The sequence below is a fragment of the Cnephaeus nilssonii genome, assembly GCF_951640355.1.
Source record: "Cnephaeus nilssonii genome assembly, chromosome: 6".
NCBI lineage: Eukaryota > Metazoa > Chordata > Mammalia > Chiroptera > Vespertilionidae > Cnephaeus > Cnephaeus nilssonii.
Window position 1 is genome coordinate 12,558,752 of NC_137077.1, and position 124,915 is coordinate 12,683,666.

The 124,915-nt window shown below is 44.4% G+C and overlaps 2 protein-coding genes across 4 annotated transcripts; both read right to left on the reverse strand.

The window, feature by feature from the left end:
- Positions 1-62,436: 62,436 nt before the first annotated feature.
- On the reverse strand, positions 62,437-116,611 carry TXNRD1 (thioredoxin reductase 1). Of its 3 annotated transcripts, XM_079774283.1 has the most exons (15): positions 116,453-116,611; positions 114,952-115,061; positions 96,984-97,106; positions 95,258-95,330; positions 93,495-93,614; positions 89,360-89,502; positions 88,822-88,937; positions 87,195-87,420; positions 84,739-84,831; positions 84,014-84,090; positions 82,547-82,703; positions 78,933-79,040; positions 75,496-75,591; positions 72,402-72,536; positions 62,437-65,143 (listed from the first exon to the last, which is right to left on the reverse strand). In XM_079774283.1, exons 3-15 carry the CDS (start codon positions 97,068-97,070, stop codon positions 65,081-65,083), a joined length of 1,494 nt encoding a protein of 497 aa, XP_079630409.1. In that variant the 5' UTR covers positions 97,071-97,106; positions 114,952-115,061; positions 116,453-116,611; the 3' UTR covers positions 62,437-65,080. The 3 variants fall into 3 exon arrangements, with proteins under 3 accessions (XP_079630409.1, XP_079630410.1, XP_079630411.1); XM_079774284.1 differs by lacking the exon at positions 114,952-115,061 and having other exon boundaries at positions 116,453-116,601; XM_079774285.1 differs by lacking the exon at positions 116,453-116,611 and having other exon boundaries at positions 114,952-115,164.
- On the reverse strand, positions 99,138-105,397 carry EID3 (EP300 interacting inhibitor of differentiation 3). Its single transcript, XM_079774286.1, has one exon. The coding sequence runs from the start codon at positions 105,341-105,343 to the stop codon at positions 104,204-104,206; it is 1,140 nt and encodes a 379-aa protein (XP_079630412.1). The 5' UTR covers positions 105,344-105,397; the 3' UTR covers positions 99,138-104,203.
- Positions 116,612-124,915: the final 8,304 nt, after the last annotated feature.

Below are 124,915 nucleotides of genomic sequence, written 5' to 3' on the forward strand. Positions count from 1 at the left end.
GGGGGAGGAGGAAAGATGTGCCCACGGTTGCTGGTTCACTACCAGATGCTCTGTGGCACCTGGACCCTGTGCCATGCCCGCTCCACCTGCCCCCAGGTGGCCTCCATCACCCTCCCGGTCCCCTCCGAGCTGCTCATCCTTCTCAAGTATTTCTGGAGAGGCGGCCCCTGGTCAACCCCCAAACTCCCATCCCGATGACACAGAAGCTCTCCAGCTGCAACCAAAAGACTTCTCCCCCTTGCTCACCCTGCCCCCCCCCCCCCGCCCACCCGGGCACCCCCACTGAGACAGGGAGAGCCTCCCTCCCCACAGCTCTCTCGGGGCCAGGTCCTGCTCCATACGCATTTCCCCTGACCCAAGCCCTCCAGATGGGCCAGTGTTACTCTCTCACAGAGGAGGAAACGGGGGCAGAAAGGTGACCTAACACACCCAGGGCCCACAGTGGAGTTGGCTGACCCAAGGTCGCAGAGCCAGAAGCCAGGCAGCCAGTGGCAGTGGCCCGGGGTCCCTCCTCTCCTCTCCGGACTGTTAGTCGGGCTGAGCGCTCACACAGACCAGGTGGGCCTGTGTGATCCGGAGCAGGTCACTTCACCTCTCTGAGCCCTCCTTTCTCCACCTGTAAAATGAAGGGGGCTGCAGCTGCCTCCTTGGCCAGATGCCAGAGAGGGTGACAGGGCACTCCGTGACCTCAGCGATGCTTTGGGCTCCTGCCGGCCCCTCCAAGAGCCCCTGTGACCCGTTTTCCGGGCCCCCTGCCTCCCGCTGCTCCTCAGTTAGGACATTGGCATTACTTGGGCACACGCTGACATTCCCTGAGCAGTGCTTAATGAAATATCTGTGTTTATTCCCTGTGTTTTTTACTTCTCCACTCCCCCTCCATTTCACATAAGCTTTGTGCTACCTTGCCTGAGGAAGTTGATAAAGAATTTTTTTTTGGGGGGGGGGGGGGAATTAAACTATGAAAGAGATGCCCTGGCCAGGTAGCCTCGTTGGTTAGAGCGTCATCCTGATATGCCAACGTTATAGTCCGAGCTCCGGTCAGGACACATGCAAGAATCAACCAGTGAATGTACAAATAAGTGGAATGACAAATTAATGTTTCTTCCCCCCCCCCCCTTTTTTTTTTCTCTCATCAAAAGAAAAAATAAAATAACTATGGAAGAAATAATGCCAGGGAGAGAAGGGGAGCTTTGGGGGACATTTCTGAAGGGAGGAGAGAGAGCCCTCCCGCTCTGTGCCCGGGAGACAGAGGGTCTCTGCAGTGAAAAGGAGAGGCTGGACCCTGGCACAGTGGCCCCAGAGCCAGGATCCCAGTGCCCCCAGCAGGGCCTAAAGGTCACAGGCCTGCTGGTCTGAGGGAGCTTGGAAGACAAGGCCAGCAGATGCCTGGGCGGTGCCCAGTGTGACCCAGACCTGATCCAGGCCTGTGTAACTCAAACTAGAAATCACACTAAAGCAGGAATACATATGAAGAAAGTGCGAATTTGTTTCTGATTTTTTTTCTCCTGTTTTTTGTTTGTTTGTTTGTTTTAGTATAATAGACATAAATAAACCCCCCTCATCCTAAGTATCATTTGCTGGGTTTTAGCAAATTTATACAGGTGTATAACCTCCATCACCACAATGGAGAAGAATCTGTTTCTTAAATTGTCACAACGCAATTCGAGCCCCTACTCCCTCCAGGAAGCTGTCCCTACGTCTTCCCGCAGCAGCAGCACCTTCCAGCTTGTGCGGGTGACGCCCTTCCCCGTACTCCGCCGTCCACGCCATCCTGTACAGTTACAGGGTCACTTGGTGAGCTGTGCCCTATCGCCTCGGCCTCCCCGAGTTGAAGCTCATGAAGGTTGACTGTTGGGACCGTTGCCACAGACCTGATGCCAAAGCACGAAGCAGACGACCCACAGCCCCTGCCCGTTCATTTCCTGATACGTTAGAACGGGCTCCCTCCTGCGTGCCGGGCTCTGCTGAGCACTTACAGGCCCCACCACCAATCCTCAGCAATCACACAAGGAGAGCACGCAGGCTCCCCTTACACAGGAGACAACACGGAGCCTTCGAAAGATGAAGGGACCTGCTCCCATTTGCACAGCTGTTAAGCGCTGCTGGGCGGTGGGCTATGAATCAAGGTTATGTGGCACCAAGACCCATGCTTTAGAGCACGGACCATGTCAATGTCTTCTACAGACAACTAGCAGCCTCTCTCCTAGACTTCTCAGCGAGATCAAGCCTTCTCAAGGTCCAGCTGGAAGGAGCTTGGGGGCAGAGGTCACCTAAGCACAGGGGAGATGGGAGGTGTGCCATACGGGGCTATCGGAGAGCTTTCCACCCCTCATCGGGGTTCCTGCCTTGGCACTCACAGGCATGCTCCCTCTCAGAGCCCTTCCTACAGCTCAAGTCCTGGTGACCTTTAGACCAGGGCCTTAGCATTCTCTGGTCCTCCTCTCCTCTCTCCCCGCAAATAATTGTTTACCTGGGAGGGAGGTTAAGATGAGTCTGTGTAAATTATTGGCACAATGTTCCCTTGTCGTTTTTTTGCCCTGTGGTGTAGTGAAGAACCGTGCCTCTCAGAGTTGTTTATGGCCCTCCCTCTCCAGATGAAAGGGCTCACGGAAGACCTATTGACCCAAAAGTATTATGCTCTAGCAAGGCGTGAAAAGGGGACATTATCTGAGTATCCAGTGCTAGAGATGTTTTGCCCTGTGTTATGTGGGCAGCCTGAGAAATAGTTGCGAAATGTTTGTTCCTGAGATGTGAAACTCCTTTGTGTCAAAGGAAAATGAACACAGTTAAACAGCAAATGAAAATGTGATGAAAATATTCATTGGGGGGAAAAAAACAAAGAAAAAACAAAGATGAAGCGTTAAGTTTCTTTGCTATAGAAAGCACTCAGAGGAACAACTAAGATGGTGCCTCTGAGACCCCAATAGACACACGGACAAAAAGCGTGGACGGGCTTTCTCCCATGCAAAAAGGAATCACAGCTTGATAACAGAATGCGGGGAAAGGTTCAGCCTCATCGTTAAAGAGAAGAAAACCAGAACAAGAAGACACCATTTGAGTCTCTCAAATCAGCAAAGGTGTGTGCGAAGTGATACGTGTCCCTTGATGCTGGGAAGGGTGGAGTGAGAAGGGGACAGACAGCCTTACCTCGTGGGTAGAAGCCACCCGAACAGCCCTGAGTCCTATTCCGATCTCTGGGGCTGAGGCACCACATGTGGTTCCCGGGAGAATGGGCTGTGAGTCAGGCAGACCTAACTGCCTTGGGCGAGTCATGTAATGTCTTTAAGCCTCAGTTTCCTTGTCCGTAAAGTGGGAATGATAATGCATACTTTTGGAATTGTTATGAGCCTACACACATCTAAGTCTGACCAGTCAGAGGCACCCACTGCATATGCTGAATCAGGAGCTGCTGATGCAAAGAAGCAGAGACAGCAGAGGATCGAATTGGTGGCAGCTGCGGAATCCAGGGTCCACAGCAGTGGTGGCCACTCTGGATGGCCTCTGTGCTGTGATAATGACTACACAGCCGTCTCCCTAATGTTTTAGCTATTTATCAGCCCTTGTAGCTTTTCTCTGAGTTATCCGTTATCCTCTTAATAAACTCCTTTTCTGTATAAATCATAGTCGGTTTCTGTTGCTTGCCACTAAGGACTCAGAATATACAGATTACAACGTATAGGTGGAAATGCAGAACCTACAGTCAAGCCACTATATATCTGAGAGAATTCGGCCAGTTTCCTCCCCTTCTGAGCTCCATTTCCTCCCCTTCTCTGTCCTGTTCCTGCCAGGCAATAAGCTAACACGAACCTCTGTTTTTTACCTTGTGACCCAGCATGTCCAAGTTTAGTGGGAGTTGAGCTAGAAGGTGGTTTGGGAGCCAGGGTGCCTGCCCCTCAAATCTCAACACATCTCAAGTTAACTGTGTGACTGTTATGAGCTAAATTGTGTTCCCCCAAAATTCATGTTGAAGCCCAACCCCCAATGTAACTACATTTTGGAGATAGAATCCTAAGGAGGTAATTAAGGTTGAATGAGGTCATAAGGGTCAGGCCCTAATCCAGTAGGACTAGTGTCCTTACAAGAAGAGGAACAGCAATTCACCATAGCTAAGATTTGGAAACAGCCTAGGTGCCCGTCGGCAGATGACTGGATCAGAAAACTGTGGTACATCTACACAATGGAATACTATGCTGCCATAAAAAAGAAGGAATTCTCATCATTTGCAGCAACCTGGATGGAATTGGAGAACATTATGTTAAGTGAAATAAGTCAGTCAATGAAAGAAAAATACCACATGATCTCACTCATTTATGGATAATAAAGAACATTATAAACTTGAACAAAAAGATAGATACAGAGACAGTAAAGCATCAAACAGACTGTCAAATTACAGGGGGAAGGTTAGGGAGAGGTGGGGGAGATAAGAGATCAATCAAAGGACTTGTATGCATGCATATAAGCATAACCAATGGATGCAAAACTCTGGGGGGTGAGGGCATATAAGGGAGTGGGGTGGGGGGGGGGCAATGGTAAGATATGTACACGTATAATACCTTAATAAAAAAATTGAAAAAAAAAGAAATTTGAAAAACACAACTTAATTTATGCACGTGTTAAACCTGAATAAAATTCACTCAGTGAAAAAAAAAAAAAAAAAAGAAGAGGAACAGGCACCAGAGCTCTCTCTGCCAGCACATAGAAGAAAGGCCACGTGAAGACCTGGCGAGAAGGAAGACGTCTATAAGCCGAGGAGAGAAACTTCCCAGAAACCAGCCTTGCCAGCACCTCAATCTTGGACTTCCAGTCTCCAGAACTATGAAAAAATAAATGTCTATTGTGTAAGCGTCTCAGTCTGTGGTATTTGTAATAGTAGCCTGAGCACACTAATAATATACTGACTTTGGGTAAATCACCTTTTTAGAGGATGCTGGTCATGTTTAGAGCTACCCAGCGTCTTTGAGCATTCCTTATTACAAGTCCCTCCCACTAAAGGTAGAAGCCAGATCCCGGAAGTACTCTGCCAGGATCCCTTGCAGCTAGAGTGCAGCCTATGACCTAGACTCTGCCAATCAGACATGTGTGCTGTGTGGCCGGGGTGGTGGCAGAGGGGTCTGGCTCTTTGGAACAGCTGCCAGGAGTTTACAGGATGCAATCTCAGGTTCACCCATGCACCCAGTGGCAGTATATTCATTTCCCGTGACTGCCCTGACAAATGACCACCAACTTGATGGCTGAAAACAACAGAAATGTATTCCCTCACAGTTCTGCAGACCAGTAGTCCAAAATCAAGACGCCGGCAGGGCGGCACTCCTTCTGAACACTCTACAGGAGGATCTTTTCCTCTTCCGTCTTCTGTTGGCTCCAGGTGTTCCTTGGCTTGTGGCTGCATCGCTCTAATGTCTGCCTCCATCTTCACTTGGCCTTCTCTGAGTCTGTGTTTTCTCCTTTCTGCCTCTTATAAAAACGCTTGTTTTTGGTTTTGTTTTAATTTGAGGCCCACCAAGAGAATCCATATTGATCTCATCTCGAGGTCCTAACCTAATCACATCTGCAAAGACCCTATTTGCAAATAAGGTCACATTCTCGGTGTCTCTGGATTAGGGTGTGGGTATATCTTTTTGGTGGCCACCGGTCAACCTATTCTGATGGTAACAGTGATGTCTTTACTGGAGCAGCCCCATAAGAGTCTTGTTTCTTGTTGAGGAGGCACGTACCTGCTCCTCTGACCCTCCTGGAATTTCTGTGAGCTACCTAACATTCTTTAAAATAGCAATGTTCTTCATAAATGAGCAGAATAGTAATAGCCTTTAACCAAGAACGCTGATATTCCAAATCTCACTTTTCCAACTGGAAAATGCAATGGTTGATGCATATTTCTAAGTGAAAGAAGCCAATCTGAAAAGACTACACACTGTATGATTCCAACTATGTGACATTCTGGAAAAGGCAAAACTATGGCAACAGTAAAAAGATCAGTAGTTGCCAGGGGTTGAGGGAGGGGGGAAAGGGATGAATAGGTAGAACACAGAGGATTTTTAGGGCAGTGAAAATACTCTGTATGACACCATAATGATGGGTACATGTCATTATACATTTGTTCAAACCCATAGAATGTACAAGACCAATAGTGAACTCTTAAATGCAAACCATGGACTTTGAGTGATGATGAGGTATCAAAGTAGTTTCATCAACTGTAACAAATATACCACTCTGGTGGGGCGTGTTGATAATGGGGAGGCACATATGTGGGGGAGAGGGGACATAGGGAAATCTCTGTATCCCCCCCTCAATTTTGCTATGAACCTTAAATTGCTCTGTAAAAAAAATAAAGTCTCGCCCTGGCTGATATGGCTTGGTTGATTGAGCATCGTCCAATGCACGGAAAGGTCTCCAGTTCGATTCCTGATCAGGGCACATACCCAGGTTGCACGTTGGATCCTTGGTTGGGTGCGAACAAGAGGCAACTGATCGATGTTTCTCTCTCACATTGATTTTCCTATCTCTTTTCCTCTCCCTTCCTCTCTCTTTCCAAAATCAATAAGAAATATATTTTTAAATAATAAAGTCTTAATTTTAAAAGGACATCTTTAAATTATATTTAACAAGTATAATGAAAAAAAGCAAAGATCAGACTAGGTAACGTCTAAGAACCCTTCCTGTTCTGACACTGGGGTGAATCTAGAATTGTCTGCTGAGCTTGGTCCATGTAGCTGTGTCAGATCAATGCTGTCAATATCAGGCACTCAAGTGGAGATGCTTTCAAATATAGGATATGGCAGGGGGTATCTTGCCCCTCAAAGTGATGTAAAAAAAAAAAAAAAGCAGGTTGAATGATGGGTATTGGTAAACAACAATAACCTTGGAACACAAACCTTATTCTGTAGAGTCATATTTTTAATATTCAAGATGTTAGTAATCTCATTATGATAATGACCAACCTAGGGCTCTGGAAATGAAATTAAGAATGCTGATCAACAAGGGAGAGCAGCAAAGACTAATTGCACACTGCAGGGTGTGAGTTTCCGGAGCCACGGAGGGGGAGGGATAAGGCTCACTCCAGAGCTCCAGGCAGCACGCTTGAGAGAGCTCGGTGCTGGGAGTCAGAGGCAGGGGTTCTGATCCCTGCTCAGCCACCAGCTGACCATGTGGCTTAAAACAAGTCATTCCCCTCTCCTGGGTCTCCATGGCCGCATGAGGTAAAGCCTGGTGAAAGCAATGTACCGATATACAAGTGTTAGGATCTCTTATGCACTAGGACTCCCGTAGTAACTCTCAGCTGTAACATTCAATGGGGGGGGGGGGGGGGGGGGTGGTGTCCTATTTTCTCCCGGCTTTAATTGTATGGTCAATGCCATTGGGATAAGAACATGGCATATATATATGATTTTAGAGAGGAAGGGAGAGGGAGAGAGAGAGATAGAAACATCAATGATGAGAGAGAATCATTGATCTGCTGCCTCCTGACGCCCAAACTGGGAATCAAGCCTGCAACCCAGGCATGTGCCCTGACTGGGAATCAAACCGTGACCTCCTGGTTCATAGGTTGACGCTCAACCACTGAGCCATGCCTGCTGGGCTGGCTCCTCTTGAGTAGTACTAGATTCTGCTCAGTAGCGTTGAACTTCAACAAAATCAATCATCAGATAATACTTTTTAGTCGACTCCTTACCAAGCAACTATATTAAGTCAAGAACATTTGAATTTAGAAATCTAACTCCAGCTCACATGAACAAAATGGGATTTTTATCGGCTCCTCTAATTGGGATCTTCAAGGGGCAACGCTGGCTTTAGGCATGACTGGGTTCAAGGTATTGAGCTGTGTCTTAAGGGACATGTCTCCTCCCAGCCCTCTGCTCCGACGTCCTTTGTGTTGTCTTTGTTCTCAGGTGGCCGCCACCTGCTACAGGTTCTTCAGTGCCTCCAGCTGTGGAAAGTGCAGGCCTCCTCCCTGGCTCCAGCAGGCATCCAGGGCCTCGTTCTGAGGAACCCAACTGTGGCCACCTGCCCATACCCCGCCAGTCATTGAGACAGAGAATGCAGTATTCTCATTGGCCAGACCTGGTAACGCGTTGTACTCTGGACCCAGAAACGGGCTCAGCCCCACCCCCATCACAAGGACCAAGAGTAGGAGCAGGGGGTTCCCCAAAAGGCAGGCGAGCACCCCTCGAGGCTAAGTTGGGATTCTGGTACAAGAAGGGATGCTGGATGTATTGTGTCATCTCACTTCTGTTACTAATTCCTACAAACTTAGTGGCTTCAAACAACCCAAGTTGATCATCTTACAGTTCTGGAGGTCAGAAGTCCAAAATCATCTCAGGGAGCTAAAAGCCAGGTGGCAGCAGGGCTGTGTCACTTCTGGAGGCTCTAGGAAGTGTCTGTTTCTTTGCCTTTCCCAGCCTCTGGAGGCCGCCTGCATCCCTTGCCTGTGGTCCTGCCCTCCATCTTCAAAGCATCTCTCTCTCTCTCTCTCTCTCTCTCTCTCTCTCTCTCTCTCTCTCTGACTCTGACCCTCCTGCCTCCATCTTATAAGGACTCTTGTGATTATATCAGGTCCACCCAGGTAATCAGAATAATCTCCCATCTCAAAATCAGTAACTTAGTCACATCCGTAAAGCTCCCTTTGCCGTGTAAGGTAACACATTTACAGGTTCCACAGATTAGGATGTAGACATCTTTGGGGGCCAGTGTTCAGCTCACCATGCTGGGTGGGAACAGATGAACGGATGATTTCGACCACATCTGCACCCGTCCATAGAGTACAAAAGTCAGTAGAGATCTATTGCCAGTGATGAATGTCACGTAGCCCTCAAGTCTGAAGACATAAGTTCACGTCTAAACTCTGCCATTAACTAGCCCTCTTCTAGTCTGTTTCTTTATCCATACAATGGGTACGCTTATTTCAGTCACTGAGCTGTTGCGGCATAATTTGGGGCGGGGGGGCAAAAGTAGGTTTACAGTTGTGAGTATACAAAACACCGAGTTTATTCTTGTATTGTTATTTATTAATTAGTGTATTATTTTCCATACGAATAACCCTAAACCTACGTTTGCCCCACCCTGTACCCATAAAAGCACATTTACATTGCAAAGCATCATACAAGTGAACATAACCACTTTGGGAATGAAATGTGAGCAATTAAAGTCCATCCACTATTGCAGCCATCGCTGCCAGGCAGGGGCCACGAGACTCTCCCCATGAAAGGGACAGTCCCGGCTCGAGCAGAAAGGTCATTTGTCAGCTTTGAATCCTGAGTAGCATTGGAAGCCAGGATTTGCCAGAAGGAAAAAGAACTTTCTATATTTCTTTCACTCCCATGAGTACATTGACAGCAGTCAGACCTGGCTGCCCAGACGCCAGTTTACTCTGACTGCGATGCTGTGGCTTTGAAGGCGTGGGATGCCGCCTGTTCCCACCTCAGTGGACTGTGGGAAGAAGCGATAACAAGGCAGAGGGAGCAGTTCAAACGCCTGGGTCTTGTACCCCCTTCCCACGTCCCTGGAAAGAAGTCCCCCTGTGGCCACGTCCAGCACAGGGTGGCAGCACTGCTGGAAGGATGTGTCTGGCTGGCTGGGGGCCTGCACACCACCCCTCGCTTCCGGTGGCTTGGGACATGCATGGCTTCAGAAAGCTGATGGCCTCCAGCAGAACCTAGAACCTGTTGTAATTCAGTGGCCAAGGACCCAGGGAGGGAGAAGACACCTGTGGACCTGAAGCTCCGTGCAGAAAAGAGTCGACACAGCCAACTTGAGACTATTCGCGAGGTTGGTCCTTGGCTGGCTTCTGGGATCTTGGCTTGGAGGAGGAGTCTCCGCATTCCCAGAGCTGACAAGAGTGGCTCACGGTGCCCAAACTCTTTGCACAAACCATATGGTTTGCACCGAACACCTGCCTCCCTTCTGGAGGCCTGGAGTTTTGGTACATGCTAGGCAAAGGGGGCCTACAGGACTGACCCCCAATAAAATCCCTGGACAACAGGGCTCAGTGGAGCTTCCCTGACAGAAACGATTTCACGCATGTTGTCACAACTCGTTACTAAATGAATTAAGCACATCCTATGAGACTCCGTCGGGAGAAACTTGCACCTGGTTTCATCTGGTCTTTGCCCCCGAGGTGCCTTTACCCTTTGCTGACTGTGCTTTATACCCACTCATTGTAATAAATCACCGCCAGGAGTATAATCATATGCTGAGTCCCGTGAATCCTTCTAGCCTTGTGTATATATAAAACATGTTTTCTTAACATCTATAATAATAAAAGTGTAATATGCAAATCGACTGAACGGCCGAACAGCAGAACGACCGCCTGGATGACCTTCCAGACAACCTTCCGGACGAAGCTGGGGCTGCGAGGGCCAAGGCAGCCGGGGCTGGGAAGGCCTACTCATGCACAAATTTCATGCATATGGCCTCTAGTATGTATAAATCTGGTGGCCTCAATCTCCTTATCTGTCAAATAAGAGCTAGAATGATAACATCTCAATTGTTATCACATGATCTCACTCATTTATGGAAAATAAAGAACATTATAATCTGATGAACAAAAAGATAGATACAGAGGCAGTAAAGCATAGAACAGACTGTCAAATTACAGCAGGAAGGCTGGGGAGTGTTGGGGAGGGGGAGGGAAGAGATCAACTGAAGGACTTGTGTGCATGCATATAAGCACACCAATGGACACAAGACACTGGGGGGGGGGTGGAATGAGGGCATGAGACAGGGGGTACAGGAGGCTGGGGAAAGGTCAATGGGGGGGCGGGAAGGAGATATATGAACTACTATTTGTAATACTTTAAACAATAAAATAAAGAAAAATAAATAGATAAATATTTTTTTAAGTATTTTCTTGATTTTTTACAGAGAGGAAGGGAGAGGGATAGAGAGTTAGAAACATTGATGAGAGAAAAACATCAATGAGCTGCCTCCTGCAAACCCCTTACTGGGGATGTGCCCACAACCAAGGTACATGCCATTGACCGGAATCGAACCTGGGACCCTTCAGTCCACAGGCCGACGCATGCGAGGCCACTTCCTGGCTGTAGACAGTCGCCTTCTCACGGTATACTCACAGGACAGAGAGCGGAGCGAGGAGGAAGCAAGCTCTCTCCTGTTTCTTCTTATGAGGGTACCAATCTCTTCATGGGGACTCCCCCCTCGTGACCTAATCACCTCCCAAAGGCCCCACCTTCAAATACCATCACATTGGGAATTAGGGTTTCAACATATGAATTTTCAGAGGGGCACCATCATTCAGTCCATCACACATACACTACATTTCTCAGTAGGTTTAGAAATATTTAAATTAAGCTTGCCTTTATCCTTCATTATCCTTCATAAAACCCCACAATTCTCTTAAAGAAATTATTTTTATATACAGATTCATTAAAAATTCAGTGTTGTCTTGACCATGGAGAATAAAGTTTGTATTTGTCCATTCATATCTAGGTGACTTAAAAGCAAATACCTTCAGCATTGGAAGTTCTGTAAGGCCCTGGCCAGAGACTCAGTTGGTTGGAGCATCATCCTGTACACCAAAAGGTTGCAAGTTCAGTCCCTGGTTGGAGTGCATATAAGAGACAGCCGATCTCTCTCTCTCTCTCTCTCTCTCTCTCTCTCTCTCTCTCTCTCTCTCTCTCTTCTCTCTCTCTCATTCTCATCCTCTCTCACCCTTCCTCTCTCTTCCTCTTTCTCTCTAAAATCAATAAAAGCATACCCTCAGGTGAGGATTTTAAAAAGTGAAGTTTTGTAAGTAGGAAAAAATTCCCCGAAATCCAGGCCGTTCCATAAATTGGTGCCTGGGAAACATTAGCCTTGTAGACCTCAGAAGTCCCTGCCAGCTCTCATGTGCTGTGATCTTTCCTATTAAATTCACAAAGGCAGGTGTCTGGATTAGCAAGTTCCTTTGCGATGCTATAATTTCATGTTTCTTAGATTTATGAATCCCTCTTGAACACCCTCATTTTTATTTTATTTTTTAAAGGTTTTTAATTCTCATTTTATATTTTAAGGAAGGAAATGCTTGAAAAACACCCAACAAAATTGGAACAAATTAAACAGGTAAAAAGAATAAAATGTGACGGAAAGAAACTTGGCCTTCCTGAAATAATTCACCAAAGGATTTTTTTTTTTAAGTAGCACATTTGTCCAGCACATATATAATGGAATTTGACTGACCAAAATTCGATTGTTTTGTCCAAGAATTTATGGTATAAAGTGAGGCTTACCTATAACAGCAACGGCAAGCCCACTACCCCCTCGGAAGACTGAGTGATGCTGGGGACTCTCCATGTGGCTCTGGAGAAGTCACAACCCCCCCTCGCCCCCACCATGATAGCTTCCAAATTTATCAGCTCTGCGCCCACCCAGCCCCTGAGCTCCCAACTCAAATATCCAGCCACCTGCTTGTCCATAGCACCCCGTGGATGTATAATGGGCATCTCAGTTGGGATATAATTAAAAGAGAATTCTTGATTTGCACCCAATTTTTTCCCCCTAGTCTTCACCATCCCTTTAAATGGCAACATCTATCCAATTGCTCAAGTTAAAAAGTTAGGAGTATCCACAATCTTTATTATGGAAATCAGTAGCAAAGGCAGCTTTTGTTCAGTTGAGGGGTAACAAGGACCCCAAATAACTGTGACTTAAACAAAACAAAAAATGCATGTTGTTTATTTCTTCCTCCTGGAGAGAAGAGAGGTAGGCAGTCAAAGACTGGCCAACATGACTCGACTCACGAAGTCCTCAGGGATGCAGGTACCTTCCACATCACTGTGCCACCATCCCCAGGTGTAATCTACCTCTTCGTGATACAACATGGCAGCTGAGTCCCAGCCATTGCATCAGAGGTCCAAGCAGCAGGATGCAAGGTGATATGGAAAAAACGAGGCAAAGAGCACTTTTGAAGAAGATTATTTTGCTAACACCTTATTGGTAGAACTTAGTCACATGACTCCTTAACTGAAAGAACGGCTGGAAGATGTAGTCTTTAAGGCAACTATGTGCCCAGTTAGAAGTGGGGTTTCATTACCGTGGAAGAAGGCCAGACCAGGTGTTGGGGGGGAGGGCTGGCCAGCACTTCCTGTCTTACATGGCTTGTAAAGCCCTATGTGATTGGGCCCCTCCCTGCTATTTGACCGCATCTCTTTGACCGTGCTTAGCACAATCCCACCACACTGGCCTTTTCTGATGCCCTTTGAACTTGCTATGCTTGTTCCTGCCTTAGAGACGGGCTGCTCCCTCCCCTGGGATGCTGGCCCCAGATATGCTCATGGCCAGCCTCTCACTGGTCCAGCCTCAGCTCCAATGTCAGTTCCTCACCGGGGCCTTCCCTGGCTACCCTTTCTAAAGTCGTGTCTCCCCACCAGCCAGCCTCAATCAGGAACACCCTTTCATTTCTTCAAAGCACTTGTCACCCTCTGAAAATACCTTTCACTTGTTGTTTTGTGCCTCCCAACTCAAGAACACAAGGTCCTTCAGGGCAAGGGCGTCCACCCGTCATGTTTAGAGTTAGTGCTCCACATCAGCACAGAGCAGCTGCCGGTAGATATGTGTGAAACAAATGAGTGCCTTTATTAATTCATTTCATCATCGATACATTTGAAATTGGATGTATCAGTTCAATACTCCCCGAGCTTCCCCCACAGACAAGCTGCTACTATCTTCGGGCAAGAATTCATTTTCCCCGGGGCCCCCTGGGGAGAGACAGAAAACAGAGTCTGGACTTCAAAGGAAGCTGTGTTTGGCTCTCACTTCACTGCCCGAAGCCAGGAATTGGCCCTAAGTGAAAGGTGAAGGGAAAGATCAGCCAGATGCTTGGAACTTGTGCTAACCTGCTCTGTGGAAGTTTCTGAACCGAATCTCCAAGGTGGCTGCCACAGCTCCTGGGCAGTGTGACCTGCAGTGGCCAAGGTCACAGTGGTGGTCAAGGTCACAGTGTACTTCCCAGTTCGGCTGCTTACGGCTGTGTCAGTGTAGACTTAGGCAAATTCCCCAACACCCTTGCCTTGGTTTCCTCATCTGTAAATTGACAATAATGATGCCACCCCCCTCAAGGGTACTGAGATGATTGAGTTAGAATATGTGAAGCACTTTTTATGCTGATATATAGTAAACATTCAATCAATGTAGCTATTATTAGGAGGTGCCTGGCACTTTGCGTATATTTTTTTAATATGTTTTATTGATTTTTTACAGAGAGGAAGGGAGAGGGATAGAGAGTTAGAAACATCGATGAGAGAGAAGCATCGATCAGCTGCCTCCTGCACACCCCCTACTGGGGATGTGCCTGCAACCAAGGTACATGCCCTTGACTGGAATCGAACCTGGGACCCTTCAGTCCCCAGGCCGACATCCAGTGAGCCAAACCAGCTAGGGCGTGTATATTTTCTTTAAGCCTCCCCAGTAAACTTGTAAAGGCAGCTGTCGGTATTCTCATTTAACAGATGAGAAAACAGAGGCTTGGAGGAGGCAAGTTCTTGACCAGATAACTCCACTGCTCTTTCATCTCACCACCCCCATAATGGGGCTGAACCCCTTGCAAACTACCTGGAATAAGTTCTGGTTTCTGAAGGCAGGACTGACATCCTTGGAGTGCTGATGACTCAGCAGATATGCATTAAGTGGCCATCGCAGTGGCTTACGTGGCCACCTGTACTATGTATTCAATGTGAACAGATAATATTTCCTTAAGCCGAACAATAAAAAGTAGAGCTACCTAAGCGTTACTTGTAATAGCTCAAACTAAAAATAAAAAAAAAAAATCTACCCACAGCAGAATGAACAAATAAGTTGTGGTGCCATCACACAATGCAAGACTCCACATCTACAGCAAAGGAAATGAGGAAAAACTGCCACATGCCACATCATGGGTAAACTTCATGGACACATGTCAAGGGACAGAAGCTAGACACGCACACAAAACTACCTACTGTGTGGTTCAATTCACACAAAGTTTACAAATAGGCAAAGTTAACCCCTGGGTTAAAGGGCAGGATGACAATTCCTGTAGGAGGCAGGGGACTGTGGTTGGGCAGGCCCACAGGGGACTCCTGGGGCTGTGACACAGGTGTGCTCACCTGTGCTCTCATTGCGGTGCACGCTCACGGTTTGTGCATTTCCCATATGTTCTGTTTTATTTAAAACTGTTCTCTTGCCCAGCTGTCATGGCTCAGTGGTTGAGCATTGACCTACAAACTAGGAGGTCATGGTTTGATTTCAGTCAGGGCACATGCCCAGGGTACGGGCTCGATCCCCAGTGGGGGGCGTGCAGGAGGCAGCCCACAAATGATTCTCATCATTGATGTTTCTATCTCTCTCTCTCCCTCTTCCTTCCTCTCTGAAATCAATAAAAAAATATTTTTAATTATAATTTTAAAAGACTTTTCTCTTAAGCAGGGATATCTATACTTCGTTTTACATGTTCATTTCAGGGTCAGGGTTCCAGAAGATGTCTGCAATCCTCCAAGTTGAAGTTAAGTGAGCTAACGCCCCAAGAGGACTTAGCGCCGTGTCTGGACCCGAGAACTATGCTCAGCAAATGCTAGCAAGTGTTATTATTATGACTATTGTGGCTTTGACTTGCCAAACGGCAGTGGAGAACTGAAAACCACACCACGGCTAGTTCCCCGCGCCGGTGCCAGGAGTTCCCTTGAAGGGGGCAGGGGCAGTACTGAGCGAGGTGAGATCCCCCACCCACTGCCAAGCTCCAGCGCAGCCCAGATCCCTTCCCGGGGCCCATCCGGGTTCCTTTGCCCTTTTCCCATTACCTGCCCAGGACACCTGTTTATAACGTGTGGCTTCTGGACTCCGCCAGAGCACAGGCGCATGTGTTTGTACGAAAAGCAACTCAGCTGCTGGGTGCTGCCGGTCACCAGTGCCAGCAGCCACTGCCATCAAGTTCATGTGGCCCACACCAAAGCCCTTCCCTTCCTCCCAGGGCACTGACACCCCTTCCACGGCTGGCACCTTCCTCCCACTGCCACCCAACCCCATGTCCTCATATATGTTCACACTCATATATGTTCACACACATGTTCACACTTACACTCACAGTCATATGTTCACACTTATGTTCCCACTCGCTCACTCATGTATGCTCATGTGCTGACAGTCATACCCTCATCCCCCGCTCACACACTCACGCTCATCACATGCCCACACACACACATGCTCACACACATATTCTCACGCACACTCACACTCCTACTCATCAGGAACCACTCAGGACGCAGAAATGGCCCTTGTCCACCAGGAGAGTGGACAAGGAGTGTCTCAAACCATGGCCCCATGATGTCCTATGTCACCCCACCTGCTGTGTGACAAAGTCTCTCCTCCTAAGTCAAACCCAGATCTACCGAAGCAAGGTCTGCATGATCATGGCCCCGGATTCTGCATTTTCATAAGTCACAATCGCAACAAACCTGAGGGTCAGGGATTTTTCTAGAGAAAAGGCAGAGAGGGGCAATGAGGTACAAGTACAAATGGTTCCCAGGCAGGAGTGAGGGGGAAATGGGAGTCCACATCTCTGCCCACAGACCCCTGCCCTGGGCACAGCGGAGGGGCATCTGGCTGAACGTGGCGGAGTGGTGATGGGCTGCCAGGCAGAGAGGCGCAGAGGTTGAGTTTCTCCTCTTCTCCAATAGTGAGAGCAGCAAGAACAAGGCCATGAGAGAGCAGGTGTCACCGCACACTCTTCGGTGCCCTGGAAGCTTCTGAGGGAACTTCTATTCTCGAGTGCTCATCTATCCACCGCTGGGTAATAAACCGTCCCAGAACTTAATGGCTAAAACAACAACCATTTCATAAGCTCTGACAATTCCGTAGATGGATCAGCTGGATCGTCACCACTGGTCTCATCTGAGGTCTCTCAGTGTGATGGTGGTGGGCACTGGAGCATCCAAACTGTCTTCACTCATGTGTCCAGCACCAGAGCAGCAGGATGGGAAGGCTGGCCTCCCTCTCCCCACGTAGCCTCTCCACGTGGCCTCTCCATGTGGCTGCTTGGGCTTCTTGACAAGAATCAGTGTTCCAAGAAAGAAGAAGTCTTTCTCCCTCACCCCAGGTTTTCACACAATTCAAACATTCTTGAATGAACATTATTTAACAAAGTTAACTATTTTTGTAGCATCAACTAGCATTTCTTCAGTCCATCACCAAGAGTCTTTGACACCATCAGATCACAAGGAGAAGAGCAGTATGTGGTGACAACACCCAGATTTTCCGTTTTATGAGAGAGGCTGAACTTTTCCTGGGGTCAACCATGGAAAGGGCCCCATCCACACAAATGCCAAATAGCCCCTCTAAGAGGGCCATTTGTATTTTGAAAATAAAACACTAATTATTTTAAATTTCTAGACAAAAATAGTAGAAAACATGTCAGTGACCTCGGGTCTAACAAAGATTTCTCAAGTAGGACACAAAAAATGTGAACCGTAAAAGAAGAAAATCAACAAGTTTGACTTCATCAAAATTTAAAACTTTTGCTCTTCAAAAGACAGCTATGAAAATCAAAAGGCAAGCCCAGCTGGACAGAAAATATTTGCAAAAATATAGCTGACAAAGGGCTTGTATCTACAATATAAAGAGTGCTTGCAACCCAATAAGAAGATGACCTAATAAAAAAATGAACAAAATACTTGAACCAATACTTTGCCAAAGGATTGATACAAATGGCAAATAGGCACATGAAAAGATGCTAGACCTCAGTGGTCATTAAGGAAACACAAATTAAAACCACAATGAAATGCCACTAGGATGGTTAAAATTAAAAAGACTGATCATCTCAAGTCCTGGCGAAGATGCAAAATAACTGGAACTCTCAGAGTCTATAGGTGGTACATATAATAAAGCGCAACCATGTTGTAAAAGTGGTTTCTTACAAAATTAAACATACACCTATAATATGGCCAAGCCATTTCAGTTCTGAGCATTTACCCCAAACAAATGAAAGCATATGTCCACACAAATACTTGCACGTGAATGTTCAGCCAAGAACTAGAAACAAATCAAATGTCTATCAACAGGTGAATGGATAAACTGTGGTAGATCCATATCATGGAATGAGCACAACCCAGCAATAAAACAAAAACATATAGGTACACACAGCAGGATGATTCTGTTGTAGCTCAAAATAATTATGCCGAGTGAAAGAACCAGACACAAAAGAATAGATATTGTTTAACTGCATTATATTAAATTCTGGAAAATGCAAACTAATCTATGGTAACAGGAAGATCAATGTTCTCACCTGGGCCTGGGACTGGGGAGCAGAGAGAAATGGATCACACAGCACATGAGGAAGATTTGGGGGTGATGGGTGCATTCATTAGCTTGACGGTAGTGATGGTTCCACAGGTATACAAATATATCAAAACTCATCACATTATGCCATTGACTGTATGTCAATTATCTTACCTAATAATAGACAAACATGTAAATTGACTGTGCCTCTGCTACACCACCAGCCAATCAGGAGTGATATGCAAATTAACCTAACAAAGATGGCTGTTAATTTGCATACACAGGCGCCAAGTGACTAGGGCGGGCCGGCCACTTGCGTCATCGCCATGGCGACAACGCAGGCATTCTGCCCCACCCCCAGTCTCTCAGGGCCTCTGAGCACCGTGGGAAGGCGGGGCTGGAGCGGAAAGAGTCAGCTCCAGGGCCTGAGCGGAAAGGGGCTGGGCCGGAGTGGAAAGACGATGCCAGCAGCCAGGGAAAGGAAAGCCCATTCTAGCATGAATCTTCGTGCATCAGGCTTCTAGTATCTCAATAAAGCTGTAATGAAAACTAAAGTAAATAATGAAAAAAAATAACATATTGGCCTTTACTTGTTTGGGGGCAACTCTGCAACAGAGAAAGATTCTTGAATTTCACCATTTACAAATCCTACAAATGCTATACCATGACATGTATTGGTAAAATCTGTTGACATCTCAACCTGTGTAGAGAAGCTATTGTTTTTCAATTTACAAGTTAGATCTCTTAAGCATCATGTGACATGTCATCAATACCATGACTTGTATTGATTCTTTGAGAGTGGAACCTCTCTGGTTTCGCACATTGCATCTTGTCCTGGCATGTTACTCACTGAACCTTTCCTGGTGTGATCAGGTTTTCACCCACCGTGTGACCTTTCTTTTTCGGGGCAATAAGCTCTCTTGCTGGATAATTTGCTACCTGTGACTGATGTGACTTTTTCTCCAAAGCTTTACGCTGTTCAAGACCCCGATACCCATTTCAAAAGACCAGCTGTTTCCTTCCCGAATGGCCATGGCCTGTTGTTAAGTGTCCTCTCGGTGGGCTGGGCTATTGCTGTACTTTTGTTTGTCACACAGACACAGGGGTCCAGGACCTCATGACTCCCCAGCCTGTGAAAGCCCGTTGATGAGTGCCTCTCCCCGTAAAGAACAGCATCTCTGTGTCCCTTATCTGACTGGTGCAGGAAGGGTCTCATAAGACTAGCTTCTCCCTGACTTCTGGTTTCAGGTCTCACCTGTGATCCTCCACCCCTCACCTTACCAAGGCTGTCCATGGGCCTGGACCTAGAATCCTCTTTCACATCATACCTTACCTTTGAAATGCACCATCTTACTCTCAAAAGAATAAAACACAAATCTTAATCCACACTAATAAAAGAGTAAGATGCAAATTGAACATACCTTCATGACACCCACCAGCCAATCAGGAGTGATTATGCAAATTAACCCAACAAAGATGGTGGGTTAATTTGCATACACAGGTGCCGAGCGGCCGGGGGCAGGACATTCTGCACCGCCCCAGCCGCTCCGGGCCTCTGGGCAGCATGGGAAGGCAGAGAGGCAGCTCCAGGCCAGAGCGAAAAGGCAGCTCCGGCCGGAGCGAAGTCAGTGCCGGCAGCCAGGGGAAGGAAGGCCCATTCTTGCACAAATCTTCATGCATTGGTTCTCTAGTACAACATAAAGGCAAAGGGCATAACAAATGTACAAGAAGGTTGAACAAATGCAAAAAGTTCACAATGCAATTCTCTTCTAACCTACACAGGCTATTTTGCAGTATGGACCATGGCTGAGGCACAGTGGGTAAAAATTACTTTTTATTAGTCTTAAATTTTCTCCCTGATATTACACCTGTAGGGAGTGTTTCTCCCATAAGCAGTGAGTAAGGGAGGTTAGGGAGGTCACTGGGAGGGAGAAGCTGATGTCACCAGCCCTCTGTCCCCTTCCATGCGATCCAGAGCTCACCGGTGTTCAGCAGCGTTCCTGTCTCGAGTCAATGGGCTCAAGTGAGAATGATTCAGTGGATGAAGGCAACTCAACTGTACACTGCACAGGGGCTGTGATGGTAAGTTTCATGTCAACTTGGTTAGGCTGTAGAACCCAGTTATTCAACCAAACACGAATCTAGGTGTTGCTGTGAAGGTGTTCTGTAGGTGTGATTAGAGTCTATAAGTTTACTTTAAGGAGGGAAGATTTTCCTGGAACATCTGGATACCCTGGGTGAGCCTACTGCATCGGTAGAAAGGCTTTCAGGGCAGAGTTGAGGCTTTACCCAGGAAAAAAGAATTCACGGCCGGCCCCACAGATTTCAGACGTGCCTAGGCAGTCCCACAATTACGTAAGCGGATTTCTTGTAATAAATCTCTTGTCTCCACTCATTCTGTTCCTCTGGTGGAAACAGGGGGCTGAAGGACCTTTAACCAAATTGCTTCATCAGTCTCTTATTGCAAATGCTAGCATAGTACAGACATAAAATTCTAAACATCACGTGTGTGTTGGTGGTGGGTGGTGTTTTTTTTTTAATCAATCACAAGTTCTCACAGAACAGCGTTCTCTAGGACTCTCGTGTAGAAATTCTGGTTCGGTCTTAGATCGGAAGCACTCACCTGGACCTCCTTTTCCACACAGACCCAAAACTCTCTCTGACATTGCACATCTTCTTGTTTTGGGTTCTTTATCTGAGCCATTGTCCAAGATTCCCAAAGCCATTTCAGGTGACCAGCTCTTTCCTTATCAAATGGCCCTGGCCTGTCATCCAGGGTCTTCTCGGTGTGCTGGGCCACTGCTGTACTTTCCAGTTGTTGATCAAGATTGTCTTGAATAAGCAACACCTCCTCCCCAGCTCTACTTGATTCAGGGGACCTTCTACCCCTTTGCCCAGCTGCCCCAACCCTTCTAGGAGAATTACCAGAAGCTGTCCATGGACCCAAGTAGAAAGTAATGATCTCCTTTCCCCATGTAGAAAATGAAGGGAATGATGCTTTTCTTTAAAAAAATATTTTTTTAATTGATTTCAGAGAGGAAAGGAGAGGGAGAGAGAGAAACATCAATAATGAGAGAGAATCATTGATCGGCTGCCTCCTGAATGCCCCCTACTGGGGATCGAGCCCGCAACCTGGGCATGTTCCTTGACCAGAAATCGAACTGTGACCTCCTGGTTCATAGGTTGACACTCAACCTCTATATTAGTTTCACGAAGGTTGGGCGGGAATGGTAATTTTTCTACCACCTCACAGGACTGTCACAAGAATCAAATGTGATAAAGGATTACTTTGAAAACTTATAGTCATAAAGATGAAAGGATGATGATCATCTTTGTAATTATCTTAATTATTATTCTCACTCCACTAAACCCACCAATTATTCTCTTCCTGCCCACATGCCTTTCTAAAAGAATTTGCCTTCATCCACAGACCAAGGTGGTGCTAAGCCACTCCATTTGTACCAGGTGGTGTGAAGACAGATGACTGAAAAATCTGGACTCCTTCAACAACTGGCTAGAGTTCTGCACTCTGTATCCTTGAAGAAACTACTTTATATCAGTCACGGTTCTTAGATTGTAAAACCCAAGCATACCGACTTAAGAAAAATAACATGTTGATCCATTAACTGAAAGTCCGCAATCGACTCTCACCACTAATGATTACATAGTACTACAAGTCACAGCCAGAGCTATAAAGAAAGAAGGGAACAGTGTAAACATTGGAAGGGGAGAGATAAAACGCTCATCATTTACCTAGAAAAACCAACAGGAGCAACAAACAAATTATTAGGACTTATAAGCAATGTTGCCAGATACAAGATTAGCCCATAAAAAATCAACAGCATTTCTCTACACCAGCAATAAATCAATAGAAAAAAATAACTTTCAGACACATTTTTTTTTCACATTTTAATGTCTGTCTCTGAAATTGGGATGTATCTTACATTATTGGCATCCTGGATTTGAGTAAATACAGCATCAAAAATAAGTCACCATTCTCAGTTCCACAGATATTTTAAAGTATCTTGTCAATAATAAATAGTACACAAAGACCTCTACGGAGAAAACTTTAAAAGCCTAATAAAAGGTACAGAAGATGATCTGAATAAGTGAAGTGGATTTCTATGCTCTTGATGAGATGATTTAATATTATAAAGTTGTCAGTTCTCCTCCAAATTAACCTATAAATTCAATGCAATTCCAGTAAAAATTGCATATAGATATTTTTAGAACTCAGTAAAATTCTACATATGTTAAAGACCTCAATATTAAAGATAAAACTGTAATTTAAAAAAAAAATAAAGAATATCATTATGACATGAGCTGGTGTTTCTCCACCTTTTGCTTCTATTATCACCTCTTAAAAAGTTTTCTTAGACATTTTTTTCCCTAATTATGACACACACACACACCCCCCCCCCCCCAATGCTCACAACAGGGAAATTTTAATACCACAGTTGTACTAATTTTCTGTTTAGATATTGTATATATATATATATATATGTACTTTAATTACAAAGAGTATTACTTTTTTCACTCCCCTGAAAAACTATGTTCACTCTTGAGGGCAATCACCTTCCACCTCCCGCCCTACCCATGAGAATGTTACATGCATAGAGGTGAGGAGGGACTTAAAAATTTTTCAGAAGCTCAAGCCCTCAGACAAAAGATCCATAGATTTGACGACTATATTGGTTTCCTATCACGGCCTTAACAAGTTACCACAAATTTATCGACTTCACCCGCCACTCATTTATTGTTACCTCCCAGCTCTGTGTCCCAAGTCCATTGAGCTCAGCTGGTATGTGGCCCAGGTTCCCACCAGGCTGGTCTGGACCCTCACCTGGAGGTCCTGGGGAAGAATCCACCTCCAGACTCACTCAGGTTATTGACAAAGTTCAGGGCCACGAAGTGGTGGGTGGGGCTGAGCTCCCATTTTCTTGCTGGCCAGCAGCCCAGGGGTCCTTCTCAGCGCCTGGAGGCCACACCCATTCCTTGAATCTGAGACTCCTTCCTCTGCCTTCCAAGCCAGCAACACACAGTCAAGTCCTTCTCAAGAAGCTAGTCCCTCTGACCTCCCATCGCCTTCATTTTTTCCTCCTGCATCTCTCCAATGTCAGCCAAAGAAATGCCTCTGCCCTTAGGGGCTCAAGTGACCAGACTGGGCCCAACCAGATGGCCCAGGACAATCCTGCTATGCTCTTAATGCTTGTGTCCTCCCAAAATTCATATGTTGAAAATCACACATCCCCACCCCAGGTGACGGTATTAGGAGGGGGGTCATTTGGAGATGACTAGATGATGAGAGCAGATCCTTCGTGAATGGGATTAGCTCCCTTACAAAGGGGCCCGATGGGTTCTGTTGTCCTTCTGTCTTGTGAGGTTACAGCTAGAAGGTGCCCTATAAATCAGAAAGTGGGTCTTACCAGACACCAACTCTGCCCCCACCTTGATCTTTGACTTCCGGGCCTCCAGCACTGTGAGTAATAAACTTGTTTTCTTTTAAACAGAAATTTATAAGCCACCTAGTCTCTGCTATTTTGTTATAGCAGCCAGAATAGACTAATGCTATCCTTAATGTTAATTAGATCCGCAGAGTCCCTTCACTACAATACCTCTCTATTAGTGTTTCATTAGATAATTAGGAGGCAGGAATTCTGGGGAGACACCTTTAGAGTTCTGCCTACCATGATTAGATTAAAATTAAGGATTCCTGATCCACAAAGGACACTGTGGACAAAGTTAATGGACAGATGAAAGGGGGAAATATTTTCAATTTCTGAAACCACCAAGGGGTTGATATTTATAATATATAAGGAACCCTTACAAATGAACAAATAGAAATAGGCAGTTTATAAAAGTGGTAACCCACATTACTGATAGGTATATAAAGAGATACTCAAAATTATTAGTAATCAGAGAAACGCCAATTCTAAAAGCGTGGGATGTTACCTTGTTTTTATTTGATTGGCGAAAATTAGGAAACTGGAAAATGCTAAGTGCTGTGAGTCGGGGGAGAAATAGAGATATGGGAACCCTCAGACACTGCTGCTGGGAGTGTAGACTGAGTCGCCCATTACAGAGAGAAACCAGGCATTACGTAGTCAAATTTAGTGCCCCCCTGGGACCCAGAAATCCCACTGCTTGTGTTAGGACCCAAGGAAATTCTTACATAGATCCACAGGGCACATACACAGCATGTTCATCGCAGTGTGTTTGTGGCAGGGGGACGGATATATAAACTATAGTAAATATATACCAGGGAGAAGCATGCAATAATGAGAATCAATTAATAAAATGGTACCCATAGCATCATGTGTGGACCTTAAAAACATGGCACCCAGTGAAAAAAGTACAAGAAAGAATGAGACACGACAAAATCATCTGTGTCGATTAAAACTACAACAAAGGATACGAACACAGTTACATGATAAACACACAAGGATGACTGCCTACAGGGAGAGAAGGGAGAAGGCCAGTAGTTATTGGAACTAAAGAAATAAGCTGGCTGTTTTACATAAAGTGCTATGATCTGAGGCTTATGATGGCCAATATTTTTAAAAGCTGGTCGGCAGGGACGGCTTCAGGCACAGCGTCATCCAGGCGTCAGGCAATGTCACCAGGATCCATTGCTCTGCTCCGCAGCACCGGAGTTTGGCTCCACCCTCAGACTGTCTTGGGCAGAAGGGAAATTTGATTAAGTACAGTTTTCGAGGCAAATATGTGCTCAGTTTGATGGAATGCCCTTCCGGTTGACAAGATAAATTTCTTAGTGGCCTTTCCTGCCTTCGTACTTTTAGCCCCATGAACCCATCTGAACGGGGTTCACTAACGTCTCTGACGTGTCATCTTGAGCAGCTGCGGTCACTCTTTCTCAAGACCCACAGCCCACATGCTAATCAGCAGATAAGAACATCTGTACGTGGTTATGGACACGGTTGCATGTCTGATTAAGTGCTTGAGATAAGCGTGCTTGCTTTCCTGACAAGTGGAGAGAGAGAGGAAAGAATAAAAGTTCATTACAGAAGGACTCCAGCTCGGCCAGAATGAAAGCTTTAATTAAGGCTTTGCTCCAACGGTGTGGTTTTTATTAGCGGTGCTGTCAGGGACCACACTTCGCAGCTCGCTGCAAGTCTCCATGTGAATGAGCTGGTTAGGGTCACACTCTGGGCTCCCCCTTGGACCCCCAAAGTGACTCATCATCCTGGCGAGCTGGGGCCGGACCCGGGCATCCCGGCTCTGCCCCTCCCTTGTCTTTCACTCTGTAGCCTGACATCACTGCCCTAGACAGTGGTATTAGTTTCCCCGGGGCAGCCGTCCCAAATGACCACCGACTCAGGGTTTAAAACAACAGAAATCCATCCTCTCAGAGTTCAGGAGGCCAGAAGACTGAAATCGGGGTGCTCGCTGGGTTGGTTCCTTCTGGAGATGAGGGAGAGTCTGTTGCCTGCCTGTTGCTTAGCTGCTTGGGGCTGCTGGAAACCCCGGCATTCCTTGGCTTGTAGCTGCATCGCTCAATGTCTGCCTCCGTCTTCAGAGCCTTCTTCTCTGTGTGTCTGCGTCCTCTTCTCTTCCTATCAGGACACTAGTCATTGCATTTGGGGCCACCCTCGTCCAGTAGGGCCTCCTCTTAACCAGTTACCTCTGCAAAAGACCCCTTTTCTAAGCCAGGTCACACTATTCAGCCCAATATGATGGTCCAGCCTGCATTCATTCTCCCGGTCCCAGGCAGGTGAATCGGCCTCGTGCAGAGTGGGAGAGGGCACGTATGGATTAGTAAGTCGTTTGGTCGGACCTGAGCCATGCATCCAATGTCACCTCATCAATAATGAAGGCCAGAAGGGAGTTATGACGAACCCTTGCCTTCTGCAGGCAATGAACACCTGGTGCTTCAGTGGGAAGACGTGGCCAAGAGCCGTGGTTTGCTCTGAGGCCTCTTTGAGACCCGGAGGGCCTCAGGGTTCCTCCCCAGCCACCCCTCCGAGAGCAAGCATCTTTCTCCAGCTTCCTTGGGTGGCTCTTTTCCGTTTAATTATGCAGCTACCAAGCCCGGCCTGTGAGCAGAATGCCTAAGCGAAACCCGCACCCTGCAATTGAGAGGCGTATCCAAGGAGACTGACAGGTAAAAGTGAACGTGATAAATCAAGATCTTGGTGTTGCATTCTTAATGCCTTTCTCCTCTGAAAGGGCCTCTGTGCTCTCCCTCGGCAGACTTGCTAGGGATGTAATCCAACCTTGGGCTGTCCCTGAATGAGAATGTCACTCTGTGTGATTCCAGAACTAGGTGGGACACGATCCTCCAATCCCCGGAAACCCAACTCCAGCTCCCACCCCCCTCAGGATCTGGCCTGGAAGTGGGGGTGGGGATGGATTAGGTGGCAGAGTGAGCTCCGGAATCTTCCTTTCCAAGTAGCTTCATCTCACAGGGGCTGGGTCAAGGCCTCTGGCCAGCTCAGCCAAGTGAAGTGGCCGTCCTTGAATTTTTCACATTTCCATTGGTTGCTACAAGGAGCAGGTGCAGGGGGGCATAGTCATCCTTCATGGCTGTGTGAAGAAGCTTCATAAGCATTTGTGGTAGCTTGTTACAGTGGCCGCAGGCAACTAATACACACAGGGCTGTTATCATCCCCATTTTACAGATGAGAAAGCCAGCAACTGCAGAGGTTGAATAGCTTACCCAGAGTGGTCAACCCAGAAATGGCAGAGTCAGGATTCCAGCATCCCTGCTTTTGGCTATTACGGTCCTTGCCACAGAAGCTTTGCAATCTGTATGTATATATATATATATATATATATATATATATATATATATATATGCCTAAGCGACCATTATGACCAAATGACCGAACGACAGGTCGACCAGTCGCTATGACACACACTGACCACCAGGGGGGCAGATGCTCAATGCAGGAGCTGCCCCCTGGTGGTCAGTCCACTCCCACAGCCAAACTCCCCCCCACCCCCAGACAGCTAACCTCCCATGGTCCCTCCACCCCCCCCCCCCCACCAGCCTGCTGGCCCTGATCACCCCAATAGGGACTGGGTGAGTCGGCCCTGATAGACCCCACCTGTGCATGAATTTGTGCACGGGGCCTCTAGTAAAAAATAAAGCAATGCAAGGCAGTAAGAGCCTGTCTGAGGTCAGTGCAGTCAAAAATAAAAGAGGAGTTGTCAGGAGGTCAGGAAAGTTTCACATAGAAGGTAACTTAGGGCTCTTTCTGTGACAACAGAAAATCCCCACACACTGGTAAAAGCAAAAGAAGAACTATAATGGCTCGTGTGTGTGAATGTGAGGAGACGAGTCGCAGTTGGAATCAGGCACTTAGACAATGTTGGCAGCAACCTGTCTTTCTTCGCTTCTTGGCCTGCTTTCCTCTCAGGCAAGCAACCCACCCCCCGAGAGGGCAACACCCACATCCTCCCAGCACCCCCTGAAGAAATCGACTCTTTTCCGACAGTTACCAAAAATCTCCTAGGATTGAGGCTCATCGAACCAGATTGAGTCCGGGGCCCAACCCTGAAATAATCGCTGTGAGCAGGAGGCGGAGGGGGCTGATCAATCAGCCAGGGTCACCAGAACGCTGGGTGTGTTCCCACTGCATGTGTCCAGGGGTCAGGGGGAGGCGCTTCTCCAAAGGAAAATGAAGGCTCGGCCAACAGAAGGAAGAGGAACGGACGGCAGGCAGGCAGCATCAGGTGTCTACTAGTCTACCTGACCCGCCTCAGAGAGTCAACTCGAACATGTGAGGGTCATACATGTGACATTTATTCATTACGTGTGACGGATTTTGCCCTACCCCTCCACACCCCCATTCCTTACTAAGAGAACCCTGAACTTGAGTTTTGCTCGGATATGAGGTGCAGAGCCCTTGAGTAAGGACTCCTCCCCAAGCTCCAGGGGATATATCACGAGTGGTTCTAAACCAACGTGGTGACCTACCGTGATTTTCCAGATCCTGCTGCTGGAGGCGGCCCTGAGCCCGCGCTCTGGCCAATGAGATACGAAAAGAGGTCTGTTCAGGGGCTTCCAGGAAATGTTTCGCTTCCTGATAAAAGTGGAAAGAGTTTCCTTCCACCATCCCTTCCCATCTCTTGTGTTGGACATGGTTGTATAGGGAGGAGATGCTTGGAGCTGCAGCAGCCATGTGGCAACCATGAGGCCACCAGCCGAAGACCAAAGGGAGCATGATGAGGATGACAGAGGGGAGGTGGCAAGTCAGCAGTGAGCCCCTGCACCAACCTGGAACTGCCTATGGCAGAAATCCGGCTGTGCGAGATAATTAAATGTCTTTATTGCCCCGGCCATTGTTCGGTATTCGCTACCATGCAGCCAGACACATCCTGACACTTTATTATAAAAATGAAAGATTATAGCACCTCCCCTCGACTTTTTAGAAGCGCTCGCCGAAACCATTAACTCAGATGCTGCCTCTGCCAGAATTTCAGGAACTGGCCATTAATATACCTTCCAAAGTCAGGTAGGGCATTCACAGGTAGTGTTGCCAATCGATAACGCTGTTTTGACAGCGAAGTGTGCTATGTTATTAGCTGCATTAAGCAGGCAAGTCCATTTCTGTTCCCTCTGAAGTACACAAAGGAGCAGGGTATAATTTAGTCCTTTCTGGGTATGAAAGTGAAAACCAGAAGGGACATTTTTCAAGCTTTCAAGAAGGTGTGTGCTTTTTTTGAATCATGAAAAGCAAAAAGATTTTTTTTTTTTTTTAGATGACAAAGCCCTGAAACTCCAACAATATACTAGCAGGACACTCTTGAAGCAATTGTAGAAATATCTTTTGCTAAATGAAAGTGACCCAGATCCTACTCAGGAAAGACTCGTGTGCAGCAAAATGACTTATACATGACCCGCCTACCTGGCAATCTGTGGAAATCCACAAACTTAACAGGAGATGGAGGGCAGTATTTTGTTTGTTTGTGGCTTAATTCATCAGACATAATCAGGTGTTTGTAACCTGTAACAATGATGGCAACCATTACTTACTGAGTGCCTACAATCACGCTGGCTAGCACGTTCACCGATCAGCTTGTTTAATAGTCAGACCCTCCCCAGGAAGTAGGCACTAATAATATCCACATTTTGCAGACAAGGAAGCAAGCCCAAGAATATTAAATAAATTGATAAAGGTCACACAGCTCCGATGGGGTGCTCTCGGTTAAGTATTTAGGACTTTTGCGAGACAGTTGTTAAACATCGGTAGCTTGACATTAGTATGGTGGGAATATTAACACCACAGAAACTGGCAAATGCTACAAGTCAGGGCTCCCCTCCCAATTAACCAGCACACCATTGAACAGCTAATAACTGTGTAATACAAATATTCACATTTGACCCAAACTAATGCAGGGGTTTATTGATGAGAAATGGTAGACCAGGTATGTTGTGGATGGATAGAAAAATGGGTGGGATTAGTGAATACTGCAGGAATAATCTAAGCCCCCAGAGAGATCCAGGCAATGCCAGTCTCCGTACGTAACAAGAGGATTTTAAGGATACGAGAATCATCTCTGTAAGTCTCAAAGTATAAATTCCTCAACGCTTAATCAGTGGCACACCCCCCAGCTCAGACATCTGAGTTATGTAAATATCACAGATTTGAGGGCTGGGTAGGGCAGAATACATTTGCAAGAATATAACTATTTTAAAGACATCTGCAGAAGCCTTCGCATGTGAGTCATTGAAAAGATTCCACCTGACTCAGAATAAGAATTGAATCCAGAGTCCACTTGCCAGCCCGCTGCCCTCCACTGCTGCACCACGTAAGCCCGCCCCTCTCCTGGGCCAGGAACTGATTGGCACCAGGCCCTACCAATACCCAGGGCTGACCCCAGAGCAAAAGGAGGAGGCGTCTGACTTTGCTCACTGCATCGTGGCTCCGAGCAAGGGGACCCTGGCTGCGGATGAGTCCACGGGGAGCATTGCCACACGGCTGCAGTCCATTGGCACTGAAAACCCCAAGGAGACCAGCGCTTCTGCCAGCTGCTGGTGACTGCCGATGACTGCAAGAACCCCTGCATTGGGGTGTCACCCTCTTCCATGAGATCCTCTATCAGAAGACAGATGATGGGCATCCCTTCCCCCAAGTTATCAGATCCAAGGGTGGTGATGTGGGCATCAAGGTGGACAAGGATATGGTACCCCCTGGCAGAGACTACTACCCAAAGGCTGGATGGGCTGTCTGAGCGCTGTGCCCAGCACCAGAAGGATGGACCTGACTTTGCCGAGTGGCGCTATGTACTGAAGATTGGTGAACACACCCCCTCAACCCTTGATGTCATGGAAAATACCGACGTTCTGGCCCGTTATGCCAGAATCTGCCAGCAGAATGGCATTGTGCCCACCATGGAGCCTGGGACCCTCCCCTCAACCTGCCTTCTGTGAAGTACTGGTGGTGGCATACATGATTATAGGCAACAGTGTAACTGTCCTGGTTGCAAACTGACCTAAGCCGATACGGTCAGGCACAACCTCTTGGGCTCTTTTTGATAGATGTAAGAATTTTCCAGAATGTCTGAGGTGGGCTACTTCTCTGCAACCTCACCACTGGTTATATTGAACGTGAGCCTCACACCAAACTCACCACATCTCACCTATTTGTATTGATTAACAAACATAATTATAAACTCAGTGACGTTCCAGCTTTCTGACTTTTTAGCTGATTTGCTCGCCTGTTGGTTGTTTCTTAAGGATGAGACAACCAAATTTCAGAGGCAGGAGTCTGTCATCCCTGTGTTTGCTGTTAGGCAATAGGCTGGCCTCCTGCCCAGGGCTGCACACAGGCACCTCCGTGAGCATACAGGACAAGCCTTGATGGGTGCCTACACTCCATCCCTGCGGCATGGGGAGGGTCACGGAGCACTTCAGCCAACCCGCTCATCTTGAACAGCACGAAGGAGAGCCCATTTCTACACAAATGTCACCGGTGAAAACGCACTTGTGCTATACACTGAGTGGCCAGGTTATTATGATCTCTGAACGCATAATAATCTGGCCACTCAGTGTGTGTGTGTGTGTGTGTGTGTGTGTGTGTGTGTGTGTGTGTGTGTGTATTAGAGGCCCGGTGCATGAATTCGTGCATGGGTGGGGTCCGGCCAGCCTGGCTGGGGGGAGGGAACATGGGCGGTTGGCCAGCCTGCCTGCTGGTCGAACTCCTGGTCGAGGGGACAATTTGCACATTAGCCTCTTATTATATAGGATATACACTGAGTGGCCAGATTATTATGCGTTCAGATTATAATAATCTAGCCACTCAATGTATTCTCTGTGCTAATCAGTAAGACACCTGGTGAGCAGAGAGGAACCCTTCTGATCTACTGTTACCTTATTGCCCTGGAGCGTGGCATCCAACTGGCTAAGAGGGCCACTAACACACATTTATATCAAACCATCTAGAACATCTTAAAGTATTAACAGATATTGTGACACTAATGTGTGTGTGTTTTTACAGATCCCCCCCTTCCCCGGCTCAGGGAATCCATGCATAGAATTCAGGGGTGCCATGATTTTCGTGGGGGGGAAATTACATCTTTTATTTTCACTGACCTCAGTATTTGTAAACCCTGCAACTTTGCCATCAACGAAGTCAGATAGTCTCCTGTCACATTCCGTCTGCCATATACATCTGGAAACGTCATTAATGCTCATTGCTTCTTCTGAATGATTAGCCCCGCCGGCCTCCCATTAACTGTAGTGCTGTATCCCAGTCATTTCTGTATCGCTGACGTGTGGAGGAGCCTTTTGACCCGGAGCCCGGGCCTTCAGAACATTATTTTCCTTCTCAGCTCTGTACTCGAGATTGGCGGTATCGTGTCTAAGATCCTGGCCAGAAAGCAACACCTGATATTCTGGTGCCTGAAAATGCTTCTGCCAAGATCTTACCATCTGTTGCAAGTTGGGTTCCCTGGGAAGCAGACTCGGAGATGGAGGCTGGCGTGCAGGGAGTTTAGTGGGGAGCGCACTCACTCAGGAGCAAACCCTGCCCTGCAGGGCCAGTGAAGGAAGCAGGACTGGCGAGGGGAGGGGAGCTTACAGGGGCAAGGGACAGTCACAAGTAAGTCTCCGCCCATCCCGTGGGGTGCTCTGCAGCGAGGCTGGGGCTGCAGACTTTGCGCCCACACACCTATCCAGTCACTGGATGTAGCTGATTCCAGGGAAGGAGGCACGTCCTTGGGCTCTGCAGGGCTCTGCAGGGACTCAGTGGTCAGCCGTCAGCTACCAACACACCCATCAACTGGGGGGATAAACAGGTCCATCCTGGAGCGGTTCCAGCGACACCCCCACTACACCCCATCCTGTGAGTCACTCGCCTACCTGTGCTACCTCGCAACCTCACGGCACTTCCAGGAATGCTCTGCACCCGTGCGGCAGGCCTGAGAGAGGTGATGCATCCCCTGCCCCTGTCCTCAGTATCACAGGCCGAGCCCTTCCTTAAGCCCTGGACTTCGGGTTCTGTAACTCCATCAGGTTCCCAAACTCAAATCAGGAACCAGTTCCTCTATCTGCACTCACCTTTCCCCCAGAGAACCTGGCCCTCCCTTTAACCCGTTCTGATCAGAGCACCACCCTGGTAGGGTCTGGGCCCCTGGGCCCTCACCCTCACTCCATCACCAATCAATCATATTTTTATTGATTTCAGAGAGGAAAGGAGCCAGGGTTGGGGAGCGGGGAGAGGGAGAGAGAGAGAGAGAACATCAATGATGAGAGAGAATCATTGATTGGTTGGCTGCCTCCTGCACACCCCACACTGGGGATTGAGCCCACAACTGGGGCATGTGCCCTTATCGGGAATCAAACCATGACCTCTTGGTTCATAGGCTGACGCTCAACCACTGAGCCACGCTGGCTGGGCTCAATCACCAGTCTTGTTTCTCACCAGCCTTCCACTCCTAGCCCTCCCCAGCTTCCAGCCTTCCTTGCTCCCCTGCCACCACCACACCCCCTGTCACACCAATTGACTCAAGAGCCTCTGGCAGCTCCTGGTCCCCATTCTCAACCACCTTCTCCCTCTCCCCCTCCCCACCAGCCAGATGGCTACTCCTCAAGCTGACCTGTGATCATATCTGAGCAATGCACCCTTCACCAGGAGGCCTCCACCGAACGCTCCCAACCTTCACCAACCACCTCCTCTACACACTCTACTCAGGCTCCAGCTAAGGTGGGTGACTCATTTTAATCCCCACTTTTGCTCACCACCCTCCCTTTGCCAGCACTGTTTGTCCTGCTTCCTGTCGCACTCTATCTCCCACCCACTCATTCATTCAATCCAAGGGGGGAACGTTTGCTAAGCACGTGCTTGACACCATTGAGGAGAGTGACGAGCCAGATGAACGGGTCTGCCTTCCAGGGCTTTCCCTTCTCCTGGGAAAGGCAGACAGTAAGCCAATCAATCAGCATGATAATTGCAGGTTCTGGCCAAACGGGTTGATGCAACACGGCTGAGCTTCCTGGCCACGTGCCCAGAACAGATTACAAATGTGCGAGATATGGAGCCCCTCGAGGTCTTGCTCATCCATTTAGTCCCGTATTGTCTTCTGCCTCCGCGACGATGTGGAGAAAGCTTGGAAGGGCCGTGTGAAACGGGCGGGCGGGGGTGCCAGTGGCCTGTCTGACGTGTGGTCTCTGAGCAGAGCCTGGAGAGGAGCCCTCCGCGTGGGAGGGCAGGAAGGAGCAATCCCTGCGGAGGGCCAGTGGGTTGCAGGCCTTGAGGCAGCCGGAGGGTGGGTCCAGAACACAAAGGGCAGAGGGTCAGGGGGAGGCCTGGTATGAGGCCAGGCTGAAGGGAGTGGTCCAGGTCCAGGCCCTCCCCACTCAAAGTTCCTGAACGTTCAGCCAGTGCCCAGCTCACCTGGGAACACATCAGACATGCAGACTCTTGGCCCCACCCCAGCTCTCCTGAATCATAAGTTGCATTTTAATAAGATCCCTAGGCGATTCATATGTACATTCTTTAACGCTGTGGTTCTGGACCAGATCACGAAGGTCCTCTTAGACCCTGGGAAGGGATTTGAAATCCCTTCCCCGGCCCCCTCCTTCCAGGTCAAGGGTAAGTGCTTCTCCTTCTGGGAAGCTTGTCCAGATCCCCATAAGCTGACAGGAATCCCCACAGGGAGTTACAATTCCCATCCTTATAGATGACTAAAGGGTGCGTGGCCCCAGTCACTGAGTCACGGGCTCCTTGAGGTCAGAGAACATGTCTTAGTTATCTTTGTCTTCTCCAGATCCTCTTGCAACATCTCGCCTGTGGTGGGTAAATGAGCAAAAAAAACTCAAACGAAACCCCCAAACGGTACAGTCATGTCAGGTGGAATGGCGCCGTATCAGCAAGGACTCTGAACTAACCCCTTTAGGGGAAAGTGACAACATCTAACCCTACTGGCTGAGGCAACAAATGATGCATTTATTATCTTCCACAGCTGGAAAGTATAGCAGAGAAGCTTCAGGCACGGCTGCATTCGGGTGTGCAAACAATGTAATCAGGAGTCTGTTTCTGTCCACTCCTCTACTTTGCTTTCCTTATACTGGCTTCATTTTTAGGATCAAGTCCAAATATTGACAAAAATGACCTCCAGCTGTCCTAGACCTAGAGCCTACCAGCCTAGCAACCTAGAGTAAAGAAAACCCTCGTTCTTGATATTTATAGCTTTGGCCCAGGCCCATCCTGAGCCAAACAGACTGGGGGAGGGGGAGGGGGAGGTCCCTAAAAGAAAGTCAAGGTGCTATTATGAGGAAAAAAAAAAAAAAAGGAGAAGGATGTTGAGCAGAAGGGGAAGCCATTCACTACAACCATCATGAGACAGGCCTGCCGTGCTATCATCACAAATCAGGATGTTCACGAATATTTATTAACCTAGGGAAAAATTCATGGAGTCTTGCAAAATGAAAAAAAAAAAAGTAGGCTGAAAACATTAATGTGAAATTATACCTTTCAGGGGTATGAATATACTGGTATGCTTTATAGAAAGATTCCACCTGCTTAGAAATAAAGTAGTAAGAAATATCCATCCCAATGGACCCCGGTAGAATTGAACGTTTTTTCTTTTTTATATTTTTGCAGTTTTCACAATGCTATACTGAATATGTACTACATTTGCTATGATTAAGAAACATATTTTTAAGTAAATATATGTGTGATGGTTAATTTAATGTGTCAACTTGGCTGGGCCACAGTGCCCAGATATGTGGTCAAACAGTATTCTGGATCTTTCTGGGAGGTGTTTGTTGGATGCAGTTAACATTTAAACCAGTGGACTCTGAGTAAAGCAGATTCCCTTCATACGAGGGTGGGCCTCATCCAACCAGTTAAAGGTCTTACTAGAATAAAGACTGATCTCCCCAAAGCAAGAGGGGCTTCTGCCAGCAGATAGCCTTTGCACTCAAACTGCAACTCTTCCCTGTGTCTCCAGCCTGCTGGTCTACCCTGTAGACATGAGCCAATTCCTTTGAATAAAATCTCTCTCTAGATACGTGTGTGTGTGTGTGTGTGTGTGTGTGTGTGTGTGTGTGTACACATCCTCTTGGTTCTGTTTCTCTGGAGAAACCTGACTTGTGCAGTACGGTTCCTGCCTTCTATTATTAACTCCCCATCAAAGAAACCAGCAGTCCTGGGTCAGAAAGCCTGGTTTTGAGTCCCAGGCTGCCTCTGACCAGCAGGCTGATCTCAGGTAAATCCATTCACCTCTCTGATCCTGCTGTCCTCATCTCTAACACAGAGGTGACCATTCCAGCCCCAATCTCAGAGCCAATGGTACGCCTGCCGTGACTGCCCTTTGTATCATTTTCTCAACACTGAGCCGCCAGGTCCCGATTTCTAAAGATTAAGTCCTTTCATAAATGTCTTCACCTTAAAAGTCGGTGTGAAAATAAAATACAACAACAAAGTCTCTCGAGTGGGGAGACTTGTCCAGTCACTAATGAACAGATAGAAAGAAGCATCTATGTTCACACTTAAACACCTGCAATGTCAATATGTTTTCCATTCTCATCGCTAGTTCAGAGAAGACTGATCTGTGTTTAAACCCAACAAGACTTTGCTCCCACAAGAAAGGAACCCTCACTCCGTGGCTGGACTTGGTACCTCTCTGTGCACTGAATATCAAGTATGGCATGAAGGGGGACACTTCCCTCAAACCCCCACTCTCCGATCGCTGACCGGGTTCTCAGAGCACTGGATACCAATGGCCCTCTCTCCGATTCCTGGTGCTCACTGGAGATGCCCAGAGAGAAGGCCCGCCTTTATCCCAGATGCGTGTCTCATTGAAGATACCAGCGGACTTTCCCAAAGTCCCCAGAGCTACCCTCAGCCTGCCCAAGTTCTTACAGCTTCAGAGACGCTCAGGATGACCCCCAGGGCCTGTTAGAATAGGAAAGTAACTGAGAATCATTCTGCCTAATGCATGATTTGAATGATTCCTTCCTTCATTGTGCTCCAATGAAATTCAGTGAAATTCATAGATCATTTTATTTCCCTACACACACAATGTTGAAAATATCAATAGAACATCCTACCCATAATATGAAGGAGGAATAAAAGAAAAGTAACCTAGAATAAAAATTAAAGTCATTTAGGTTAAAATCACAGCCATGCATTCAATCATTCAGTAAATGTTTGTGAGCGCCTCTTCCCAGGCAACTCTGTAGGTGCCGAGCGGTGGACAAAAGTGGCAGGAAGAGAGATAGGAAATGTGGAGGGTGTGGGTTAGGAGCTCAGGCAAGACCTCAGTGGAAGTCCTAATGACCTAATCAGACGCTTGCATCTTCCTGTGTTAATTAATTCAATATTTACTGAATGTTGACGATGGGGCAGGCACTGTTCTGGGAGACAGAGAATGAGCTGTGCACTAGCCTGCCCCGTGGAGTGCCATTCTAGGTACGGACATATGTTTGAAGGTAAGAGGAATAAGGATGTCAGGAGCCAAGCCGTATGAGGAACGTGAAGGAGCTGGAGGCATAGAAGCTATGAGAATAAAAGCAAGGCTCACACTTCCCACAGAAAGCCGTGGCGCTTGGAACTGGAGGCAGAGCCATGGGTCTCCCCAATCTCAGCCCTTACCTAAAGTTAGGGTGCAAATGCTTTTCTGGAGACAGCCAGACATATATCCATGTCTTACAGGGCATCCCCAGCTTACCAGATCTCTGCACCTTCAGAAACAGACTCAATTACTACCCCCAGGCATCCTCCCAACTCTCACCTCATCGACGTTGTGCTTGTTTTCCCTTCTCTCTAGAATGTTCTTTTCCCAGGCATCCTCATGGACTCACTCCTTCCCTTTATTAAAATGTGTGCTCATGACACCCCTCTGAAAGGCCGTCCTGTCCACTGTACCCCAAAGCGCTCCCCCTCACCTGTCACAACCCTTCCTCTTACTCTGCTTTTCATTCATCACTCCTTGATGTGATGTTACATATTTATTAGTTTGCTTGTTCGTTTATTGTCTGTTTCTCCTTCTCCATTAGGGCAGGGGTTTTGTCTATTGGTTCACTTCTGTGACTTCAGCAGCTAGGACAGTGCCTGGCACAGAGTAGGTCCTCAATCAATGTGTTTAATATATAATGTATAACCAGTGATGTGCTGAGCCAGCTCACACCAGCTTTGGAAGTTAATTGCCCACATCCCATCCCAACCGTGTGTTCCATGATATCATATTGCTATCTCTCATGATGACAGTATTTTCACCACAGCAATTGGCCAATGCTATATATCAAGACTTTTTCTCCCTGGAAAGCTGGTTGTTAAACATTAACGAGCACTTCACTAAACATAAATGGACATGTGCTACTGGATAGGTCTCCTTTGTTAAGAGAGGGGTTCCCATATACCTCCGAGGAAAACTAACTCATTTCATTTCAGGAATCCAGAAACAAACTGTTCCAACCCCAGGCTAATTTTCTATCACAGGCCCAACAGCTGGATGGTAAGCCCAAATACTCTCTATTTATTCCCTGCACGCTAACTTACTGATAAATGTGCAAATGCATTCTTAATGACATAGAGCCATCCCATCTTAGGGGTAACATTTTCTTTTGCCCTAGTAATTTAAAAATGGCAATTGCTAATCATCCAAACAGGAAAGTAGATAAATAGTTGTGATAATTACGCACATTCTTCTCTTCAGAGAAACAGCAATACTGGATGTACTCATTTTTGATAAATATAGAAAATAAGTAATTATTGCTAGAGTTCTTCCTTAGGAATCTCTATTCCCAATCTCACTTCTGTCAACACCATTCATTGTTTAAAATACTCCTTGTTGAAAGGGGAATCCAGACCCCTCCCTGCCGGCTGACGGGCACCCTTCGGATGGGTCAGCCCAATAGTTGGTTGGTTGTCTCAGTGCTGACTGTGAAAAACAAGTTTGAAAGATTATCTTTTCCAACATGGAAAAAGCCAGAAGGAGCAAGCAGCAGCCAGCGTGTCCCTGCGCCAGCGGGGGCGGCAGGGTCGGGGATCTAATTAAGAAGTGTGCAGCGGGTGAGTTCTGGGGGCTTGACGTGGGGCCACTGAGCCCACAAGCGCTTCTTTCATGTCTAACCTTGACTGAACCAGGCTTCTCAGAAAGCCCGGCCCCGATGGAAAATAAATTCCGCGAACTCGAATGGAGCCATTAACGTCTCCCTCCTCAGGCCCTGAAACATTTATTTGCTTTAAAATACACACTCTCGTCTGAGTTTTATTAGGAGGCAGAGCCAGCTTTTACCGCGGAGGGAGATTTATCTCTGCCACACTCTCCCCTCTGCTGCTCGCTGTCCTCCTCCCCCAGGCAGAGCTGAGCTGCTGGGAGAAGGGACAGGGGACAAGGGATGGGGAGTCCCATGGTCTCCACTCCTCATCAGCTTCTGGGAAAAACCTTGGCACCGCCTTGGGGTGCTAACTCGTGACCAACCCCAAATGTGGACCATGTGGGAGTCTATGAGAATGATTAAAATAGGTACATTCACAATAAATATTTCTTGAGCACCCACTATGTGCCAGGGACAGTGTTGGGTTCTGAGACCCAGCACTGAGTCAGACATAGGTCTTGTCTGCAAGGGGCTCATTGTCCAGTGGATTCAAATCTGTAACCCTAGAAAGGACGTCTCGCCGCCCAGGTCATCTACACCCAACCCCATCTACTGGTTTCCCATTAGGTGCCGGGCACCAAGCCCCACTGACAATGCCATGAGGAATAAGGCAGCTCCCCATCCTTGAGCTCAGAGTTAGCAGGGTGATAAGCATGTCAACGGTGAACCAGCCCTACGGCGCAGTGGGCTCAATCCTGTGATGCAGGTCTGCCCATCACAAGGTAAGAGCTACCATTTGTCACATTGACTCAGTGCCAGGCCTCAGAGAGGTCCTTCCCATCCATTATGTCATTTTACCCCACAACCACCTCATGACGTGAGCCGGCGTGTGTGTGTGTGCCACTGTTATCATTTCTGCCGTTCCCACCTAACACTTGCTCTGTGATTTACCTGATATTTTTCTTAAACCAACTCACATGATTAAACCAACCCTTATTTTAAGTAATAATACATCTAAAATCATAAGACTGATGAGCTAGTTTTATGTATATGTGTATTTTTTCTAATACCTATCAATCAAATGCATAACATCGAAATTTAAAATCATCTTGTGTATCAGCCGCTGGGATACACTGGGGTGTGAGTCTGGGTAAGGAGTGTTAGCTGCTATAGAAACAGCAGTCAGGGTTGGTTTTCTGCTCATGTCAGTTCGGTGTAGGTGGCTGGAGGGCCTGGGGTTCTTCACAGAGTCTCTCAGGAATCCAGCCTCCTTCCATCTCAAGGTTCCCTCATCCCCTGGGGTCTCAGGGACTCCCCTGGGTTTTCTGCACCCAGCTGACAGGTGAGGAAAGAGAGAGTATCACATCCCATTGGTCAGAACTCATCCATGGGACCCTTACCTAACAGCAGGGGATTCTGGGACATGTGGTTGGCCCATGGGCCCTACAGAAGTGGAAACCAGGTTTAAAGGAGATCTAACATCGCCTCTGCCACACTAAGGTAAGGATTCCTGCTTTGGAAATACTAATGCAAGCAATTCCATTTTACAAGTGAGGAAATGGAGTCTTAAAAATGTTAAGTGCCCTGCCCCAGGTCACACAGGTATTAGAAGATAAAGCTTGGGCTCAAACCCAAATCAAAGGCAACCACCACCTTTCGGTTGCACGAGGACTCCCACTCCTCACCTCCACTCAGCTTGCTCCTCACCTCCAGGTCTGACGGGAGACCTTCCACAGATGTCCTCATCCGGGTGTCCCACAGGCACCTCCAACTAAACATGCCTGAGCCCACGTCATCATTTCTCACACATCCCAGCCCAGTCACCTTCTCCTTCTGAATTCTCTGTTTTGGTAAATGAGTTCTCTGACTAAGCCAGAAAACCAGATCTTATCTAGAATTTTCCTGTCTCTGAATGCTTTTAGCTGCGAGGAACAGAAAACCCACCTCAAAATGGCTTAAACCAGTGGTCAGCAAACTCATTAGTCAACAGAGCCAAATATCAACAGTAAAATGATTGAAATTTCTTTTGAGAGCCAAATTTTTTACACTTAAACTTCTTCTAACGCCACTTCTTCAAAATAAACTCACCCAGGCCATGGTATTTTGTGGAAGAGCCACACTCAAGGGGCCAAAGAGCCGCATGTGGCTCGCGAGCCACAGTTTGCCGACCACGGGCTTACACCATCAGAAAATGTTCTAGCTCATAGAAAAACAGGTCCCCAGTGTGACCGTTCCAGGAGCGGTTCATGTGTCGGCTCAGGCTCAGCATCCAGGGACCAAGTTCCTCTGTCTTTCCACGTGGCCACCCTCAGCCTGTTGGCTAGATCACTTCACCTGGTTCCAAGCAACACAAGAAGACAGCAATGTCCAGGAGCAGGAAAGGAAGGTTTCCTCTCCACATTCTCCTTAAAGATCAAAGAGCCCTTCACAGAGGTGCCCCAGAGGAGAGCTCCCTCGCATCTCACTGACCTTGGCTGTGCCACGTGCCCATCCTACACCAGCGGGGCGAAGGAAGTGGAGCCATCAGAACGGCTCAGATGAACAACTCTTTGCCTTCTGGGGTCGTGTGAAGTCTGACCTCTCTTGTCACACTGGCCACCAGATACCAGCACCAAAATGGTACTCTTTCCCAAGAAGATGAGAAAGTAAATAAGCAACACGGAGTGTCAACCCACTCCCTCTTCCTTACTCCAACATCCAACCAGTCACTTCCTCCGTTTGCCTCCTTTGTTCTCTGGGCTCCATGCTTTGCTGTGGTCTCCACCTAGGCTATCATAATTCAGCGCCTCAGTAAACTGGGCAAACTTCTATTAACAGCCAGTGAAATTGTCAACATTAACTACATCCTCCTCAAATGCTAAAAATTAAACATTCTTTCCCTTCAATGGCCTGTACTGTCAATTTCCTCCAGGAAATCTCTTCCTTAGAGCCAACATAATGAATGTTATCCCAGTTTTGTGCAAACTGTAAAAGAATAAGTAAATTCTACAAGTGAGATGTCAGAATTAATGGGTTGGTATGTGTTTGAGATTCTCGGTTTCTAGAAATAACTGTGACTGAAATGATCATAGAATCTTATCTCTGAGCGTACACTCATTAACATTTCAAAAAAATGGTTCAGGGGAGGGCATTTAGATCATATTTATTGGTAGGTCATTACCATCTGAAAAATCCATGAGAAACATTATCACAGAAACAGAAATATGAATGTATCGTACATATGCAAAACCAAATTTGCTATTTTCTCATTAAAAAAAAAAACTTTAATTTACACTCATCTTATGATATGAGAAATGGACATTTTATTCTTCCGATTGCCCTGACCAAAAACCTTGTATATTCGTTATGTATGGCTGTATAACCAATTATCCCCAAACTTAGCTTAAAACACTCATGTTACTAGCTCCCAGTTTCTAAGGGTAAGGAAGCTGGACATGATTCGCTGGGCCTTCAGCTCTAAGGTCCCTGACAGGTGGCAATCACAGTGTCATCAGAGGCTGTGATCTCATCTCAGAGCTCAACTGGGGAAAGACCCCTCTGAGCTCATGTGGCTGTTGGCGGGATTCAGATCTTTGAGGGTTGTTGGACTGAGGGCTGCCCTCAGATCCCTGCCATTGGGAACCTCTCCAACACAGCAGCTTGCTCCAATGAAGTGTGCAAGCCAGCAGGGAAGCAGAGAGAACCCACTAACAAGAGGAAGCCACAATCTTCTGTAACCTAATCACGGAAATGACATCCCATCAACTTTGCCATCTTCTACTCATTAGAAACAAGTGACTGGGTCCAGCCCAGACTCAAGAGAAAGGGAATTACATAAAGACATGAGTACCAGGAGGTGGGGTCATCAGGAGCCACGTCATCAGCTGCCTGTCACCCCTTGGAGTCATCCCCAATTTCTCTCCTTTCACACCCTACACCCAATCCATCAGGCAACTCAACAGGCTGTACCCTCAAAACAACAGACCCAGCATCCCACTGTTGTTTGTTCAAATGTCATCTGTTCAGTGATATTTGGTCATCCTACTTAACATCATGACCAACCCATTAACCCACACACATATTCTCATCCCTCCTTCCTTATTTGTCTTTATAGATCACCATCAGATATTCTAGATATTTTTTTATCATTTTTTTAAATTATCTCTCTCCTTAGCAGGTAAACTCCATTAGGGCAGGGATTTTACTTGTTTTGTTGGCTGCTGCTGTGCTCTCCATGCCCAGAGCAGCTCAACAATACTGTTGAATGAATGGATATTAGAATACATGGAAATGTGTTCTCTTTTTAATACAATGGGAAAAACTTTATTCTAAAATGTGCAAACGTTCCAACCTCTATGTACACAGAGGTGTGGACTCTATTGGTTTTGCAAAGTGTTCTTGTCTCACTGGACTTCCAGACTGAGCCCCTCAGAGCTCCACCTCCCCAACACCAAACCAGAGGGGATCGAACAGAGGGAAAGACTATTTGAGACTCAAGACTCCAGGGTGGTCTCTAATTTTGCCTTGCAAACCACACTACCTGGGCCACCTGGGCTAAAACTACCGAGGACATTCTGCCAAGGGAGCCCTCAGCTGCGAAGACCCTGCCCGCCCATGGGCAGGCCATGGTCATGGGTGGACACCAATGGAAGGCAGCCCAGGACAGAAGGAACCGGGAGTGTTTTCCTACTCCATGACCAATGGCCATGAGGCTCAAGGGACTCTTTGTAAAGCGGAGCTTCTCAAACTTTTCCACATCAGTGTCCCTTGGGACAGACAAAAATATACCCAGGGCGCTTGGGGGTCTAGGTCAGCTTCGTTTTCCTAAACGTCCTGTTGCTGAGAGAGCAAGAAGCTTGGGGCAGACAGCGGCTTTAAGGGTCTCTGATACCAGTCTTCTCTTTTGTTGTTGTCTTTGCCTTAGGAAACAGTTTTCAAAGGAAATGTTCCATGAACAAAGATGACGGATTCTTTGGTTCCTGTTTTATCACCAAAGCTGTACGTTTTGTCATCTGCCGATGAACTGAGCCCCCAAAGATTGTCTCCATGATCAACTCCAGTCACTCATATCCCAAATGTCACTGTTACCGTATCAATCTCATCGTGTGCAATAAAAGCAATAAAATCCGTGCTAATTCAGACTTTTTAAAAGCTGCTAAATGAAGTAAACTTGGAGGATAGGCTTTACCATTAGGTTGAACACTGAATCCACATTTGTAGCCTTGGCCCTAGTGCCTACGTAATCCTTTGCAAAGACTATAAATTCAGTCCCTGAAAGCTGGGACTGCCTCTTCCCCTGACAAAGGCAGCAAAACTCTGCAGCTCAGTCATCACGGAAGTCACTCCCTATTTCAAGTTTTGTGTCTGCTCTTTTGAAGTCTCCATCCAATGCAATGAGAAACCACAAGAAACTTTCTGATGTGCTGTGTTCCTGATGAATGAGGGCATGCCTGCTGGGGGCTTCAGGACAAGAAATAACCATGATGTAGGCTCCCTCCATGGCCCTTTGCCTGCACAGAATTGGCCTTATCTTTGCAATAGGTTTGCACATTTTCTTCCCGATCCATACCATGCTCATTAAAATACAAATCTGGTGGGAAATTCTTCACCAGTTATTATCCAATGCATTGCAAGCTTACACACTTTTCAGGCAGACCCTCACTACAGCGACGAGCCTGGGCCCCAGAGCAGGCCGCTTGCATGGGAATCCCACCCAGCTCTACCAACCTCCTCATCTCCCAAGTGCCTCGGTTTCCTTCTTGGTTGGCGGGGGCTAACAGTAATGAGGATCTGCATGAGTTCGTTTGCATGAAGTGTTGACAGCTGGTGTAGGAAACACCCTGTGTGTGAGCTGCTGCTGCGTTTTGTTGTATCTAAAATGCCGTCAACTGTAAGAAGCACCACTGTTTTATGTACCACTAGGAAAGGAAAAAATACCCCCAATTAAACTATTCAATGCTCTCTTATCTCTTAAAATTTTTATTGTAGACTTATCGAAAGTGCTCATTTAGTGACTTATTGGATATATCACCTATCTCCCTTGGGCACACCTAGAAAGAAAAATAGAAGTGAAAAAAAATTGGTTAAGTTATTCTCAAAACTTCTTGAGAGTTCACATTTTCTTAATGATTTTCAACTGAATCCTGAATGTTGTCAGTGTTCATCTTTTTCAACACAAAGTCACCCTCCAGGCAACTGATGGCATTGACAAAGCATTTCTTTCCAGGGCCTGGACTTTGGTGCTGAGGGGAGGTGTCAAGCAATGGCAGCCACGTCATGACCTCATGTCAATGACAATGAGACCTTTAATCATGGACACATCCCAATTACACGGCTGCTAAGGTGTGTGCATGTGGGGGTAGGTGATCTTAGAATCAATGAAATATGTTAATATCGCTGCATTCTCAATTTCAGTAGAACAGATGAAGATTCCTGAGCTGGTTGAATCATCTGAGTCCATCTTGGATGGACCTTATTATAAAGAATTATTAACCTCGGTTGGGATCTCTACCCAGTCATTCGAACAAATCTTTTGAGCACATCCAGTTGTTATTCCACAAGGACGTGGTTTTCAGTGCAGCTGTTCAATTTTAATCCAGATCAGGTGTGAAGGTCACCATCAAGGAGTTCTGAAAGGAAGGTCAGGTCATGTTTCATTCCTGTGTTTGGTTATGCATTGGAAGGAGAAAGAAGCAAGCACCATGCTGATTGTCTTCAGACCGTCTATTCCCTTCACCCCCTCAGGGCTCTGCCCATGACTCCAGGGCACGTGCCTCAGTGTAGGGGAACAGTGGTCCTCACTCACTCCCGCTGCAGGACAAGCACCTGGAGAGGTGGGTAAAAATGCAGTCAGCCAAAACCGGTTTGGCTCAGTGGATAGATTGTTGGCCTGCGGACTGAAGGGTCCCAGGTTCAATTCCGGTCAAGGGCATGTACCTTGGTTGCGGGCACATCCCCAGTGGGGGGTGTGCAGGAGGCAGCTGATCGATGTTTCTCTCTCATCGATGTTTCTAACTCTCTATCTCTCTCCCTTCCTCTCTGTAAAAAATCAATAAAATATATTTTTTTAAAAATGCAGAGACGAACATCTGCCTAGAGCAGACCCTGGAAGGGAGGCCCAAGAATCTATGTCTTAAAGAACTGGCCTCCCCATGCTTCCTACCCAACCAAAGCTTGAGGGTCACAGCTCCAGAAAAAAAGATGGTACAAAAAATGGGCAAAAGATGGGGACGAGGGACACGGGGAGAGAGGAATATAAAGAAAGGTTATTTCTACAGAACACATTCTCCAAAGTGGCTCCTTTATAAAGATAGTCTGCTGACTTTACAGTGCTGTTAAAATGGGGTAAAACCATGGAGAGGGTTGGGTTTATGATGTGGAGAAGGCCATGGAGAGGGTTGGGTTTATGATGCTTTCTCCTTCCATCAAAAGCACAATTCCCCACTGTGTGAAACAACTGGGAAGTGTATTGGCCCACCCAGGAGGAAGTCAGAAGTGCCTGCCAGCAGCTCGCTGAGACCATGAGGGTCCTTGTCCCCTTCTGTCCCTCTACTCTCCACACACAGCAACCATCTGAAGGCTGGAACCCTCAAGATTGAGGGCAGCTGCCAGGAAATCAGGGTCCCGTGCTCACCAGGCAGACCCTGGAAAATGGCAACCAACTGGTCCACCTGTTCAGAAATCACTGCAGGGGAGACCATGGCAATGCTAAGGAAATGGCACCTATAAAGCCCCCACCCTTTATGTTGTCATAGTTCTAGAATCTTATTTGAAAACTAGAGGCCTGGTGCACGAATTTGTGCACAGGTGGGGTCCCTCAGCCTGGCTGGTGATCAGGCCGATTGGGACCTTCTCGCCCAGTCCCGATCAACCAGGGCTGATCGGGGCCGGCTGGCTGGGGGGAGGGACCACGGGAGGTTGGCCGGCCATGGGAAGTTGGCTGTGGGAGCGCACTGACCACCAGGGGGTAGCTCCTGCATTGAGTGTCTGCCCCCTGGTGGTCAGTGCTCATCATAGCAACCAGTCGTTCAGTTGCTTAGGCTTATCCTATATAATAAAAGCCTAATATGCAAATTGACCGACCAGCAAAACGAGCACACTGACCACCAGGGGGCAGATGCTCAATGCAGGAGCTGCCCCCAGCCCGCAGACCCCAAGCCAGCCAAGATGGGTGCCAGTGGGCCCCCACACTCCCGATCACCCTGCCAGTCACCTCCCTCTGCAGGAGGCGACCAGCGGCAGCAGCAGCAGGGGGCTGGGCTGGTGAGCTGGCGGCACCAGGCCGGCCAAGGCGGGTGCCAGCAGGGGCCCCGATTGCCCCACTAGTCGCCCCACAGGTCGGCTCTGATCACTGGCCAGGCCTAGGGACCCTACTCGTGCACGAATTTCGTGCATTGGGCCTCTAGTATATACTAGTATATAGATAAATAATCCACATATCTAGAAATCTTTCCTGAAGTGGAACAAAAATGAGCATACGAACATGTGAATGCTGGGTTGGCTGTGGAAAATTTAAACCATCTTACTAGTAAAAGTAGCAACATAGATAGATAACAGAGTTATAAACCCATCTACGAAATATTATGCAGCTCTTTAAAAAGGCATTTTCTAAAAAGGATTATTAATACTGTAAAGTGGGGACAACAGGGCACAAAATTGGATACGCAACACCAAGTTTGTAAATCAAATGTAGGTAGACCCTCAGAAAATAAAATCGGATTATACACACACAATAATAACAACAACAAACAAGAAGAAATCCCTGCAAGAATGCTTTGGAAGAAATAAAATATAGTGTCCACTGCAGAATAGTTTAAAGGGTATTTTCAGCTACTCATAATCCCAAGCAGTCTTACGAAGTAATTATTTCCATTCGTTAATAAGGGCCTTCTAATTTTAATCCTTATAAACCCACGTAACGTTTACAGGGTTGTCATCACAGAGCATGTATATGTAGTTTCGTGCATACTTTTTTCTCAGTGCTATTCAACAGACTTTCCCTCCAGTCTTACAGTCGCCACAGCACGGCACTGCTTCTTCCTGCTACACCACCGCCCACTTAACCAAACTCGCGATTCCTTCCCGCCGTTCGTAGTTACCGGCAATGCCGGCATGGAAAACTTTTGCGTGTGGCCCATGTGCACACCCACTGCTTACACTGATTGTCATTGTCATTCCTGTCCCGTGGGAGAGAGAACTGTCCCCGGAGCCTCCACACACCAGGCCTCCGCTCACGGGGTCCCATGATTGAGGTCAGAAGCTTCAGGCGGGGAAATTGTCCTGGATGATCCAAGGTAAAAAGGATCCTTAAAACAGGGAGGCAGGAGAATCGGAGTTAGCACGGTCGGCGTGGCTCAGCGGTTGAGCATCGACCTATGAACCAGGAGGTTCGATTCCCAGTCAGGGCACATGCCCGAGTGGCAGGCTCGATCCCCAGGGTGGGGCATGCAGGAGGCAGCCGATCAATGATTCTCTCTCATCATTGATGATTCTATCTCTTCTCCCCCTCTCCCTTCCTCTCTGAAATCAATAAAAATATATACATATTTTTAAAGCAGGGTTGGAGTTAGTAGAAGAAGATGTGATGGTGAAAGCAAGAGGCTGGCGTGATGCGAGAAAGGGGCCACAAGTCAATGGATGTGGTGTCCTCTGGAAGCCCGGTAAGTCAAGGACATGGGTCCTCCCTGAAGTCTCCAGAAAGAATGCATGTCCTAGCAGCTGGTTTGGCTCAATGGATGGAGCATCAGCCTGCGGACCAAAGGGTCCCGGGTTCGATTCCGGTCAAGGGCACATGCCCAGGGTTGCAGGCTCCATCCCCAGTGGGGGGCATGCAGGAGGCAGCCAATCGATGATTCTCTCTCATCATTGATGTTTTTATCTCTCTCTTCCTCTCTGAAATTAATAAAAATATATATTTTTTTAAAAGAATGCAACTGGATTACAGACTCTGGCCTCTAGAACTGTGAGAGAATAACTTACACTGTCCTAAGCCACTGCGTTTGTAGCATCTGTTCTAGCAGCAGTGGGAAGCGAGAACATCTGGTCCTGGGGTAGGGATGGGAAAGGCACAAGGATTAATCATGGGAGTGATGATAAAGGTACCTGCTCACGCCCATTGAGGGCTTACGCTGCGCTGCACACCTACCTGATTCAAGCTTCACGGCACTGGGCGGTGAGGGTCATTGTTACCCCACGCGACAAGGAACCTGAGGCTCTCAAAGCTTAGGTAACTTCCCCAGGGTGGCACAGCCCCAGCGTGGTCGAGTCAGGAATTGGACTTAGTCCAGAACCCAGCAAAAATGCTGCACGAGACCTGCCCACGGCACACTGCAAGGGGCAGAGGCAGGGCTCACCTCAGGCCTCCCAAGGACTCCAGAGCCAGGCCTGGACGGGGACCAGGGCGATGGGTTCAGGATTCTGCTCCAGGCCTGGCTGGGTGTCACTGCTTCCTAAGCGGACAGAGGCTCCAGGGGGCATGTTTGTCTCAGTGGGGACCTTCAGCTCTTTGCTCCTCGGAAAGAACAAGAAAGAACAAAATGCCCCACAGACCAGGTCTTCCCGAGCTGAGCTTCTTGGATCCACATTGGCCATTGCAAGCAACTGTGCGTTCTGAGCGCCACCTAGTGGTGCCTGGGGCCCCTGGAGATTCTTCTCAAACCTGGTCTGGCTTCCTCTGAGGTCTCTCCAGGTAGGCTTGGGAGACTTAGGTCTCCAGCCCTTCGGGTTCCAGGACATGTTAGAGAAGCCCACGGACAGCTGGTTCCCTGAAACTGTGAGTTTCCACTGGGACTGTCCCATCCTGGGCCCTGCCTGAGGGTCCAAGACACAGAATAAAGCTGGGTGTCATTTATCATCTCTGACCTGCAGGAGGGTGGGTAAGGCATGGAGGGAAATCAGCATCTCATTTCAATGTGAGAAGAACCAACACAGGAAAGTGAGCTTTAAAAATGCTATTGAGAACACACATTATTTGACAACTTAGATAAAAGAGACCGATTCCTTGAAAAATGCAAACAGCCACCACTCACTCAATATGCACTAGATAATTTGAATATGCTTACAACTGTTAAGGAAATTGAATTTGTAATTTAAACACTGCAAAAAAAAAAAAAAAGACATCTTCAGACCCAGATGGTTTCTCTGGAGAATTTTACCAAACACTTAAAGAAGAAAGTAACACTGTCTCTCTCTATATTCTCTATCAAAAATACAGAGGAGGGAACATTTGCCAATTCACTCTATAAAGCTAGTATTACCCTGATATTAAAACCAGACAAGATAGTACCAAAAAAAAAAGAAGAAAACTACAGATCAATATCTTCATGAATATAGACACAAAAATCCTTAATAAAATATTAGCAAGTAGGATTCAGAATATATAGAAAGAATTGTACACCATGAACTACAAGTAGGGTTTATCCTTAGCATGCAAGGCTGATTCAATATTTAAAAATCAGTGGGAAGAGATCAACCAAAGAACCTGCATGCAGATATGCATAACCCACGGAACAGATAATAGGATGGTGAAGGCCTGGGATGGGGGGCGGGGGGGCGGGGATGGCAGGCTAGAAGGGATCAATGGGGAGAAAAAAGGGACTTTCAACAATAAAGGTTTTTTAAATAAAATAAAAATGTCAGAAAAAATTAAAAATACATATTTGAAAATCAATCTGTGGAATCCATCATATTAACAGACTAAAGTAGAAAACATCACATGTTCATATAAACTGATATCAAAAAGGTATTTTACAAATTCAATGCCCGTTCATGATAAAAACTTTCAGAAAAATGGGAACAAAGGAATACTTAATAAATCATATCTACCCGAGAAAACCCTACAGTTAACATCCTTGATGATGAAGGACTGAGCACTTTCCCCTTAATATTGGAACAAGGCGAAGATATCTACTCTTAGGCAGCATGGTGCTGCAAGTTCTAGCCAATGAAATAAGGCAAGAAAAGGAAACAAAAGGCAGACAGACCAGAAAGGAAGACGTGTTTGCAGATGACATGATGGTCCATGTAAAAAATTGCCAAGGAATCTACAAAAAATATATATATATCCTCAAGCTATATAAATAAGTGGGTTTAGCAAAGACACAAGATACAAGATAGATATACAAAAATCAGTTGTATTTCTGTATAATAGTTATGAACACCTGGCCATCAAAATTTGAAAACAATACCACTTACAGATGTTCATAAAAAATATTAAATACTTAGGTGTAAATATAATAAAACATGTACAGGATTTGTATGCTGAAAACCACACATATTTATGAAGGAAATCCAAGATCGAAATACATGAAGAAACATAGCGTGTTCATGGATTGGCTGACACAATACAGTAAAAGATGTCAATTCTCCCCAAACCGATATATGGGTTTTACCCAATCCCTTTCAAACCCTCAACAAGATTTTTGTAGAAGTAGACAAGATTGTTTTAAACTTTATATGGGAAGGCAAAGGAACTGGAATAGCTAAAACAATTTTGAAAGAGGAGAATAAAGTGGGAAGGCAAGGGGTCAGACAATGAAATCTTATTCAGCACAAAAAGGAGTGAGTTGTCAAGTCACAAAAAGATAGCGAGGGACTTTAAATACGTATCACTAAGGGAATGAGGCCTGTCTGAAATGGCTACACTGTGTGATCCCAATTATATGACATCTACAGAAGGCAGAACTACGGGGGCAGTGAACAAAAGTTAGTGGTGGTTGTCGGGGAGGTAGAGGGGGTGAGCAGAGCACAGGGCATTTTTAGGGCAGTGAAACCAAAATTCCGAAAAATAAAATGACTCTACCCGTGGACCCCGGGTCCTCACCACCCCAAGGGCTCCCCTCTCCCCACCGCCCCCTTGACTTGAGAGACAGCAAAGGAAAGGATAACACACCAGATTAAAGAGGCAGGAGCCTAAGTCATCTTTGCCATCCCCTCCTTTCTTTAGGAACCTAAGGCACGAGAGTACCCTTGCCCCGGCTCCTCCGCCGCATTGGCATTGGCATTGACGCGCAGTCTGGGTCAGAGGCGCTGAGTGAGCTTGTTGTCTTTGTGATGGAGTTGAACACAGGGTTGGGCATAAGGAGATCATCCATCCAGACCAGTTGCCAGTCTTCCCCTCGCCCTGCCCCCAGCGTGAATCATCCCTCCTATGTGTCCCCACCGGGACATGCCGCCAATAACACCTTATCAAGCTTATTTCTTTATCTGTTACCCTTCCCAGGACTGCGACAGGGACCCTGTTCATTTGTCATTCATCTGCTGAGCCCCCATCTACGCGACAGCAGGTACAATGAGAAACGTGGAGACATAGATGAGTAAGGTATAACCACAGCCACGGGGGAGAGGACACTTAGGAGCCTCGTGTTGCTAATTTCTACATCCTTGACATTTAGCGCAGTGCCTGACGGATAGAAGGCATATTTGTTGAAGGAACAGATGAAAAGCCCTAGATGACCCACCTCGAGTTGCAGAAAGTGCAGCCACTGCAATCCGTCTAGCGCTCTGGCTGCGGGTGGAGGGGGGTGGGGGGGGAGCACGCCCGCCTCACTTTGCTTGCTCTGGATGGGTGTGCTGAGGACAGGAAGCATCCTAATCACATCAGCAGGGAAAGCATCCTTTATCACTGCAGGTCCATGGCCAGCCGGCCAGCTCCAGGCAAAGAGCCCCGTGCTGTCCTTTGGGTGAAAAAGCTGGAGAACTGTTCTTCCCGGAGTGGAAATGATTGACAGTGAGATATATACAGTATATATATTATTGATTTCAGGGAGGGAGAGAGAAAAACATCAATGATGAAAGGGAATCGTTGACTGGCTGCCTCCTACTGGGGATCGAGCCCACAATCTGGGCATGTGCCCTTGACAGGAATCAAACCTGGGACCCCCGTATGCAGGCCAAAGCTCTATCCACTAAGTCAAACCGGCTAGGACTGATTAACAGTGTTCTTTCTTGCGCTAGCCGGTTTGGCTCAGTGGATATAGCGTTGGCCTGCGGACTGAATGGTCCCGGGTTCAATTCTGGTCAAGGGCACATGCCCAGGTTGTGGGCTCAATCCCTAGTAGGGGGCGTGCAGGAGGCAGCCAATCAATGATTCCCTCTCATCATTGATGTTTCTATCTCTCTCTCCCTCTCCCTTCCTCTCTGAAATCAATAAAAAATAAATAATAAATAAATAAATAAATAAATGAAAAGTGTTCTTTCTTGCCGTTTTTCTCCTTTTAACAAATATAGGGCCATATAGTATGTACTGTTTTGTAACTTTGGGGTCTCTCCTCCACTTAACAGCACTTAATGAATATTTTTCTATATTAGAAGACTTACAAGTCAAGCACCAATGTTAATGGCTCATAGGGTTCCATTGTTTGAACGTATCAGCCTTTTTCAAAGCTATTTCCTGAGTTTAGGGTATTTACCCTATTTCCAGGTTTTCACATGCTGAATCCTTAGAAGAAACTCTTAGAAGAGGAACTGCTGAGTCTAAGGGCATGTACCTATCAACCTTTGACCTTTGTTACCCAACTGCCTCCAGAGTTCCTACAGGGCCTGGCCGAGCAGGGGCCGGGGAGCAAGAGTGGGCAACGTTCCACGGATCTCAGCGCTCAGCTCAGTCCCTTGGGACCACACGCCTTTCGGAATTCAGGATTTCCCGGGTTCGAGAGAAGCTCTGCAGTGTACATTCCGCGCACCGTGTCGCGCCTCCGGCGGATTCCGGGGCGGACCCACAGTCCACCTCATCAAAGTTTCCTCAGTAAACGTATGAACATCCCAGTGAGTTGGATAAATCGAGACCACAAGGAGCCTCATGGCAGCTCCGCACAGGTTTTGCTGCTGGAGGAGTTTGGGAGCTAGAAGCGTATGTGTTTGGTTTTATTAAAACACAACTTTTCGGTGTTCGGGATTTGTGCAGTTTGGGTTTATGGAGAAGTGAGCACAGTATACAGTCAGTTCTGCTGCTTAGCAGGACAGAAGGAGGTAATAAGGATAAGGATTAAGTCATCAGCTTGGGAGCAAAATCCATCTGTGTTTGAATCCTGGCTTCACCAACTACAAGCTGGGCTCCCCCAGGCCAGCAGCTTGCCCTTCCTGGGCCTCATTGCTAAAGCGCACACACAGCCCACAGCTGCAGAGATGAAAAAGGATGAAGCCTATAAAACGTGCAGCATATACCGAACTAGAAGAACGGATGAGAGCTGTTATTACACTTGCCCTGTAAATGGCTGAGCTGGGAAGTGGACGTGAAGGGAAGCTCTTGCTTGTTCCCTGTAACGCCAGGTGGGGCAGGAAAACACCAAGACCCTTCTAGCCTGTCAGCGCCAAAGCCGACCCTCAGAATTCTGCTCTAAATCACCTCAGGGGAAGCCCAGACATCGGGGCAGAATGAAGGGCCCGAGGGAGACGCAGTGGACTTGCTCTCAGGGGCCCCCCTGGCTTCGCCTGCCGTGGTGGTTTTGGGCTCTGCATCGCGGGTGCTGGTCTCGCTGGTGCCCGCCTCGCTGGCGCCCAGCTGTGTGGGGCTGAGCCCACCCAGCTCCGCCTGGACCACCACAGAGACCTATTTCCACGTCCCAGAGTGTGGTTGTTGCAAACAAAGGCCTGGATAGTTCGAAGCTGTAGTTCCAGGAGCAAGTCAACCCAACAGCTGGGCAGGACACCAGCAGGTCCCACAAAGAGTCAAATGTCCCGTTAGGACCCGGGCTGTCCAGCAGTAGAGGTTTGCTTTCGGGAGTGCTGGGTCCTCTGTCAGACCACAGGAGGGTGTGGGTGGGCGGGGGCAGAGGCCTGGGCTCCGCAAGCAGCAGGGACGAGCAGAGGAGGGGAGGGACCAGGCTGCCTTCCAACCACAGACCTGGCTGTTTACTAAAATTAGGCGGGGAGGAGGCCGGGAAAGAAGGGGGCGGAACAGACTTGGAAATAAAAGCCCGAAAGCCCTCTGTTGGCCACGTCTGATCAGCACAGATGATGGCACCTCGGCCCCGGGAGGCTCTCTGCACTGAGAACCTGAGGCCACTGTGTTTGCCTGGAATAACCTGTCGCCCTGCACCAGGAAGTGGGGAGACGGAAATTTCCAGAAGGCCCCTCCCTAGCCAATGCGGCCTGCACAGCTCACCAAGCAGACCCTGGAAAACAGTGAACTGGCTCATCGGTTTAGAAAGCGTCTTTAAAAGAGTTTAAAAATATTTCCCAAGCCGGTGTAAAACATGATCAGAAGTGTTTCGTTGCTCATAAGCCCACAAATTTTACACAATAATAACTTCCTTTCTAAATGTGCCTTAGAATCTTAATCTAGATTTATACATTTATACCGTTTTAATCACGGTATTATGAAGTTTCGTCTATACCCTTTTCCTGTATTTTCCATAAACACTTTTTCGTGTTTTATACTCCTCCTGTTAACTCTAATACTAACATCCACTACATTGTATTCAATACCACAGACTTCTTAACCAGACTATAAAAAACTACTTCTTCTCTATTATAAATAAAGCGGCAACAAACATCTTTGTGCATATGGGAGCTTCAAATACCAGCTACTTAAATTCATTTTCGGTTATTTAATCAACCTATATTTCTTGGGCACCTATTCTGTGAGGCCCTGGGGATAAGTGAACAAAACAGACATAGTCTCCGCCCCAAAGGCTAAACATTCTATATTTTAATAAGTTCCTGATCTTCCTGAGTGGGTCCCAACTACAAAAATAATCCTCTGGATTAGAAAGGGTAGCATTCGCAGCCAAGAAAGCCTAGATTGGGGCCTGCTATTCCATCCGGAGGCCCCCATCCAGGCCCACGCTGCACGGAGGTTGCCCAGTCTCTTCCGCTTACAGCACCTGCCCCACCCAACACCAGCTCCTGCAAAGCCCAGCCTCTGGGACTGCCCCCCCCCCCCAGGGTCCCAGGGCCTTGTCGGCAGCCCCCGTCACTGCTCACATGCACCCACAGGCTGAGAGAGGACCCCAAGTGGTCGGCACCCCCCTACACACAGCTGGGACCGCTTCCACCCTGCACCCCATCAGGGTCTGCTATTTAGTGAAATGATGGATTATGGGGCAGACAGTCAAGAGGCCAATCCCTCACCCACAGCCGCAGGCTGCTTCTGACTGGGTTATTGTTGCCGCATTACCTTACTGAACGCCATGCGTGCCAGGCATGTGCAACCTTTTTCCATCAGTGTCCTATTGCACCTTCTGAGCGGCCCTCGGGCCAGGAGCATGTACCATCTCTCCTTCACACACGAGGGCAGAGGACTACTCCAGGGTCACACTAGTGCGGATCAGCAACGGGGTTCAAACTGAAATGCGTCTGATGGCAAAGTCTGAATTCCTATGCTGTTTATACGGCACCTGGTCAGCCCCCTTCTCACTACCCCTCTCTCCCCGTCTCTGGGCCTTCCTTCTAGAAAATACATGCATTGCTTTCAAAATCTCTGCTCGGCACAAGACATTCGCAGGCACAGCTGGGAAAAGCCAGCGTCCCCCGTGGCCAGATCCGCTGCTTGCCTGCCGCCGGCTCCCGTCCAATAATCGCTGACTCCCACGGAGCCCTGTCTACATGCCAGCTCCTTCCTGACCTAAGTTAACTTGTTCAGTCCTCATCACAACCCTGGGAGGAAAGTACAGATGCTATCACCCCCATGTCACACCTGAGGAAAGTGAGGCACAGAGAGGCTCAGCAACAAGCCAGAGTCACACAGCACGTGGCTGAGCTGGGATGTGAACCGCCCTTCTCTAGTTCCTTTACGACTGGAGAACAAAGCAGCCAATCCACTCAGAACACAGACCGCTGTGGTGGCTGGGAGCAGTGGTTCCCCCTCCGTCTTTGGCATGAACACCTTTAGATTTTCGCACAGAACAGTCCCTGGGAAATGTCCATTATTTCTTAAAAGGGGGATATGTCGGGAGGTGAGGGGCGGGGTAGCTTATGGAAGTCTTGCTTTATGTCTTAGCCAGTAGACCTGTCTGTGCCTAATTCTCATACACACGCACTTCACTCTTCTTTATTGACCCTCCCGGGTTCTAAAAACGTCCCTGCATACAACATTCCATTTCCATAATGTGGCCTTTTCGTATGCGTGGCGACGTCGCCTCCCCACGAATATTGACACTTTTCTCCCTGTCGGTGAATGAACACGCGCCCAGCCCAGTCGGCATTCACCGGGCTGTGTACGCCCTGCAGTGCACCTGGAGGTTTCTCACTGATTTTATTGACGGAGAGAACGGACTGGCCCCTGCTGCACCGAGGATCAAGAATGGCCAGACGAGGAGGGGTCACGAGAGGGGAGGTTTAAAAGCTAGTGCTTCGACTGCTTCACGACTTAACTCAAACCCAAACCTTCTAACAAGTAAACAGGGGTCAAGGCAGCCTGCTTTGATGGTCCACTTGGCTTCCCCTGTGGCAGCTCTGGCATTCTGGATGGCGACCATAACTCATCCAGCACATTACGGAGCTCTTTGAGCCCTACGACTGTGGGGGAGTGGGGGAGCCTGCAGGAGGAGGGCGGACAGGAAACAAAGATCAGTTTTTCCTCCGTTCCCTCCACTGTCTAGTTTGCCTCTATTTTAGATGCTGAGATACACACTGTACATTGGCTGATCCACTCAATAGACTGGAAAAGCTAAAAGGAACTCACTTTCCCAGCCTCCCTTGCAGCTAGGGAGGAAGGGAGCCTGGGGGAGGCTCCAAGCTATCGAGGGAAGCCGTCCAGGGAATCCATCATTGGGACCTGGGCCCTGCGTCCCACAAGACGTCAGAAGCTTTGGGGGCCCGTTTCTGTCGTTTTATCCACATAGCGGAGGTTCTGTTTTAGGGATGAGGAGCGTCCGGCCCACAGGCCGCATAAGGCCCACGAAATCATTTGGTCTGGCCCTGCCAAGGCAACTGCAGGTGGGACTTGAAATTCGATAAATCTAGGAGCTTTATTCATAGCAACACAGCTTTATATTAAGTGAATGATGTTATAAATATCCAAATGGCCCTTGGCAGAAGAAAGGTCCCCACTCCTGATAGATCAGACCTGACATGTTTTTGCTTCCAGAAAGAACATGCCGCCCGAACACCGTTCTCCTTCTGCGGCATGAGGGGCCTGGGCACAGGTGTGTACACACGTGCCTGTGTGGCTGCCTGGGGGACCCCGTGTGTGCCTGAGGGAAGGAGCAGAGAAGCTGCAGAAACGGAGCGATGACTCCAAACTCAGACCCAGCCCAGCGCTGGCCCGTCTACCAGCGCTTAATAGTCATGAATAAAATATCCATGCCTCTTATTTATGCACTAATGAATTTCATTATAAATACAATTAATGCTCTCATTCTCCTCAGATACAACACCTCATGAATCTAATGAGCGAGTCACACACTCATTATCTAAAACTAAATTCAGATTTCTGAAATATACGCAGACTCAAAGTCGGCCCTTCTAACTCAAAGCTGTATAATTCTGATCGTTTTAGTAGCTGTGTTGAATCCAAAAGCGGTGGGACAAGTATACCATCGCACGGAGCGATTCCAAGATCAATGTCAAAAGGATAAAAAGAAAACATGCCGGGAACTGCCTGCACTTGTCACAGCCACTCTGTGAGGCCGTGGTCGTCACTTCCATAGCAACAGGCTGGGTTGTCCTGTGACCAGATTCTTGCTCATTCATTGGTTGGAGGGATCCTCAGACCATCAGGCCCAGGCGAGCTCAGGGGGCCCACCTGGGCATCTTACACAGAGAGTTATTCACAAAAAACTCCAAGCCCCAGGTGCTCTGGCACTAGCGTGGGCCTCTCCACTAGCCGTGGGAAGACAGAGGGAGGCCACGCCATATTCCATGTTTGGTACACATCTATGAAACTGGGTTTTTAATAGGCTGTTGTTTTAAGAGCAATTTTAGGTTCACAGCAAAGTTAATCAGAAGGTACAGAGATTTCCTCTAACTCCTGGCCCTACACACACACACACACACACACACACACACACACACACACACACACACTCCTCCCCTATTATCGACATCCCCCACCAGAGCAGCACATTTGTGAAGTCCATGAACCTACACATCCTTATCCCCCTAAGTCCAGAGTTTACAATGGGATCACCCTTGGTGGTGCTCATTTGATGGGTTTGGACAAATGTACAGTGTCACGTAACCAACACCGTAGTATCATATAGTTTCACTGCCCTAAACATCTCGTGTCTATATACTGATTTCCTTCCATTGAAATATAAACTATAAGCTTTTTCTCATAGCATTATTTTCTGGGGGGAAAATTAAATTGCTGTATTAGTTGGAATGCTGCTCTGTTAGGTAAAGCTGCTATATCAGAGCCCCCACAGTGCAGTACCGTCCAAGAGTGGGCCAATAGGACACACGCGTCTCTCTCTCTCACCCAGCGGATGGAGGTGGGCAGGTGCTCGGGGCTGGTCATCCAGGGGCCCTGGCTCCTTCCACCGCGTTCGTTGCTCTCCCTTGACTTTATTTGCTGAAGACACCAGATTGTCCACATGGTGCCTGAGCCACCACCCCGAGGTTTTTCTGGGAAAAGGGGCCGCATGCCCCGCTTTCTGACCCATCTGGGAGCCGAATGAGGTCCTGCGTGAGAGAGCCCTGGATGGCGTGCGGCCGAGTGGGTGCTTTTATCAGAGCAGCCGTGTTTCAGAAGCTCAGGGGAGAGCAGGATTTACGATGCTGACGACAAGCTTTTAAAATTGTGCCTGTGGCGGCCGGAGCCCCCACCCCAGTCTCTCAGAGCTGCCTGACCCCACACCCGCCAGCAGCCCTGATCAGCCGCTGATGTTCTTCCCTTCCTTTGCTTAATGGTCCTGGACATGGACCCCAGCCGAATGCCGCCAGAATCATAAAAATACATTTCTAACAAAGCAATCTGCAAGCTGTGTGAGCCACGCAGGGGGCAAGGCAATTGCATTCCCAATCATTTCCCATCTCCTCACTTCACCAGGAGAAATTCATTTCACCAACTACCGGGCTCAAATGTACTACGCAGGAAGGAGGCCGGGGAAGGGAGGTGCCTACATGGACCGGTCACCACCCACCTCCAGGATGGGGAGCTCATCCCCCAAAATCCCCAGGGCTGTTTCCACACGAGGGCTGGGGGTGCAGGGAAGAAGGCGTCGGCCCCTGATAACACCCATCAGTGTCGCCCTCTAGGGTTCCCAAATGGAGAGACACTTTACGGGCCGTTTTTAATTTTGTAATTACTCTCTTAGGGGAGGCTCACATGGGGTTCCGGGTGGGCGACGGGGGCAGAGCGTGGAGAGTGTTTCCCACCCTGGCTCTGTGCTTGTCCCCTGCTAGAGACAAGCCTGCTCTTCTGGGTCGCCCCCTGCTGGCCCAGTGCTCTCCCTAAGGTCACCCTCACTTCCTTGTGCATCAAACGGGGCTCTGAGCCACACTCCAAGTCCAGACGGGCTCGGAGTCACTTGGTCCTTCCCAGACCAACAGACTCCCCTGGCTGCTGCCTGGGCGGGAGGGGGCCGGGCTGAAGTCTAAAGAGGCAGGTCACCATCCTGGGCTTGAATCCCAACACTGCCCCTTTATTTGTTTTGTTTTTTTAATCTTCGCCAGGGGATATTCCTCCATTGTTTTCAGAGAGAGTGGGAGAGAGGCAGATAGAGAGACACATTGACTGGCTGCCTCCTGCACACCCCCCACTGGGGATCAAGCCAGCAACCCAGACACGTGCCCAGCCGCAATCGAACTCGGGACTCCTCAGCCCGCAGATGCTGCCGCATCCCCTGAGCCAGACCAGCGAGGGCCCAGCACTGCACCTTGACGTCTTTGGACCTCCCATGCGGAGACTGGAGCTCCTCCTCCTCCTGCTGCTAACAGTAGCGTCCACTCAGCCAGCACCTGCTTGGTGTCAGCCGCTATTCTGAGTACCTGCACATCTGTATTAGCGAACGTGGTCCTCCCGGCATCTCTGGAGGTGAGCACTATTATCATCCCCACTTTATGGGGAACAAAAGCGAGGCTTGGAGAGGCCTTGTTCGCCACCTGGGGTGCAGGACAGCTGGCATCAGTGCGGTGCCCTCTTTAACTTCCTTCTATTTCCACTTGCTTCCTCCTCTGCCCTCCACAGTCGGCCGCTCTGCTGTGCTGGCTGGTGCTGCTTGTGGAGGTTCTTGTAAGAGGCATGTCACTTTAATACACAAAAGCAGTTGTAGGGCTCATTCTCTTCCTTGGTTTTCTTCACTCGCATCCCCCCATGACATGGTACCTCCCAGAACGCTGCTGTGTGTCCTGCCTCCACCCCGGCCTGCTCGTCCACCCTGCAGTGAGACAGCAGGATTGGGTCCAACTTCCAAAAAGATGCTCAACGGACATCTTTAAGCACTTTCCCTTGGGGACATGTGTGAGAATTTCTCCGGGGCTGATGTCAGGAGCAGGACTGCTGGGTCCTGGGGTCCAACGTGCCTGATCTGTCTACACACGAAGCAGCAAGCAGTCTGTTCTCCCGTCAGCAGAGCCCGTGGTCCCCTCATTACGCATTAACCAGTTTCCTGATGTCTGCAGATCTGGTGAGTATAACGCGCTCTCATTATCCCAATTCACCTCTTAATTAGCCAGGATCTTGTGTCTATCTCTCTTGTTGGATTATGGGGTTTCCTCTTCCAGGAATAACCGATTCAATGTCCTTTGCCAAAGTTCTTTTGGGGCTCCTGTCTTCTTGTTGATTGGGCAGAATTCCTTGTGGTCCCCTGGGCCTAAGTCCCTTGTCAGTTTTAGACACTGAAATTAGCTTCTCCCGATCTTGTTAATCCTATTAACTCTTGCCTGGCGGTCTTTGGGGTCAGAACGTGTGATGCAGGTGGCCCACGCGATGTCTTTGCTTTATGGCTCATGCGCTTAGGCCATGGCTTAGGAAGTCTTTCTCCACCTTTAGGTCACAGAGGTATTTTCCTACATTTACCATAAAGACTTTATGGCTGCTCCATACACTAGTACATGCAGGTCCTTCATCTGCTCCAAGTCTACCTTTGTTATTCGGCACTAGTTTTACAGTAGAACATACAGTGATTGAGCTGTTTCTCCTTCCCCCCTTTTAAAAAATATTTTTATTAATTTCAGAGAGGGAGAGGGAAACTTCAATGATGAGAAAGAATCATTGATTGGCTATCATCAACAAACGACAAGTGCTGGTGAGGATGCAGAGAAAAAGGAACCCTCGTGCACTGCTGGTGGGAATGCAGTCTGGTGCAGCCACTGTGGAGAGCAGTTCCCTCAAAAAACTGAAAATGGAACTCACTCCCATTTGACCCAGTGATCCCACTTCTAGGAATATATCCCAAGAAAACAGAAACTCCAATCAGAAAGGATATAGGCACCCCTATGTTCATAGCAGCACAATTCACCACAGCTAATTTGGAAACAGCCTAAGTGCCCATCAGCAGATGAGTGGATTAAAAACCCGTGGTACATCTACACAATGGAATACTACGCTGGATTGACTGCGGTCACCTCCATCCTGCCCGAAGCCTCAGGCTGCCTCAACCCTGACCCACACCCGCCTCCACCCAGAGACCTCCAATGGCTCCCAACATGCTCCAGGCACTCACCACCACTTCACATTCTGTGTAGCTGACTTGGCATTTCTGCACATTTCCCTCAACTGTCCTGTAAACGCCTTGAGGTCAAGGATTATTGTTTTGTTCACTGCTGACCTCAACTGACTCCTCACCCCCAACCATGCACAGCTTCAGGGCAAGGTCTGTCTGTTTTAATCATATGTCTATATACACACACACACACACACACATACAGTTAAAGATTTATTATAAGGAATTGGCTCATGCAATTGTGAAGGCTGAGAAGTCCCACGACCTGCCGCCGGCTGCAAGCTGGAGACGCAGGAAGCCGGTGGGAAATCCAGTGGGTAGTTCAGTCCGAGTCCAGGGGTCTGAGAGCAAGGAGCCCGGAGGGCGGGAGAAGATGGGTGTCCCAGCTCAAGCAATCGGGTAGGAAGAGCTGAATTCTTTCTTCCTCTGGTAAGAGCCTCAGTGGACAGACGATGCGACCCACACTGGGGAGGGCAAACTGCTCTCGAGTCCACGGCTTCGAGTGCTCACTTCATTCAGGAACATCTGACCCTCCCAGACAAACCAGAAACAAGGTTTAGCCAAATAGCTGGGCACCCCATGATCCAGTCAAACTGACACATAAATTAACCAGTGTCGATTCACTTTGTCCACCGTGCCTTGGATGTAAGCATTCCATCCTTTCCTCTCGTCTCTTCACTCAGTAGCAACAGATGCAGCCATGGACGTACCAAGTGCCAGGACCCAGAGTGACCTGGAGTAGGATGGGGTGGTTTCGTCACCCTAAAGGCCAAGACTGACAGGTCAAATCGGGACGAGCTAAAAACTGGAATGTGAAAAGTCGACGCCATAAAGTGCAAATGTCAGCATACAGCCCAGCCCTGAGAGCCCATCACTGCCGCTTCCTCAGCAGCTGGTTCTCGCGATCGCCGATAAGAAGGCTCATGCAAAGAACCCCAAGACCACCATTCAGTAAGAAGGCACACAGGGTGGGTTATCAATACTTTTAATGGTTCACATTGGTGTTTGGGTTTTTTTTTTTTTTTTCAGAAGAATTATAACAAAAATACATAGAACTTAATGTTTCAATACATTGGGCAAGTAGAGAATCTAAACAAGACAAGTCCATAAAATACAACCCTTCTTGTGGGGCAGAACCTTGCATTCCACTGAGCAGGGAGAACCACATGATTCGGCACAATCCTCTCTCACTGCCTCCTGTTCGAATTTCAGAGACAGGCAGACTTGGAGACAAAACGTATTAAAAAATAAATAAAACTAGATGTCAACTGCCTCAATTTCCCTTTCTGTTTTTCTTTTCGTCATAACCAGGTGGATGAGGGCGCGAGGCAGGGCCCTGTGGGAAGGGTTAGTGCTCCGTGATGGAATGCCAGGCACACGCACGGGTTCCCTGAGGTGATGAGAAATGTACTTTGAATCAACTACTCGGTGTCGTAGCTGACAGATACCAGCAGAGGGGAGGGAGTGAAACAGGAGCTGCAGGACTGCTGGTGGGAGGCCTGATGGCCACAGCACACGTTAAACCCAACTTCCGTAGTGAGAAGAGGCCTGAGTATAATCCTCAGTCAGCACATTCACACGGAGTCTGGGTAACACAAGTTGGAATGCTAACGAAGCACAGACACTTCTGCCAAAACCCCACCAGGTACAGTCATTCACTCAACAGAAGTATCAAAACCATTTGGTTTTTAAACAAAAATCCTTCACATCCACCTGTGTTCAAAAATAATAATAACTTATGATATGATGAGCTTCCTTAAAAAAGCAATTACCACAAAAGAGTTAAATGGTAGTGTGGAAAGAGCCATTTTCCTATAAATGTAGTTCTTAGCAAGGGACAGATACATAACATACATCAAAAATAAAGCCGTGACATTTTGTGCTTTTAGCTTAAAGCTAAAGCTATCCCCCTCAAAAAAAGGTTTTAAACAAGTATGAAGCATTTCAGCTCACTTAGACCCACATGCAACAAACTCAGGAAAGACATGTATTGTTTTTCCCCATTTAAGGAGCACATCTGCCTCCATGATGAATGATGATGGCGATCGTACTGGACCACTCAGGTCCGTGTGGTGGAATATTGCCCAGATGGGCTGGCCAAGTAGCCATTTCCTCTCCTAAGCAGAAAGAAAAATAGTAACTAGTGATGGAACACATGGGGCAGATGTGGCCAGAGTCAACCACACATTTACTTGCTTGGACATGTAACTTGTTAGGGGAGACGCTGAACGGGTCAGTCGAGTAGAACAGAACATTTGAGTCCCAGGGCAGTTCTGGATCATGGGACGGGCCTATCAGCCTCCAAGTGAGCCAAACCATGCCTCCCAAGCAACAAGGCACCCATGAGCATACTCAAGCCAAGACTTGCTTTGGACAAAAATCGAGCACTAACTTTTTTTTTTCATCTCTAGTATCATTAACACCTTGGAGAAAACAGAAAACGATCATCGATAATAGAAGCTTGTCAAAGAGGATAAGAAACCCACAGAGTCATGCTAAAACTGCTCCGCCAGTAGTTCCATCACGGCCCACCGCGGGGGCTTCAGGCCAGTGACTTCATGGACGCACCCTACGATGCACTGTCGAAGGTCAGTTTCGAGTCCGTCATGGTGACCCCAGTGTGATGCTGCCCACCTTCCACTCACCACCTCCTACCCATAAGATCCAAGGGTGCCACGGGTGATATAGGCCCAGGACACATAGGTGTCGAAGCCAAAGAAGCTTCCTGAAAACTTCACCTTGGACTTGGGCAAGGAAACACCTTAGTGGTTTGGAGTCTTGGCAGCAGCATCCACACTGGGGCTTAACCTCAGCAGCCAGCCTGCAGGATGCTCGCCCCGGAGCGCTTGGTCACCGACAGAGTCGTGAACACCTGTGGGAGGAGAAAGCATGAGATTCTCAGACACACGAGCAGATGAGTTAACAGGAGTAGTTCAGATCACACCACACGTATGAAGGAGCTAGGTGACGACTTAAAATGAAAGAAACAGAGAAGTGGTATAACCAAGGATATCCTCAACTTCTCCAGAGAATAAAGGCGGGAAACATTTTAAAACAAAGGCGAAAGAGAAAAATACTTAAGTTTTAATGACAAACTTTATTAGCACAAGGCTGATTAAAACAAGTTGCCCAAGTTGCCTGTCTATTCTCTAAGAAAACGCACGTGAAGTATTTGGAACCCGTAGAAATGTGAAGGTGTATCGTTACAAACACCCGTGTGCCCAACCAGCGCAGGGAGCGTCCCTCGTGTGCCCCTCCCTGGTCACCTCCTCCCTCCTTCCCCCCCAATCACTGCCGACCCTTCCTACGAAATGCTTCCTGTTTTCTTTTGTAAGTTTTTAAAACTTTACATGAAAATGGCGAGATGGTGTATGTCTGCTTCTGCTACCTGCTTTCGGGGCTAAACATGTTTCTGTAACTCACCCATATGGACGGACACACAGCTCTAATTCTTCCATTTTTCACCGAAGCGTATTCAATTACTACAGTATGCTATACGTGCCGTACACTACATATCCAAACCGTTCAAGTGGTGCATCTGTTACGATTACATATCCAGGCTCCTTTGGCTGGCCATCCAAGCTATTGCCAACAGGCCATTTAAAACATGCTCTGTGGCATGGAGTCTCCTCACACCCTGAGCTGGAAGTACAACTACTGGATTGGAGGCAAGATGCAGCTCTGACTTGACTGGATTTCCAAGGTGTCCGACCAAATGACACTCTTATTTGCAGTGGCCGAGGAGTTCTCATGTCACATCCTTGCAAACAGGTGGCGCTGGTGGGTTTAGAGCTAATGAACATCTTTAGGCAGCTTTAACTGGCTACTTCACAAGATGGCCTATATGTAAAACAATGCTTCTCCAACTTTAGTGAACACAGCCTGTTTAGACTGATTGAAAGACACAGAAATTATACAGATTTTCATCTGGCAGAGCTAGGGGAGGGCCCAGGAATCTCATTTTTAGCAGGAGTCCTAAGTGATTGGTTGTAACGTAGGTTGTCACATATGAGGATTTCTGTGGAATACCAGTGTCTTTGAAATAAGTTATCCCCCATAACTTATTTTATGCTGAATTTTGCAGCATTTTCATTAGCACTCTTCAATTCAATGCTGAGGAGACTGTAAGTTAGTATGACTCTTTGGAAAAGCAATAAAGTTCCTTTGTTTAAAAAATGTGTGACTGTGGAAGAGGGCAGAAAGACAATATTCAGTAATGAAAATAGCTGTTAGAATGACATCATGGGCAACCGAAAATACCAACAAACACACTCTCTTTTCAATTTTTACAATGAAAGAACAATAAAGAGCCAGGGAATGCATTCAAAGAAATTTCAGCCTTATGAATTTGCCAGCTTAAGTTTTCTTTATCAGGAATTAATTTAGAAATAGAACCTACAGATTTGGAAAGAAAACAAAACCCATCAAACATGCAAGCAGATAAGAAAGAGCTCTTATCTATTTTTCTTATACTGATAACACACTCACGTTAAAAAGATGGGGGAAGCCGATATACTGTCACCACTGTTGATTAGTAGACGTGAAAAAACTGATGGGGTCGATGTTTACAAAGATTTCATTTGCATATAACTGCTTTAGAAGCTTCATAAAATTTACAACAATGAGCATGGAGGCTGCGCCTTCATGTTTTCCTGTGCAACACAAAGAACACTAACAAAGCGTCAAACACTGCTTCGGGCTTCACCTCACACTCACGTCTGGCTCCAACATCTCCCAGCCTCACAAGAGCCCCTCACTCTAGACTATGTTGACTCTTAAAACAAGACGTTTGGTGTTGGGCACTGAGGTTCATTTAGAGACATTTCACAGGGGCCTTTCTAATGTTCTTTCCTCTTGAGCTATTACATTTCCCCTACATTTATACTTGACAAGTTGAAATTATGACTCCAAATGATGTACAACCAGTTTCCCATTCAAATATTGCTGCTCAGATGTCCAGAATAAATTATCACCATGCTATCTTCACACTGAATAATGCTAATGCATCACTGATGCTCCCGGGCTAAGTTTCCCTCTCATATTGACACCAACAGGCTTCTGGTTAAAACAATAGCAATTCCTGCGCCAAAACCAGTTTGGCTCAGTGGATAGAGCGTCGGCCTGCAGGACTGAAAGGTCCCAGGTTCGATTCTGGTCAAGGGCATGTATCTTGGTTGCGGGCACATCCCCAGTAGGGGGTGTGCAGGAGGCAGCTGATTGATATTTCTCTCTCATCGATGTTTCTAACTCTCTATCCCTCTCCCTTCCTCTCTGTAAAAAATCAATAAAATATATTTTTAAAAAAACAACAACAAAAAACAATAGCAATTCCTGCCCTAGCCGGTTTGGCTCAGTGGATAGAGCATCAGCCTGCGGGACTGAAGGGTCCCAGGTTCGATTCCAGTCAAGGGCACATGCCTGGGTTATGGGCTCAATCCCCAGTAGGGGGCGTGCAGGAGGTAGCCAATCAATTATTCTCTCTCATCATTGATGTTTCTCTCTCTTTCTTCCTCTTCCTCTCTGAAATCAATAAAAATATATTTAAAAAAAAAAAAAGAGCAATTCCAGAAGGAAACCCTTTAGAAGTGATTTTGCTCCAAAGAGCAAAGTCTCAACTGAGGAATTTGTCCACTTTTCTAAGTAATTACTCTTCAAAAGCAAAGGTTGCTCAATTGCCTGGGTTATTTTGTCAAAACAGTGTAACAGACATCATTTGATGATTCATTCTGCCAACCGCCCACAGCTGGCCTAGGAGCTGGGATTAGTTCTGAGCACTTCAAAGCAGTGCTCAGGGGCAGTGTTTAGATTATTATTCCTACGCCATCCAATGGACGGACACTTGTGAAATGCAATAAAATGTATTAGGAAAATGAATTTTTAAAAGGCATATTACTTTTAATTATTAAATCCAATACTGCAAATTACTCTCCAAGTTTCTAAGCCTCTCTCATTTCCATCCTTAGCTCACCAAGGACAGTAACCAACGTTCTGTGGCCAGCACTTGGAGCAATACCCCTCTACAGTCTATAGCCTGACATGAAAAGCCAGGGAGGGGTCCAGTAGCAAGTCCATGTCAGACCCCAGGATTTAGCACAGAGAAGGGTCCCTAAAATCCCCTCCCAATCAAATTTCACTTTCCCTCAATCAAGTAACTTAAAAAAGATTTCCATAGTCAGGGGTTAGAGGCCTTTGGTTTTTCAAAATCTGATTTCTAAACAAATAGTTCATAACCAGGGATTTTAAAAAAATCCCAGAGGAGCTTTTTCAAAATACATATCCCTCCCCCACCCACCTCCTTCCCCTTAAAAATACTGTAGTGATGACCATTTAGTCAAGGCACATCTATAATGAAATACCCTGGGGAAACCCAGCTATCAGATGTATCAAGTCACTGAGTAGCTATCATATGCCAGGAACTGTCTGAGACACTTCCCCTTTCCACATAGCATTGCTCACCAACCCTATGAGTTAGATATTATCTCTAATTTATTTAACGTGGAAACTAAGCTCCTGAAAAGCCAGGTGACATGCCAGGTTCACTGAGAAGAATTCGCTGAGTGAGATCACAGCCCAGGTCTGTGTGTCTTCATTATGCTCATGTTGCCACCAATATCATTTCCATTTTTTAAATTCTATGTTAAATATTGTAAGAAGGTCTGTGGAAATGGCCTATCATCTGTTCTGCATGGTTCCTTGGGAGCCAGGTGGCTTTGATTTGAATCCCAGTTCTGCCACCTCCAAGCTGGTAACTGTGGGCAAGTTACTCAATCTCTGTTTTTATCTGTCAAGTGGAGATACTACTGCACCGACCTCCTGCTCTTCTTCCAAGGGCTAAGTCGATACATAGAGAGCAGAGTGCTGGACACACACAGGAACCCTCACGAACATCAGTGCTATCATGGGAGTTCTCCCCTCGAACCTGCTTTTCTATCGCTCCCTACTTCAGACACAAATGTGAATCATTCTGTTCTTCCCTGTTCACATTTCCAACCAGCTGGCCAGTACTATCAACTCGCCCTTCTATTCCAATGGATCAGTGTTTCACTCTCCACTGCCACCATCCTAGTTCAGGCTGCCACTCTTGCCTCTAGACATGTCTCTTCCAGCCCATTTTCCAGTGTAGCAAGTGATTTCTCTCAACAATGTATCTGATCATGTGATTCCCATTTTAAGCTTCTCTCAGCTGAATCCCAGTGCCTCAGGATAAAGTAAAAATGCCCGGCACTTTGGTTTACAAAGCCACGACCTTCCACTTACTTCTCCAGTATGTGTGTATGTATGTATATCAGATATAATAAAAGGCTAATATGCAAATCGACAGTCGCTATGACATACACTGACCACCAGGGGGCAGACGCTCAATGCAGGAGCTGCCCCCTGGTGGTCAGTGCACTCAGCCAGAAGCCGGGCTCACCACTGGCAAGCCCAGCGGCAGTAGCAGGAGCCTCTCCCGCCTCCATGGCAGCGCTAAGGATGTCCAACTGACGGCTGGGGGAAGCGTGCCTAAACCGTCAGTCGGACATCCCCCAAGGGCTCCCAGACTGCGAGAGGGTGCAGGCCGGGCTGAGAGACCCCCCCCCCAAGTGCACGAATTTCATGCACCGGGCCTCTAGTGTATGTATAAGTGTGTATATACATATATATGATTTTTTAAACCTATAAGCTCTTCAAGCTACAGCAGTACTGAGGGTTTTTCAGTTCCCTGAGTGAGCCATGCTTGCTCCCACAAAGGCCTTTTATTTGGTGCTCCTTCTGACTGGCTAACACAACAAATTCTTCTAGTTTTAGGCAAGACTCCCTCCTCAACCACCTGCCACGTATCCCTACTCCCAACACCACATGATACTATTACTGTGTCCTAGGGCTTGACACACTGAACTGTGATTGGCACTTCACTCACCTGCCTCCCTGCTCTTAACTGTGTCTTCCACCCTGCCGTATCCTCAAGGGCCCAGCACAGTGCTGTGCACACAGCTGCACAACAAATGTGCTCACAGAGTGACACTGCATCCAATTATCATCTCATAAATCAGCCAATAGCCGGGGGAAAAAGGGCGGGGGGTTGGGGGGGTGCCCTATCAAAGCAGTGAAATTAGCTTCTGAGCTTCAATGTCATAAGAGAACCAAGAGATGGAGATGCACAGCAGTAAATGCTTAGAAAGGGCTCTCAAATGTGCCAGGTGTACCAAGGAAAACAGGCCTCTGGCTGGCCTCCCTGTAGGCGGGGCGTCAGGAAGATGTCCTGCCTCTTCACTGCACCTCTCTGCCCAGCTGGCCGCCACCTGCCAGATGCTGCCGGGCTCACCACTGCTGAGTCACAGCACAATCTACCAAGGGGGGCCGCAGGAGCCAAGCCCTCAGCCGTCTTCCTTCTAACCAGCCCAGTGAGAGCTGAATTCACATTAAAATATGAGACACACAGGTGTAAACCGGGAAGTTATCTTTTCACCCATATTGGAGGTGATTGTGGTAGTTTTTAAGCCTCTTGGACTGGCATCAAGATTTTTAAATATATTCATTGTTATGAGTTGAATTAAGCCCCCCAGAAGGAAGGATAGGTTCAAGTCTGAGGCCCCAGCACCTGTAAATGTGACCTTATTTGGAAATGGGGTCTTTGCTGATGTAATCAAGTTAAGATGAGGTCACGGTGGATTAGAGTGGGCTCTAACCCAATGACAGAAGCCCTTATGATAAAAAGGGAATCTGGACACAGACATAGGAGATGAGGCCACATGAAGGCAGAGGCGGAAACTGGAGTGATGCACCTGTAAGTAAAGGGACACCAGGGACTGCCAGCAACCATGGGAAGAGCAAGAGGGTTCTTCCCTAGAGCGTCTGCAGGGAGCGGGGCCCTGACACGGTGATGTCAGACTTCCAGCCCCCAGAGCTCTGAGACAATACGTTTGTTTTAAGCCACCCCGTTTGTGCTTTGTTCAGGCAGCCCTGGGAAAGTAACATACTCGCTAAAGTTATGTGTTTTGGGGGGGAAACGTTAATTGGCTCCTCCCCTAGGCAGACAGTGACAGTCTGACTCATTACACTGAATAAAATATATTATCACAGCACATTGTTTAAGAGCATTAATCTAGACCATTTTCAATTTTTACATTATATTTTTGAAGCTTAGGTTTAGTTCGTAAGACAGTAGTTTTCTATGAAGAATGTCCTAATCACTGAACATGTTAAACTTTCACGCTACTTTCCCAGCCAGGTGCTTAATAAGTTAGAGGAGGACACTATCCCTAACACGGCAAAGCAAAAGAACGAAAACATTTCCCCAGGCCTTGAAGCTGACATTTCATACTCAGTAAAGAGTTCAGTTGTACAAGGGCAATGAACAACAGAGACACCAGTTAGCAGGCTGCTGAACGAAACCTGGCAGGAGTGTGTGTGTGCGCGCACGTGTGCACAAGCACAAGGTACACTGTGGAAACCACTGGCTGGTGGCCAGACAACAGCTGTAATTTCAATTCCATACTTAAGCTGGTATGAGATACCTCTTCCCAATCTTCATCAACTTCTCCAACATAGACACATTTTGGGCTTACAATTTGTAGTTAATAGTAAGCATCACAACATTCAACTCCACAATAATCACTGACAAACATGAAGAAAACTAACACCCAGAGGCCCAGAATGGTCAATTTCCAATTCTATTATAACGTGCCTGATCTTTTAAAAGCATCATTTTCAAATCTCATTCTCTAATATCCAAAGCTAAAGAGGCACCCATTATCATTTATCCTCGAGGAGCATCCGAGATAACAAGTATTTAAGCTGTTTCTGGGTATGAATGGCATTATTAACTGACTGCCATAAAAATAATTTAGAAGACATGACAAAAGATTTAAGGCACATCTCTATAAATCACTCTATGGCTTTTACCAATTAATAGCATGGCAATACTATTCAGTTCACAACAGGAACAAGAACCGTTTGAAAGAGGAAAATGTGGGTTCTAGAGACAAGGCCTTCTTTTGAGGTATTCTCACTCATTCACGAGCTGCAAGGAGGTATAGAAGCAGCTCGATACAGCAGGAAGAAGTGTAGCTCCAGACTGCTAGATGTGCCACTTGTAAGCCAGAGTGCGTGTGCATTTAGGCAGAGCCATGTAAGTGCAGGTGACCCACCTCTGCGCAGACAGGGTGGATCCCAATGGTGCTGTCCAGCTGCTGCTTGGTCAGTCCACACTTGAGCGCGGCTGCAAAGCCTTGTGTAACTTCTCCAGCGTTTGGACCCAGTATGTGGAAGCCCACAACACGTTCCTAAAATATAAAACAAAGTAATACAATTATGCTGATTTCTCACCCCCACCCCCTTAGCAGCCTGAAGTATTTTCCCAGTCCATTCTAAAAACCCCTTTCAGAAGTGGCCATAGACTGATATTAATGCTTGCCGCTAAAAGCTGTTTAGGCTGAAGATAACTCCAACATGGGCTCATACAGAGTGTGGGGTCACATCAAGCAAGACGGAAGAGAAGAGCACTAGCGACAAATGACGACGAGGGAGACGCTGAAAGCAGAACTGCCTGCAACTCCAAAAGCTCAAGATGTTCTGGAAAATGTTTTCGAAGGGCAGCTGTGTCCTCATCTCCTCTATGGGCGGCCTCAAAGCCCCAGATAACCTATCTGTGACAGCTGAAACATTTCAGAGCACTCATTCAAGTTAAAAATCATTTTAACTCAGATTTTGGGGATAGATAGCATTTTTGAAAACAACAGAAAAATGTTTGGCAACTCTGAAATAACTGTGTAGGAATGTAGATATTTTTCCCAAACTCAGAAGGAACTCTGCTAAGAGGAGAGAAATTTGATTCATTTCATTGTTCAGACTTTGAGAGCCAACTCTGACTGAGATAGACGGTCTAGTCCAATCTCCTCATAACCACCGAGGCAACTCAGGCTGTGGGGTGCACAGCCTAAGGCTCAATCACTCTATGGAAAGCAATCAAGAAGTCATTCTGTTGCCAAAGTACTGTAATATATTCCATGTTGGACTTACATCATTCATCCTGACAATCAGGGGTTCAGCATATGTTTTGTTGATGGTTTCTTTTGCTGTAAAAAAGCTTTTTATTTTGATGTAGTCCCATTTGTTAATTTTCTCTTTAGCTTCCATTGCCCTAGGGGCAATGTCAGTGAAAAAGTTCTTTTGGCATATGTCTGAGATTTTGTTGCCTGTGGGTTCCTCTAGTATTTTTATGGTTTCCCGTCTTATGTTTAAGTCCTGTATCCATTTTGAGTTTATTTTTGTGTATGGTGTAAGTTGGTGATCTAGTTTCATTTTTTTGCATGTGTGTGTCCAATTTTCCCAACACCATTTATTGAAGAGACTGTCTTGATTCCATTGTATGTTCATGCCTCCTTTGTCAAATATTAATTGAGCATAGTGGTTTGGGTCGATATCTGGATTCTCTATTCTGTTCCATTGATCTATATGTCTGTTCTTGTGCCAGTACCAGGCAGTTTTGAGAACAGTGGCTTTGTAATACAGCTTGAAATCTGGTATGGAGATCCCTCCTACTTTATTCTTCTTTCTAAGGATTGCTGCGGCTATTCGGGGTCTTTTTTTATTCCAGATGAATTTTTGGAGAGTTCTTTCTAGGTCTGTGAAATATGCTGTTGGTATTTTGATGGGGATTGCATTGAATCTATAGATTGCTTTGGGTAGTATGGACATTTTAATGATGTTGATTCTACCAATCCATGAACATGGTATGTTCTTCCATCTGTTTACGTCTTCCTCTATCTCTTTCTTCAGTGTCCTGTAGTTTTCCGCGTATAGGTCTTTTACCTCCTTAGTTAAGTTTATTCCTAGGTATCTTAATTTTTTTGGTGCGATGGTAAATGGGATTTCTTTTTTAGTCTCTCTTTCTTTATAAACAAAGCACAAAATATACTAGGTCTTAAAATACACTAGAAATAATGTAATAACATGGATAGATCTCAAAAAATGAGATTAAAAACCAGTTGCAGGCTCTAATTAGCTAAGGATACCATTAAATCAAACCACAATGTATAATGTTTACGGATACATCAGAGGTGGCAAACATAAAAATATGAACAGGTGAGACACTCCAACTTCAAGACTGCTGCCTGTGGGGTAGGGAAGAAATGAGGGGTGCAGGATCAGGAAGGACTACAAAAGACTACATAGGCATGGGATAATGGTTAATAGCATGGAATCGACCTTGCCTGGGACTGGATTCCAGCTCTTCCATTAGCTAGTACATGCCCTGGCACAATTACTTAACTTCTATCTAATGTACGCTCACACAAATAACTTTTTCATAAAACTTGTCTGAAAAGAAAAAACTACCTAAAATTGTTCTTGACGCCAACTGTGTAGAGTTTCTTATGGTAGCCTAGTGTATTCATTTATTAAATGTACCTATGATGATGTCTTTTTGTACAGGATCCAGGTTTTCCTAGAACCCTGGGTTCTGCAAAAGCAATCTGTCGAGAGCAGTAACTTCTAAACAGGATATATAGCTTAATTATATTCAATCCCACATAAGAAAATTATGAGTTCATTAGGCTTTTAACATATGGTTTCTTTAGCATCAATTTGTATTTTTTCTTAAAGTAAGATCCCAGATAAGTTAAAAATACCAGTTCTCGTAAGATTTAATTCACAATACTTACAGAGTATGTGCACAACATATATGTGTCCTGGGTTACAAAGTAAAATGGGGAGAGCAGTCAGAAAAGTTTGAAAACCAATGATTTATTCACTCGCTTTGTAAGTATGGAGTCAAACTGTGAGGTCAAAGAATTTGCCCATAGGCCTTCATTATCAACTGATACATGTAGCAGCAAGCAATGAAACCTTAAATCAGAACCCAGTTAAGAGGTCTTCCCATTAAGGCTTTCTCATTCGGGACAGCTGCTTAGGATATACACTTGCAGTACTCCTGTCCTTTTCTTTTTGGCATTTTTAGGTCACTGATGACGTAATTGGTTTCCTTTCATACACACAAACACAGAGAGGCTCCTTCACTCAGCAAGTTTAGCTGCCTGCCTCCTATGTGAGGGCTCTGTGCCAGGGAAGCTGCGGGGAGAGCACTGTGTCACCGTGGTCCTTGCTCTCAGAGGCCTATGCAGCTGGGGAGACCGACAGGTAAAACCGGAAAGGAGTGTAGTGTGTAACATGTGATCAAAATAGAGCTACATATTAAAAACAAAATGAAAATAGTTGAAAGGATTAAATGAGAATTGCACTTACACTGTCTTTCATATTACAGACTATTTTTGCGTAGCATTTGTTGCTATCTCTCGATGGAACCGTCCATTCCAATGGCCAAAAGTAACTATGGTAAACCTATGAAAATATAAGCACAATTAGATTCATCATCATAAGAAGCATGTTTGTCAAACACTAGCTACGGTAAAAGACAATGGAGGCTCTTTAGTATTTAGACTTTCACTAAGCAATAGAATTCATACAGATATAGACTCAGAGAACAAACTGATGGTTTCCAGAGGGGAGGAGGGTTAGGGGACTGGGTAAAAACAGTGAAGGGATTGAGAAATACAGATTGGTAGTTACAAAATAGTCACAGAGATGTCAAAGTTCAGCATAGAAAATATAGTCAATAATATTCTAATAACTATGCATGGTGCCAGGTGGGTACTAGATTGATTGGGGGGATCACTTTATAAATTATATAACTATCTAACCACTGTCCTGTACATCTGAAACTAATATAAAAAATAAGATTGAATGTCAACTGCAATTGAAAAGTCGAAGTTAAGAAAACACATACAAAACACCCCCAATAAAATTCATGAAATAAATAGGAATCTGGTCAGAAAGTAAATGACTTTAAAAGTCCTGTTGTCAGATCCTTTTGCTACATGCTCATCCCTTAATTACAACTCAGGCTCAAGAGTAAACATTAAATCATAATAACAACAAAGAGCCAGCAAATGAGAGAAAGAAGCCATGTCATTACATGCTGTCTTGCATTAACATACGAATTAAAAAAAACAAAATACCTCTATTTTGTTACCTGAGAGGAAGGTCAACTTTGGGCATGAAACAAGGCAAGTGCCAGCAACAACTATAGCAATTATCTAGTTTTCTTGCTTAATGCTTCCAAAGACATTCCCTCCCTTGACATTATTCACCAAGAGTACCGAAGGGAAGCAGAGAAGGCGGGAGGGAAGGTGGGCAAATGGAAGGACACAGACATGCTTACTGATGTTTCATAAACTTAAGTCCTGGATGACTAAAGGGATTTATTTTCTGCTCTAACTGCTAGCCTCAATTCGAAACATATATGGTTAACTACCTTTTAAAAACACACTGATCTGGTAGACATTATAATAAGTGTTCTTTTATACCATAAAAATGATGTAAATTTTTCTTTAAAATATGGATTACCAAATTGAATGTGTATCATCATAGTATGATAACAATTATATAGGAAAAAGATGATTAAAGAAATTACACCCAATTGCTAATAATTACTGTTATCAAAAAAAGAGTAATTGTTTCCTATTTCCTTTACATGTCCAAAATTTCAACTCAAATGCATTATTCACATAATAAAAAATGCAAATTCTAATAAAACAAAATCCAAAGATGGTCTGCCAAGAAATATGGAATGTATATTAAGAATCTTAAGCCCTAACTGGTTTGGCTCAGTGGATAGAGCGTAGGCCTGCAGACTGAAGGGTCCCAGGTTCGATTCTGGTCAAGGGCATGTACCTTGGTTGCGGCCACATCCCTATTAAGGGGTGTGCAGGAGGCAGCTGATCTATGTTTTTCTCTCATCAATGTTTCTAACTATTTATCCCTTTCCCTTCCTCTCTGTAAAAAAATCAATAAAATATATTTTTAAAATACCTTTAAAAAATAAAATAAAATTAATAAGTCACTCTCTTTAAAAAAAAAAAAAAAAGAACCTTAAAATTTAAATACCTCCTGATAGGAATCTTTTCTTAGAAAATAATCAGAGAAACAGACAGTGAATAATGAAGAGGTTCATCATTCTATTAATAGTGAAAAACTGTAAACAGGTTTTCACTATAAAGAATGGCACAACAAATTATTGTATAGCATCCCTAAAAAGAAACATTACACAAATCATTTTAAAAATGATGTTTTTAGGGGGAAATGCTCATGGCCTAATATTATTGTAAAGTAGGCCAGAATACTGCATATAATTTAATCTTACTTTTAAAAAAATTACGATACATGTACCTACACAAAAATTATACGTGCATTCAATATATAAAAACACACATAAATACTTAGAGACTAGAATATGCCAAAATATTAACAGCAGTTACCACTTCATGAATTAAAATTTCCTTTTTTATGTTTCTGAGCTTCCTATAACAAGGATATGCTATGTTTAGAATCAGAAAAAAGTTAATAATATTACTCATAGACCAAGATATTACATGCTACTACTAATGCACATAATAAAGAAAAAGATTGGTAAGAGATTTAAAATAGATTCACATCCTGAAACTTACTCTGGTCTTTTAAAAGGTCTTACTAAAAACTTTTCCTCAAATGACTTAAAAAGCAGCAGTCACTTTGTGTAGCATTATTTGTGTATATGAAAATAGCACATTTCATGTGCATTTTCCTTGACTATATGATAAAAGGTGAGTGGTAAAGTTAGTATAAATTAGAGTATAACAGCAGAGGGACAAAACCTAATAGAACAGCAGAAATTAAGTTAATTTTTAATTTTTTTCTTTGTATTTTCCTATTTCCAACAATATTGTTTTAATAATAAAAAGAAACCAGTAAAAGTGGTTTTAATAAGTAGAAGTAAGTATTATTGGATCAACTGATGAAACTGAAAAATATAAGGTAGATCACATAAAAGTATCTATCTATATATATAAAAGCCTAAGCTACTGTTACGATGGAACAACCGGTCCCTATGACGTGCACTGACCACCAAGGGACAGACGCTCAACGCAGGAGCTTCCCCCAGCCCGCAGGCCCCGATCGCCTAATTGGGGCCAGGCCCCCAGGCTGGGACAGGGAACTGGGGGTGGGTGGCAGTGGACATGGACCCTTTCCCAGGGGGGCCAAGGGCTGGCTCCCTCTTTGGGGCCAGCGGCCAACCTCCTGGGTCCCTCCCCCCGGCCGGCAGGCCCCGATGGCCCGATTAGGGCCTGCTGGCCAACCTCCCAATCTCTCCCTACGGCTGGGCCCCAGGTTGAGATGGAGAACCGGGGGTGGGTGGCAGTGGATGTGGGAGGCGAGGGAAGGAGGGGGGCAGGCAGGAAGGCGGGGAACCTGATCAGTCCTGATTGCTGGCCAAGCCTAGGGACCACACCATGCATGAATTCGTGCACCGGGCCTCTAGTTGTATCAATATTAAGTTTCCTAAATGTGATAACTACCCTGTGATTTTATAAGAAAATGCTCTTATTCATAGGAAATATATACTGAAGTGTTTAGGAGAAAAGAGGCATTCAACTTACTCACAAGTGGTTCAGGAAAGAAAATACACACAGATACACAGAAATAGAGAAAGAGAGACTATGCGACATAAAAAAACAAATGGGCAAAATATTAATAATACGTGGATCTGGATAATTGTACAAAAGTTCTTTGTACAATTTTCCTACTTTTCTGTATGCCTGAAATTATTTTTAATTTTGAAAAGAAAGCAGTAGAGTAGAACTTACCTCAATATTTTCTTCCCCAAATTTTTCCACAGCTTTTTCTTCAGAAAGACCACAAGCACCATATTCCAAAGGAGTAAATACAGTTGTTGGAACATTTTCATAGTCACACTATTTCAAAATGGAGAAGAGTTACAAGAGACATTATAACTCAAAAAAAGGGTATGCTTCAAAAAGGTTAAAAATTAGGGGAGAAAAGCAGACTAATAAATTTCTACCAAAAATATGGGAAGTCACAACAATCCCAGGTATAAACCTACCACATGAGAACCATGAACCAATGTGATGAAGTTTTGGCAGAGGTTTAATGTCTGGCAAGACTAGCCATGAATAAGTGATTCATGGATGTTAACAACAAGGACATACTTTCTCTACCTTTAATAAAGCAGCCAAAAATAATACAAGTGTACTTAAAGCTGATGGTCTCATTATCAGTGACAGAAACTAATACACTTCTACGGGAAATTAATTAGGTAATACATATTAAGAGTCATAAAAATATTTTATACCTTTTGGCCCAATAAACCCATTCTTAGACATCTATAACAACATACAGAAACAGCTGCGTCCATTAACTGAGCAATGCTGTAGCTCTCTTCAATAGTGGCAATATTGGAGCAGCTTTAAAGTGCAAATAAGGAAGTGGTTCTATAGTACATACACGCCATGTAACATTATGCAGCAATTAAAGTGAAATGAAAACTACAGAAACAAAAAAAGTTAAGGATTCTATTTCCAAAGCATATTTTATGTTAAAGGCATAGATGACAAACGAATTCTGAAGTCAAAGAAGTTGTAAAATGCTCTATTAAGCAAATAAATAAGTTTCTCAATTACCAAATTTCTCAGTCTTTAATATGCTGATGTGAATTGTGAAAACTGTTATTATATAAATGCAAAATGTTTGTAAATGCTATTTGATGAAAACCTACCCAGTCACATTTACCCACAGAGGTGAGCCATTCTGCGTTTAAAATATGAGAAATTGAATTCTCACTCTCTAAAACAGTAGGGTGAAATCTTTAAAATGTGCCTCCCTGTGCAAACAACAAATAGAATCCTTTTTCTCTAAGAAGAACATAAATCTTTGGAATTCTGATTCAACAGTAAAGGCAGATCTCCACTGACAGCCACAATAGTGTACCCGGGTCCAGATCTACCTCCCTGCTTTACACAACTAGAAAACCAGACAAATATGAAGCAACACTTTTTAAACATCTGGCAACAGCTGCAGGGCAGAGCACTGAAGCCGGTAGAGCTGGACAAGAACTCCTGGGACCTGGGCTGAGTACTGATCTGTAAACGCCTCAGAGGAAAGAACCACTGGAAAGCAGTAGGCCCCAAAATGACCAGATCTCCAACAGGACTGGAAATAGTCCCTGTTCCCATAGCCAAAGCAGAAAGAATTCATCATGTGAGGAATGGGGTCAACTGATGCCCAAAGGCATCAACTTAATGGTGAAACTAAGTTAGCCCTAGGTGAAAGGTTGCTGTAGCCAGACCCTAAAAAAGCTTAAAAGCAAGTTACAAAAGGGATAAAACTAACCCTCTGTAACTTAATGAACTGTCAGAACAAAGCCTAACACTGTATAAAAGAACTCAACAAAACCCAGGTCTGAACAATGTAAAATGTATAGTATCTGCATCCACCCAACAGAATCCGGACATGCAAAGGAGCAGGAACATGTCAACCAATACCACGAGAAAAATCAACCAATAGAAACAAACACTGAAAAAAAAATGATGGAATTAGCAGAGGACATTAAAAGAGCTATTATAAATATGTTCTGCCTATTCAACCAGGTAAAGGAAAACATCAACCTGCTGAGGAAAAAAAATGGAAAATTTATTTTAATAAATAAAACTTGTAGAGATGAAAAAGACTATTTGAAGTGCAAACCACACAGATTGGGATTAATAGCCCAAGAGAGTGCAGAAGAAAAAAATCAGTGAAGTTGAAGACATGGCAATAGGTTGTCTAAGAAAATGGAGCACTGAGATGGGGTCGGGGTGGGGAGGAAATGGACACAGGAGCAGAGCATCAGAGACCATGGGATAATATCGAGTGAACCAATATTCATAAATTGGAGTCTAAGGGAAAACAAAAAAGGGGGAAGACAGAAAAAAATAATTGAAGCCCTGGCCAGTTGCTCAGTGGTTAAGAGCATCGGCCCGTGGACTGAAGGGTCTGGGGTTCAATTCCAAGTCAAGGGCATATATCTTGGTTGCAGGTTCCCCATCGCCAGTCACCATGTGCAGGAGACAACCAATGGATCGATGTCTCTCTCTCACTTCAATGTTTCTGTCTCTCCCCTCCTCCCTCCCTTCTACCCTCTGTAGAAATCAATGGAAAAAATATCCTCTGGTGAGGATTAAAAAAAATAATAAAAAGATAATTGAATGGCTGAAATTTTTCCAAATTTGGTGAAAACTATAAACAGATAAATCCAAGAATCTTGGACACATCACAAGCAGAAGAGTTATAAAGAAAAGCATGGCAAGGCATGCAATATTCAAACTGCTAAAAAAAAAAAAAAATGACAGAAAGAAAATCTTAAGAGGAACAAATATAGAAATGATAGTGCATTTCTCTTTAGAATCTCTGCAGCCACAAGACAATGGAAAAATCATTAAAATATTTAAAGAAACACTGTAAATCTAGAACTCTATATTCAGTAAAAATATCTTCCAGAAAATGAAGGCAAAATAAAACATTATTTTTTAGCCTTGGGAGCCCTCTTCTCCCCACCCCATTCCAAGTTTGTTTCTTACTTGGGTGTTCTCTCTTAGTCCTGGTGTTTCCTTCCTCACTTCTTTCTTCCTTCCCTCCCTCCCTCTCTTACTTTTTTTAACATTTGAAATAGAATTCTCATACCATAAAATTCACTTCTCAAAGTTTACAATTCAGTGGTTTTCAGTATAGTCACAAAGTATGCAACTAGTACCACAATCTAATCCAGAAGATTTTATCACCAGAAAATGAAAGTTTATACCCATTAGCAGTCATTCTCCATTACCCCCTCTCTCTCCCCGCCCGCAAGCAAAATCACCATGAGCAGACATGCACTCAATAACTGGTCCCATGAAACATACCTAAGAGTTTCCATTTCCTACAACGACTTTTTAAAGCCACATTCAGTTATTAATAGAACACATTCAACATTCTAAGCACAGAAGACATATTTTTAGAAAGGACAGGGAAATAAAGCCTGAACACTGGTTTAAGCAGCTCTGCACCCTGGCATTATTCCCTAGATCCCCAAATCCTTTTACATACCCTAGACAGGTACCACAACAAGAGTTCTTACCTTGACAATAATAAAATTGATATAAAATACAACTACTATGTGTATTTGGAACATAATAGTGCTGAAACTTGATTAATCAAGCTCATTTTATTCTTAGTATAATTCCAAGAGTGACAGTTTTCTGAATAAAATCACAAAGGTGCAGCATTCTTAACAATGTCATTTGGAATTCAGTGATAAAGCACATCTAGGATGCCATCATCAAAGTAACTAAATTATTCAAGACCCGGGAAACTTCCCAACTATCCCTAAATAGAGAACTGGGCATGTTATTAAAAACAATATTTCAGTGGGTGAAGTGTCACTCACCTTGACCGTGGAGCCAGCGTAGAGCCTCTGAGCCAGCAACCTTCCCGCCTGGATTGCTACAGGCGTGAGCTCCGGCTTCCCCTCCAGAATATCGCCAATGGCATAAATGTAAGGCACATTGGTCTGCTCTTCATCCGTGACAGGTATTTTTCCGTTCCTGCAAATTGATCCCGTTAAAAATCATCATTAACTACCATTATTAATTAAGTAGAACAAAATCCCCTTTATCCCAAAGAAATCCAAAATTATGAGTCCAGCTGAGGACAATGTTCTAATGTATTACCACACAAAACAACTTTATTTATTTCAGAGGAAATAAAAGCTTAGAGACCATTCTCGCTGCTATTCTGAAAAGTAAAGGAATAAGAAAACTTGATAGAAACCCTGGAATGGAAAAACTGGAACACAGCGGGTTAAGAATAAGAATTATAAACTGTAATAACCAGGTCTGTTAGTTATTATCTCTATGATCTTGGGAGAGCTATTTACTATCTCTAAGCCTCATTCCCCCAGCTGTAAATGGGAATAATGATGATGGGAGTAATAGTAGGAAGAAAGAGAACACCATCTCTATCTACCGTAAGGGACTGTGAGGATTGAATGCGAATGTGAATAAAGCCTTCAGCACAATAGTCCATGGCTCACAGTAAGTACAGAATAACTATTAACATTATATGAAATCTAAGCCTTAGACCTAATTGGAAACAGGCTAGCAGGTTATGAAAAAAACGAAGAAAAAATAATATTCACAGTAAGATTAGAAATATCTTCTCCTGAATAGATGTGATTCCTGCAAGAATTAAGAGCCTGCCATTACTCCAAGGGAGCTTCTGTTCACAGCAGGTGCTTTTATACTTGGATGTAAGAAAGGCGATATTGGGAAATACCCCATGCTGCTCCCATAAGCAGATACCAGAGTCTCAATCATCTCGTGCAGGAGTACAGTCCAAAGGACTTTAACTTGTTTTTTTTAGGCCTTGTCAAAACAAGGCCACCAAAAATTCTGGTTGCCTCCCCCCAAAAAAATTGGGAGATGGAAAGACTTTAACTTTTAAAACCCTTGAAGACATAAGTTTTCATACCTGCAGCTGTCACCAGAAATGTAGTGACCACCCTAGTTCTAGTGACCTTAAAACCTGGTAGCTTTAAACATGGTTCAAATCTACATATTGAGTGAAACTAAAGCATATTCCTACAATTAACCGGGGGCTGGATCTTTTTCTGCACACATATGAATTAAGGAAACAAAAAGCAAGCCAATATAGCTCTCAATTAGATTTTGAAAAGAAAAAAAAACACAAAACAGAAAATACTATGAGTGGAGCTAGAAGACTTTTTCTGAACTTAAAAAAGGGAACTCTCCAACTATGATAAAAATTAACTTTAAAAATCCAAAACTCCAGCATTAATCAACATTATAAGTACTGAAATAGTATTCAATAAAATATAATAAAGATTGTTTCTTACTTTTCATTTATCTTTACACCCACAGCTTCTAAGCCAATTTTTCTTGTGCAAGCATCTCTTCCTATTGCCAGCAATACCTGGGGGGGTGGGGGGGGAGAGAAGGAATGACATATATGTAGTGACTATAACAAAAAGGCTCTGCATGAGATATTTAATCATTATTTTTTCTGCTTATTAAGCCAACCTGATTTATCCAGACCTGGGAAGAAATTTCATGAAGAAAATAATGCAAGAGTTAAAACAAATTACAATCTTAAAAAAAAAAATTCTTCAAACATGATATAGCAGAAATCCTTATCCATTTCTTAATAAGAAAAAGGAAGTTAACAATTACTCAATTAATCTAGACAAGATTAAAGACAAAGACAGCATAGCCTATGGCTGAATTCAGTTATTTTAAACATTAAAAGAGGTGGGCTAGATCAACCAAAGGACTTGTATGCATGCATCTAAGCCTAACCAATGGACACAGACACCAGAGGGGTGAGGGCATGGGGGGGAGGAATGGGGGGATAAGGACACATATGTAATACCTTAATCAATAAAGAAAAAAAAAAGTGGTGGGCTGGGGAGTTGAAAGGGAAGAACATGGGACAGAGAAATTCTAGCTCATTTAGAAATGCTGATGCCCTTTTACAGCCACTTAACAAACAATTTTTACTAGTAAGTTACAGTGGAGAAATCTGAAGTCTAAAATGAAGTATGGACCTGGATCCATTCCTTACCGTATTGTACTCTCCTTCGATGGTTTTGTCACTATTGGTGGACTTAGCTACCACCTTGAGTCGGCCTGGTGTCCCTGCTTCAATCTGTTCAACCTATCAAAGTGATAACGTTTTACTCAACTATAAAGACATGCATCAAGTAATTACTTTCTCCCTTTCTGTCTGGTTAACCCAAAGTTGACACAAAATCTGGTTTGAAAGGTCTTTCAATGTCCTATCTCCCTCACCCTAGCATCATTAGGATAATGTGATTCTGTTATTAATCCCTTTTCTCGCTGCTCAATGTTTGCTAGAGGGGTTTTCTTTCACACAGTTCTTATGCAGAATTCAGAGAGAAAAGTGAAAGGGAAAGCCCAAGAAAGCAGACTACAATCCCTAAAATCAAACCAATTACTGTCTTGTAAGTCACCCAGAACCACTAATCCTCTGGAGAGCCACTGCTGCTCATATTCAGAGGTTCTTCTTTTGACTACAGATGCTCAGCTCTATACAAAGAATAGACATGAGAGTAGGCCAATCATGATACAGATAACATCTAGAAAGCCCTAAAAACCATGGTGGGCAAGGAGGTGTGTCTGTCTGTCATCACCAGGGTTGTCTCCAGTTAAGGATGTAGGGGGAATGAGCAGTCCTGGTTCTTGTGCTATGATGAGACGGAACATACTAGCCTACTACACATAGATGTCAATGGCAACTTGGTGACAATGACTAAGAAACCCTACTACTTGAAGGCTTCTGCAAGTATGTAGTGAACCTTTGTTGTCTCTGAATGACAGCCAAATCATGGGTTTCTGTAAAATATTTACTGGGAGAAATCCATAAAAGTAACCTGCAATGTCTACCCTCCCTTTAAAAATACAACCGCTCTGTGTGGGAAAACTGTCACGGTTGATTTCAACATCTAATAGACAGTCAAGATTTCCTTCTTGAACTCTCTTGCTTTCTTACACAGTTAAGAAATATCTTTCCCATTTAACTTAAGGTATAATGTTCTAATCTTTGGAGAAAAGTTGAACTGGTCCATGGCTTAGGTTTGCTTAAAAATTATAAGGGCCTCACCCCACCTCTAATTCCTTTCTGCCTTACTCACTTTTCTGTTCCAGTCAGGCTTTTTCTGTATCTAGAACAATTTTATTCCCAACAGCATTTTTGCTCAAACTTTGTTCTTTGCCCAAAATGCCCTCTATCCCTCCTCTGTGCAGAGGCTTCTTCCACTCAGTCGCTTTATAATGTAGCAAGCGTTCACACTAGCCTCTGGGGAATCGGACCCCTGGTAACCTCAGCAAGATGTTATGTACACAGACACAGGTTTATTTCACCAGGGATAGTGCACCAGGTCCTCAAAGGGGACCACAACTCCCCAGATGTTAAGATGTTATAAAAAAAAGATGTTGCTTTCCTTATCAGTACGACATTACTGATAGCCGTTGTTTTCTAATCATATACATCCACTCCCTAAAAAACAGCTACAGCAGTAAGTACTGATAGCCTTTAGGACACTTGTTACTTAATCCTCACTACAATATTATGAGATAAATTCATCTTAGACTTACTCTAAGCCAGAACTGTCTATCTAACTGTAAGCTAATGCGATCTTCACAAGAACTGAGATAGGTGCTATTATCATCCCAATTTTATAGAAAAAAACTGAAGCTCTGAGAGGTTAAGTAATTCCCCCAAAGTCATATGGCAAGAAACGGGCAGAACGGTATCAAATCCACGCCATTCTGACCTCAATGCTCCATGTGCCATCAACACTATGAGATTCATGGTCACGCAATGAAACTATGTTAACCCACTAAGCAATTTTTAAAAATAACAAATAAAACTCCTTAACTTTAACAAAACAGTTCCATCCTCAGCTGCACTAAAGGAAACTATTAATCTGAGATACACAAGGTGTTTGATTCTGCCACTCTTTACATATCAAGCATTTGTGGTAATGTTAACAAGTCCCAATATAACTTGTCATATTGTTCGGCCTTTTCAAGAGAAGATGAAATGAGCAAAAAAGGCCACCCCACCTAACCAAAACAGGTAATTGTATGCAGGGAAGCCAGAATAATACAGCACATCTATTGACTCCACTGTACATCTAGGAGAAATGTCTTATGGGAAATTTTTTAAAATCAGCCTAGTCTTGAACTCTTATTTAATCATGGGTATGTATGAAGGAACAAAGTATAACAGACCAAAGATAATAAAGGAATGCATAAAGGGACGTATTAAACAGAAGACAACCAAAGGTAAGAAAGCAGAGAAGGAAATGAAATTATTAATTCTGCAAATAAGAACAAAGCTATTTAGGTGGTAGGTAGGTACAAGTTTACATACCACTACCACACAATTGAGGAATTACAGTGTCCCTAATGGATGCTTCCATCACCTATAAAAATCTATTTCCTAACTTTTAATATGTGTACAGAACCAACAAACTTACAGGCAACTCCACTTACCTTTATTGGTACAAACTGTTTTATAAACTTGACACCATGTTCTTCCATGTGTTCACCAATTTTGTTGGCCATGTCCTGGTCAAATCCTCTAAGGAGAATGGATCGCACCATAACAGTGACATCTAAACCAATGCCAGCGAGAAACCCGGCACATTCCAAAGCGACATAGGATGCTCCGACCACCAGGGTCTTCCCCGGGCAATAAGGTAAGGAGAAAAGATCATCACTGAAAAGAGATTTGTAAAAAAAAAAAAAAAAAAGGCAGAAATAGAAAAATGTTCATGGGAATAATGACCAAATCAAAGCAATTATGTTTACTTTCTTATGAGCGAGACACCTTTAAGATGTAAAAACTTAATTAGCTACATACATATTATGAGAAGTTTTTATAAGGTCTTAGACTCTCCTTGGTTGCCACCCAGTGGCTTGGGGAGTAGCTCAAGCTACCCTGGGGCCAAGCACAGCAAACTATGTAACTTCTGACCACAGTCCAACTCACGGTCAAACAAACCGATTCTGAATTGCCTGGAACAATTCTTCACTACTGTGTTTAATATCCTACATTTGAAAATCTAAACCCTCATCCCACCACCCTGCTCTCTCTGAGGTGGAAAGTCTGGTACTTCTTATCTGGAATACCAATTATCAAGAGTGGGGAAAAACTCAACATACAGTTTTTGTATATAAAAGTCAATTATAAAAAGTAAAATCTTCTTGCTGAATGAAGAATATAGAATATATGAGTGAAATCACATAAGCATTAGAAAATGAATTTTTTAAATTTTGAGAAGAGAGCCTATTCAAAACAACAAAGACAACAGTTGCCATCTGAGCTGCCCCTATATGAAGCACAGAGGAAATAAAGCATACCTCCCCCACCCCCCATCCCCCAAAAAAGGCCTGAAAAAGAGGCCTTTTTTGGGGGGGTGGGGGAGTGGGGGAGGTATGATAACACAATCAGATACTCTGGGGAAAAAGCATCCAAGAGTACATATTTATCAATCATCTATCTTAATGTCTTCATAATTTAAAACATCTGAAAAACAATGTCACCAGTATTATCACTTGATGAACAAAAATAAATCACTTAGCAAAACCTTCTTGCTTGACTCACTTATTTCGGAAGGTCCACCTACACTGACACTGCAAACATTTGAACAACAGTGAACAGGGACCAGGCTTTGATAAACCAAATGGTCTGCCATCCTCTCATTCTTTCAGTGCCACATGGCAAGTGTTAAAGGGCAAGGTAACAGACGATCCTATAAATATACATATGTGTCATTTCACAAAATGTTTGTGACTTCCATCTGGTTTTATAAAATACATTCATAAAATATATTCACACATATAAATTTCAATATAAGCATACATCTATATGTTAGTGATGTAAACTCTGGGTGGTAAGATGACCAATGTTTATAGTTTTTAATTTTTAAAATATTCTCATATCTAAAATAATTTTTCCTTTCTCTTTTTTCTCAACCCCCTGCCTCTTTGGGCAAAATATGGTAAAAAAAAAAAAATCCGCTAAGTTCCAGGAAATGGATAAAATGGGTTTTAAGACAAAAGCAAAAGCATAAATGCACAATGGGTTTTTCTTTTCTCCCTGCGATTTTTTACTCACCTGCTGATGCAGTATTCTTTGTCACCAGGGATGCCCAAGTAACGTGGCCTTTCACCGGTAGCAATGAGAAATCTCTCTGCTGAATAAATTTTTTCTTTGCCTTTGTTATTCGTTGTCTACAAAGGAACCAATGTCAGCTTTTAATAGTTCTCGTGACTATTAAATAGAACTGTAACTTCATAGTTAACAAAGGCCATTCACCACATTGTCCAATTTGACCCTCTTATAAATCTGGTAATACATAAGAGATATTAAGGCTCTGAGTAATTAAGGGACTTGCTCAGGGTCACAATGCCAATAAACAGCAGAGCCACGACTCAAATCCAGATGGTGTGGCCCTGAATCTAGTTCTCTTACTCTCTACAACACCACAAAGGAAAGCCCCACAGGAGAGGTGATGGCGAAATCACCACACGGGACACTCTGGGTCACAGTGGCTACTACTTTCATTAGGATAATCCCCTTCTCCTTTCCTCCCTTACCTCCAACCAAAGCTTAACACAAACCAAAGCAGCTACTCAGGCTGCCACACAATTACCTTAATCCTATGAGGACCCACAAACTGCCCATAAGCATTCTCATAGGTGACTTTCTTCTCCCGCAGAGCCACGCGGTAGCCCCAGTTCAGGGAGCCAATGTGATTCTGCACAGCTTCTGTCATTTTCCCCCAGTCGTGTCCAACTGCACAGGAAGTAAGACAAAACATTCAGCCTTTCCCCTGCCTGGCGAAGACCGTTTCTCAGAAACTATTCACATGGAATACAAAGAGCAGAGTTTTTAGTTGAAAAGGGCAAGTCCTTCATTTCAAGCCATAAACAACCTTTTAATCTTCAAATATTCTTTCCTTTTTAGAAAACTACCATAATACTAAATAATGCAAGGCTTCCTGGCAATTCTTAGGACTAAAATAACCATTCTCAACTTTTTTCTTCTTTATCTAGAAATGAACGGGAATCTTTTTTTAAAATATATTTTTATTGATTTTAGAGAGGAAGGGAGAGGGAGAGAGGGAGGGAGGGAGGGAGAGAGTGAGAGAGAGAGAGAGAGAGAGAGAGAGAGAGAGAGAAACATCAATGATGAGGAAGAATCATTGGTAGGCTGCCTCTTGCAGGCCCTCTACTAGGACCAAGCCCACAAATCCAGGTATGTGCCCTGACCGAACCAAGACCTTCTGGTTCACTGGTCCATGCTCAACCACTGAGCAACACTGGCCAGGCTACCTCTCTTTAAAAAAAAAACAACAAAAAAAAACAACTAGAATATTTAAGCAAACCCCAGACATCATTTTATTGGTGGTGATTTTGGCTTAGTTATAGTGACTCAGGGATGCCCAAGAGCCAATAATGCTAAATATCCTTCACTACAGTTCCTTACAACTAGGAGGTGTCTGGCCCAATGTGCCAGTGCCATTAACGCCCCCGTGAAGAAACAATGGACTAGATTAAAGGGAAGATTCACTTCTGAAATTTTATAGTTGTAGAACTATTAAGTGAACTATACTCTGCTAACCCTATAGGAGATACCATAGTCTAAAAGAAGACATAGTTGAGGTTAAATAACAGCACCAACAAATTCAGTTATTTCAAGTATTAGACCTGATCCAATCTCAGTCAGCCTTCCTTTGTTGCCGTCAGATCCCCCGATTCCCAAACTCCTCAAACCCCGTTTTCTACCAGAGTTCCTTCATCCTCAGAAAAGGGGATAGCCAACCATCATCCACCCCCAATCTCTATAGTGTGATTTTGATCAGGCAGGAGGATTTTAAAAGTTCCACCCACCAGTTTGGGATTCAGCATCAAGGCACTCTAGCTGCTCCTATGTCCTGACCTTGCATTCCAGTCTGGGAACTGAGTTTCTGATCTTGTAAAACCCAAATTATTACTTTATATGCTAGGGGTGGTCACTGGATCCTTGTTGGACTATTGATCATAACATTCCTTGAACCCCAGTTCTCCAGGGCTGCCCTGTCTTCTGATAATGCCTAAATCCATCACCTTCAATGGATAAAAATTTCTAAATTGTGTAATAAGAAACTAATAAATGCACTGCATTCCCAAATATTACTTGGATACTCCACATCCCCACACTCACCCATCTGCTGGCATGGCCCCAGCATTTCTCCTAGGCCTCCCAATTCCACTGGCCTGGCCTACCAGCTGTAACCCCATGAAGGACGAATGGCCTGCCCCAGGCCACACACTAACCCGGTGGCAAACGCAGACACAGTGTATGTGAAAAGACGGGTGTGTGGTAGGAGAATCTATCCCAAACTGCAAGCCCCCGCCTGCAAACCAATGAGCTTGCTTTCTTTGTATTGACAATGGGATTCTAAAGCTTTCCAAATATTTAGTATTTTAAAGATACACTTAATTCTTAAGCATAGGAGAATTCAAATAGAGAAATCTTTAAAAAATATGAAGCCTATAAATCTTCCAGAAAGGACCAATTCATCCAATTTACACAACTGAGCTCCAGTAATCTTTTTAAGGCCTTAGCCGCTTTCTGTACATCCTCCATTGGGAGCTTCAGGGAAGCGGCAGATCACAGGCTGTCACCGGGCAGATTCAGCTGTGCTGCCTGGCCCAGGTCCCTGTCCTCCGTCACCGCACTGGGAGCTATTTGCAGTGGCAGAGAAGGCTCTTCCCAGAAAACTGAGCACTGTTCTTTGTTCAAGGACACGCGATTAGATGTGTTTCTATTAGAAAAATGCAAAATAAGCCTCCTCGCTTTATCTGTTGGGAACATGAGTCAGCAGTCTCTAGGGGATTCTCATCTGAAATTACACCTCCAAATTTCCTTCTTCCTCTAAGATCTAATGGCATAAACATTTGTCTAAAGCCACTAATTCTTCACCACAATCATTTTAAACACAAAAAGGAGGGGAGTAATTACTGCTCCCTCAGTGGTGGATCCTGACAGGCCACTCCTACAAAGCCCGCCTCTGGTTCTCACAGGGAGGCCACTGCCTGCTTCAGAAGGCCCCAGGCTTAAGGAGAAAAGCTGAAGATAACAATAAGCAAACCACCAGGCTTCGATTTGGGAAGAGTGAAGGAATTTAACTACAAAGACGGAGATTGCTTTTGTGACTGACAAATACAAGCGGTGTTAAGGTATAAAAATAGAAAACTATACATTTCTACTTTAAAATATGGAAAGGGGGAAGAAACACAAAAGAGGTAAAACTTTAATTGGTTGGATAATTTTTGTAAGGATAGACAAATAAGACAACCTTGAATTAAGTTTTAAAACCCCCATGAAATTCAGGGAGCTTTTGCTGTTCAGATGTGGGCTATGCTTGTAGTGGCTCTTATTACCCCTGTTGCAGAGCATTTATTAGTTCCTTATTATATCATTTAGAAATAAATTCAACATAAAAAAATAGCCAGTGTTTATTACTATAACATAACAGTGACAGAGACATTCTTTTGCTGGAAAGAAGATTTATCAAATTTACCAAGTTATATTTCACCACCCACCTGATTACTGAATCTATTAAAATAATATTCAGTTGGCCCTATTAATAAAATTTACATTCAGCAGAGGCCGATACTTATCTTTTTAAGATCCCAAAGACCCAGGAAGCAGCCTTCTAAGGGTCTGAGGAAAGAGATATGACCCCAGGAAAACTTTTAAAGTAACTGATTTTCTAAGATTCCAGACTTGGAAAAAAAGCTGATTTTAAATGAGAAAGGAAAAGCATCAATAAAGGAAGCATGACTAGTTTGAGTGGAAGCAAACGTTTTCAAAGCATGTATGTAGGCCTTTTCAAAAAAATTATCAACTATTAATTAAAACTCAAAAAAAAAAAAAAAAGCCACAGAATAATTTACCCTAGCTACTGGATGAAAGATTTCCTTCAAATGTCTCATAACCCATAGGTCTCAAAGCTAAAATCAGATAGGGGCTGGAGTTTCACTCTCCAAGGACACAGTGACCTAGGTCATTAATTAGCCATGAAGCTGTGCCAGGCCTCATATTATTCTCCTACCAGATAAAGTCAACAAATTCCTCTTCAACTTTTCTAGGGTATTCTAAATACTTTTTTCAAAATATGCTTTTACTGATTTTTAGAGACGAAGTGAGAGGCATAAAGAGTTAGAAACATCTATGAGAGAGAAACATCATCAATTGGCTGCCTTCTGCATGGCCCCCTACTGGGGATCAAGCCCGCAACCCGGGCATGTGCCCTGACCAGGAATCAATCCAGCGACCTGTTAGTTCATGGGTCAATGCTCAACCACTAAGCCACACCAACCGGGCTCCAAATAATTTTAATCTGACAAAGACTAACCATCCTCTACTCAACAAACAAGCCATCCCTCCACGCCCAAAATATCAGCTCATGAAACAGACTTCTTTGAACTGAGAAAAATGTAACAGCTTCAAAGGCAAGTAAATGTAATTTGTACTCCTCTATGAAATTCTCTATAAAGATTTCTTTGAAAGAATTCTGGTTTTCTAGTAAAGAAAGAAACTCCAAGTGCAATAGCTGTTCTTACCATAATAGCTATGTCGCCACCTGACACAGGATAACGGCAGTGATTTTATCCATTAAAAATGTAAACAATAAAAACAACTTCCAGGTTATTGCTAGTCTCATAAAAATGATGTTCTGCAAGATCACAGCTCAAACCCCCCAAAGCACAAAGGGAGCAACAGCTTTCCCCCCATACCTGTCTCCTCAACATTCCATCCATAGTTCCGAGAGTCTCGCACGGCTTGTCCTAACAAAGCCGCTTGATGCATCAGCTTCTTCGGTATGCAACCCACATTCACACACGTTCCTCCGAGACCTGCAGCAACATTGAGAAATCAGTTCACAACCTGCTTTACAATCCTTCAAAGAAAGAGATCCACAATTATTACTAGTCTATGAACCACAATTTATTTGCTTAATGTAGCCAATATTGTTTACACAAGTTTATTCCTAAGTCTTGTGACATTTCTAAGTTCAGATAGCCTTATATACCAAACACAGACACATCAGAAAACAACACAAAAATGAGCAAATGTCCACATACTTCAAAGATTCAAAATTAATTGCCTGCTAATAAAGATGCCAGAAATTGAAATTTTACTTGGTGTACAACCCACACTTGCCATTGAATCTATGAGCAGAACGACCTGATAAAGGGGTTGTGAAACTGAGCATAATTGAACTGCAGTGGTCTGGAACTACATATAAAACTTGGTGTATATGAGCATTTTATAAACTGTATTTTTATTACTATTTTATTATTAAGGAATCCACCTCTATGACTATCACGAAGCCCAGGCTGGGTTAACAGCGACATGTTCTGGAGGTAACTATACGCCCCTCTGGACTTCCTCGTTATAACCACTATCTTCTCTCTCAACCTCAAATGAAAACCCAGACTCCTGAGGCCTCAATCCTTGCCCTCCTATTCCTGAAAGATGCCAAAACCGACTGTGTGAGAGGCTTTTTCAAAGGAGAAGACGACTTAGTCCTCCCAGAAGACAAATCCTCTACTTTACTTTATGAGGCAGATAGCAACTCCAAACCACGGTCAGGTTGGGACCTGCGCAGGCCTCAATATATGAGCATGTTTTAAAGAAGATGGTGTGGTCTTTAGCTTTTGCTGATTCTCACAAAAGAATTCATTAAGCCCTGGCTTATTTGGCTCAGTGGATAGAGCGTCAGCCTGAGGACTGAAGGGTCCCAGGTTCGATTCCAGCCAAGGGCACATGCCGGGTTGCAGGCTCGATCCCCAGTAAGGGGCATGCAGGAGGCAGCCGATCAATGATTCTCTCTCATCATTGATGTTTCTATCTACCTCTCCCTCTTCCTTCCTCTTAAATCAATAAAAATATATTTTAAAAAAAGAATTCATTAAAATATATATATATATATATATATATATATATATATATTAGCATGCTTGAGTTTAAAACATGGTGATAGCTGTCTCAATGAGAGTAAAATGTAGGCAGGTGGGGAGGTGAACAAAATGTTATGATTTAGCTTTAAATCATCATAAAAGCTGTGGATAAGGTTTTGTATGATCTTGACTTCCAAGGAACCTAAATTTTCAACATTTAACTGGAACCCATTTTAACATAGCGTAAGTAAAAGGTACATGTTTTGGGGTTTGTTTGTTTTTTTAATTGATTTGAGAGAGAGGAAGGGAGAGAGAAAAACATTGATGTGAGAGAAAAATATGGATTGGTTGCTTCCCACACACCCGGACCGGGGACTGAACCCACAATCTGAGTATGTGCCCTGACTAGGAATCGAACACTCCACCTTATGGTGTACACCATGGATGATGCTCCAACCAACTGAGCCACACCAGCCAGGGCTGGGTGTTTGTTTAATTTTTAATTTTATAATTAGGTTTTAGGAGCCATTTAAACCAATACCAAGGAAAAACCTGCTCCTACAAATATTCACTTTTTAAATAATTTATAAACTTACCCCATCTAGTTCCAAGAGGAGTTGGAGTGACAAAATCCAGGACCATCACCTTCTTGTTATATTTAGCTGCCTCCTAGAAAATAAAATTATTAAAATGAGTTGGAAAAGTTAACATGATAGACTGAAAATGGGATGTTAAAAAATCCATGCTATTTTTATTAGGCTACAATGCCTAAAGCATAACCAGTTATTAATACCTGGGAATTTCATACTAGTATACCAAAATTAGTGCTACTTCAAGAAAAAAAATTAAGCAATACTTAGATAATCCTAAGGGTGGCTTTAAGAACACACAAATTACAGTTATAAAATTGTCCCATCAGTTGGAAATCTTAGCATCCTCTTACATAATTCCACACAAACAGTAACAAATTAAGGGATAATCTGAAAAACATATGACCATTTCAAAGCAAGTGCTACGTAGCCAGTAAAACAGATTTACTGATAGTTTATAACCCTTGATCCAGCTTATATCCTATAATCTTTTTTAAAGTACTTTTAAGTTTTACTTGTTTCTAGGCAGAATATTGAAGAAGTTTTTCTTTTAAAATTGTCAGATTTACTTATGTGAGGAGCCAATGAAAAAGTTGATGATATCTATAAGATTTCTAAATCTATTTTAGGGGAGTAATGACAGTCAAAAGTTCATTTTGAAGAGCATCCTTTATCTTTCTCACAGAATAAGCTTTGTGTATTGGCAACTAGATCTCCAAGGGTTATTTGAAAGTACTGAGTCTATGTGTCCTCCAAAACCACCATCACTTCAGTAAAATACATATACGCAGTACTATGCCTTAGTCATTTATAGTAAACCACTGCTTAATACCAGGTAGTGGCCTATTCAGATATTGGGCAGCTTCCTTTGAATGTACTTTTACTGATTCACCACAAGCTACAAGGAGTATAAGCACCTCATCTTTTAAAAGAACCTCTTCAGCAAGAATGACAGTTCCAAGGGCCCCTTCACACACGGCAAATGAATCTCAATTCAGGGCTAGGAACCTCACGCCAACCTCTCTTATTTGTAATCCTCTACCCACCACCCCCAGGCCAGGGTTAGTGGTTATTTTCTTAGCTCACAGTATATACACAAGAGGCCAATCATTTTGACTGAGTTTAAGAAATCTAACCACTCTCCATCTTTCTATTGTGGAGGAGGAGTTGTGAATAGGAACATCAAAGTGAAAAAAAATTAATATTTATTAAGAATAAGAAATATATTTAATTTCAAACCATTTCCATACAACACCCTTATTATCTTTGAAAAAAATCCACCAAACTTAAAATGAATAAAAATGCATCCCAACAATACTAGGTCCAGTACTTTTATGTAAAGAACATATAGTTCAGCCCGGTCAGAGTGGCTCAGTGGTTGAGCATCGGCCTATGAACCAGGAAGTCACAATCCAATTCCTGGTCAGCCCACATGCCAGTGTTTCGGGCTTGATCCCCAGTGGGGGGCATGCAGGAGGCAGCCGATCAAGGATTCTCTCTCATCATTGCTGTTTCTCTCCCCCTCTCCCTTCCTCACTCTGAAATCAATACAAATATCTTTTTTTTTTTAATAAAGAACATCTAGTTCAAGCTGGAAAAATGACTTATAAAGTGGTCCCCTTAACATGTCCTGCCCAAGTTAATGTGCAAAATGTCACAAAAGTGGCTCAAACAAATTCCACAGAGAATCTGGAGAACTGATGTAACCCACATAACACACAGAAAGACTTGCCTTAGCAGCTGACAGTCCTCCTGAGCCCCCTCCAATGATGATGAGATCATAGTCGTAGGACCCGGGAGGATCCTTAGAGCCATTCATGTTTAGTAGCTTTTGAAGTCTGCCCTCTTGATAAGCCTAAAGAACAAAAACAATGAAAGGGAAAATAATTTAACTTACAAGCAGCAATGTCTGAAGAGTTTTGTGAAAGACCTTTCTTTAAAGAAAAGCAAAAGGAATTTTTCAAAGAAAAAACGTTGTTTGATTTATATTACAGCACACAAATGAAACATTCAATCTTCTCACATCACAGATAGCTACTCGGAAGTGTCACATAAGTAAGGTGCTGATGGCCCAACAAAATCGATTTAGGCCTAAATTAAATTTGATCCATCCTCTTATCCTAGATTTTTTTTTTTTAATATTGAAGAAGCATCTCAGGATTGGTTTGTTTTTTTTTAATGTATTTTTATTGATTTCAGAGAGGGTAAGGGAGAGACAGAAACATCAACAATGAGAATCATTGATTGACTGCCTCCTGCATGCCCCCCCAATGGAGATCGAGCCCACAACCTGGGCATGTGCAATTGACCGGAATCGAACCTGGGACCCTTCAGTCTGCAGGCCGAAGCTCTATCCACTAAGCCAAACCGGCTAGGCCTAGGGTATATCCTAGAATTTTTAAACTAGGTTTTAAGTTAGGTTTTTAAACATTTGTACTGTATGTTTTTAATAGAATCATCAATACAATTTGTCAATCATCTTTATTTTCAAGTCAAAGGTAGAATAATGTGTGGGCTACGGTCTCAGATGAAGATGGGGCCTGGTGACTAGCCATTGAAACAGATTAGCCAAATACTTAAGACTTTTCTATATTGTTTAGGTAAGGCATAAAATCTAGAAATTCAGAACTAAATCATCAATTGACATTAATGGAAAAGTCCCTACTTCTGCAGGGCATTTTAAGTAAAAAAGGAGCGGCGGGAGAAATAAAAATACACAACTCTATAAAGCTCATTTCTTTAACCTACCTATACACGAAGCCTCCTGTATTGTATTCAGTATTTAGATTCCATATACTTGGCACATAACAGGCTCTATAACATAACTGTTACTTTTTTTTTTTTTCAAAATATATTTTTATTTATTTCAGAGAGGAAGGGAGGAGGAGAGAAAGAAACACCAATGAGAGAGAATCATTGATCGGCTGCCTTCCGCACGCCCCCCACTGGGGATTGAGCCCGCAACCCGGGCATGTGCCCTTGACCAGAATCGAATCCGGGACCCCCCAGTCCACAGGCTGAAGCTCTTTCCACTGAGCCAAACTGGCCAGGGCAATAACATAACTGTTACTTTTAATTTAAAAAAATATTTCATTCCCCTGGTTTTTATACACACTATTTACCATTGCACATTAGCTTTGAATACAGTTTTGGTGATATACTTAATATAACCTTTCATTAAAATAAAAATCTGTCCTAGTTGGTTTGGCTCAGCAGATAGAGTGTCGGCCTGCGGACTAAAGGGTCCCAGGTTCAAATCCGGTCAAGGGCACATGCCCAGGTTGCAGGCTTGATCCCCAGTGGGGGGCGTGCAGGAGGCAGCCGATCAATGATTCTCTCATCATTGATGTTTCTATCTCTCTCTCCCTCTCCCTTCCTCTCTGAAATCAATAAAAATATATTTTTTAAAAAATAAATAAATAAAATAAAAATCTGTGCTAATATGGGATAACTGGAAAAGTTAATAAGCATAAAAAATGTTTTTTTTAAATCAAGTTTTAAACTTAATACAAAAAAAGCCCCCAAACTTACCAGCCTAGAATTTACATTTTTCTCCTGCCTACCTCAGATGTTGGGGGTGAAAGGCTGAGCTTGGGGTCAGTAGAACAGGATGCTTGGGATGTGGAAGGGGGTGCAATAGAGGAAGATGGTGGTGGTGATGGTGGTGGAGGAAGAGGAGGAGGAGGAGGTGGTGGAGGAGGAGGCGCGGCACTGTGGCTGCCCCTTGGCAGCACAGCAGGTACACATGATGGCCCAGGGACGCAAGGCAGAACACCTGGAAACCAGCAACAGTGGGGACAGGTCTGCGTCACCCTGACGGTCTGTACAAAAGGTCTAACATGAGAGGCTGGCAAACACAGCCAGTATTCATCGACTGGCATTATGGCAGAGGCTCCTCCTTCAGCACAAGGCACTGTGGGGGGAAAAACAACTTGGTAACAATAGCCATTCAGATCAAAGGATCAATATAATCTTCAGATAGCAAGCATTAGTCTAGTTGGTATCAAAGAGCATAAAGCTAGAAAAAAATTTTAAAAAAAGAACATAAAGCTGACTTGCTGGTCTGAAAGAATTAATAAATGCACTTAGATGTTCTTCTGGAAAATAACCATTTTTAATCTCAGCCCCATTTTATCTGCATCTACTCGACACAAATGATGCCAGAACACAATCACTGGCTGTCTAAAAGAAAACCACCCATTCTTGCAACCACCTCTCCCAACATAGCTACTAGAGCAAGAGAAAGAAAAAAAAAAAAGCAGCATTATCATGCCACATACTCCCTCCAACAATGTTTATAATCTGTTCTGTGCTGAAATTTTGTATCAGACCTGGGTTCGTATGGTCCAAGGTTAAAGTCAAATTATATCAGCCAGTGCACAGACTTTACAAAGCAAGCTCTGAGAGAGCCTGAACATTTTTAACTGTAAAATCAGAAAGACAGGCAACTGAAGCATTCAGCTGACTCCAGAACTAAACATGATGTCTTCAAATTTTAATCTAGATTAAAAGTGACACTGCTGTCATTCAGCTCCAGGTAAGTGGTTTCCCCTGTGGAATATAAATAGAGAGAGTAGAAGACCGCTCCGCCAGGCAATGTAAGAAAGGAGCATACGGAGGGGGCAAGCAGACTAGAGAAAAATGCTCCCCCCTTTCACCTTCAATTACAACTACTAGGAATAGTGGCTGCTAATCACCGTAGCTGATACAGAAGAGTTCTCCAACTTTTTAGTCTCAGAATCCCTTTACAATTTTAAATTTTTAGAACCCCAAAGAGCTTTGGTTAATGGGGTTTATTTATAATATTTATCATATTAAAACTAAGAAAAGGTTTAAAATATTATCTTATTAAATATCTTAAATGTTAAACATAACTTATTTAAAACATTTTTAATTGGCAAGAGTGGCATTGTTTTATATCTTGCTAATTTCTTTAATGTCTGTCTTAATAAAAGGCAGCCCATATCTTTTCTGTGTTCACTCTATTGTAACATCACTTGTCATGCATGTAGCTTCTGGAAAACTCTATGGTAGACTTACAAGAAAATTAGAGTGAAAAGGACAAACAGCATCTTAGTATTACGAAGATATTTTTGACCTCAAGGACTTCCTGAGAGAGCCTCAGAGGCCCCTGGAGGAATCCAGACCTCACTAAGAACCATGCTATCCTATATAATAAAAGCCTAATATGCAAATTATCCCCTCGGGAGTTCGACTGGGAGTTCAACCGCTCGCTATGACTTGCTCTGACCACCAGGGGGGCGTCGGCAATGCGGCCTGGCAGCTGGTGGCAGTGGAAGCGCTGCCAACCCCGATGGGCCCCAACGAGAGCAGGACCATGGTGGGATGGTGGAGCAGGTGAGTGGGCGGTGCCAGGCCAAGGCAGGTGTAAGCGAAGGCCTGATCGCCCCGCAGACGGTGACCAGCGGCGGCGGGGGGGCAGGGCCACTGCCCAGCTCCCAGGTGCTGAGGGAGCCAGGTGGGGAACCTGGCCCCAATCGATCACCCCACAGGTGGAATGGTGGCGCAGGTAAGGGGGCGGCACCAGGCCAAGGCGGGGTGCCAGGCGGGGCTGCGGGGCTGGGAGCACAAACTGGGGCCCGATCCTTGCAGGCCACCCCGAGAGACCCACCTGTTCACGAATTCGAGCACCGGGCCTCTAGTAGGGCATAAGTGTAAATATGCAACACCCCACCTGCAGGTGTTTGCCAGGCTTACACATATATTAGCTATTCTTTCCTCTCTTCCATCTGCCTCTCAGTAAAACACTGCTCCAGATTCCCCTTAAAAAGGCCAAAAGCAATTCAAGTGTGCAAAAATAATACCGAAAGCAATTCAAGTGTGCAAAAATAATACTGAAAACAATTCAAGTGTGTAGAAACAATATTTTAGTCCAGAGAAACCTATTTTGGACTTCCAAACTCCAAAACTATAAAAGATAATTGGTTTTAAACCACTAAATGGTAATCTGTTATAGAAGCAATTGGAAACTAATTCACCCAGTAAAATATAAATTCCATGAGAGTTGGGTCATATTCTGTCCACCACTTTTTCCCTAGGCACAGTGGGCACTCAAGTAATTGTTACGTAAATCAACAAAGCCCCAATTCCAATCGCTTGGTAACTGATTTCCTAGAACAAAGGAAGTCATGTCTAAACTTAAAAAAGTGAATAAACCAGGACAGAGATGGTCACCATGAGAGGAGGTGGCAGCATGGATTTTCTAACCCTGGTCTAGAGAATGAGGCACCAATATGAGTGTTCATGATGAGCGATATGGTGCTGCAGGGGTTGGGGTGGGGGTCGGTGTATGTGTGTGTGTGCATGCATGCACACTGTGGTACTTGTATTCCCATTTAATTCTCACAATTGTCTTCCAAGAAGATGTCTTTCCCATTTTAGAAATGACAATATAGAAGCACTAGAGATTAAGAGCCTTGCCCATGAACTAAGAATGGAACTCAAGTCTGTATTACAAATCTCTTGCTTTTCTCACTATACCATACCCAGTTGTTCATATTTTAAAGTACCTGTCACATACATTTTTCTAATTTTATCCTTACTGTAAACTTGAGATAGGTATTATTTTCACTTAGTAGTAAAAAAAAATAATAAAAAACTAAGGTTTACAGGTTCAATAATTTGCCCAAAGTCTCTCTAGAATGTTAGAGGGTCAAGATCTAATCCCAGGTTCTTTGATCAGAAAGTGGTTGTTACATAACAAAGTCCTAGAAAAAAAATTTTTTTTGCCATAATATTCTCCTTAAGTTCAGTTGATTTTATTGAACTCTAGCTATATTAGTGGGAAACTAATTTGAGTTTTTAGTTTGCAAGATTTGCAGTTTGGTGGATACCTAATCTCTATAATTAAATTACCTATTGGTCAATTCACCTTTTTCTTCAAGGTAAGTCATTTTAATTTCAAAGTGATAAGGCAACCCAGGTATCATGACAACCAGTAAAAACAAAACAAGTGGTTAATTTGATTTATATTTTAACAGCTATAACTGTAGAGAAGAAGACCCCAAACCTTCACATTCTCTATTATTGCTTTTAGTCATCACTGAGTCTCAAATACTCCTAGTAAAGACAATAGGCATTTAACAGCAATCTGGTGGCAAGTAAAGAACTGAGGCAAGATTTTTTTCTTTTTTTTCTTTTTTTGCTGTCATTTTAAGAGTATCTTTTCCTCAAATAGCCAATCTCTGGAAACTAAGGAACTCAATTGGTAGAAACAGGCTAAAGTGAGGATCAGTGAGACCAAAAGATGCCTTCCTGACTGCTAAGTAAAAGGGTGGTAGACGACCAGGAAGGGTCAGCATCCCTTCAAAATTCTGTGTGAGAACTAATCTGTCTACATTATGAACTCGGGGGGAGATCAAAGATCATGACATGCAGAACCTCCACTACAAACTGACTAGGAAATCTAACAGTTCATTTGTTAGGAAAATGATTGGCCAAGTTTCATAAGAAATTTCTATTTCAGCTTAAAAAAAAAACCTTAAAATAATTAATATCAGAAAAAAAAAAACCTTCACTATTATTAAAAAAGAACCTTACCCATACATATAAAAACCTCTCCTCTCAATCTTGTCATTCATTTAGTCTTTGGATTTCCCCTCTCCATACCACACTAGACTTAATAGAAAAATTTATCATTATTGCTATGCAAAATACGTATCCACCTGCCAAATAATGTTTAATGGCAAAATCCACCAGTACCGAAGATTAAATTCCTATAGGGTTCAAGAAAAGAAGCTTATAGGTATGCTCACTGCATCTTCAAAACTATTTTCTTACAAACCCAAATTTTTGGGAATAACCTCCAAATAAGGCATTGATTTATATTTTAAAAAAGTAAAAAGAGCATTTATGGCTTTATGAATAAATTAATCAATCATTTCAGTTGAAACAGGGGCAGTTCCAGGAATTGAAAGCCCTATTAAGAAACGCACAAAATGAATTGAGAACAGATATTCAAGGCTGTTACATAATGACACATCACTGATTTCTGAAGGACACACAGTGTACCAGCAGAAATTACAAAGAGAAACTAGGAGCCAAATAAGAAATTAACCAAGCAGATAAAGACTAGAACTAGATGTTGAAAGATTGTTTGAAATAATCTAACAAAAATATCTTCTACCTCTGAGAATACTAACAGAAAAGGTAATTCATTTTTGCCCAGTTTAACATCCAACTGGAATAGTTTTCAAAGGGATCTTATGGTTCTCTAATGCCATAAACCTCTCACAATTCCCTATATTTGGCCTCCATGTCCAGTATACCGTTCCTACCTGTGACCAATTAATTCCTACTCACGTTTCAGCACTTAGTTGATACCTCATCTACTACAGCAGATACTGTATTTCTTTTGATCTAATCATGGGAGAATTATTTAGAATGTGGGTACCCACTAATTCACCTTACTGAGTCCTGCTAGCAATGAAGCAAGGCACCTGTTGTTTTGTTTGTGTGTTTTTTTACAGTGCTAACATTGCACATTCATTGCCCTAAAGATAGTCTTTCTTTAATTTAGCATTTTTTTTTACCTACTTTTTCCCCAACCTGATTAGGAGTCCCATATGGGATTCTCTTGGTTCCCTGTAACAGAGGAATACAATATCACAGAGCATAACTGATATTTTTTGCAAATTATAAAATACCTTTTATGAAATTTGGAACTGAATTTTATTAATAAAGTCTTAAAGGACACTCAAAAAAAATTTCCATGAACATGCCAGTGATTGTTTTTAAATAACAGAAGTTCATGACAACTTTATAAACTACCAAGAAAAATACACTGCACAGTAAGACAAATTCTGATGTTCTTGAAAATATTTTCTCACTTTACAAGATACAATATGGGCTTCTATTTAGGTTTTACACTCTATTTTGAGATGATACTTTAGAAAAGCCACCAAATGCACCCTATACTAAGAACAAAAATATTTAGTAAGAGCTTGTGATCATAGCCTCTGAAATTTCAAAAGTCGCCACAATATTTTTCCAGTCCTGTAAACTCAAAGATATAACTCCTTGTTTCCTGCCATGGGAACTGGGATCATTGTCCTCACCCACTTGGTTAACGTTAATTGGCTCTAATATTGGCAGCCTGTCTTGATCAAGCCTTATTCTTGCAAAGCCATCCCTTATAATGAAAGAAACGTAGAATATATTCTCCACAGTGCGAGAAAAAGAATTTGGATCAATCACAAACTCAAAATAGGACACAGGAGTGTCAGGATACTTTCGAAAATACGTTTGCAACAACCCCAAGATTCTTTCTACTTCTTTTTCTGTCCCTTCTTGATTGCTACTCAGGTCCAGCCTCCTCAGCTTTGTAGGCATATCCACGTTTTCTTCCACCCTGTGAGCTTTTTTATGGTGTCCAGGTCGCCGCTTTGGTGCAGAAGACTCGGACTTGAAAGAACCAAAAATAAAGTGGAATGTTTCAGCTTGCGATATCCAGGATGTTGCTTCCTGATGTACTGTCTCCCAGAAGGAAAGAACTATGTTATCATCGCAACCGTTCAACGCATCGTGTTCATCATCTTCCATCCAGTTGAGACCCACGAAAATAAACAGAAAATCACAAAATGCTACTTGATTAAAAAAGCTCATATCAGAGTTTAGCTGCTTTGCTTTTTCTTTACCCAAATCAGAAGCCAAAACGAGAAACTGGGCATCGAGAGCGGCTTCCCGGGTTCGGCTCACGCCATCAAACAGGACGTTGGCTTCCTCCAGAGCCTCGGTTAAGGAGTCGCTCGCCGTGTTCACGATGTCTTCCCGGTTCTGCTGGACGTTGTAGATGAGCTGCCGGTACTGCCTGCGGATATTCCGGCATTTCTCCTCGTCGGCCACAAGCAAGAGGAGATTGGGGTCGATGTGGGCTGCCGCACAGCTGAGGTCGTCGGAGCAGTCCTCGGAGCAGCAGTCAGAGAAGCCGTCAGCCCCCAACGCCACTTCCAGCTTCAGGGGGTCCACCGCCCCCGCCTGCGTCAGCGAGAACGCACTCCTGGGGACGGCACGCACCGCCGGCTCCTCTCCTTTCTCTTCGTCTCCCCTCAGGGAATCTTTTTCATCAGACATGTCGGTGACAGCGGGGCTCAGGTAGCGCTCGGCTAGCGGCCTTCGCGGTTTCCCACAGACAACGGCGGCGGCAATCGAAGGCTGGCGTCAGTCAGAGCGGAGACGTCCGCCTCTGCGCAGTGGCGGCCGGCGTCGCAGGAGGCCCCGCCCCCAGCTGGCCCCGCCCCCCGCTCGCCCGGCCTCGCGACAGCCCGCCCCGCGGAGCCAGGCGCAGGCCCTGCGAAAAGCCCACCTCGCGGAAGGCGGCGCGCAGAACCGCGCCGGCGCACAGAACGCACACACGCAACAATGGGTCCCAACCGCACACGAAAGAACACCCGTTTGGGCGATAGGTACTGTTTTAGCGTTTCCTGACAGTGTCATCTAGCTTTCAAAGAAACACCTGGATGACCTTTGACAAAACTGTGGGGAAACTCACGGTCCTGCGCTTTAGATTGCTGTCACATACTGCAGTTAGGTCGACCTCGGTTTTCATGGTTACTATGGTTATTCTTCTATCTTTTGAGAACTAAATCTGGCTGGATTATAAACTGCCCATGCCCTAAGGAGCAAGACTGCAAAGCCCTATTACAAGTAGGCCTAACTCCAAGGGCACATTTGCAAGATTGCTGTTTGTAACTCAATTATTTATTGTACAAATGTAAATTGCGTCAAATACCGTGGTGGGCCCTCCAAAGCCCAACCCCCTCCAACCTACCTCGTGATGGGGAAGGGGGGCGGGAATAGTCACTTGTGTTCGAATTTCAGTGCTAGAGCAAGCTCGAAGATGGGGAGAGGGGTATTACTCAAGTGATCTTCAGTTCTCCACAACCCAATGGTGGATGAATAAAGTGGGTACAGTCTCTGCAAGAGCTCTTTATTTCAGAGCTTGCCAAAGGCTAAAGGCCACAGACTGAATGGATAGTAAATCTGAACCCTAAAAGGTGAGCAAAGCTATGAAGATTTTAAACACAATCTGTTATAAGGATATGCAAGTGAATGCTGTAAATTGGGTGACTAATCTAAATTGGAAAGTTCACACACTAGTTCACTGGAAATTCTGGTAGTTGGAGAAAGGGCTCAGCTCAGCAGTCACATTAGCAGCAGATTATACATAACACTGGAAAGGAATAATTTTGTTTTTAAAGATAACATGCACTCAGCCCACAAGATAAAAAGCGTTTAATCACTGCAACAGGAGAGAATACACCACACTTCATCTATCAGCTCTGGTTTCAAGGCATCAGAAAGTAAATTAGCCCTACCTTCCGTCCTTTGCACCTAGGCTGGTTCATTTGTCTTTTTCTTTCTTTTTTTCATTGAAAAGTTAACTTTATTGTTTGGGAAGTGGGAGCTTTTAACACAATTGGTAAGTGGAAGACTGTATGACTATTTGTTCAGAATCCCAAATTGGGATACATGTTTTAATGGTTCATTTTTCTTTGACATTAGCAGAAAATTTCTTACAAATCCATGAACAGCAAAACTTACTAAGTTATTCCAAAATATTTATATTACTACTATTCACCATTATTTTTTTAGTAAGGGTAATTGAGGAAGAAGCATGCATTTTTCAAAAACACCATGTATCACGATTACTTGTGCATATATATTGTTCTGCCCTATTAGACTGTTAGCTTCTCTAAAGCAAAAATGTGTTGTCTTCCAAGCAAAGCTGTTTTCATATGGATGCATTTGAGTATGCAGATTTTAATGTATAAATGGATATAGATGAAAAACTTTCTTCCACGACCTATTTCAAGTTACTTAGCACCAAGAGATTTAATTTCAAATAGGAAATGAAAGTTGATGCTTTTTATAAAGTCAGGCTTATCTCTTCTCTGAAATAAAGCAAGAGCAAGAGAAAAACAAAGTTGGGACCCATGATCAACAAAAGGCCATATTTTGCCCCCAAGTCAGCCAATTACAAACTAATATTTAAACCTGGTCTAAATCTTAGATGAAAACACATAGCTAATTCCAAGTCCCAAACCCAAAAATGTTTGCTCTTACAGTTAACCATACTCTTGGGAGCTCCTGATATTCACTTTAAGTCAATAAAAGTAACTTATAAGGAAGTGCTAAAGATAAGCCAGCCTTCCCACTCTTAGGTGCCTATTTTCTCTGGACTCAGAGAAAACAGCTGACACCAATTTCTTCACACAGAGCCTTTCATCTAAGAATTTCAAAATGCTTTAGAAAAATAAATTATTTCTCCTAACCTACTTATAAAGTATTACTAATACATTTTACAGGGATTTCTCAGGAGATAACAGCCCACACAATTTGCTTGAAGCAACAGAACACAATAAGACAAGCATCATATTATTAAGTTGTGATTTCCAGTAGTGAATTCACTCTATGCTAGATCCCTGTCCCTAAGAACCCTTAGTAATACATAACTCAGCCTCAGAAAGAAGACATACTTGCATTACATTCTGCCTTCTTAAATCTGCCTTTGGAGCACAAGGTTCAGATGTAGCCTCAAAGTAAAAATTTCTTGTCTAATGACTTTCCCTAATGATTTATAGAATGGGAATTTCTACACTTGTGAATCCTTAAATCACTAAACAGTGACTTTCTAACCTAAAGTCAAATTACTGGTAATCCTATATAATAAAAGCCTAATATGCAAATTGCCCCCTCGGGCAGTAGTTTGACCGGGAGTTCGACTGCTCGCTATGTATGACATGCGCCGACCACCAAGGGGTGGTGCGGAACATGCCGGTGTCGTCGGCGATGCGTTGTGTCGGCAACAGGCGGCAGTGGAGGCGCTGCCAGCCCCGATGGGCCCCGATGAGAGCAGGACCGTGGCAGGATGGTGGAGCAGGTGAGCAGGCGGCACCAGGCCAAGGCAGGTGTGAGTGGAGGCCCAATCGCCCCGCAGACAGTGACCAGCGGGGGGCGGGGGGGGGGGGCACCACCTGGCTACCAGGCCCTGAACGAGCCAGGCAGGGGCCTAGCCCCGATCGATCACCCTGCAGGCAGGATGGTGGAGCAGGTGAGGGGGTGGTGCCAGGCCAAGGCTGGGTGCCCAGCAGGGCTGTGAGGCTGGGGGCGCGAGCTGGGGCCCAATCTCCGCAGGCCACCCCGAGGGAGCCCACGCATGCATGAATTCGTGCTCCGGGCCTCTAGTAATTATATAAAAGACAGCAATACACAATTGCAGTTATACTGGTAAACTTCTTTATGACTTGTAAAAGAAAGCAAAAATTCATTAGTATTAGTTCAGGCAACCAATGACACAGCTTGGCCTCCAAGATAATTTAGCTCCTCTTCTCCCCTTTTTCTTCTTTCAGGAGTGGCTGCTGAGGGCTCAATATGGCCCTCCATTTTCTTTCTTCAGTTTTCCTTCCTGCGTTCTTTTTCAGTCCCTTTGCTAATAGTTCAGATTCATTCTTTCCAAGCATTCTTGAGCTCTGTCCCACAACCCCCAGCACTCAACACAAACATGATGGGATGAATGTCACAGATCACAGGTCTCTTTCTGGCCAAATAGAAAAAGAACTCACACAGTGCCCACTACCCTTTCCAGTGGGATTTTATTTCAGGATTAATCTATAACAAATAGATGTTTAAGAGTCTGAGTCCTGCACTCCAACAGATAAGACTTATTCTGCCTCTAGCTACCTCCCTAATAATTTTGTTTCTTCTCTCACCACAGCTTTTCTCTCCTCATCCTGCCAGGGTATCTATTTATGCTGAAGAGACGTGGTAAAAGTCCTACTTGATTTGTCAGAGTAGCAGGATGCTAGGATACTAGGTATAGTTTCTTTTTCTTTTTAATTTCCTTTAAGGTTATGTTTCTGAGTGTGTATTTTTGCTTTGTTTGGTTCTTTAGTACTAAAGGTAAACTGTGCTATGATCAAGGCAGTTATGTGCTTTTCAAATGGGTTGCTGAAAAGACCATGAACAGTGGAAGAAGGCAAATGGGTTCCAATCTTGACCTATTAGCTATTACTGTTATCTTGGGCAGGTTGCTTAAAACATTAAGCGCCCTGTCAGTCATGGGTGACCTACACTATACTTTCCGTCCAGAAGACAAAACAGGCTGGGCACTTAACGTGTTAACCTCTTGGTCTCCAGTTTCCTCATTTGTAAGATGAGAATACTACTTCTTACATCATGAAGTTACTATATGTATTAAGTGAGAATTATGTGATAGATTTGACAGTATTTTCAACTGTTGAATAAGTTCGTAATAAATCTTAAATTATCCCAAAGGTAACAAATGTTTAATAAACATTAGACACCAAATAGAAAAACATATATACAAACCAGTAGCTTCCCTCCTTGATGTTGATTTAGGAAAAGAAAAATGTTTTAAAGGTTAAATCCGTAAGGAGGAATACAAAAATATATCCCATTATAACAAACACCAGTGAAAAGAAATTTGATATATAATAAAAATTTAAAAGGCTTCAACTAATGTGTGTATAGCACTTTGAAAGGTAATCCTATCTACTAAATATTCTGACGCAGGTCCACAAAAAGTCTGAGACGATATGCAAAATTATTTACGTGAATTTTTCCCATGAATGGCTCCTTGGATTTCAGCAAATTCCTTTAAAAACACAGTATCCGAAAGAGGTGTTGAATAATTATTCTATATTCAAATAATACTGCTTTATTGTTAATGAAATAAAAGATAAAATGACAGTTGAGTCCCGCAAAATAATTTGGAGCCGTTCCCTGAAATATTTCACAGTATATAAAACCTCCACCTTAGTCTGTGGTAAAAGTCATACACTTAACTAACACTTAGGAAAACCCAGTGGCAACTGAATTGCCACTCAAGATCTAATGTAAACAAGGGTGTGACAGAGGAGAACATAGCCTTTCAGGTTGTAAGAGCAATTATCAGCTCTCCTGGGACACCTCAGGAGTCAGCAATGACCAGGAGCATAGTTTTCACAGACCAGGGTAGCAAAGCACTGGGTACGTGGCTTTCAGAGGAAGCAACCGAGAAGGAACTCTGCCCTGGAGGCCTGGGTTCAAATCAAAACTAGTGCTTTGTTAGTTTCCACTTATTTTCTTCAGAGTTTGAGTTTCCTCCTCTGCCGTGGGGAGTGGCTGTGACTCTACGTAAAAAGTCACATACAAACATTTGTTGACAAATGTATTTTAAAGTACACACTCTGCCCTACAAACCTGTGTTAGAGATAACAGAGTACCTAGCTAAACCATGAAAACACAGGTGCTCAATCAGCGAAATAGACATAATGTGAATTTCTTCTCAACTGACCTGGACACACCTGCATAGACTGCTGTCATACAGCTCTTTAAAATTCTGAACTGCTTTATATGCTCCCTAGACTCTCTCCTGAACATCTTAGGGCTTGGTCTCTACAAAGACAGCCCACCTTCACAAAATCAGACACCTTGTAGCTAAACACCTCACTTAAGTGAGTCTCCCCTTAAGTGATGAAGTGAGCCCTAACATCATCCATTCATTCAACAAATATTAACTGAATGCACATTAGGTATTAAAACACAGAGAAAATACAAAAATAAATCATTTTCATCCTAAAGGAAGCTACAATTTAGTAGGCACAGAGGAATGCAGTTCCACTCGGCAAGCATCTAACGAATGAATTCCAATTTGCCAGAGCTATGCTAGGAATACTAAGATTTGCATGGGCTCAGCCTTGAATCATGAGCGCACCATCACACCAGGGAAATCAGGCATGTATCCCAATAGCAATAACACAGAGCCAAGTGCCAGAAGTGTGAGTACACCCAAGTGAACTTTATAGATAGGCTTGGGTTCCATTCCTGGCTCTGCCATTTAACTAGCTGTGTAATCTGGACATGCTCCTTCAATTCTCAGGGCCTCCATTTTCTCATCTGTAAAACTGGATGATAAACCATCTCCTTCATAAGACTAATGGAAGTGGGTTTGAGCAGGAAGTCAGGAATTGAACCAAAGAACAGAACAAAAAAAAAAAAGGGACATTTGGGGACTACGGCTGTAATACTATTCCCAGGAGCTTTTTGTAGGTGAGGGAGCAGAGCAGAAAATAACCAGAAAAATGGGTGGGAGCCAGAGCTCTGAGGACACAGAATACCAAACTAAGGAGTGTGCATGTTATCACCGGTACAGACCTGGAGGCAGCAAAGAAGCAATCAGAAAGATGACTGAACACAGATGGACTGGACAGAGAGGGAGATGCTCAGAAGTGGAAGGCAAGTTAGAGACTGATGAAATGCTTTGGGCAAGAGGAAGGAAGTACCTGAAGAAGCCTGGGCAAAGTTCAGATAGCCTGAGGCACAGGCATAGGAAGCAGTCAGGCCCTGGTAAGTGAACAGACAGGAAAGGCCAGAGGAAATCTGAACCCCGGACCCCCAGAATGGTGATGTGTATTGTAAAAGAACGGCCACACGGCAAAAAAGGGTTTGTGTTGTCACTGGGTTAAAGTGGGAGGAGGAATCAATGGGACTCAACATGGATTCACAGCTAGTAAAAATTTTACTGTATAATCAGCACCAGATAAATTCATTTGCAGTCCTAATAATCTATCCTCCTTTAAAATCCTGTTAGTCCTTACCCTTCTCCTTATTCTTAAATCAGAGCCTGTTCACTTCCCTCATCTTCAAAGTGGTCCTTCAATTCTCCTCAGGCCTCAACCCTTAACTAGACCAAAAGCAGGTACCCCGCTCATCTCCCTGGATGGAACTGTCTCAGAGGAAAGAATAAAAAGAAATGTTTTCTGCCAGTTTGGGTAGAATATTAGGAGAGAAAGGTAATGGTTGGAGAGTTACTAAATTACCACTCATCTCCTGGTGTCTATTCACTTAGAGTCTGATTTCTGGTAATTGTGGAAATTAGGCTTGAAAGAAGACCTGCCTTTGTTTCAGTGTCTACCCGCCTTCAAGGCTGGAACACGGGGCTACCGAGCCTGACCACTACACGGTCACATCTGAGCTCCTCTCACAACTGTCTCATAATTCACTTGGATTGTTAATCATGCACTGATTTGTGTTTGTCACCTTTCCATTATTGCTTTGAAGAAATTAAGTCCCATGTTACCAGTTTAAGTCTTATCTCCCAAAACTATTATTTCAAACTACTGAGGACTATTAAAGTCTTAAGTATGTCGAGCACTTAGTATTCCAATGAGCACTTTTTCATTCACTTTGCTGTTCCTCTCAATACCAACAAAAGGCATTTATACAAGTGGTTTCAATGCTCTGGAATCCTAGAGACACTGATTTACATACAAGGTTCCCTATAAAGAATACTTGCATTACGCCCTTAAGAACGCCAATGTTCATGAAAGCCAGATGTCTTTGAGCAATAGGAACTCTATTTATAGTTCTCAGAATTTGGTAGCTCCCTAGTTCTAATTTTACACATGGACATACAAGTCCTCGCCACAGATAGCATATTTCCCTATTTTTCTATTCACATATAAATTGTTACTCACCTATTGAGTTACCATCAGCTATCTTCTAACTATTATATTTTGGGTATTAAAGAATAGTTCTTTGTTTCCTCACTTCTAATTATTTAGCAACGAATCTTGACTAAACTACCTTAAACATTAAAGTTCCAAACTTGGTATTAATAATAAGAATTACCTGAGGGGGCTTGTTTAAAAAATAATAATAATAAAGGCAGATCCTAACCCCTTCCAGAGGGCTTATTTAGCAAGACCTCAGGTAAAGCGTGCATGTTTAATAAGCACTCCAGAGAATTCTGTGTAGGTGTTCTGTAGACTACAGTTTTTGAACCGCTTCTTTAAAACCTTCTTCCTGTAGATAGTCATCTGAGCTTATCAGTTCCTTGAAACAGGAATCTCACTCCCTAGTCTTCTACAGTGCAATGAAAGCAAGGTGAGTTCTGCTGTTGCCACTGTTACTGACTGAGGAGGAAAGGAGGCAAAGGAAAAAACTATTAAGAGAAGGGAGAAGACGACATTTGTAAAAACTCCCTCTCCATTATATAGGTTGCCATCAGAGTATGAAACCTTAACCTTTTTTTAAGGTGTGGACTTTAGGATTTTAACACTAATCCTACAATCACCCAATTCTCCACTAAATAAATGCCTTTCTTTACTCAAACCCAATGTTCCTTAAAGGTTTTCAAAACCCACCAGTTAGCCCCAAATGTGGGCAACAATCGGCTGGAAATTCACAAACGTTTCAAACCAGTGGTCCTTATCGTGTGTCTCTTCCTCCATTCCTTAGTACTCATTAAAAACCCAAAATAAACCAAATGATACAGAGCTCTGTGGTAAGTTTACTTAAAAGAGATGTGCTGAATGATTTCATTGTGAGTTGGTAGTGTGCTTTTCATTCATGTTGTTACACTTCCCTAATGTCTGAAATTACCTATGATCATATGGAATTGAAAACATCAGATTATATCAATAAAATGGGTCCAAAGCATATAAAAACAGTGATTCTTTTTCCTCCCATGGATGTTAAAACCAGGATCATCTGTAGAATTTATATAAAGCTCAAACGCCTATATAACTTTTTAAGTGCAATTTTATGAAACAGGTGGAACAAAGAGGACAATCAGACAGGAATATTAATAGACCTTTGTCTCATTTTCCCTGCAAACTAAAGGTCTGAGTAACACAATATAGTTCAAATGAAGCCAAAAGCCTTTTTATCTCTTTATTGTCCATTAATTTGCTATTTGTCTTTGAAGTCCACCTCCATTTCCTATACCCATTTTTCAAACACGTAAATAAAATTTTTAGAAAAATAATAAAAATGTAAATTAAATGCTAATATCCTTCCTAAAGGCACAACATATCTAAATAGATTTTACATTTAACTGTGCCACAGGTTTACTTTCTCAGAAGGCACTGTGTTCAAATATGAGTTCCGTTTCTTAAAAATCACATAGATGTAAACAGACAAGGACAAAAAGATAATTAGCAGAAATTAAAGCAGAAATGTGTCAAGGGGTTGGGATTATAGGCTTTCTGACCTGGTAACCAACCCGATGTAGAGCATCCACGTTACACATCCCCTAAGCCAGCCTCCCAGCATTTTGCCAGTGCCACGGGGCAGGACCTCTCCCTCCCTCAATGACCTACGGTAGGAGTGCCAGCACGCTAGCCACCAGCCAGAGGGAAGACTTCTCTTTTCCTTCCACACAAATGCTAACTCTGGGCCAGAAAAGAGAGAGACACCCGAAGAAAACCAAAACCACGCCACGAGCTTCCTGGCGGCTCTCCCCTGCACCCGGGGTTTCTGGGTTCCCCTCCCGAGAATTAAACTGGAGGACAGGAGCCAAAAACGATCAGCATTTCCTGATCCCCTCTTCTCAGCAGTTCCCTAAACAAGCAAGTCCACACTTCTCCTAGAAGGCCTTAAGTTATTTAGGCTTACTGGGAAAGAGGAAGGGACAAAAGGAGGAAAGGGACCCTTTAAAAAATGCATTTTTAAAGACGACAAGAGTTACTTATTCCCTTCGCCAGTTCGCTTTACTCAACGTTTCATCAACTTGGAAGAACACGTGGGCCAGCCCCGTGTGTTCCTTTGTCATTGTCCAGGACCGGCTCCTTGGGAGCTCGGTGCACAGCCGCCCCGGCGGGGAGAGGCGGCGTGCGACCGCGCCGGGCCCACTCCCGGCCCAGCGGGCGGAAGGAACGTTAGCGCCTCCTACCTACCTTCAGGGTCGGGCCATGGCCGCCTAGCTTTCTCCGTTTCACAAACACAACGGGCACGTCGGTCTCCGAGGTCAGCTCGGCCAGCGCTCCCTCGAGGCGCGGCCCGTCCTCTGTGGCACAGAAGCAGAGAGGGCGCGGGTCAGGCGGGCGCTCAGGCCGCGGCGGGAAGTGCGCGCCGGGGGCGGGGCTTCCGCGAGCCCCAGTGCGCGCCCCCCGGCGACCCGCGCCGCGCCTCCCGCGGAACAGCGCCACCTGCCGCAGCCCCGGCGGCCGCCCCGGCCCGCGCCCGGGCTGGGATCCCGGACCCCGGACCCCGGACCCCGGAAGCTGGAAATGGCCTCGGGGCCAGCTACGAACGCCAGCGTCCCGGTCCGACTCAACTAAGTCTCGCTAAACGTACTCGTGCTACCTTCCCAGTGCATCCGGGATCCGGGAAAGCCTCAAAAAGGAAGCTTGAGGCATGGAGAGGTTTATAAAACACCTCCCAACTTAATCTTCCTTTAAACTCTGCATCTACACAGGACGTCAAAATCCATCTTCCAACGTTTCTTTGAAATTTGAATCCATAGGGCAGAATTACGAACACTCTTTCCAGTAAGGGGGATTTATCTATCCTAAGCAATACACAACACCCTCCATGACATATGGGACCTAATCGTCCAAGTTTACAGGTGAACTCAGAGAATGAGTCAGTGATAGAATTAAAAAGACTCCAGTTACACTGGTATCAGGCCCATTCATGAGACAAAAGCCACACCAACACTCAAAAGTATAGTTGTTTGATAATAACAATAGCTAACACACTTCTGCAGTAGCTTTGCATATATGAACACAATCTTCACAACCTTTGAGGTCCATTTCACAGATAGGGACATTGAGGCACAGAAAAGCTAACTTGCCCAAGGTCACACAGCTGGTCAACAGCAGACCTAGGATCCACACTCAGGCGGTGTGGGGTGTGCTTTTATACAGTATCCTGTATCGCCTGAAAAAAGTCAGATTACAGCACTGGCTCCACTCTCAGCTGTCCCCGATTCATTGCCTAGGGCGAGTCAAATGATTCTGAGTAAATACATATAATTTGCTAACCTCTCCGGATTTCCGGGGGTTCAATGGTGTGAAAATCCTGGGAAAGCGTCGTTAAATTATTGCACCCTCTTAATGCTGTTGAGGATCTATCAAGATCGTGCACTAAGAGATGATACAAAACCCATTTTCTCAGATATTATGCAAGCAAACTGTCTCCACAAAGAAGATCGAGAGGTAGGAAGCCACCAGGGGGCCGGTGTCACCTACCACAGGCTAAGCTTCCACTAACCGGGACTAAACCAAGAACGCCGAGCAGCTCGCTGGCCCGAGAAAAGCCTCACCCTCACTCAGACGTGCCTGCAACACCCCCCTCCCTGCGTTCCCCCGGCACCCCGCAGGCGGTGTTCGGGTCCGGCGTGCTCACGGCCGCTCGCTCGGAGCGGGGCCGGCTGTCAGCGAACCCAAGGCTTACATGAACACGCGCTCCGGGGCCTCGGGCCCTCTCCAGGTGTCCCACACCGTCCGCTCCGATGCAAGGCGATGCGGGACTGCAGCGAACCGTGGAACCGGCTGCTGGGTCCCAGCGGCTACGGGAAGCCACGCCCTGCTCGGCGCTGAGCGGGTGGGCCGAGAGCCAGAGTCAGAATGACAAAGCAAAAATCCGCCGCTCGTGCAGCCCTGGCGACCTACGCCCGTGGCTCAGCTAACTAGGATCCCCTAATTGGGTGACGCCACATCCTCTTCCTGCTGATAGCGCCCCCAACCCAAGAACAGAACAAAAACAATTCAAGGAATGTTTGGAACCAGAACCCAAAATCAGAGTGGGTTTTAAATGAACAAAACTGGACTATGCCCTAAGGCGGTGAGACTCCAGAACTTTGCTGCCCAGTGTTATCACGGGAGGATCTTATAAAAAACAACAACGCTGGCACCTCGTTTCCACCCCAGATATTCGGATGCAATGGGTATGGGGTGCCACTTGGGCATGAGGTTTTGTTTTGTTTTGTTTTGTTTTGTTTTGTTTTGTTTTGTTTAACCCCTGGGTATTCTATAGAGTGAACAGCAAAGTGAGGTACCCATTGCCCTCAGGTAATGGATTAGTCAGCCTGGCAATTCCCTAAAGGAAGTTACTCGTCTACCCTGACTAATCCTGAAACGAAGTGACAAATTCCACCAACACACAACTTCCCCTTACAGTTCTTCCTCCTTGTCCCACTCAGGTTTAGGTTTGTTATGGATGTTTTAAGAAAACTGAAGAGTATACAACTCCAGCCATGCCAAGCCACCTGTAGCCGCCCAAGTAGCCATGCTCTCTCATACGTCCATGCTCCGTCATATTCTTACACTTGCACTAGTAGCCAGCTAGGTATATTTGCTGAATAAATAAATAAATGAATGTCTTCCCACCTCTTTGTCTGGATACTGCCAGACTGAAGCAGACTTAGGTGAAACGGTTGCTGGTTTCTTAAGGCTGTGAGAAACCACACTTATGACCTGGCAGACAAACACAATCCACATTTTTGAGCCCCTTCCAATTCTCTCAGCTTCTGAACGTGGGCGCGCGCGCGCGCGCGCGCGCGCGCGCGCGCACACACACACACACACACACACACACACACACGCATGCATGTGTGCACTAACCTGACACTTTCCCTACCTAATAACCACCCTGAGTTTCCCCGAAAGCGTACCTCACCTCATTCTTGGGTCCTTAGAACAGACGATGGTCAGGGTACAATGTTTTAAGGAGCAAAGAATGAAAATTGTGTCAGAAAGAAAGCTGGGACTAAGGGAGAAAACAAACTCTGTACTAACCATTTTATAGGCCTTAGCTCATTTAATCTACACAATAACAGCCATGAACCAGGGTCATAAACTCCTCCTTCTTAAAATATATAGAAACTATACCTTATTCAAAAGTCTTAGGAGAGGGACTTTAAAATCATTTAACTTGAAATAAAGTACTAAAAGCAAGTGATAAGGACTGATTTCTAAGAACCCTGTATGACAGACAGGTCAGTGTTACCATAGTTAATATTTTCTAACGGCATACCAGAAAAGGCTAGTAAAGCATCTTAAGTTCACACTATTCTTAAATGAGCAAATAATAATACAAATAGCTAGAATACTGCAGGTAGTTGTTGTTTTTAAGTAAAAAAAAATCACCATTTTTAAAAACCTTCACTTTTTTTAAGCCTTTTTTGCTACTGTTAGGGACCAGATGCCTTACCCTTGTCACAAAATGGAGAATTCCTTAGTTCTGTTTAGTTGCTGGTTAATGGAAGAAGTGCCTCACCTCACATTTCCCATGATGCAGCATTTGTGCTGGTTATACATTTTATGTTGTTCCCTTTGCCTGACTTCTCTTCCCTCCCTAAGGGCCTACTCTTTCAAAGCTCATCTGAAATGTCACTTCCTCTGGGAGGGCTTCCCTGATTCTAACCCAGTGTTTATCGATCCTCACCTTTTCCGTGTCCCCAAATAACTAAAAATAATTACAAGTCATCTAAATCCAAGAGGGCTTTGGGAAGGCAAACCCTTGTTTGGTTTATCTTGTCACCCCAGAACCTGCTATATATAGTAAGTACTCAAAAAAATCCTTGAAAAGGCCTTCTATGTTCCTGAGCTAACATCTAAGCACTCTACAAACAGATCTATGCAAGTGTTTGATTAAGGGTCTTATCGCATTGAACTACTGTTCCTCCTACAAATAAGCCTCTCTCACCCCACTGGGCTAGAACACCTTTCTGACACCCAAATCTTCTCTGCTTAAACCTACAGTAGCTCTCCAGGACCCTCAAGACAAAGTCCAACCTCCTCAATTGTACTGACTTGGCCAGGCTAACCCTTGTTAAACCTAGATGTCCACATATTCTGCACCCAAAACATTGCTGGAAAAGACACAGAAATTAAAAGTGATTTCACTTTAAAGTCAAGACCACAAACCTCAATGTGCCCCCAAAGCTGCCCAGCAAGGCTTTGCATCACTGATATATTTGTTTTCCCTGTTTCCAAAGTTACTATTGCATTCTTATTCCTCTTTTGTCAAACCTCTAATACACCTACAGCTTGCCATTGGCTCATAACCTAATTTCTACTTTAAGAAAATAGAATCAACTAGACAGAACTCCCTCCTTACTTCCCTCTTAACCTCCACTTGTGTGTGGATTCTTATCTTTCCTTGTCTTCGCAATCTTCAGTAACTTCACTCATGGCATCATCAATTTCTTGTTCTCTACCTGATCATTCCCATCACCATACAAACACACTGTAGTTTTCACATTAAAAAAAAAAAAAGCCTTCCATCATCCCATGTGCTCCAACCCCTCATAGTTACCACCTCATTTCTTTGCTCCCCTTCACAGAAAAAAAAAAAATGAGGGAGGAGAATTCTTTGTACCCTGAAAAAGAATAAAGTAGGATAGGGAGGTGTAGGAAAGCATGTCTCTTTGGCATGAGGTTTATTTTAGGTTGATTATTTTTAAGAAACAAAAAGGCTCAGAAAGAGCTTTTTACCTCCCCCTTAACTGCCTAAAAGAATTTAGATCAGTGGTTCCCGACGTGGGGCACATGCCCCACAGGGGGACAATTTGATTTTTAAGGGAGGGCAATTTGAGAATGAGTTATTAACAGTGAATTTTTTGCATTTCTTATGGTTCTAGGGGCCTCATTTGCAGTATATAAATATATATTGTGGACATATTTGTGCATTTCAGTTCTCTATTATGTTTTACAACTTTATTTGCTATTTTTTCATATCCCTTTATATTATTTTTTAACAATTTCTTAGTGATTTCTTCCTCAGTACTTCAACTGTCCTTTCGTTCTTTTATTTTTCTCTTTCATGGATGCCGTGTTCTTTGGAAGCTTATTTAGACTAAATTAATGGCCTTTTAGGCTTCCTCCACATGAATGGGAGTTCACTTTTTGAATAATAAGAATTATATGTCACAGGGGGGCATCAGGATTTTAGAGGTGCTGAGGTGGGGCATGGCCAAAAAAAGGTTGGGAACCACTGATTTAGACAGAGAGCCTGTTCCAGGAAGAGGAGCTATCATCAGGGAAAACTGCAAATAATATGAGGTGTGGTGAGCCGGGGGAACTTAGCAAAGCCTGCTTATTCCGAGCACTCCCTCGAATTGGCTTTGCATGGCATAGCAAACATTTGTTTACCAAACATCTGTTTTGCCATCTCCATGTGAAGTCCCAGATGCCTATTCCTTCTTTCTAGCTTTGGATGGCATATAAGCCATTGTCAATTGCCTGACTGTCTTTGGGCCTCAGATGAAATTAAACTTGATTTTCTCCAATTACCTTGTCTCATCTCAATTTAATTCTTAAACCACCTAGAAGAGTAGAGGAGAAAATGTTCCTCTCTGACAGAAGCCCAGAAAGATCTAAGAATACGGTGAATGTCAGCCTCCAGTTCTAGAAGAGCACAGCTTAATACAACTTTCTGTGACGATAGAAATGTTCTATATCAATACCATCCAACCTAAAAGCCCTCACCACGTGTGATGATTGAGCACTTAAAATATGGCTAGTGCAAGTACTGACCTGAAGTTTTTGTTACTTGTTTAATTAATTTAAATGTAAACAGCCACATGTGGGCAGGGACCAGGATTATTTATGCTCACCATGATGTTCCCAGAATTTAATACAGGGCCTACATATATAGTAATTGCTTAATAAATATTTGTCAAAAGATTCAATCTGTAAAATGGTATATTATTTGTTAATTTGTGGGTCCCATCTTTTTCCAAAGAGAAAAGGGGAAAAAAGACGTTAGATGGTGCCCTAGCTAGTTTGGCTCAGTGGATAGAGCATCAACATGTGGACTGAAGGGTCCTGGGATCGATTCTAGTCAGAGGCATATGCCCGGGTTGCGGGCTTGAGCCCCAGTGGGGGATTGCAGGAGGCAGCCAATCGATTCTCTCTCATCATTGATGTTTCTATCTCTCTCTCCCGCTCCCTCTCTGAAGTCAATAAAAATATATCTTAAAAAAAAAAAAAGACTTTATATTGTGTGGGAGCACAGCTGCTCCTCGAACCTGCACACACTCCTGACCCTGCTCGTTGCACAAATTGTTGGGGAGTAAGTTTCTCCTTGACCCTGCTCCACTATGCTAACTGTTGGGTCCGAGTGCCCCTGCCAGGGACTGGACCTCCTTGGACACTGGGTCTTTAAGAATTTGCTCTATCCCAGAGGGTAGATGGGATAATAAATGAGAACATACTGGGTGGTCTGAGTAAAATAACAATTGTAATATGCCTATGAGCATGCCTGAAACATAGTAGGTGCTCAAATGTGATGGCCCATCAACTTCACAGAGGGGAAGCAAATAATAGTACGGGAAAACTGGGGAAGGCCTTAAAAAAGCAAGTGATACCTATAAGGGAACCATATCTTGAGGAATAATGGGAGTAGACGTAATCCTTAAGAATTTTTCACTGCTTATGTGCCAGGCATAAATCTGGGTCTCTGCATGACTCATTTAATCCTCACAACAACCCAATGAGTGAGATACTATTATTTTTCCCATTTTACGGCTGAAAACAAACCCATTGAGGGGTAGTGAGGATAATTATCTTGCCCATGATCACTGAGCTAATGATTGACAGAGCTGAGACTGCCACCCAGCCCTTGGCTCTCACCACAGTGCTGTTCCACCTCTTGAACAGATTTTCTTCTAGGGAACAGCAGTGGGAAAGATACTGTGTGTTATTGCATGTTATACGGAAGCATAAGGGAAGATGAAACTATAAATATGTTAGATTCAGCTTGGGGTTCACAAGGCAGCTAGGGACTTAGTGCTTTTCCCTACATTCTCAAAATCATCCATGTATTACACCCATATTACAAAATTACAAACTGAAATTCCAGGAAAGGAAGACTCTTGCCAAAGGTCGCAAAGCAGGTGTGTTAGATTTGCCATATAAATCCAGGTGTGTCTATCCCTAAATCCACTGTTTGTCTTACAATTCAAAAGTGTATGTAGTGAGGTACAGACTAAAGCAACATGACTTAAGGACAAAAAGAAGCATTAACTTTCTGACAATGACCAGGGCAGACTTCATGCATGAAACACCCACCCTGAAAACTGCTTGGGGGACCATGATTTCTGTGAAGCCTCTGAGCAAATCTAGGACTAGTCATTCTCTTATTTCTTTTTCTTTCTTTCTTTCTTTTTTTCTTTTTTACTCTCTTATTTCTTACAAGCTGCAGTAATGCCATCTGTGTACACGCCTGCCAACCTTAGTACTGCCACTTATTGAGCACCTGTGTGCCAGGAGCTTCACATGTTCTCATGAATCATCTCAATAAGCCTTTGGGATATGTATTACCATCTCCATTTGCAGATGAGTAAACTCAAGGTCTGACAGCTAGCCCGGGATTTACGCCCTCATTCTCTTCTTCCTCCACCACACTATTTTTCACTTGAGGGGCTGATATTTGACTCCCTAGTACCTGGCACAGTGCCTTTCCCATAGCAGGCACTCACTCAAGATTTCGATTATAGAGGAAAGGAAACATTTTTAATGTAGAAAACCTCTGGCCAGCAGAACTTCAGGCGGTACAGGCTCTATTGCAGTAAACTTTCAGATATCTCATCTTATAAAACGAGATCAGCCACCCTCACCACCAACCAAGAAGATGTGTATTCCTTAATAGTGGTAAACAGAAGAAAGAAGTTACACAGCTTATTATTATTAACTTCTAAATTCTTAAACCCTATTTGAGTTGATATTGAGAGGAACATCCCCTCTAATTTCTCTTATTGATTCCCACAACTTCAAACCTCACCTATAACCTCCCCACTCATCCAGACCAATGTACCCACTAGCCTATAGAGCCACACTGGACAATCACGGCGTGTCCAAAACCAAGTTCATGATCTTACTAGTCTAAATCCTGTGTCCTCTCTAAATGATGATTCCACCATCATCTTTCTTTATGCCAGAAATCAATGCCGCATGCTTGACTTCTTCCTCTACTTCATCCTGCACGGGATTATGATCCTCAATCTCTGCATTAAAACTTCCCTTAGCCCTGGTTGGTTTTCTCAGTGGTTAGAGCATTGGCCCTAGGACCGAAGGGTTAAGGATTCGATTCCCAGTCAAGGACATGCACCTCAGTTGCAGGTTTGATCCTCCGGCCCCAGTTGGGGTCACGTGCAGGAGGCAACCAATCTCTCTCTCTCTCTCCCTCCTCCCCTCCCTCTCTTCCACTTTCTCTAATGGAAAAAATATCTTTAGGTGAGGATTAAAAAAAAAACTTCCCCCTAAAGAAGAACCACATCTTATTCACCTGTGTTTCCTCAGAACCTATTGTACTGGCAAGACAGATGCACAAATATTTGAGTGATTATTCATTTTTATGTATTTCTTTCCAGTCCTTTCCTTTGCTTTTTAAAGCAAGATGTGACTATTCTACAAAAACTATTTTATGCTTTGTTTTTTTACATAATTTTCTTTTTTCTTTTTTGAAATATTGTTTTTATTTTTATTTGATAAGCTCTTTGTTTTTTTTAATTAAACTTTATTATAGAAAATTTCCCATGCTATTAAAAATTCTATGTGAATCATTAATGGCAGCTAATAGAACATGAGTTAGTAGCTACTACTGAGCACTGACTATGTACCAGGAACAGTACCAGGCACTTTACTAGTACATTGGGAAGAGGACACTAATTAAACACTATGTTAGATGCATTGCAAACATTGTCTTATTTAATCCTAACAACTCAAACAGAGAAGTAACACTGTCTTACCTGGTATGGATTTGAACCCAGGGCTGAATGGTACAAAACTGTATTTTCTACTTTTATAAAATGTGTGAGCTATTTTCTTTTTGTTGTTGTAGTTGTTAATCCTCACTGAAGGATATTTTTTTTCCATTAATTTTTAGAGAGAATGGGAGGGAGAGAGATGGAGAGAGAGAGAGAGAGAGAAAGAGAGAGAGAGAGAGAGAGAGAGAGAGAAACACTGATGTGAGAGACACCCATTGGCTGCCTCCTGCAGGTGCCCCAATGGGACCGGGTATCAAACCTGCAACCCAGGTACATGCCCTTGACCAGGAATTGAATCCAGATCCTTAGGTCCTCTGGCCAAAACTCTAACCGCTTAGCAACACAGGCCAAGGCTGTAAGTTGTTTTCTTAAATGGATAATCAACTTCCTTACCCTCCTTGCCTTCATTCCAAACAGACATTTACTAAACAGTGGTAGATATCTATGGATCCTTAGGTGAATGCTACATAACCACTGGTCTCCATCCTCTTGACTCATTTACATAAGAGCAAAGCACACACTAGGGGTCCGATCAGTGCAGGGCTTATTTCCATCAGCAGCACTAATACAGGTATAACAAGCAGCCTGGTGGGGGTGCGTCTGTTTCTGTGTATAGAACGTGGAGGGGAGCACCATAACCAACAAGATCGTAAGTACAGGTTAGATCAGAGAACAAGTCAGCATTAAGAGCCTGGCCTTTGGAGCCAGATGCCCTAGTTTCAAGTTCCAGCTCTGTCAGTTACTGGTTGTACAACGTTGAGCAAGTTATCTAACCTCTTTAAGCCTCATTTCCTCATCTGTGAACATAATCTCACAGAACGTGATTAAGTTAGTTAGCACTTGAAGTGCTTAGAGCAGTGGCTCACAGCAATTGCCATATCAGGGCTTCCTGCCATTATTATTATTCCATGAGGAACATGAACAGACAATTCAGATAATGAATTACAATAAATAAGATACAATTCAGATAATGTAATATAACATACAGAAAAAATTTGCCTCATTAATAATCAAAGAAATACAAATTAAAATATGGGCTCTTTTACCTCTCAAATTGACAAACAATAATTTTTGAAAACCGATTATTATTTAACATTTCATTGAGCTTGTGGGGTTATCAATTAGTACACATCACTTAAAAGGCT

Bases quoted from the DNA above. Each gene is read 5' to 3' on its own strand.
- TXNRD1 (XM_079774283.1), bottom strand. From the start codon at position 97,070: ATGAATGGCTCTAAGGATCCTCCCGGGTCCTACGACTATGATCTCATC. The intron at 88,938-89,359 runs GTAATTGTGTGG...GTTCCTTTGTAG, and splicing joins TGGGTCCTCATAGGATTAAG to ACAACGAATAACAAAGGCAA. The intron at 79,041-82,546 runs GTGAGTGACACT...ATTTTGAAATAG, and splicing joins ACGCTGGCTCCACGGTCAAG to TGTGACTATGAAAATGTTCC.
- EID3 (XM_079774286.1), bottom strand. From the start codon at position 105,343: ATGTCTGATGAAAAAGATTCCCTGAGGGGAGACGAAGAGAAAGGAGAG.